General features: G+C 52.0%; 2 protein-coding genes across 4 annotated transcripts in view; both read left to right on the forward strand.

Moving 5' to 3' along the window:
* Nucleotides 1-16828: 16828 nt before the first annotated feature.
* Nucleotides 16829-105780, forward strand: LOC137352783 (von Willebrand factor A domain-containing protein 7-like). The gene is made up of 17 exons (XM_068018602.1): nt 16829-16907; nt 26661-26872; nt 35546-35821; nt 42171-42264; nt 44169-44297; nt 51149-51335; nt 64687-64856; nt 67100-67212; nt 67640-67756; nt 73550-73744; nt 76178-76313; nt 79602-79754; nt 89955-90047; nt 94151-94422; nt 102868-103004; nt 103488-103650; nt 104462-105780. Exons 2-17 carry the CDS (start codon nt 26681-26683, stop codon nt 104900-104902), a joined length of 2868 nt encoding a protein of 955 aa, XP_067874703.1. The 5' UTR covers nt 16829-16907; nt 26661-26680; the 3' UTR covers nt 104903-105780.
* A 23486-nt stretch (nt 105781-129266) lies between these two features.
* Nucleotides 129267-140000, forward strand: part of LOC137352674 (clumping factor A-like) — a 22115-nt gene continuing 11381 nt past the window's right edge. For 2 of the 3 annotated variants that reach the window (XM_068018387.1, XM_068018389.1), the window contains exons 1-5: nt 129267-129373; nt 132268-132319; nt 134501-134587; nt 136773-136877; nt 139674-139703. In XM_068018387.1, the coding sequence (XP_067874488.1) occupies nt 132277-132319; nt 134501-134587; nt 136773-136877; nt 139674-139703 (265 nt within the window). In that variant the 5' untranslated portion in view covers nt 129267-129373; nt 132268-132276. The remainder of the gene's footprint in view (nt 129374-132267; nt 132320-134500; nt 134588-136772; nt 136878-139673; nt 139704-140000) is intronic. The other variant, XM_068018388.1, reaches the window with a different exon arrangement.

Below are 140000 nucleotides of genomic sequence, written 5' to 3' on the forward strand. Positions count from 1 at the left end.
TAATATAAACAGGAGCTGCTATTCTCTATAATATTCACAGGAGCTGCTATTCTCTATAATATTCACAGGAGCTGCTATTCTCTATAATACACACAGGGGCTGCTATTCTCTATAATATACACAGGGGCTGCTATTCTCTATAATATAAACAGGAGCTGCTATTCTCTATAATACACACAGGGACTGCTATTCTCTATAATATACACAGGAGCTGCTATTCTCTATAATATACACAGGGGCTGCTATTCTCTATAATATACACAGGAGCTGCTATTCTCTATAATATACACAGGAGCTGCTATTCTCTATAATATACACAGGGGCTGCTATTCTCTATAATACACACAGGGGCTGCTATTCTCTATAATATACACAGGAGCTGCTATTCTCTATAATACACACAGGGACTGCTATTCTCTATAATATACACAGGAGCTGCTATTCTCTATAATATACACAGGGGCTGCTATTCTCTATAATATACACAGGAGCTGCTATTCTCTATAATATACACAGGAGCTGCTATTCTCTATAATATACACAGGGGCTGCTATCCTCTATAATACACACAGGGACTGCTATTCTCTATAATATACACAGGAGCTGCTATTCTCTATAATATACACAGGAGCTGCTATTCTCTATAATATACACAGGGGCTGCTATTCTCTATAATACACACAGGGGCTGCTATTCTCTATAATATACACAGGAGCTGCTATTCTCTATAATACACACAGGGACTGCTATTCTCTATAATATTCACAGGAGCTGCTATTCTCTATAATATAAACAGGGGCTGCTATTCTCTATAATATACACAGGGGCTGCTATTCTCTATAATATAAACAGGAGCTGCTATTCTCTATAATACACACAGGGACTGCTATTCTCTATAATATACACAGGGGCTGCTATTCTCTATAATATAAACAGGAGCTGCTATTCTCTATAATACACACAGGGACTGCTATTCTCTATAATATACACAGGAGCTGCTATTCTCTATAATACACACAGGGGCTGCTATTCTCTATAATATACACAGGGGCTGCTATTCTCTATAATATAAACAGGAGCTGCTATTCTCTATAATACACACAGGGACTGCTATTCTCTATAATATACACAGGAGCTGCTATTCTCTATAATACACACAGGGACTGCTATTCTCTATAATATTCACAGGAGCTGCTATTCTCTATAATATAAACAGGGGCTGCTATTCTCTATAATATACACAGGGGCTGCTATTCTCTATAATATAAACAGGAGCTGCTATTCTCTATAATACACACAGGAGCTGCTATTCTCTATAATATTCACAGGGGCTGCTATTCTCTATAATATACACAGGGGCTGCTATTCTCTATAATATACACAGGAGCTGCAATTCTCTATAATACACACAGGGACTGCTATTCTCTATAATATACACAGGGGCTGCTATTCTCTATAATATACACAGGGGCTGCTATTCTCTATAATATTCACAGGAGCTGCTATTCTCTATAATATACACAGTGGCTGCTATTCTCTGCAATATACACAGGAGCTGCAATTCTCTATAATACACACAGGGGCTGCTATTCTCTATAATATACACAGGAGCTGCAATTCTCTATAATACACACAGGGGCTGCGATTCTCTATAATACACACAGGAGCTGCTATTCTCTATAATACACACAGGAGCTGCTATTCTCTATAATATACACAGTGGCTGCTATTCTCTATCATACACACAGGGACTGCTATTCTCTATAATATACACAGGAGCTGCTATTCTCTATAATACACACAGGGGCTGCTATTCTCTATTATATTCACAGGGGCTGCTATTCTCTATAATACACACAGGGACTGCTATTCTCTATAATATACACAGGAGCTGCTTTTCTCTATAATATAAACAGGGGCTGCTATTCTGTATAATACACACAGGGGCTGCTATTCTCTATAATACACACAGGGGCTGCTATTCTCTATAATATACACAGGGGCTGCTATTCTCTATAATATAAACAGGAGCTGCTATTCTCTATAATATACACAGGGGCTGCTATTCTCTATAATATACACAGGAGTTGCTATTCACTATAATATACACAGGAGCTGCTATTCTCTATAATATACACAGGGGCTGCTATTCTCTATAATACACACAGGAGCTGCTATTCTCTATAATATACACAGGGGCTGCTATTCTCTATAATATACACAGGGGCTGCTATTCTCTATAATACACACAGGAGCTGCTATTCTCTATAATATTCACAGGGGCTGCTATTCTCTATAATACACACAGGAGCTGCTATTCTCTATAATATACACAGGGGCTGCTATTCTCAATAATACACACAGGAGCTGCTATTCTCTATAATATACACAGGAGCTGCTATTCTCTATAATATACACAGGAGCTGCTATTCTCTATAATATTCACAGGAGCTGCTATTCTCTATTATATTCACAGGAGCTGCTATTCTCTATTATATTCACAGGAGCTGCTATTCTCTATAATATTCACAGGAGCTGCTATTCTCTATTATATTCACAGGGGCTGCTATTCTCTATAATATACACAGGAGCTGCTATTCTCTATAATATTCACAGGGGCTGCTATTCTCTATAATATACACAGGGGCTGCTATTCTCTATAATATACACAGGAGCTGCTATTCTCTATAATATACACAGGGGCTGCTATTCTCTATAATATAAACAGGGGCTGCTATTCTCTATAATATACACAGGAGCTGCTATTCTCTATAATATACACAGGGGCTGCTATTCTCTATAATACACACAGGGGCTGCTATTCTCTATAATATACACAGGAGCTGCTATTCTCTATAATACACACAGGGACTGCTATTCTCTATAATATTCACAGGAGCTGCTATTCTCTATAATATAAACAGGGGCTGCTATTCTCTATAATATACACAGGGGCTGCTATTCTCTATAATATAAACAGGAGCTGCTATTCTCTATAATACACACAGGGACTGCTATTCTCTATAATATACACAGGGGCTGCTATTCTCTATAATATAAACAGGAGCTGCTATTCTCTATAATACACACAGGGACTGCTATTCTCTATAATATACACAGGAGCTGCTATTCTCTATAATACACACAGGGGCTGCTATTCTCTATAATATACACAGGGGCTGCTATTCTCTATAATATAAACAGGAGCTGCTATTCTCTATAATACACACAGGGACTGCTATTCTCTATAATATACACAGGAGCTGCTATTCTCTATAATACACACAGGGACTGCTATTCTCTATAATATTCACAGGAGCTGCTATTCTCTATAATATAAACAGGGGCTGCTATTCTCTATAATATACACAGGGGCTGCTATTCTCTATAATATACACAGGGGCTGCTATTCTCTATAATATAAACAGGAGCTGCTATTCTCTATAATACACACAGGAGCTGCTATTCTCTATAATATTCACAGGGGCTGCTATTCTCTATAATATACACAGGGGCTGCTATTCTCTATAATATACACAGGAGCTGCAATTCTCTATAATACACACAGGGACTGCTATTCTCTATAATATACACAGGGGCTGCTATTCTCTATAATATACACAGGGGCTGCTATTCTCTATAATATTCACAGGAGCTGCTATTCTCTATAATATACACAGTGGCTGCTATTCTCTGCAATATACACAGGAGCTGCAATTCTCTATAATACACACAGGGGCTGCTATTCTCTATAATATACACAGGAGCTGCAATTCTCTATAATACACACAGGGGCTGCGATTCTCTATAATACACACAGGAGCTGCTATTCTCTATAATACACACAGGAGCTGCTATTCTCTATAATATACACAGTGGCTGCTATTCTCTATCATACACACAGGGACTGCTATTCTCTATAATATACACAGGAGCTGCTATTCTCTATAATACACACAGGGGCTGCTATTCTCTATTATATTCACAGGGGCTGCTATTCTCTATAATACACACAGGGACTGCTATTCTCTATAATATACACAGGAGCTGCTTTTCTCTATAATATAAACAGGGGCTGCTATTCTGTATAATACACACAGGGGCTGCTATTCTCTATAATACACACAGGGGCTGCTATTCTCTATAATATACACAGGGGCTGCTATTCTCTATAATATAAACAGGAGCTGCTATTCTCTATAATATACACAGGGGCTGCTATTCTCTATAATATACACAGGAGTTGCTATTCACTATAATATACACAGGAGCTGCTATTCTCTATAATATACACAGGGGCTGCTATTCTCTATAATACACACAGGAGCTGCTATTCTCTATAATATACACAGGGGCTGCTATTCTCTATAATATACACAGGGGCTGCTATTCTCTATAATACACACAGGAGCTGCTATTCTCTATAATATTCACAGGGGCTGCTATTCTCTATAATACACACAGGAGCTGCTATTCTCTATAATATACACAGGGGCTGCTATTCTCAATAATACACACAGGAGCTGCTATTCTCTATAATATACACAGGAGCTGCTATTCTCTATAATATACACAGGAGCTGCTATTCTCTATAATATTCACAGGAGCTGCTATTCTCTATTATATTCACAGGAGCTGCTATTCTCTATTATATTCACAGGAGCTGCTATTCTCTATAATATTCACAGGAGCTGCTATTCTCTATTATATTCACAGGGGCTGCTATTCTCTATAATATACACAGGAGCTGCTATTCTCTATAATATTCACAGGGGCTGCTATTCTCTATAATATACACAGGGGCTGCTATTCTCTATAATATACACAGGAGCTGCTATTCTCTATAATATACACAGGGGCTGCTATTCTCTATAATATAAACAGGGGCTGCTATTCTCTATAATATACACAGGAGCTGCTATTCTCTATAATATACACAGGAGCTGCTATTCTCTATAATACACACAGGAGCTGCTATTCTCTATAATATAAACAGGGGCTGCTATTCTCTATAATATAAACAGGGGCTGCTATTCTCTATAATACACACAGGAGCTGCTATTCTCTATAATACACACAGGAGCTGCTATTCTCTATAATATACACAGGGGCTGCTATTCTCTATAATATACACAGGAGCTGCTATTCTCTATAATATACACAGGAGCTGCTATTCTCTATAATATACACAGGGGCTGCTATTCTCTATAATATACACAGGAGTTGCTATTCACTATAATACACACAGGAGCTGCTATTCTCTATAATATACACAGGGGCTGTTATTCTCTATAATATACACAGGGGCTGCTATTCTCTATAATATACACAGGAGCTGTTATTCTCTATAATATCCACAGGGGCTGCTATTCTCTATAATATACACAGGAGCTGCTATTCTCTATAATATACACAGAGGCTGCTATTCTCTATAATATACACAGGAGCTGCTATTCTCTATAATATACACAGAGGCTGCTATTCTCTATAATATACACAGGAGCTGCTATTCTCTATAATATACACAGAGGCTGCTATTCTCTATAATATACACAGGAGCTGCTATTCTCTATAATATACACAGAGGCTGCTATTCTCTATAATATACACAGGAGCTGCTATTCTCTATAATATACACAGAGGCTGCTATTCTCTATAATATACACAGGAGCTGCTATTCTCTATAATATACACAGGGGCTGCTATTCTCTATAATATACACAGGAGCTGCTATTCTCTATAATATACACAGAGGCTGCTATTCTCTATAATATACACAGGAGCTGCTATTCTCTATAATATACACAGAGGCTGCTATTCTCTATAATATACACAGGGGCTGTTATTCTCTATAATATACACAGGAGCTGCTATTCTCTATAATACACACAGTGGCTGCTATTCTCTATAATATACACAGGAGCTGCTATTCTCTATCATATTCACAGGGGCTGCTATTCTATATAATATACACAGGGGCTGCTATTCTCGATAATATACACAGGAGCTGCTATTCTATATAATATACACAGGGGCTGCTATTCTATATAATATACACAGGGGCTGCAATTCTCTATAATATACACAGGGGCTGCAATTCTCTATAATACACAGAGGGGCTGCTATTCTATATAATATACACAGGAGCTGCTATTCTATATAATATACACAGGGGCTGCTATTCTATATAATATACACAGGGGCTGCAATTCTCTATAATATACACAGGGGCTGCTATTCTCGATAATATACACAGGAGCTGCTATTCTCTATAATATGCACAGGGGCTGCTATTCTCTATAATATACACAGGAGCTGCTATTCTCTATCATATTCACAGGGGCTGCTATTCTATATAATATACACAGGAGCTGCAATTCTCTATAATATACACAGGGGCTGCTATTCTCAATAATATACACAGGAGCTGCTATTCTCTATAATACACACAGTGGCTGCTATTCTCTATAATATACACAGGAGCTGCTATTCTCTATCATATTCACAGGGGCTGCTATTCTATATAATATACACAGGAGCTGCAATTCTCTATAATATACACAGGGGCTGCTATTCTCGATAATATACACAGGAGCTGCTATTCTATATAATATACACAGGGGCTGCTATTCTATATAATATACACAGGGGCTGCAATTCTCTATAATATACACAGGGGCTGCAATTCTCTATAATACACAGAGGGGCTGCTATTCTATATAATATACACAGGAGCTGCTATTCTATATAATATACACAGGGGCTGCTATTCTATATAATATACACAGGGGCTGCAATTCTCTATAATATACACAGGGGCTGCTATTCTCGATAATATACACAGGAGCTGCTATTCTATATAATATACACAGGGGCTGCTATTCTATATAATATACACAGGGGCTGCAATTCTCTATAATATACACAGGGGCTGCAATTCTCTATAATATACACAGGGGCTGCAATTCTCTATAATATACACAGGGGCTGCTATTCTCTATCATATTCTCAGGGGCTGCTATTCTCTATAATATACACAGGAGCTGCAATTCTCTATAATATACACAGGAGTTGCAATTCTCTATAATATAAACAGGGGCTGCTATTCTCTATTATATTCACAGGAGCTGCTATTCTCTATCATATACACAGGTGCTGCTATTCTCTATAATATACACAGGAGCTGCTATTCTCTATAATATACACAGGAGCTGCTATTCTCTATAATATAAACAGGGGCTGCTATTCTCTATAATATTCACAGCCCTTTCCTATCCTGAGTGGTGTGAAACAGGGCTGTGTTCTCGCACCCACACTTTTTGGGATTTTCTTCTCCCTGCTGCTTTCACATGCGTTCAAATCCTCTGAAGAAGGAATTTTCCTCCACACAAGATCAGGGGGCAGGTTGTTCAACCTTGCCCGTCTAAGAGCGAAGTCCAAAGTACGGAAAGTCCTCATCAGAGAACTCCTCTTTGCTGACGATGCTGCTTTAACATCTCACACTGAAGAATGCCTGCAGAGTCTCATCGACAGGTTTGCATCTGCCTGCAATGAATTTGGCCTAACCATCAGCCTCAAGAAAACGAACATCATGGGGCAGGATGTCAGAAATGCTCCATCCATCAATATTGGCGACCACGCTCTGGAAGTGGTTCAAGAGTTCACCTACCTAGGCTCAACTATCACCAGTAACCTGTCTCTAGATGCAGAAATCAACAAGCGCATGGGTAAGGCTTCCACTGCTATGTTCAGACTGGCCAAGAGAGTGTGGGAAAATGGCGCACTGACACGGAACACAAAAGTCCGAGTGTATCAGGCCTGTGTCCTCAGTACCTTGCTCTACGGCAGCGAGGCCTGGACAACGTATGCCAGCCAAGAGCGACGTCTCAATTTATTCCATCTTCGCTGCCTTCGGAGAATACTTGGCATCAGGTGGCAGGACTATATCTCCAACACAGAAGTCCTTGAAGCGGCCAACATCCCCAGCTTATACACACTACTGAGTCAGCGGCGCTTGAGATGGCTTGGCCATGTGAGCCGCATGGAAGATGGCAGGATCCCCAAAGACACATTGTACAGCGAGCTCGCCACTGGTATCAGACCCACCGGCCGTCCATGTCTCCGTTATAAAGACGTCTGCAAACGCGACATGAAATCGTGTGACATTGATCACAAGTCGTGGGAGTCAGTTGCCAGCATTCGCCAGAGCTGGCGGGCAGCCATAAAGACAGGGCTAAATTGTGGCGAGTCGAAGAGACTTAGTAGTTGGCAGGAAAAAAGACAGAGGCGCAAGGGGAGAGCCAACTGTGCAACAGCCCCAACAAACAAATTTCTCTGCAGCACCTGTGGAAGAGCCTGTCACTCCAGAATTGGCCTTTATAGCCACTCCAGGCGCTGCTTCACAAACCACTGACCACCTCCTGGCGCGTATCCATTGTCTCTCAAGATAAGGAGGCCCAAAAGAATTCACAGGAGCTGCTATTCTCTATAATATACACAGGAGCTGCTATTCTCTATAATACACACAGGGGCTGCTATTCTCTATAATATACACAGGAGCTGCTATTCTCTATAATATAAACAGGGGCTGCTATTCTCTATAATATTCACAGGAGCTGCAATTCTCTATAATACACACAGGAGCTGCAATTCTCTATAATATAAACAGGGGCTGCTATTCTCTATAATATACACAGGAGCTGCTATTCTCTATAATATAAACAGTGGCTGCAATTCTCTATAATATACACAGGAGCTGCTATTCTCTATAATATAAACAGTGGCTGCAATTCTCTATAATATACACAGGAGCTGCAATTCTCTGTAATATACACAGGAGCTGCTATTCTCTGTAATATACACAGGGGCTGCTATTCTCTGTAATATACACAGGAGCTGCAATTCTCTGTAATATACACAGGAGCTGCAATTCTCTATAATATACACAGGAGCTGCTATTCTCTATAATATACACAGGAGCTGCTATTCTCTATAATATACACAGGGGCTGCTATTCTCTATAATATACACAGGGGCTGCTATTCTCTATAATATACACAGGATCTGCAATTCTCTATAATATAAACAGGAGCTGCTATTCTCTATAATATACACAGGGGCTGCTATTCTCTGTAATATACACAGGAGCTGCTATTCTCTATAATATACACAGGGGCTGCTATTCTCTATAATACACACAGGAGCTGCTATTCTCTATAATATACACAGGAGCTGCTATTCTCTATAATATACACAGGAGCTGCAATTCTCTATAATATAAACAGGGGCTGCTATTCTCTATAATATACACAGGAGCTGCTATTCTCTATAATATACACAGGGGCTGCTATTCTCTATAATATACACAGGAGCTGCTATTCTCTATAATATACACAGGGGCTGCTATTCTCTATAATATACACAGGAGCTGCTATTCTCTATAATATACACAGGAGCTGCTATTCTCTATAATATACACAGGAGCTGCTATTCTCTATAATATACACAGGGGCTGCTATTCTCTATAATATACACAGGAGCTGCTATTCTCTATAATATACACAGGGGCTGCTATTCTCTATAATATACACAGGAGCTGCTATTCTCTATAATATACACAGGGGCTGCTATTCTCTATAATATACACAGGAGCTGCTATTCTCTATAATATACACAGGGGCTGCTATTCTCTATAATACACACAGGGGCTGCAATTCTCTATAATATACACAGGGGCTGCTATTCTCTATAATATGCACAGGGGCTGCAATTCTCTATAATACACACAGGGGCTGCAATTCTCTATAATATACACAGGAGCTGCTATTCTCTATAATATACACAGGGGCTGCTATTCTCTATAATACACACAGGGGCTGCAATTCTCTATAATATACACAGGAGCTGCAATTCTCTATAATATACACAGGGGCTGCTATTCGCTGTAATATGCACAGATGTAACTATTCCCTATAATGTACAGTGCAGAATTGTCCTCAATCACAATCTGTAACCTCACGGCCCGGCATATCCCCCACTCTACCATTACCATCAAGCCAGGAGACCAACCCTGGTTCAATGAAGAGTGCAGGAGGGCAGACCAGGAGCAGCACCAGGCATACCTCAAAATGAGGTGTCAACCTGGTGAAGCTACAACACAAGGACTATCTGCGTGCCACACAGCGTAAGCAGCATGCGATAGACAGAGCTAAGCGATCACATCAACCAACGGATCGGATCTAAGCTCTGCAGTCCTGCCACATCCAGCCGTGAATGGTGGTGGACAATTAAACAACTAACTGGAGGCGGTGGCTCCACAAATATCCCCATCCTCAATGATGGGGGAGCCCAGCACATCAGTGCGAAAGATAAGGCTGAAGCATTTGCAACAATCTTCTGCCAGAAGTGCCGAGTTGATGATCCATCTCGGCCTCCTCCTGAAGTCCCCAGCATCGCAGATGCCAAACTTCAGCCAATTCGATTCACTCCGTGTGATAACAAGATACGACTGAAGGCACTGGATACTGCAAAGGCTACGGGCCCTGACAATATTCCGGCAATAGTACTGAAGACCTGTGCTCCAGAACTTGCCGCACCCCTAGCCAAGCTGTTCCAGTACAGCTACAACACTGGCATCTACCCTGCAATGTGGAAATGTTTTTCTTTACTCATGTGACATGGGCTTCATTGACTAGGTCAGCATTTGTTGCCCATCCCTACTTCCCTTTGATCTCAATGGTTTGTTGGGCTATTTAAGAGTCAACCACATTGCTGTGGATCTCGAGTCAAGTGAAGGCCAGACCAGGTACGGGTGACATTTCCTTCTGTGAAGCACATTAGTGAAGCACGTCAACCACTCGCTTTTAATTCCAGATTTATCAGTTGAGTTCCAATTTCACCCTCTGCTGTGGTGGGATTTGAACCCTAGCTCCCAGAACCCTAGCCTGGGGAGTCTGAATAAATAGTGGAGTATAACTACCACTACACCATGCACTCCCACCAATTTCCCAATTATGTCCTGTACACAAAAAGCAGGACAAGTCCAACCCGGCCAATTACCGTCCCATCAGTCTACTCTCAATCATCAGTAAAGTGATGGAAGGTGTCATCAACAGTGCCATCAAGCAGCACTTGCTTAGCAATAACCTGCTCGGTGATGCTCAGTTTGGGTTCCGCCAGGGCCACTCAGCTCCTGACCTCATTACAGCCTTGGTTCAAACATGGACAAAAGAGCTGAACTCAAGGGGTGAGGTGAGAATGACTGCCCTTGACATCAAGGCAGCATTTGACCGAATATGGCATCAAGGAGCCCTAGCAAAACTGGAGTCAATGGGAATCGGGGGGAAAACTCTCCACTGGCTGGAGTCACACCTAGCACAAAGGAAGATGGTTGTGGTTGTTGGAGGTCAATCATCTGAGCTCCAGGACATCACTGCAGGAGTTCCTCAGGGTAGTGTCCTAGGCCCAACCATCTTCAGCTGCTTCATCAATGATCAGCAACATTCACAACTCCTCAGATACTGAGGCAGTCGATGTCCAGATGCAGCAAGACCTGGACAATATCCAGGCTTGGGCTGATAACTGACAAGTAACATTCGCTCCACACAAATGCCAGGCAATGACCATCTCCAACACGAGAGAATCTGACCATCTCCCCTTGACATTCAATGTTATTACAATCGCTGAATCTCCCACTATCAACATCCTGGGGGTTACCATTGACCAGAAACTGAACTGGAGTAGCCATATAAATACCGTGGCTACATGAGCAGGTCAGAGGCTGGGAATCCTGCGGTGAGTAACTCACCTCCTGACTCCCCAAAGCCTGTCCACCATCTACAAGGCACAAGTCAGGAGTGTGATGGAATACTCTCCACTTGCCTGGATGGGTGCAGCTCCAACAACACTCAAGAAGCTCGACACTATCCAGGACAAAGCAGCCCGCTTGATTGGCACCCCATCTACAAACATTCACTCCCTCCACCACCGGCACATAGTGGCAGCAGTCTGTACCATCAACAAGATGCACTGCAGCAACTCACCAAGGCTCCTGCGACAGCACCTTCCAAACCCGCGACCTCGACCACCTCGAAGGACAAGGGCAGCAGACGCATGGGAACACCACCACCTGCAAGTTCCCCTCCAAGTCACACACCATCCTGACTTGGAACTATATCACCGTTCCTTCACTGTCGCTGGGTCAAAATCCTGGAACTCCCTTCCTAACAGCACCGTGGGTGTACCTACCCCACAAGGACTGCAGCGGTTCAAGAAGGCAGCTCACCACCACCGTCTCAAGGGCAATTAGGGATGAGCAATAAATGCTGGCCTGGCCAGTGACGCCCACATCCCATGAATGAATTTAAAAAAAACAAAGGAGCTCCTATTCCCTGTAATATGCACAGAGGCTACTCTTCTCACTCATATTGGCAGGAAATGCTATTCTTGCAACATACATTGAGCTCTTATTCTCTATAATATACATGAGGCTGCTCCTTTCCACAATATGCTACCATAGATTCAGCACACCAGGGAGAGTCAGTGTCAGTGGGACCTGTACCCCAGTGAGAGTCAGTGTGTGTGGAACCCGTACCCCAGTGAGAGTAAGTGTGTGTGGGACCTGTACCCCAGTGAGAGTCAGTGTGTGTGGAACCCGTACCCCAGTGAGAGTCAGTGTGTGTGGGACCCGTACCCCAGTGAGAGTCAGTGTGTGTGGGACCCGTACCCCAGTGAGAGTCAGTGTGTGTGGAACCCGTACCCCAGTGAGAGTCAGTGTGTGTGGGACCCGTACCCCAGTGAGAGTCAGTGTGTGTGGAACCCATACCCCAGTGAGAGTCAGTGTGTGTGGAACCCGTACCCCAGTGAGAGTCAGTGTGTGTGGGACCCGTACCCCAGTGAGAGTCAGTGTGTGTGGGACCCGTACCCCAGTGAGAGTCAGTGTGTGTGGAACCCGTACCCCAGTGAGAGTCAGCGTGTGTGGAACCCATACCCCAGTGAGAGTCAGCGTGTGTGAGACCCGTACCCCAGTGAGAGTCAGTGTGTGTGGGACCCGTACCCCAGTGTGAGTCAGTGTGTGTGGGACCCGTACCCCAGTGAGAGTCAGTGTGTGTGAGACCCGTACCCCAGTGAGAGTCAGTGTGTGTGGAACCCGTACCCCAGTGAGAGTCAGTGTGTGTGGGACCCGTACCCCAGTGAGAGTCAGTGTGTGTGGAACCCGTACCCCAGTGAGAGTCAGTGTGTGTGGGAGCTGTATCCCAATGAGAGTCAGTGTGAGTGGGACCTGTACCCCAGTGAGAGTCAGTGTGTGTGGGACCTGTACCCCAGTGAGAGTCAGTGTGTGTGGGACCCGTACCCCAGTGAGAGTCAGTATGTGTGGGACCCGTACCCCAGTGAGAGTCAGTGTGTGTTAGGTCCCGTACCCCAGAGAGAGTCAGTGTGTATAGAACAAGTACCCCAGTGAGAGTCAGTGTGTGTTAGGTCCCGTACCCCAGTGAGATTCAGTGTGTATAGAACACGTACCCCAGTGAGAGTCAGTGCGTGTGGGACCCATACCCCAGTGAGAGTCGGTGTGTGTGGGACCCGTACCCCAGTGAGAGTCAATGTGTGTGGGACCCATACCCCAGTGAGAGTCAGTGCGTGTGGGACCCGTACCCCAGTGAGAGTCAGTGTATGTGGGACCCATACCCCAGTGAGAGTCAGTGTGTGTGGGACCCGTACCCCAGTGAGAGTCAATGTGTGTGGGACCCGTACCCCAGTGAGAGTCAGTGCGTGTGGGACCCGTACCCCAGTGAGAGTCAGTGTGTGTGGGACCCGTACCCCAGTGAGAGTCAGTGTGTGTGGGACCCGTACCCCAGTGAGAGTCAGTGTGTGTGGGACCCGTACCCCAGTGAGAGTCAATGTGTGTGGGACCCGTACCCCAGTGAGAGTCAGTGTGTGTGGGACCCGTACCCCAGTGAAGGTCAGTGCGTGTGGGACCCGTACCCCAGTGAGAGTCAGTGTGTGTGGGACCCGTACCCCAGTGAGAGTCAGTGTGTGTGGGACCCGTACCCCAGTGAGAGTCAAAGTGTGTGGGACCCGTACCCCAGTGGGAGTCAGTGTGTGTGGGACCCGTACCCCAGTGAGAGTCAGTGTGTGTGGGACCCGTACCCCAGTGAGGGTCAGTGTGTGTGGAACCCATACCCCAGTGAGAGTCAGTGTGTGTGGGACCCATACCCCAGTGAGAGTCAGTGTGTGTGGAACCCGTACCCCAGTGAGAGTCAGTGTGTGTGGGACCCGTGCCCCAGTGAGAGTCGGTGTGCGTGGGACCGGTACCCCAGTGAGAGTTGGTGTGTGTGGGACCCGTACCCCAGTGAGAGTTGCTGTGTGTGGGACCCATACCCCAGTGAGAGTCAGTGTGTGTGGAACCCGATCCCCACTGAGAGTCAGTGTGTGTGGAACCCATACCCCAGTGAGAGTCGGTGTGTGTGGAACCCGTAACCCAGTGAGAGTCGGTGTGTGTGGAACCCGTACCCCAGTGAGAGTCAGTGTGTGTGGGACCCGTACCCCAGTGAGAGTCGGTGTGTGTGGAACCGGTACCCCAGTGAGAGTTGGTGTGTGTGGGACCCGTACCCCAGTGAGAGTCAATGTGTGTGGGACCCGTACGCCAGTGAGAGTCAGTGTGTGTGGGACCCGTACCCCAGTGAGAGTCAGTGTGTGTGAGACCCGTACCCCAGTGAGAGTCGGTGTGTGTGGAACCCGTACCCCAGTGAGAGTCAGTGTGTGTGGGACCCGTACCCCAGTGAGAGTCGGTGTGTGTGGAACCGGTACCCCAGTGAGAATTGGTGTGTGTGGGACCCATACCCCAGTGAGAGTCAGTGTGTGTGGTACCGGTACCCCAGTGAGAGTCAGTGTGTGTGGGACCCGTACCCCAGTGAGAGTCAATGTGTGTGGAACCCGTACCCCAGTGAGAGTCAGTGTGTGTGGTACCCGTACGCCAGTGAGTGTCAGTGTGTGTGGGACCCATACCCCAGAGAGAGTCAGTGTGTGTGGGACCCGTACCCCAGTGAGAGTCAGTGTGTGTGGGACCCGTACCCCAGTGAGAGTCAGTGTGTGTGGGACCCGTACCCCAGTGAGAGTCGGTGTGTGTGGAACCCGTACCCCAGTGAGAGTCAGTGTGTGTGGAACCCGCACCCCAGTGAGAGTCAGTGTGTGTGGGACCCGTACCCCAGTGAGAGTCAGTGTGTGTGGGACCCGTATCCCAGTGAGAGTCAGTGTGTGTGGAACCCGTACCCCAGTGAGAGTCAGTGTGTGTGGAACCCGCACCCCAGTGAGAGTCAGTGTGTGTGGGACCCGTACCCCAGTGAGAGTCAGTGTGTGTGGGACCCGTATCCCAGTGAGAGTCGGTGTGTGTGGAACCCGTACCTCAGTGAGAGTCAGTGTGTGTGGGACCCGTACCCCAGTGAGAGTCAGTGTGTGTGGGACCCGTACCCCAGTGAGAGTCAGTGTGTGTGGGACCCGTACCCCAGTGAGAGTCGGTGTGTGTGGAACCGGTACCCCAGTGAGAGTCAGTGTGTGTGGGACCCGAACCCCAGTGAGAGTCAGTGTGTGTGGGACCCGTACCCCAGTGAGAGTCAGTGTGTGTGGGACCCGTACCCCAGTGAGAGTCAGTGTGTGTGGGACCCGTACCCCAGTGAGAGTCGGTGTGTGTGGAACCGGTACCCCAGTGAGAGTCAGTGTGTGTGGGACCCGAACCCCAGTGAGAGTCAGTGTATGTGGAACCCGTACCTCAGTGAGAGTCAGTGTGTGTGGGACCCGTACCCCAGTGAGAGTCGGTGTGTGTGGAACCGGTACCCCAGTGAGAGTCAGTGTGTGTGGGACCCGTACCCCAGTGAGAGTCAGTGTGTGGGACCCGTACCCCAGTGAGAGTCAGTGTGTGTGGGACCCGTACCCCAGTGAGAGTCAGTGTGTGTGGGACCCGTACCCCAGTGAGAGTCAGTGTGTGTGGAACCCGTACCCCAGTGAGAGTCAGTGTGTGTGTGGGACCCGTACCCCAGTGAGAGTCAGTGTGTGTGGAACCCGTACCCCAGTGAGAGTCAGTGTGTGTGTGGGACCCGTACCCCAGTGAGAGTCAGTGTGTGTGAGACCCGTACCCCAGTGAGAGTCGGTGTGTGTGGGACCCGTACGCCAGTGAGTGTCAGTGTGTGTGGGACCCGAACCCCAGTGAGAGTCAGTGTGTGTGGGACCCGAACCCCAGTGAGAGTCAGTGTGTGTGGAACCCGAACCCCAGTGAGAGTCAGTGTGTGTGGGACCCGTACCCCAGTGAGAGTCAGTGTGTGTGGAACCTGTACCCCAGTGAGAGTCAGTGTGTGTGGGACCCGAACCCCAGTGAGAGTCAGTGTGTGTGGGACCCGAACCCCAGTGAGAGTCAGTGTGTGTGGAACCCGAACCCCAGTGAGAGTTGGTGTGTGTGGTACCGGTACCCCAGTGAGAGTCAGTGTGTGTGGACCCGTATCCCACTGAGAGTCAGTGTGTGTGGGACCCGTACCCCAGTGAGAGTCAGTGTGTGTGGGACCCGAACCCCAGTGAGAGTCAGTGTGTGTGGAACCCGAACCCCAGTGAGAGTCAGTGTGTGTGGGAGTTTTGAATAAGCTTCAGTTCATTTCTGAACTTGGAAATTCATTTATGAAGCAGATCTTCCTGTAAATTATTGACGTGAATTTAACTAAAGCCTGTGTTCTGTGGATTGTGAAATGATCAGGGCCCCAATCAAATCAATTCCCACACCGCTGTGCCAAAAACCACACCTGACTATATAAGCTGATAGTCCGTCAATGCAGCTCACTCTGAATGATACACACTCGCTTCCTAACTTCAGGGAATTAAGTTTCCAATCTGTGCCGTCAGATTTATTCATCACTGGAACAGTTAGGGTAAGTGTTAATCACTGTGTAACTGCACAGAGTCACTGTTTATTCAGGGTGAGGGTCACTCACTGTGTAACTGTAAAGAGTCACTGTTTATTCAGGGTAGGTGTTAATCACTGTGTAACTGTACAGAGTCACTGTTTATTCAGGGTGAGGGTCACTCACTGTGTAACTGTACAGAGTCACTGTTTATTCAGGGTGAGGGTCACTCACTGTGTAACTGTACAGAGTCACTGTTTATTCAGGGTGAGGGTCACTCACTGTGTAACTGTACAGAGTCACTGTTTATTCAGGGTGAGGGTCACTCACTGTGTAACTGTACAGAATTACTGTTTATTCAGGGTGAGGATCACTCACTGTGTAACTGTACAGAGTCACTGTTTATTCAGGGTGAGGGTCACTCACTGTGTAACTGTACAGTGTCACTGTTTATTCAGGGTGAGGATCACTCACTGTGTAAATGTACAGAGTCACTGTTTACTCAGGGTGAGGGTCACTCACTGTGTAACTGTACAGAGTCACTGTTTATTCAGGGTGAGGGTCACTCACTGTGTAACTGTACAGAGTCACTGTTTACTCAGGGTGAGGGTCACTCACTGTGTAACTGTACAGAGTCACTGTTTATTCAGGGTGAGGATCACTCGCTGTGTAACTGTACAGAGTCACTGTTTATTCAGGGTGAGGATCACTCACTGTGTAACTGTACAGAGTCACTGTTTATTCAGGGTGAGGGTCACTCACTGTGTAACTGTACAGAGTCACTGTTTATTCAGGGTGAGGGTCACTCACTGTGTAACTGTACAGAGTCACTGTTTATTCAGGGTGAGGATCACTCACTGTGTAACTGTACAGAGTCACTGTTTATTCAGGGTGAGGGTCACTCACTGTGTAACTGTACAGAGTCACTGTTTATTCAGGGTGAAGGTCACTCACTGTGTAACTGTACAGAGTCACTGTTTATTCAGGGTGAGGGTCACTCACTCTGCAACTGTACAGAGTCAATGTTTATTCAGGGTGAGGGTCACTCACTGTGTAACTGTACAGTCACTGTTTATTCAGGGTGAGGATCACTCACTGTGTAACTGTACAGAGTGTCATTTTATTCAGGGTGAGGGTCACTCACTGCGTAACTGTACAGAGTCACTGTTTATTCAGAGTGAGGATCACTCACTGTGTAACTGTACAGAGTCACCGTTTATTCAGGGTGAGGGTCACTCACTGTGTAACTGTACAGAGTCACTGTTTATTCAGGGTGAGGGTCACTCACTGTGTAACCGTACAGAGTCACTGTTTATTCAGAGTGAGGATCACTCACTGTGTAACTGTACAGAGTCACTGTTTATTCAGGGTGAGGATCACTCACTGTGTAACTGTACAGAGTCACTGTTTATTCAGGGTGAGGGTCACTCTCTGTGTAACTGTACAGAGTCACTGTTTATTCAGGGTGAGGGTCACTCACTCTGCAACTGTACAGAGTCAATGTTTATTCAGGGTGAGGGTCACTCACTGTGTAACTGTACAGTCACTGTTTATTCAGGGCGAGGGTCACTCACTGTGTAACTGTACAGAGTCACTGTTTATTCAGGGTGAGGGTCACTCACTGTGTAACTGTACAGAGTCACTGTTTATTCAGGGTGAGGGTCACTCACTGTGTAACTGTACAGAGTCACTGTTTATTCAGGGTGAGGGTCACTCACTGTGTAACTGTACAGAGTCACTGTTTATTCAGGGTGAGGATCACTCACTGTGTAACTGTACAGAGTCACTGTTTATTCAGGGTGAGGGTCACTCTCTGTGTAACTGTACAGAGTCACTGTTTATTCAGGGTGAGGGTCACTCACTCTGCAACTGTACAGAGTCAATGTTTATTCAGGGTGAGGGTCACTCACTGTGTAACTGTACAGTCACTGTTTATTCAGGGTGAGGATCACTCACTGTGTAACTGTACAGAGTGTCATTTTATTCAGGGTGAGGGTCACTCACTGCGTATCTGTACAGAGTCACTGTTTATTCAGAGTGAGGATCACTCACTGTGTAACTGTACAGAGTCACCGTTTATTCAGGGTGAGGGTCACTCACTGTGTAACTGTACAGAGTCACTGTTTATTCAGGGTGAGGGTCACTCACTGTGTAACTGTACTGAGTCACTGTTTATTCAGGGTGAGGGTCACTCACTGTGCAACTGTACAGAGTCACTGTTTATTCAGGGTGAGGGTCACTCACTGTGTAACTGTAAAGAGTCACTGTTTATTCAGGGTGAGGGTCACTCACTGTGCAACTGTACAGAGTCACTGTTTATTCAGGGTGAGGGTCACTCACTGTGCAACTGTACAGAGTCACTGTTTATTCAGGGTGAGGGTCACTCACTGTGCAACTGTACAGAGTCACTGTTTATTCAGGGTGAGGGTCACTCACTGTGTAACTGTACAGAGTCACTGTTTATTCAGGGTGAGGATCACTCACTGTGTAACTGTACAGAGTCACTGTTTATTCAGGGTGAGGGTCACTCACTGTGCAACTGCACAGAGTCACTGCTTATTCAGGGTGAGGGTCACTCACTGTGCAACTGCACAGAGTCACTGTTTATTCAGGGTGAGGGTCACTCACTGTGTAACCGTACAGAGTCACTGTTTATTCAGGGTGAGGATCACTCACTGTGTAACTGTACAGAGTCACTGTTTATTCAGGGTGAGGATCACTCACTGTGTAACTGTACAGAGTCACTGTTTATTCAGGGTGAGGATCACTCACTGTGTAACTGTACAGAGTCACTGTTTATTCAGGGTGAGGATCACTCACTGTGTAACTGTACAGAGTCACTGTTTATTCAGGGTGAGGATCACTCACTGTGTAACTGTACAGAGTCACTGTTTATTCAGGGTGAGGGTCATTCACTGTGTAACTGTACAGAGTCACTGTTTATTCAGGGTGAGGATCACTCGCTGTGTCACTGTACAGAGTCACTGTTTATTCAGGGTGAGGGTCACTCACTGTGTAACTGTACAGAGTCACTGTTTATTCAGGGTGAGGGTCACTCACTGTGCAACTGTACAGAGTCACTGTTTATTCAGGGTGAGGGTCACTCACTGTGTAACTGTACAGAGTCACTGTTTATTCAGGGTGAGGGTCACTCACTGTGTAACCGTACAGAGTCACTGTTTATTCAGGGTGAGGGTCACTCACTGTGTAACCGTACAGAGTCACTGTTAATTCAGGGTGAGGGTCACTCACTGTGCAACTGTACAGAGTCACTGTTTATTCAGGGCGAGGGTCACTCACTGTGTAACTGTAAAGGGTCACTGTTTATTCAGGGCGAGGGTCACTCACTGTGTAACTGTACAGAGTCACTGTTTATTCAGGGCGAGGATCACTCACTGTGTAACTGTACAGAGTCACTGTTTATTCAGGGTGAGGGTCACTCACTGTGTAACTGTACAGAGTCACTGTTTATTCAGGGTGAGGGTCACTCACTGTGCAACTGCACAGAGTCACTGCTTATTCAGGGTGAGGGTCACTCACTGTGCAACTGTACAGAGTCACTGTTTATTCAGGGTGAGGGTCACTCACTGTGTAACCGTACAGAGTCACTGTTTATTCAGGGTGAGGATCACTCGCTGTGTAACTGTACAGAGTCACTGTTTATTCAGGGTGAGGATCACTCGCTGTGTCACTGTACAGAGTCACTGTTTATTCAGAGTGAGGATCAGTCACTGTGTAACTGTACAGAGTCACTGTTTATTCAGGGTGAGGATCACTCACTGTGTAACTGTACAGAGTCACTGTTTATTCAGGGTGAGGATCACTCACTGTGTAACTGTACAGAGTCACTGTTTATTCAGGGTGAGGGTCACTCACTGTGTAACTGTACAGAGTCACTGTTTATTCAGGGTGAGGGTCACTCACTGTGTAACTGTACAGAGTCACTGTTTATTCAGGGTGAGGGTCACTCACTGTGCAACTGTACAGAGTCACTGTTTATTCAGGGTGAGGGTCACTCACTGTGTAACTGTACAGAGTCACTGTTTATTCAGGGTGAGGGTCACTCACTGTGTAACCGTACAGAGTCACTGTTTATTCAGGGTGAGGGTCACTCACTGTGCAACCGTACAGAGTCACTGTTTATTCAGGGTGAGGATCACTCACTGTGTAACTGTACAGAGTCACTGTTTATTCAGAGTGAGGGTCACTCACTGTGTAACTGTACAGAGTCACTGTTTATTCAGGGTGAGGGTCACTCACTGTGTAACCGTACAGAGTCACTGTTAATTCAGGGTGAGGGTCACTCACTGTGTAACTGTACAGAGTCACTGTTTATTCAGGGTGAGGATCACTCACTGTGTAACTGTACAGAGTCATTGTTTATTCAGGGCGAGGGTCACTCACTGTGTAACTGTAAAGAGTCACTGTTTATTCAGGGCGAGGGTCACTCACTGTGTAACTGTACAGAGTCACTGTTTATTCAGGGTGAGGGTCACTCACTGTGTAACTGTACAGAGTCACTGTTTATTCAGGGTGAGGATCACTCTCTGTGTAACTGTACAGAGTCACTGTTTATTCAGGGTGAGGATCACTCACTGTGTAACTGTACAGAGTCACTGTTTATTCAGGGTGAGGGTCACTCACTGTGTAACTGTACAGAGTCAATGTTTATTCAGGGTGAGGGTCACTCACTGTGTAACTGTACAGAGTCACTGTTTATTCAGGGTGAGGGTCACTCACTGTGTAACTGTACAGAGTCACTGTTTATTCAGGGTGAGGATCACTCACTGTGTAACTGTACAGTCACTGTTTATTCAGGGTGAGGATCACTCGCTGTGTAACTGTACAGAGTCACTGTTTATTCAGGGTGAGGATTACTCACTGTGTAACTGTACAGAGTCACTGTTTATTCAGGGTGAGGATCACTCACTGTGTGACTGTACAGAGTCACTGTTTATTCAGGGTGAAGGTCACTCACTGTGCAACTGTACAGAGTCACTGTTTATTCAGGGTGAGGATCACTCACTGTGTAACTGTACAGAGTCATTGTTTATTCAGGGTGTGGGTCACTCACTGTGTAACTGTACAGAGTCACTGTTTATTCAGGGTGAGGATCACTCGCTGTGTAACTGTACAGAGTCACTGTTTATTCAGGGTGAGGATCACTCACTGTGTAACTGTAAAGAGTCACTGTTTATTCAGGATGAGGGTCACTCACTGTGTAACTGTACAGAGTCACTGTTTATTCAGGGTGAGGGTCACTCACTGTGTAACTGTACAGAGTCACTGTTTATTCAGGGTGAGGCTCACTCACTGTGTAACTGTACAGAGTCACTGTTTATTCAGGGTGATGGTCACTCGCTGTGTAACTGTACTGAGTCACTGTTTATTCAGGGTGAGGATCACTCACTGTGTAACCGTACAGAGTCACTGTTTATTCAGGGTGAGGGTCACTCACTGTGTAACTGTACAGAGTCACTGTTTATTCAGGGTGAGGATCACTCGCTGTGTAACTGTACAGAGTCACTGTTTATTCAGGGTGAGGATCACTCACTGTGTAACTGTACAGAGTCACTGTTTATTCAGGGTGAGGATCACTCACTGTGTAACTGTACAGAGTCACTGTTTATTCAGGGTGTGGGTCACTCACTGTGTAACTGTACAGAGTCACTGTTTATTCAGGGTGAGGATCACTCGCTGTGTAACTGTACAGAGTCACTGTTTATTCAGGGTGAGGATCACTCGCTGTGTAACTGTACAGAGTCACTGTTTATTCAGGGTGAAGGTCACTCACTGTGCAACTGTACAGATAATGAAGGACCTTTTTTTGAAGTGTGCTCACTGTTGTAATGTAGGAAATGCAGCAGCCGATTTGCGCACAGCAAGATCCCACAAACAGCAATGTGATAATGACCCAGATCATCTGTTTTTTTTCGTGATGTTGGTTGAGGGGTAAATATTGTTCCCAGGTCACCGGGGAGAACTGCCCCCTGCTCTTCTTCCAAATAGTGGCCGTGGGATCTTTCACACCCACCTGAGAGGGCAGACGGGGGCCTCGGTTTAATGTCGCATCTGAAAGACGGCACCTCTGACAGTGCAGCACTCCCTCAGTCTTCACCAGAATGACCCCGGGGCTGAAAGGGTTAAACCACGAGGACGGGTTGCACAGACTGGGCTTGTATCCCCTCGAGTGTAGAAGATTAAGGGGGTGATCAAATCGAGGGGTTTAAGATGATTAAAGGATTCGATCGGGTCGATAGAGAGAAACTATTTCCTCTGGTGGGGGGAGGGGGAGTCCAGAACAAGGGGGCAGAACCTTAAAATCAGAGCCAGGCCGTTCAGGGGGTGATGTCAGGAAGCACTTCTTCACACAAAGGGGAGTGGGAATCTGGAACTCTCTCCCCCGAAAAGCTGTCGAGGCCGGGGGTCAATTGGAAATTTCAAACCTGAGATTGATGGATTTTTACTGGGTGAGGGGATTAAGGGTTACAGAACCAAGGCGGGGAGTTGGAGTTAAGATACAGATCAGTCATGATCTCATTGAATGGTGGAACAGGCTCGAGGGGCTGAATAGCCTCCTCATCTCCCTCTGTTTATTTTACCAATCGCCTTAATTCGGTGTCCTCTGACTCTCCATCCTTCCACCACCGGGAACAGTTTCTCCCGATCGACTCCGTCCGGAGCCCTGGTGGTTTCGAACACCTCGATCAAATCTCCTCTCGACCTTCTCCTCTCTAAGGAGAACAGTCCCCAGCTTCTCCAATCTATCCACGTAACTGAAGTCCCTCCTCCCTGGAACCGTTCTGGTGAATCTTTCCTGCACCCTCTCGAAAGCCTTCACATCCTTCCTAACGTGTGGTGCCCAGAATTGGACACAATACTCTAGTTGAGGCCGAACCAGTGTTTTATAAAGTTTCATAACTTCCTCGCTTTTGTCCACAATGCCTCTATTTAAAAGCCCGGGGTCCCGTGTGTTTTATTAACCGCTCTCTCAACCTGTCCTGTCACCGTCAATGATTTGTGCACATACACCCCCAGATCTCTCTGCTCCTGCACCCTCTCTAGAATTGTACACTTTATTTTATATTGTCTCTCCTCGTTCTTCCTACCACAATGTATCACTTCACACCTCTCTGCATCAAATTCCATCTTCCCCCCGTCCGCCCATTCCACCTGTCTATGTCCTCTTGTAGTCTATCGCTATCCTCCTGACACTTCACAGTACTTCCAGGTTTTGAAAAGTTTGAAATTGTGCCCTGTACACTGAATTCTAGATCAGAAATATATATCAGGAAAAGCAGGGGGCCCCAATACCCAACACAGCCCCACAAGAATTGTGCATTCAATTTTATGTGAACTAGGTTTGTTAGGGTCAGTGATAGGGGTGAGTGGACATGGGCTGTGGGAGGGGAGTGAATGGGTGGGTAGAGTCAATGATGGGGAAGAGTGGACATGGGCTGTGGGAGGAGGGTGAATGGGTGGGTAGAGTCAGTGATGGGGAAGAGTGGACATGGGCTGTGGGAGGAGAGTGAATGGGTGGGTAGAGTCAGTGATGGGGAAGAGTGGACATGGGCTGTGGGAGGGGAGTGAATGGGTGGGTAGAGTCAGTGATGGGGAAGAGTGGACATGGGCTGTGGGAGGGGAGTGAATGGGTGGGTAGAGTCAGTGATGGGGAAGAGTGGACATGGGCTGTGGGAGGGGAGTGAATGGGTGGGTAGAGTCAGTGATGGGGGAGAGTGGACATGGGCTGTGGGAGGGGAGTGAATCAGTGGGTAGAGTCAGTGATGGGGAAGAGTGGACATGGGCTGTGGGAGGGGAGTGAATGGGTGGGTAGAGTCAGTGATGGGGGAGAGTGGAGATGGGCTGTGGGAGGAGAGTGAATGGGTGGGTAGAGTCAGTGATGGGGGAGAGTGGACATGGGCTGTGGGAGGGGAGTGAATCAGTGGGTAGAGTCAGTGATGGGGGAGAGTGGAGATGGGCTGTGGGAGGAGAGTGAATGGGTGGGTAGAGTCAGTGATGGGGGAGAGTGGAGATGGGCTGTGGGAGGAGAGTGAATGGGTGGGTAGAGTCAGTGATGGGGGAGAGTGGAGATGGGCTGTGGGAGGAGAGTGAATGGGTGGGTAGAGTCAGTGATGGGGGAGAGTGGACATGGGCTGTGGGAGGAGAGTGAATGGGTGGGTAGAGTCAATGATGGGGGAGAGTGAATGGGTGGGTAGAGTCAGTGATGGGGGAGAGTGGACATGGGCTGTGGGAGGGGAGTGAATGGGTGGGTAGAGTCAGTGATGGGGGAGAGTGGAGATGGGCTGTGGGAGGAGAGTGAATGGGTGGGTAGAGTCAGTGATAGGGGAGAGTGGACACGAGCTGTGGGAGGGGAATGAATCAGTGGGTAGAGTCAGTGATGGGGAAGAGTGGACATGGGCTGTGGGAGGGGAGTGAATGGGTGGGTAGAGTCAGTGATGGGGAAGAGTGGAGATGGGCTGTGGGAGGAGAGTGAATGGGTGGGTAGAGTCAGTGATGGGGGAGAGTGGACATGGGCTGTGGGAGGGGAGTGAATCAGTGGGTAGAGTCAGTGATGGGGGAGAGTGGAGATGGGCTGTGGGAGGAGAGTGAATGGGTGGGTAGAGTCAGTGATGGGGGAGAGTGGAGATGGGCTGTGGGAGGAGAGTGAATGGGTGGGTAGAGTCAGTGATGGGGGAGAGTGGAGATGGGCTGTGGGAGGAGAGTGAATGGGTGGGTAGAGTCAGTGATGGGGGAGAGTGGACATGGGCTGTGGGAGGGGAGTGAATGGGTGGGTAGAGTCAGTGATGGGGGAGAGTGAATGGGTGGGTAGAGTCAGTGATGGGGGAGAGTGGACATGGGCTGTGGGAGGAGAGTGAATGGGTGGGTAGAGTCAGTGATGGGGGAGAGTGGACATGGGCTGTGGGAGGGGAGTGAATGGGTGGGTAGAGTCAGTGATGGGGGAGAGTGGACATGGGCTGTGGGAGGGGAGTGAATGGGTGGGTAGAGTCAGTGATGGGGGAGAGTGGAGATGGGCTGTGGGAGGATTGTGAATGGGTGGGTAGAGTCAGTGATTGGGGAGAGTGGACACGGGCTGTGGGAGGGGAGTGAATGGGTGGGTAGAGTCAGTGATGGGGGAGAGTGGACATGGGCTGTGGGAGGGGAGTGAATGGGTGGGTAGAGTCAGTGATGGGGAAGAGTGGAGATGGGCTGTGGGAGGAGAGTGAATGGGTGGGTAGAGTCAGTGATAGGGGAGAGTGGACATGGGCTGTGGGAGGGGAGTGAATGGGTGGGTAGAGTCAGTGACGGGGGAGAGTGGACATGGGCTGTGGGAGGGGAGTGAATGGGTGGGTAGAGTCAGTGATGGGGGAGAGTGGAGATGGGCTGTGGGAGGAGAGTGAATGGGTGGGTAGAGTCAGTGATGGGGGAGAGTGGACATGGGCTGTGGAGGAGAGTGAATGGGTGGGCAGAGTCAGTGATGGGGAGAGTGGACATGGGCTGTGTTAGGAGAGTGAATGGGTGGGTAGAGTCAGTGATGGGGGAGAGTGGACATGGGCTGTGGGAGGAGAGTGAATGGGTGGGTAGAGTCAGTGATGGGGAGAGTGGACATGGGCTGTGGGAGGAGAGTGAATGGGTGGGTAGAGTCAATGATGGGGGAGAGTGAATGGGTGGGTAGAGTCAGTGATGGGGGAGAGTGGACATGGGCTGTGGGTGATTAAATGGGTGAGTAGACTCCGTGACCGTGTTACTCCGACTCTCATGGATTTCCATTGAATTTTTCAGGTGGACTCCTCGGAGTGAAAATGAAGATATCGTGGTGGGGAATCCTGATTCTCCTCTTCACCTGCGGAGTTCTCAACTTCCAACCATTTAATAGTGAAGACAGTTTCACACACAAGGACATCACGAGGAAGGGAGCCCTGAGGATCATCTACAGAATATTCCAGCAACTCCCCAACTTCGACGGCACTGTCCTCCCTCCAAACTCCCTCACGGTGAGGTTCAGCATCAGGACCTGTCCCTATTGCTGTCTCGCTGGGGACAGGATTCACACACCTCAGTCAACCTTCACTCCTCATGTGTGACCCCAGAGAATGAGGGGTCGATGGGGAGCGACCCAGACCGTCCCAAAACAAACACCCTGCCATGCGGCCCACTGACCCAGAGATCACCCCCAACTTCACCCACCTGAGAATCACCCACTGCCCTACTCAAAGGACCCAGGGGAGAGCCTGATGGGACAGTATAGAGGGAGCTTTACTCTGTATCTAACCCCCGTTTTTTTTTCTTTTACTCTGTATCTAACCCCGTTTTTTTTTTTCTTTCTTTTTTTTCCCACAAGGTGACCTTTATACCCCAGGCCCCTTTTATATATTTTTTATGTCGAGGGGGCCTTTATTCCTCAGGCCCCCTTTATATACACACTTATATTTTTAAAATAACTTTATTAAAACCAGATAAATAAACAAAAACTCAAATTAAAATGCCATTCTCGCCGTCGACGATGCACTCCAGTCCCTGCGGTGCCCACCAGTCGCGGAAGGCCTCAAGCGTACCGGCGGACACCGCATGCTCCTTTTCCAGGGACACCCGGGCGGGAACGTAACCGCGGAAGAGGGGCAGGCAATCGGGGAGGACGGAACCCCCGACGGCCCGCAACCTGGACCTGTGAATTGCCACCTTGGCCAGGCCCAGGAGCAGACCGACGAGGAGATCCTCCTCCCGGCCCAAGCCCCTCCGCACCGGGTGCCCAAAGATCAGGAGCGTGGGACTGAAGTGCAGCCAGAATTTGAGGAGCAGCCCCTTCAGATACTCAACCTCGGACACTCCGTATAAATGTGGAACACGGACTCGTCCAGGCCGCAGAAAGTACAGGTGGCCTGGGAGTCCATGAACCTACTTAAAAGCCTATTGCACGGGACTGCTCTGTGCAGCACCCTCCACCCCAGGTCCCCGATGGAAAGGGGGAAGACTCCCGCGTAGAGAGACCTCCATCGGGGTTTCCCCTCGCCGCCAGATGGCAACGCGGACCGCCAGGGCGTGTCCGGCCGGCTGACGAGGGCGAGGAAGTGGAGAGTGTGCAGGAGCAGCCCGAACAGGAAACCCCTCCGCGCTGATTGGAATGGCACGGAGGGCATTCCCGAGAGGCGGCTCGGGTTGTGCGGGACCGGCTCCCGAGGAGGGTTTCGGGGCCTGGGTCCGATGAGCAGTTCCGGCCGAGCGGGAGTCCGCTCGGCCGGGATCGCTCCGCACTCCCGAGCCCCCTCGCCACCCGCAGTGAGGGGCGTCCCGGGGGTTTCGGCTACTCCTCCGCCCGCCGGACCGTCCCCGGAGTCGGCCGCCCGGATAGCCGAGGCGCTCTCCTCCGCCGGTGGGGGAGCGCCCTGACTGGAGGCGACCATGTTCCAGACTCGGAAAAGATCCCGGTAAAAGACAGGCAACTCCCTCAGAGAGGCGCGGCTAACGGACTCCACCGGGAGCTGCGTGTCGTCTTGAAGGCAGTGACACTGGCGGAAAAAATACGTCGCCAGCGCACACCATCTGGGAGGACGCTCGACGGACAGGTATCTCTGCAGGGTCCGAAGGCGGAGAGTCGCAGCCAGGGTGCGGACGCACACCAGCGACTGACCGCCCTCCTCGATCGGGAGACTCAGGACCGCGGCAGAGACCCAGTGTTTCCTCTTGCCCCAGAAGAAATCGACGAGTTTCTTCTGGATCTTGGTGGCAAATACAGGGGGCGGGGCCAAAGTGACCAACCGGTACCACAGCATGGAGGCCACCAGTTGGTTTATGACCAACGCTCGGCCCCTGTAGGAAAGCACTCGGGGCAGTCCTGTCCAGCGCCCCAGCCGAGCGGTGACTTTCGCCTCCAACTCCTGCCAGTTTGCCGGCCAGGCTTCCTCAGCGGGGCTAAGGTGGACTCCCAGATAGAGGAGGTGCGTGGTGCTCCACGCAAAAGGTGTCATCTCCTCCGGCAGGGAGTCCACCCGCCACTGACTAACCAGGAGTCCGGAACATTTCTCCCAATTGATCCTCGCGGAGGACGCGGCAGAAAAGGTCTGCTGGCAGTCGCGCATCCTCCGCAAGTCAACGGGATCTGTGATTGCGAGGAGCACGTCGTCGGCGTAAGCCGAGAGGACGACCCGCATGGCCGGCTCGCGCAGAGCCAATCCCGTCAACCTCCTGCGAAGCAGGCACAGGAAGGGCTCCACGCAGATGGTATACAATTGGCCGGACATGGGGCACCCCTGACGCACTCCTCTCCCAAATCGAAGGGGCGCCGTCAAGGACCCGTTAACTTTGACTAGACACTCTGCGGCGGCGTATAAAAGTCGGACCCGGGCCACGAAATGCGGCCCGAGTCCGAAAGCGCGCAGAGTCCCGAAAAGGTAATCGTGATCCACCCTGTCGAACGCCTTCTCCTGATCGAGGGAGAGAAAGGCGACCGACTGACCAGTCCTCTGGGAAAGATGGATCAGGTCCCGGACCAGGTGGATGTTGTCCTGGATGGACCGGCCCGGGACCGTGTAGGACTGGTCGGGGTGGATCATGTGGGCCAGCACAGAGCCCAGGCGGGTAGACATAGCCCGGGCAAAGATCTTATAATCCGTGCTGAGGAGGGAGACCGGACGCCAGTTTTTGAGCAGGCGGAGATCGCCCCACTTCGGCAGCAGGACGATGACCGCCCTGTGCCACGAGAGGGGCATCTCCCCGGTCGCCAGGCTTTCCCCCAGGACCCGCGCGTAATCGTCCCCCAGGACGTCCCAGAACGCCCTGAGGAACTCCACGGTCAACCCATCCAGCCCTGGGGATTTGCCCCTCGAGAGCTGCTGGAGGGCGCCAGTCAGCTCCGCCAACGTGAGCGGAGCCTCCAATACTTCGGCACCCTCCGGGCTGACCTGCGGCAGGTCCTCCCACAAAACTCTGCGCGCATCCTCGCTGGACGGATCCGGAGAGAACAACGCACTGTAATAAGTCCGGACCAGGAGGCCCATTCCCTCCGGATCCGTGATGGAGGATCCGTCGTCGGCCAGCAGCTCGACGAGCTGCTTACGGACCCCCCGCCATTTTTCCAGCGTGTAGAAGAAGGGTGAGGCGCGGTCTAAATCTTCGAGGATCTGGATCCGCGACCTCACGTACGCGCCTCGGGACCCTATGAGCTGCAGGTCCCTCAGCGCGCCCTTCTTCTCTTTGTATGCCTGCCACAGGGCCGGGTCCGCGACGGCATGACCGAGGCGGGACTCCAAGTCGAGCACCTCCCTCTCAAGGCGCCCGATCTCGGCTTCCCGCCTCTTGGTCGACCCCTTCGCGTACTCCTGACAGAAGACGCGGATGTGAGTCTTGCCCACATCCCACCATAGCCTCAAGGAGGGGAAGCCCCCCTGCTTCCTTCTCCAGTCGGCCCAGAATCGACAGAACGAGTCCCGAAATCGCACGTCCTCCAGCAGCCGGTTGTTAAAGTGCCAGTACGCGGACCCCGCCCGCGTGCGGAGCGGAGTAAACTCCGCCCACACCAGGCGGTGGTCCGAGCACGGCACCAGCCGCATAGAGGCCGCCGAAACGCGGGAGACGTACGCCTGCGAAATGTAGAGGCGGTCGATTCGCGACCCCCCTCCTCCAGACCTCCACGTGAAGGCGCTGGAGTCGGGATGGAGATTCCGCCAGACATCCACCAAGTTAAGGGAGCTGATCAGTCCCCTCAACTTCTCCACCGACGCTTGGCCGCGCTGGGGACCGGAGCGATCCCCCACCTCGAGGGTGCAGTTAAAATCCCCCCCGAGGATGATGCACTCACTGCTATCGATGGAGCTCAAGAGAGCGGACACTTCTTCAAAGAAGCGCGCTTGCAACGCGCCGGGCCTGGGCGCGTACACGTTCACAAAGTGGGGCGGCACGCTACCCAGGCGAACGGCGAGGTGGAGCAAGCGGCCCGGCACTAGCTCCTTGACCCCCACGATCTCCAGCTGAAAAGTCGGGGCCAACAAGATAGCCACCCCACTAGAAATAGGGGTGAGATGACTCATGTAGACCCCACCCTGCCACTGCAGGAGCCAGGTGGCTTCGTCTCCCGGAACGGTGTGGGTTTCCTGCAGAAAGCTCACCGCGTATCTCCCTTCCCTGAGGACTGAGAGATTGTGAAATCTGCGGTGAGACCCCTCTGCTGCCGTTTATGTTGAGGCTGGCTATGGTTATCTTCATGTCAAAGGTACTTAAAACCCGTCACCAACAGCTCACTGTGAGGAGGGAGTGGAAGTGCACCTGGCCCTCCACTCCCCCAGCAACCCATTGAGGAACACATTAAAACGGCGCCTCTCAACCAGTTTCACGCCCGCGCGCTTGTCCGCTATCTTAAGGGCGGCACGGACGGACTGTATGATCAGCGCCAGATTCGACCAACGGTCGAGGGCCAGCTGAACTTTATTGCGGCAACCTCTGCAAGCCGCAAGGAAATCCCGGAGTTCCGCCGTGGGGATGAGAGGAGATTCGGTGGGAGGCACGAGGGACTCCACCACCTCACTGGCGATGGAATCAAGATCATCCTCCGTGCCCCGCACCGAATCCCCATCCTCCTCCGGGTCGTCACCGCCAGCGGCCGACACATCCACCACACACTGTGGGGCGGACGTCCCGGTCGCGCCAGCTTGTCCCGCCTCCGTCACGATCCCACCCCCAGGATCGATGGCGGAGGAGTCCTCTCTGGGTTCTATTGTGAAACTGGAGCCTGTAGGCACCAGCGGTTCAGGACCCCCCTCCACCTCCGTCCCCAGGCCAATGAGTGGTCCAGGGGAGACAGAAGTTCCGGACTCCGGGAAACCAGCCGGAGCCGAGACTGGAGCTGGCGAGAGGAGGCCATCTCCCGCTCCGCCAGCACCCACAGGCCCAGCAGATGGGGCAGCATTCTCAGTTATAACTGGGTCGGGGGTCTCCTGGTTGGTGGTGCACTCCGGCTGGGAGGCCCGACCCTCTGGGGCCTCGCCCTCCCCTTCATTCAGGACACCCGACCCAGTAGCAGTGGCAGAATGGGCGGCTTCCCCAGGCTCCCCCACCACAAGCAGGGCCCCACTTACTCCTTTAAGAGGGGCCTCATGTACCGGGGCCTTCCCCTCCCCTCCATCCTGAGGAATAGGGAGCACCTGCCCGGACTTTGCAGCCTTGGTGGTGGCGGTAGGGGAAACCTGGGGACCCGAAACAGGAGACAGCTCCCCTCCAACAGATGGGCCCTGCGCCTCAGGGCCCCTTGTTACCTCTATGGAGGGGTGCCTTCTCCTCTTTTTCCCAGTTGTGAGCGGAGGCTCAGAGACCTCCATATCATCAGAGGCCTCCACCTCCACACTCTCCTTTTTTTTATTCACCCTGGGCCTGAGCCCAGCCCTGGGGCAAGTTGACTTCCCGAGATCGGGCCTTGGGCTGAGCTCAGGCTCGGGTAGTGTCACGATATCCAGGGGACGCGCCTCTCGATGTTTATTTCTCCTCCGCGCCTTGCTTCCACTTGGACGGTCACCCCCCTCCCTGCCGGAGGCCGTGAAAACCACAGCCTCCGGTACCGACTGAATGGTATCTGGTGGTGGTGTAGTGGGGGTGGGAGGAGGTGCAGCGTCGCCACCCTGGGCCGCTGAGTTGGAGTTGGCAGCCGGGAGGTTGGGGCAGTTCTTACGAACATGCCCCACCCCCTTACAGACATGGCACCGCACCCCGTCCAAGGTCCAGAAGACGCGGTAGGCCGTCCCCTGGAATTCTACATTGAAGTGGCCCTCTGTCACCTCCTCCCGCGCCAGCTGCATGAATAACTGGCGGCGGAAGGAGTACACGTGTCGGAGGCAGTTCTCCCGAAGACCGAGCAGGACTGGGGTGAGCCCCGTCTTTACCTCCCCCAGATGGTGCAGGTGGGGAAGGAGGAGCTCACCAGGGATGAAGGGCGGGACATTGGATAAAATGAGCCTTTGCGCAGTGGCCTCCAGAGGGTCCACTGGCAGAAAGGTCCCGCCCACGGTGAGCCCCTTGCTCAGAGCCAGGGACACCGCCCGCTCGGTCTTCAGGAAAAACACTGCCTTCCCGTACATTTTAGAGGCTGCAACAATGGCCGAAGGGCCGACAACCTCGGCCATTGCTTTCACGCATGCCTCTATAGTCATGTTCGGGTGGACGTAGCTCTTGACCCCATGCTTCGATGTTAATAAAGCAAACGGTGACGGGGCAACAAGTGCAGCTGCAGCAGCCGCAGCAGCATATGAACGGGAAGGCCCCGCCACCGGCAAAGGAGGGCTTGCCATGGGCTCCAAGAGCTACGTCCACCCCCAAGAATCAAAACAAATTTACACAATTTTAAAAAAGCAAACTTTAAACAAGGTGGAGTGGGAGTAGAGGAGGATGGCGTAGGATGGTAAAGGAAAAGGGGAGAATAGGTTACTGAGGCGACTGAGTGGAGGAAGGGAGAGAAAGGCTGAAAAGGATGTTTGTTCCAACTGCCAATTGGAGCACCTTTATCACAATTAGTCCAAACTTGTTTGTTGTCTTCCAGTTGGGGGAGGCTTCTTCGCCCGGGACGGCTGGAGCCGCCCGGTACTCTCCTCTTCTGATTTTAACAAGACAGCCTTCACCCGGGCAACTCCAGCTGTCCCGAGCAGGCAGTTGGGGTGGGGAGGGAGCTCCCTGTGTGCAAACACCAATACAAACACAGGGGCCCCTACTGGATTTGGCTGCCCCACCCCTGAGTCTTCAGGCCTCTTCTCCCTCCCCCAAACAGTTTAAACTTAATAGTTTAGTTTAGTTTAGTTTAGTTTAGAGATACAGCACTGAAACAGTCTTTCAGGTGCCCTGACACCCACCTCTCCAGAAAAATTGCAGCCTTCCTTGATGGTTTCCCTCCACTCTGTATTCACCTTTCTCCAGTCCCTCTCCCTAGTTGCTGCAGTCTCCACTCTCCACTCTGTATTCACCTTTCTCCAGTCTCTCGCCCCAGTTGCTGCAGTCTCCACTCTGTATTCACCTTTCTCCAGTCTCTCTCTCCAGTTGCTGCAGTCTCCACTCTCCACTCTGTATTCACCTTTCTCCAGTCTGTCTCCCCAGTTGCTGCAGTTTCCACTCTCCACTCTCCACTCTCCACTCTGCAGTTGCTGCAGGACAGGTGCAGCTGCTCCCTCTGATTGCTGGCAGGAAGTGCTCCAAAGTGCCCAGCCAATCCCTGTGCTGTACCTGTCCTGGGAGTGTTTGATGGGGACAGTGTGGAGGGAGCTTTACTCTGTATCTAACCCCCATTTTTTTTTTTACCCCGTTTTTTTTTTTCTTCTCAACACTCAGGCTCCCAAATCAGAGAGCAGCCAATCCCAGTGCTGTACCTGTCCTGGGAGTGTTTGATGGGGACAGTGTAGAGGGAGCTTTACTCTATATCTAACCCCCATGCTGTACCTGTCCTGGGAGTGTTTGATGGGGACAGTGTAGAGGGAGCTTTACTCTGTATCTAAACCCCCGTGCTGTACCTGTCCTTGGTGTTTGATGGGGACAGTGTCGAGGGAGCTTTACTCTGTATCTAACCCCCGTGCTGTACCTGTCCTGGGAGTGTTTGATGGGACAGCGTATGAGAGATTTTCCATCTGCATAAATGAGTCCTTTTCTGATTGGTAGGATGTGACGAGTGGAGTCCCACAGGGGTCTGTGCTGGAGCCTCAACTCTTTGCAATTTATATCAATGACTGAGATGAGGGGAGCGATGGCATGCTCGCTAAATTTGCAGATGGCACAAAGATAAGTAGGAAAGTATGTTGTGAAGAGGACATAAGGAGGTTGCAGACTGATATAGAAAGGTTGAGAGTGGGCAAAAATCTGGCAGATGGAGTATAATGTGGGAAAATGTGAAGTTGTTCACTTTGGCAGGAAGAATAAAAAAGCAGAGTATTACTTAAACAGAGAACGACTACAGTACTCTGAGGTGCAGAGGGATCTAGGTGTTCTCGTGCATAAGTCACAAAAGGTTAGTATGCAGGTACAGCAAGTAATAAAGAAGGCTAATGGAATGCTCTCCTTTGTTAAGAGAGGAATTGAAAATAAAAGTAAGGATATTCTGCTTCAGTTATACAGGGCATTGGTGAGGCCACATCTCGAATACTGTGTGCAGTTTTGGTCTCCCTATGTAAGGAAGGATGTAAATGCGTTGGAGGCGGTTCAGAACACGTTTACTGGATTGATACCTGGAATGAGCGGGTTGTCTTATGAGGAAAGGTTGGACAGACTGGGCTTGTTTTCACTGGAGTTTAGAAGAGTGAGGGCAGACTTGATTGAATTTTATAAGATCCTGAACGGTCCTGACAAGGTGGATGTGGAGAGGATGTTTCCTCTTATGGGGGAGTCCAGAACTAGGGGACACGGTTTTTAAAATTAGGGGTCGCCCTTTCAGGACAGAGATGAGGAGAAATGTCTTCTCTCAGAGGGTTGTGCGACTCTCGAACTCTCTGCCTCAGAAGGTGGTGGAGGCGGGGTCATTGAATATTTTTACGATGGTGGTAGACAGATCCTTGTGAGGCAGGGGATAGATGGGAGTGTGGAATTCGAAACACAAACAGTTCAGCCATGGTCATATTGAATGGTGGAGCAGGCTCGAGGGGCCGAGTGGCCTACTTCTGCTCCGAATTCGTATGTTGGCGTGCATTAATCTCAATCCTCGGCCCTTGCAGGATGCGGAGCTGACGGCCGAGAACCTGTTCCAGTTGTATTATAGGGGGACCGTTTCAGCCTCCACCTTCAACCAGGCAATCAACAAGATGGCCAGCGCGAATGCCTTTGTAGACATCTGGTATTTCTTCTCCTCTGCGCGTCACTTCGATTCCGAGACGCTGGTGGAGGGCAAGGCAAAGATCCTGGAACTGATGGCATGTGTCGTTCGGAACATTGAGCAGGAGAATTTCCAAAGTGCTCAGAAGAACATGGGCCGACTGTTGCACACGCTGCAGGTAGGGAGGGACTTTACAAAGACAAGGTACATTTCTACCGCGCCTTCAACCCAATAAAATGCCCCAATCAGCCTCACAGGAGCGTAAATCAGAGAGAATCTGACCCCCGAGCCACATCGGGCGATATCGGGGACCGGCGACCAAAAGCTCGGTCAGAGAGGTCAGTTTTTTTAAGGAGCGTCTTAAAGGAGGAGAGAGAGAGGCGGAGAGGTTTAGGGAGGGAATTCCGGAGCTTAGGGACCCCAGGCAGCTGAAGGCTCGGCCGCCAATGGTGGAGCGATGGGAATCGGGGGATGGGCCAGAGGCCGGAATTGGAGGGAGCGCAGGGATCTCGGAGGGTTGTAGGGGCTGGAGGAGGTTAGAGAGATAGGGAGGGCTGTACGGGCTGGAGGAGGTTACAGAGATAGGGAGGGTTGTAGGGACTGGAGGAGGTTACAGAGATAGGGAGGGTTGTAGGAGCTGGAGGAGGTTACAGAGATAGGGAGGGTTGTAGGGGCTGGAGGGAGGTTACAGAGATAGGGAGGGTTGTAGGAACTGGAGGAGGTTACAGAGATGGGGAGGGTTGTAGGGGATGGAGGCGGTTACAGAGACGGGGAGGGTTGTAGGAGCTGGAGGAGGTTACAGAGATAGGGAGGGTTGTAGGAGCTGGAGGAGGTTACAGAGATGGGGAGGGTTGTAGGCGCTGGAGGAGGGTACAGAGATCTGGGAGGGTTGTAGGGGCTGGAGGGAGGTTACAGAGATAGGGAGGGTTGTAGGGGCTGGAGGGAGGTTACAGAGATAGGGAGGGTTGTAGGGACTGGAGGAGGTTACAGAGATGGGGAGGGTTGTAGGGGACGGAGGCGGTTACAGAGACGGGGAGGGTTGTAGGAGCTGGAGGAGGTTACAGAGGTCGGGAGGGTTGTAGGGACTGGAGGAGGTTACAGAGATAGGGAGGGTTGTAGGGGCTTGAGGAGGTTACAGAGATAGGGAGGGTTGTAGGAGCTGGAGGAGGTTACAGAGATGGGGAGGGTTGTAGGGGCTGGAGGAGGGTACAGAGGTAGGGAGGGTTGTAGGAGCTGGAGGAGGTTACAGAGATGGGGAGGGTTGTAGGAGCTGGAGGAGGTTACAGAGATGGGGAGGGTTGTAGGGGCTGGAGGAGGGTACAGAGGTAGGGAGGGTTGTAGGAGCTGGAGGAGGTTACAGAGATGGGGAGGGTTGTAGGGGCTGGAGGAGGGTACAGAGATCTGGGAGGGTTGTAGGGGCTAGAGGGAGGTTACAGAGATAGGGAGGGTTGTAGGGGCTGGAGGAGGTTCCAGAGATAGGGAGGGTTGTAGGGGCTGGAGGAGGTTCCAGAGATAGGGAGGGTTGTAGGGGCTGGAGGAGGTTACAGAGATAGGGAGGGCTGTAGGGGATGGAGGAAGTTACAGAGATAGGGAGGGTTATAGGAGCTGGAGGAGGTTACAGAGATGGGGAGGGTTGTAGGGGCTGGAGGAGGTTACAGAGATAGGGAGGGCTGTAGGAGCTGGAGGAGGTTACAGAGATGGGGAGGGTTGTAGGGGACGGAGGCGGTTACAGAGACGGGGAGGGTTGTAGGAGCTGGAGGAGGTTACAGAGATAGGGAGGGTTGTAGGAGCTGGAGGAGGTTACAGCGATGGGGAGGGTTGTAGGGGATGGAGGCGGTTACAGAGACGGGGAGGGTTGTAGGAGCTGGAGGAGGTTACACAGATGGGGAGGGTTGTAGGAGCTGGAGGAGGTTACAGAGATGGGGAGGGTTGTAGGAGCTGGAGGAGGTTACAGAGATGGGGAGGGTTGTAGGGGCTGGAGGAGGTTACAGAGGTAGGGAGGGTTGTCGGGGCTGGAGGAGTTTACAGAGATAGGGCAGGTTTTAGGGGCTGGAGGTGGTTACAGAGATAGGAAGTGTTGTAGGGACTGGAGGAGGTTACAGAGGTAGGGAGGGCTGTAGGGGCTGGAGGAGGTTACAGAGATAGGTACGTTTGTCAGGGCTGGAGGAGGTTACAGAGATAGGGAGGGCTGTAGGGGCTGGAGGAGGTTACAGAGATGGGTACGTTTGTCAGGGCTGTAGGAGGTTACAGAGATAGGGATCAGTTGTAGGGGCTGGAGGAGGTTACAGAGATAGGGAGGGTTGTAGGGGCTGGAGGAGGTTACAGAGATAGGGAGGGTTGTAGGGGCTGGAGGAGGTTACAGAGATAGGGAGGGATGTAGGGGCTGGAGGAGGTTACAGAGATAGGGAGGGCTGTAGGGGATGGAGGAAGTTACAGAGATAGGGAGGGTTATAGGAGCTGGAGGAGGTTACAGAGATGGGGAGGGTTGTAGGGGCTGGAGGAGGTTACAGAGATAGGGAGGGCTGTAGGAGCTGGAGGAGGTTACAGAGATGGGGAGGGTTGTAGGGGACGGAGGCGGTTACAGAGACGGGGAGGGTTGTAGGAGCTGGAGGAGGTTACAGAGATAGGGAGGGTTGTAGGAGCTGGAGGAGGTTACAGCGATGGGGAGGGTTGTAGGGGATGGAGGCGGTTACAGAGACGGGGAGGGTTGTAGGAGCTGGAGGAGGTTACACAGATGGGGAGGGTTGTAGGAGCTGGAGGAGGTTACAGAGATGGGGAGGGTTGTAGGAGCTGGAGGAGGTTACAGAGATGGGGAGGGTTGTAGGGGCTGGAGGAGGTTACAGAGGTAGGGAGGGTTGTCGGGGCTGGAGGAGTTTACAGAGATAGGGCAGGTTTTAGGGGCTGGAGGTGGTTACAGAGATAGGAAGTGTTGTAGGGACTGGAGGAGGTTACAGAGGTAGGGAGGGCTGTAGGGGCTGGAGGAGGTTACAGAGATAGGTACGTTTGTCAGGGCTGGAGGAGGTTACAGAGATAGGGAGGGCTGTAGGGGCTGGAGGAGGTTACAGAGATGGGTACGTTTGTCAGGGCTGTAGGAGGTTACAGAGATAGGGATCAGTTGTAGGGGCTGGAGGAGGTTACAGAGATAGGGAGGGTTGTAGGGGCTGGAGGAGGTTACAGAGATAGGGAGGGTTGTAGGGGCTGGAGGAGGTTACAGAGATAGGGAGGGATGTAGGGGCTGGTGGAGGTTACAGAGATAGGTTAGGTTGTAGGAGCTGGAGGAGGTTACAGAGATAGGAAGGGTTGTAGGGGCTGGAGGAGGTTACAGAGATAATGAGGGTTGTTGGGGCTGGAGGAAGTTGCAGAGATGGGGAGGTTTGTAGGGGTTGGAGGAGGTTACAGAGATAGGGAGGGCTGGAGGAGGTTACAGAGATATCGAGTGTTGTAGGGACTGGAGGGAGGTTACAGAGATAGGGAGGGTTGTCAGGGCTGGAGGAGGTTACAGAGATGGGGGGGGGGCTGCGAGGAGGTTACAGAGTTAGGGAGGGTTGTCGGGGCTGGTGGTGGTTACAGAGATAGGGAGGGGGCGGTGCGAGGAGGTTACAGAGATAGGTAGGGTTGTAGGAGCTGGAGGAGGTTCCAGAGATAGGAAGGGTTGTAGGGGCTGGAGGAGGTTACAGAGATAAGGAGGGCTGGAGGAGGTTACAGAGATAGGGAGTGTTGTAGGGACTGGAGGGAGGTTACAGAGATAGGGAGGGTTGTCAGGGCTGGAGGAGGTTACAGAGATAGGGAGGGGGGGGGTGCGAGGAGGTTACAGAGTTAGGGAGGGTTGTCGGGGCTGGAGGTGGTTACAGAGATAGGGAGGGGGGCGTGCAAGGAGGTTACAGAGATAGGGAGGGTTGTAGGGGCTGGAGGAGGTTACAGAGATAGGAAGGGGGCGGTGCGAGGAGGTTACAGAGATAGGGAGGGTTGTCGGGGCTGGAGGAGGTTACAGAGATGGGGAGGGGGCGGTGCGAGGAGTTTACAGAGATAGGTAGGGTTGTAGGAGCTGGAGGAGGTTCCAGAGATAGGAAGGGTTGTAGGGGCTGGAGGAGGTTACAGAGATAAGGAGGGTTGTTGGGGCTGGAGGAGGTTGCAGAGATGGGGATGTTTGTAGGGGTTGGAGGAGGTTACAGAGATAGGGAGGGCTGGAGGAGGTTACAGAGATAGGGAGGGGGGTGCGAGGAGGTTACAGAGTTAGGGAGGGTTGTCGGGGCTGGAGGAGGTTACAGAGATAGGAAGGGGGCGGTGCGAGGAGGTTACAGAGATAGGGAGGGTTGTCAGGGCTGGAGGAGGTTACAGAGATTGGGGGGGGGGGTGCGAGGAGGTTACAGAGTTAGGGAGGGTTGTCGGGGCTGGTGGTGGTTACAGAGATGGGAGGGGGGCGTGCAAGGAGGTTACAGAGATAGGGAGGGTTGTCGGGGCTGGAGGAGGTTACAGAGATAGGGAGGGGGCGGTGCGAGGAGGTTACAGAGATAGGTAGGGTTGTAGGAGCTGGAGGAGGTTCCAGAGATAGGGAGGGTTGTCGGGGCTGGAGGAGGTTGCAGAGATGGGGAGGTTTGTAGGGGTTGGAGGAGGTTACAGAGATAGGGAGGGCTGGAGGAGGTTACAGAGATAGGGAGTGTTGTCAGGGCTGGAGGAGGTTACAGAGATAGGGAGGGGGGGTGCGAGGAGGTTACAGAGATAGGGAGGGTTGTCGGGGCTGGAGGAGGTTGCAGAGATGGGGAGGTTTGTAGGGGTTGGAGGAGGTTACAGAGATAGGGAGGGCTGGAGGAGGTTACAGAGATAGGGAGTGTTGTCAGGGCTGGAGGAGGTTACAGAGATAGGGAGGGGGGGTGCGAGGAGGTTACAGAGTTAGGGAGGGTTGTCGGGGCTGGAGGAGGTTACAGAGATAGGGAGGGGGGCGTGCGAGGAGGTTACAGAGATAGGGAGGGTTGTCGGGGCTGGAGGAGGTTACAGAGATAGGGAGGGGGGGGTGCGAGGAGGTTACAGAGATAGGGAGAGGGGGTGCGTGGAGGTATTGGAAAACGAGGATGGAGGATTTTCAAACCCAGACCAGCCACATCACCCTTTCAGAAGAAGATATTAGCCTTGGAGAGAGTGCATTGTCGATTTACCAGGATGATAGCTGAACTCCAAGGGTTCAATTACGAGGAGAGATTCCACACACTAGGGCTGAATTCCCTGGAATTTGGAAAGGTAAGGGGTGATTTGGTCAAGTTGTTCAGGTAATGAAGGGGAACTGATAGAGTAGACAGACGGAAACTATTTCCGTTGGTTGGGGAGTCCCGGAAATCTTCTGTTTCAAGCGTTAATAAAGACCAGGATACTGTATGCTTTATTAACTGCTCTCTCCACCTGTCCTGCCACCTTCAATGACCTATGCACATATACACCCAGGTCCCTCTGCTCCTGCACCCCCTTTAGAATTGTACCCTTTATTTTATATTGTCTCTCCATGTTCTTCCTACCAAAATGAATCACCTCACATTTCTCTGCATTGAACTTCATCTGCCACTTGTCTGCCCATTCCACCAACTTGTCTATGTCCTTTTGAAGTTCGACACTATCCACCTCACAGTTCACAATGCTTCCAAGTTTCGTATCATCTGCAAACTTTGAAATTGTGCCCTGTGCACCAAAGGTCTAGGTCATTAATATATACCAGGAAAAGCAAGGGTCCCGACACTGACCCCTGGGGAACTCCACTACAAACCTTCCTCCAGCCCGAAAAAACATCCATTAACCACTACTCTTTGTTTCCTATCACTCAGCCAATTCCGTATCCATATTGCTACTGTCCCTTTTATTCCATGAGCTGTATCTTTGCTCACAAGTCTGTTGTGTGACTCTGTATCAAACGCCTTTTGAAAGTCCATGTTCACCACATCAACAGCATTGCCCTCATCAACCCTCTCTGTTACCTCCTCAAAATACTCCAGCAAGTTAGTTAAACAGGATTTTCCCTTAAGAAAGCTATGCTGGCTTTCCCTAATTAACTCGCATTTATCCATGTGACTATTAATTTTGTCCCGAATTATCTTTTCTAGAAGTTTCCCCACCACCAGAGACTGGCCTGTAGTTTCTGGGCTTATCTTTACATGTTTGCAATTCTCCAGTTCTCTGTCACCACCTCCCAAGTCTAAGGAAGACTGGAAAATTATGGTCAGTGCCTCTGTGATTTCCACTCTCACTTCCCTCAGTATCCTTGGATGCCTCTCATTCGGTCCTGGTGCTTTATCCACTTTAAGTACAGACAGCCTATCTAATAGGATCCCCCTTATCAATTTTAAACCCTTCTAGTGTCTGAATTACCTCCTCTTTCACCATGGCCTGGGTTGCATCTTCTTCCTTGGTAAAGACAGATGCAACGTATTCATTTAATACCTCAGCCTTGCCCTCTGCCTCGATGTGTAAATCCCCTTTCTGGTCCCTAATCGGACATGCGCACAAATCCCACTCATTTTTCTAACTCCACCTTTTCTCCCCAGGATTTTTACAGTCACAGTAACTGGATTGAATTGGGCTTCACAAAACCAAACAGCAAGATCATTCTACCAGGCAGCGATATCGGACTGCTAGCAGGTAAGATCCAAACAGAATCAACATCGCTGACCCTCACTAGGGTACAATCACACAGGAACAGGAGGAGGCCCATTCAGCCCCCTCTCGAGCCTGTTACACAGGAACAGGAGGAGGACCATTCAGCCCCCTCTCGAGCCTGTTACACAGGAACAGGAGGAGGCCCATTCAGCCCCCTCTCGAGCCTGTTACACAGGAACAGGAGGAGGCCCATTCAGCCCCTCTCGAGCCTGTTACACAGGAACAGGAGGAGGCCCATTCAGCCCCTTCTCGAGCCTGTTACACAGGAACAGGAGGAGGCCCATTCAGCCCCTCTCGAGCCTGTTACACAGGAACAGGAGGAGGCCCATTCAGCCCCCTCTCGAGCCTGTTACACAGGAACAGGAGGAGGACCATTCAGCCCCCTCTCGAGCCTGTTACACAGGAACAGGAGGAGGCCCATTCAGCCCCCTCTCGAGCCTGTTACACAGGAACAGGAGGAGGCCCATTCAGCCCCTCTCGAGCCTGTTACACAGGAACAGGAGGAGGCCCATTCAGCCCCCCTCTCGAGCCTGTTACACAGGAACAGGAGGAGGCCCATTCAGCCCCTCTCGAGCCTGTTACACAGGAACAGGAGGAGGCCCATTCAGCCCCTCTCGAGCCTGTTACACAGGAACAGGAGGAGGCCCATTCAGCCCCTTCTCGAGCCTGTTACACAGGAACAGGAGGAGGCCCATTCAGCCCCTTCTCGAGCCTGTTACACAGGAACAGGAGGAGGCCCATTCAGCCCCTTCTCGAGCCTGTTGCACAGGAACAGGAGGAGGCCCATTCAGCCCCTTCTCGAGCCTGTTACACAGGAACAGGAGGAGGCCCATTCAGCCCCTCTCGAGCCTGTTACACAGGAACAGGAGGAGGCCCATTCAGCCCCTTCTCGAGCCTGTTACACAGGAACAGGAGGAGGCCCATTCAGCCCCTCTCGAGCCTGTTACACAGGAACAGGAGGAGGCCCATTCAGCCCCTCTCGAGCCTGTTACACAGGAACAGGAGGAGGCCCATTCAGCCCCCTCTCGAGCCTGTTACACAGGAACAGGAGGAGGCCCATTCAGCCCCTCTCGAGCCTGTTACACAGGAACAGGAGGAGGCCCATTCAGCCCCTCTCGAGCCTGTTACACAGGAACAGGAGGAGGCCCATTCAGCCCCCTCTCGAGCCTGTTACACAGGAACAGGAGCAAGAGGCCCATTCAGCCCCTTCCCGAGCCTGTTACACTGGAACAGGAGGAGGCCCATTCAGCCCCTCGAGCCTGTTCCTCCATTCAATTAGATCATGACTGATCTGTATCTCAACTCCATCTCCCCCCCTTGGTTCTGTAACCCTTAATCCCCTCACCCAGTAAAAATCCATCAATCTCAGGTTTGAAATTTCCAATTGACCCCCCGGCCTCGACAGCTTTCCGGGGGAGAGAGTTCCAGATTCCCACTCCCCTTTGCGTGAAGAAGTGCTTCATGACATCACTCCTGAACGGCCTGGCTCTGATTTTAAGGTTATGCCCCCTTGTTCTGGACTCCCCCTCCCCGACCAGAGGAAATAGTTTCTCTCTATCGACCCGATCGAATCCTTTAATCATCTTAAACCCCCCTCGATTCGATCACCCCCCTTAATCTTCTACACTTGAGGGAATACAAGCCCAGTCTGTGCAAGTGGTCCTCACAATTTAACCCTTTCAGCCCCAGGATCATTCTGGTGGATCTGCACTGCACCCTGCCCCCGAGGACAGTATATCCTTCCTGAGGGGCAGGGGACCAGAACTGAACACACTGACTGCAGATGGAGATCACGAAAAGGATATTCAGAGTTTAGGTGGCTGGAACGGTTACCCGTGCATTGAGATCAGTCCTTTAACAGAGTGTGATCCTTCTATGTCTTACAGTAAAGGATGAGCAGACATGCAGGGACTGTGCAACGGACGTCTGTCGCAATAACATCCTCGATGATATCAAATCCAGGAAGGTCCTCACCACTGGTTACTTCAATATCTTTCCATTTGGCAAGCCAAGCGGTGAGTGTGTGAAAGGAGGGAGTGCGGAGGCCGTTAGATAAATGGGGGCCTAAAACATCTAATGTTTCAGAACTCCCACCAACAACCAGCTCAGGGACTGTATACGCGGGATGTGGGCGTCGCTGTCCAGGCCAGCATTTATCGCCCATCCCTACTTGCCCTTGAGAAGGTGGCGGTGAGCTGCCTCCTTGAACCGCTGCAGTCCATGTGGGGTAGGTACACCCACAGTGCTGTTAGGGAGAGAGTTCCAGGATTTTGACCCAGCGACAGCGAAGGAACGGCCGATATAGTTCCAAGTCAGGATGGTGTGTGACTTGGAGGGGTAACTGGCAGGTGGTGGTGTTCCCCTGCGTCTGCTGCCCTTGTCCTTCGAGGCGGTAGAGGTCGCGGGTTTGGAAGGAGCTGTCGAAGGAAGAGTTGGCGAGTTGCTGCAGTGCGTGGATGCAGTTTATACGGACTTCCAGAAGGCATTCGATAATGTTCCACATGAGAGACTGTCCGCTAAAATTGAAGTTCCTGGAGCTGAAATCAAAATAGTGACCCTGGTTCGGAGTCTGGTTAGACAGGAAGAGAGCAAGTGGGTGCTTAAATCGGAAAGCAGTAATGAGTGATGTCCTGCAAGCATTTGTTCCTCAGCTATTCATTCATAGTTGTTAATGACTCAGCCGGTGGAATATGGAACCAAGAGTCCAAGTTTACCAATGACATAAGATGGGTGGAATAGTGCAGGCTCAGGAGCTCATAATTACACAGAGACATTGCTGGATTAAGTAAGTCAGCAAAAGTGTGGGAGGTGATTTCAACACAGGTACATTGTGTTCCTTCAACTTCGAACAAATAAAGGATCAATGCAAGTTATGATTTAAGTGGTGAAAAGGTAGGAATATTGGAGGTCAGAATAGACTTAGGGGACCAAGTTGACACACCATTGAAATGCAGGAGTCAGAAAAAATATTTTAACAAGACTAATGATGTGTTAATAACTACAGGTCTAGAATGTAAAAAAAGGAAGGTGGTGCAGTGGGTAATACATTGGCATGGATAGAAGATTGGCCAGATAACAGGAAACAGAGAGTAGGTACAAATGGGTCATTTTCTGGTTGGCAAGATGTAACGAGTGGTGAGCCACAGGGATCTGTGCTGGGGCCTCAACTTTATACAATTTATATAAATGACTTAGATGAAGGGACCGAAGGTATGGTTGCTAAATTTGCTGATGACACAAATACAGGGAGGAAAGTAACTTGTGAAGAGGACATAAGGAGGCTACAAAGGGATAATAGGTTAAGTGAGTGGGTAAAGACCTGGTAAACAGAGTATAATGTGGGAAAGTGTGAAATTGTCCACTTTGGCAGGAAGAATAAAAAAGCAGCATATTATCTAAATGGTGAGAGATTGCAGAGCTCTGCGATGCAGAGGGATCTGGGTGTCCGAGTGCGTGAATCGCAAAAGGTGAGTATGCAGGTACAGCACGTAATTAGGAAAGCTAATAGAATGTTATCGTTTATTGCGAGGGGAATTGAATATAAAAGTAGGGAGGTTATGCTTCAGCTATACAGGGCATTGGTGAGACCACATCTGGAGTACTGTGTACAGTACTGGTCTCCTTATTTAAGGAAGGATGTAAATGTGTTGGAGGCAGTACAGAGAAGGTTTACTAGACTAATACCTGGAATGGACGGGCTGTCTTATGAGGAAAGATTGGACAGGCTAGGCTTGTATCCGCTGGAATTTCGAAGAGTAAGAGGCGACTTGATTGAAACATATAAGATCCTGAGGGGTCTTGACAGTGTTATGGCTGGGTGAGGAGGAGTTCTCAGGCTCCCCTCTCGCCCTTCCTCTTACTTGACCTCAACAAAGTTCATTCCTTTTATAAAAACGGTCATTGTGTTTACCACCTCTGTGAGTGTTTTATCTTTTTCCTTGAATGTGATTGCAAAAGAACCAATCGGACAGGTTTTCTTGAGCTTAAACAAGGAAGTGGCAAGTTTATTATACTTAACATATTAATCCAGATTTAAAAATACTAAAAATACACTACACAGTCACGCACACATTCACACGAGAATCTCAGACACACACAAATAGATTACAGAGAGATATGGATTTGGTGGTTGGATTAAGTCGGGAATAAATGAAACTTAAATACAGTCTGTAAATCCAGTAGACCTCGGTTAAAGCTGTATTCTTGAAGTCCTCATTGGTCAAAGTGCACTGTTGTTGGCTTGCTTTGCTCAGAGTTTTCCTGAAGGCAGAATTAGTGGTTGATTCTCTTCCCCGGTTGCTGGCTGTAGCAGTCTGTGGGCTTGGAGGGTCCCCAGTCGGGGCCAGTTCTTTCCTTGATATTTTCTGCGGAGAGAGAGACACACACACAGAGGTTCGCTGTTGTATACACTCAGTTACGACCTGTCTGCTGTCTGTGTCACAAAACTTCCAGTTTCTTCAGAGATGAACAGGCAGTCACGTGGTTCTATCAATCCCCTTTGTTTTTAATGAGGTACAAAGTCTAAACCCAAAACTCCTCTTCGGTGGGGTTGCCTGTGTGTGCCCACTGGAGGGACGTCTCCACCTCGGGATGCCTCAGGATGACTTTGAATGGCTCGATACCGAGGGTGATCTGGCTAATCTACTCGGTTAGCCAAAGCATTGTTCTTCTTAGACTTTTTGTCTCCAGTCCAATCTCCTGGCGTTTCAGATGTAAATGGCAGTGGTCATCTTGGCTGCGAGTTTTTTTTACAAGTTACTGTGTGATTTTGTTCCACTAAAAGTCCAATGTAAGTTTCCAGCCGATGAAATTAATATGTCCCATTTGGCATAAAGGGTTTTCCTGACAACGGGGTGGATGTTTCCCCTTGTGGGAGAATCTAGAATTAGGGGTCACTGTTTAAAAATAAGGGGTCGCCCATTTAAGACAGAAATGGCGATAAATCTTTTCTCTCAGAGGGTCGTGAGTCTTTGGAATTCTCTTCCTCAAAAGGTGGTGGAAGCAGAGTCTTTGAATATTTTTAAGGCAGAGGTAGATAGATTCTTGGTAAGCAAGGGGTTGAGGTTACAGTCAGATCAGCCATGATCTTATTGAATGGCGGAGCAAGCTCGATGGGCCGAGTGGCCTACTCCTGTTCCTAATTCGTACGTTCATATGTCACAGCATCCCAACCTTAACATAGAACGTTACAGTGCAGTACAGGCCCTTCGGCCCTCGATGTTGCGCCGACCTGTGAAACCATCTGACCTTCACTATTCCATTTTCATCTATATGTCTATCCAATGACCACTTAAATGCCCTTAAAGTTGGCGAGTCTACTACTGCTGCAGGCAGGGCGTTCCACGCCCCTACTACTCTCTGAGTAAAGAAACTACCTCTGACATCTGTCATATATCTATCACCCCTCAACTTGAAGCTATGTCCCCTCGTGTTTGCCATCACCATCCGAGGAAAAAGACTCTCACTATCCACCCTATCTAACCCTCTGATTATCTTATATGTCTCTATTAAGTCACCTCTCCTCCTCCTCCTCTCCAACGAAAACAACCTCAAGTCCCTCAGCCTTTCCTCGCAAGACCTTCCTTCCATACCAGGCAACATCCTAGTAAATCTCCTCTGCACCCTTTCCAAAGCTTCCACATCCTTCCTATAATGCGGTGACCAGAACTGCACGCAATACTCCAGGTGCGGCCGCACCAGAGTTTTGTACAGCTGCAGCATGACCTCGTGGCTCCGAAACTCGATCCCCCTACTAATAAAAGCTAACACACCATATGCCTTCTTAACAGCCCTATTAACCTGGGTGGCAACTTTCAGGGATTTATGTACCTGGACACCAAGATCTCTCTGCTCATCGACACTACCAAGAATCTTCCCATTAGCCCAGTACTCTGCATTCCTGTTACTCCTTCCAAAGTGAATCACCTCACACTTTTCCGCATTAAACTCCATTTGCCATCTCTCGGCCCAGCTCTGCAGCCTATCGATGTCCCTCTGTACCCTACAACATCCTTCGGCACTATCCACAACTCCACCGGCCTTCGTGTCATCCGCAAATCTACTAACCCACCCTTCTACACCCTCATCCAGGTCATTTATAAAAATGACAAACAGCAGTGGCCCCAAAACGGATCCTTGCGGAACACCACTAGTAACTAAACTCCAGGATGAACATTTGCCATCAACCACCACCCTCTGTCTTCTTTCAGCTAGCCAATTTCTGATCCAAAGCTCTAAATCACCTTCTATCTGCTCTTCCTCAAGAAGAGAGTTCCCAGGCTAGTCCGTCTTTCAAATGGCAGTTGATGCGATGACGGTGAGTTAAGGATTTGTGCCAAGCTTTGCCTGATAAAATTTTGGTATGGATTCCCAAAGGCAGGAATAGGAGACAGGAATAGCAGCGAGTATGCCTCACAAACAATTCTCGGGAATTCTTAATTTGCCACTCCTTTATTAATCCCCCAAAAAAAACAAGCCCAGCAAGATACTTGTGACTGCTCCACCCAGTTCGACATGTTCCATGAATTCATCATCGATTTCATCATCATGACTATTTTTGAAAGGGAGGGGTTGAATGGCGTCAGACAGCATCTGCGGAGAGAGAAACAGACTTTACATTTCTGGTCAATAGCTGTTTCCCTTGAATCCTCCTTTGGTTGGATCTTGTTGGCAATGATTTCTAACATATCTGTGGCATTGGCCCAGGGGCCAGACCCCCAAGCAACCCCCTGCTAGTTAGACCATACCCCCTCACCCATTAACCATAGTGCTGGGTCAGATAGGTTGCTGGAACTGTGAGCTGACGTTAGGTATTCGGGCATCCGGGACGTCAGCAAGGTCAGCATTTATCGCCCATCCCTAATTGCCCCTTGAGAAGGCGGTGGTGAGCTGCCTTCTTGAACCGCTGCAGCCCCTGTGGGGTAGGTACACCCACAGTGCTGTTAGGGAGGGAGTTCCAGGATTTTTGACCCAGCGACAGTGAAGGAACGGCCGATATAGTTCCAAGTCAGGATGGTGTGTGACTTGGAGGGGGACTTGCAGCTGGTGGTGTTCCCATGCATCTGCTGCCCTTGTCCTTCTAGTTGGGAGAGGTCACGGGTTTGGAAGGTGCTGTCTAAGGAGCCTTGGTGCATTACTGCAGTGCATCTTGTAGATGGTACACACTGCTGCCACTGTGTGTCGGTGGTGGAGGGGGTGAATATTTGTGGATGGGGTGCCAATCAAGCGGGCTGCTTTGTCTGAGGTACAATTACCGACCTGCAGGAAACACGGTTTGAACTGTTTCCGTTCAATGCTGCAATGTTTGGAAAACTTGACAGCAGGAACTGTTCCCTCAGGAAAAGCTTGTTTTACTGTGAAATATCAACTCCATTTTACTGTCTTGGACATGTTGTTATCCAGGACTGAACTGCACCTCCTCCCACCCCCTCTCCATCTCACCCTATCACCATATGCTTCTATCAATCCCCTTTGATTTTAATGAGGTCCAAAGTCAAAGGTCCTGGCCCTCCGACAGTGCGGCAATCCCTCAGTACTGACCCTCCGACAGTGCGGCAATCCCTCAGTACTGACCCTCCGACAGTGCGGCAATCCCTCAGTACTGACCCTCCGACAGTGCGGCAATCCCTCAGTACTGACCCTCCGACAGTGCGGCAATCCCTCAGTACTGACCCTCCGACTGTGCGGCAATCCCTCAGTACTGACCCTCCGACAGTGCGGCAATCCCTCAGTACTGACCCTCCCACAGTGCGGCACTCCCTCAGTCCTGACCCTCCGACAGTGCGGCACTCCCTCAGTCCTGACCCTCCGACAGTGCGGCACTCCCTCAGTCCTGACCCTCCGACAGTGCGGCACTCCCTCAGTACTGACCCTCCGACAGTGCGGCACTCCCTCAGTACTGACCCTCCGACAGTGCGGCACTCCCTCAGTACTGACCCTCCGACAGTGCGGCACTCCCTCAGTACTGACCCTCCGACAGTGCGGCACTCCCTCAGTACTGACCCTCCGACAGTGCGGCACTCCCTCAGTACTGACCCTCCGACAGTGCGGCACTCCCTCAGTACTGACCCTCCGACAGTGCGGCACTCCCTCAGTACTGACCCTCCGACAGTGCGGCACTCCCTCAGTCCTGACCCTCCGACAGTGCGGCACTCCCTCAGTCCTGACCCTCCGACAGTGCGGCACTCCCTCAGTACTGACCCTCCGACAGTGCGGCACTCCCTCAGTACTGACCCTCCGACAGTGCGGCACTCCCTCAGTCCTGACCCTCCGACAGTGCGGCACTCCCTCAGTCCTGACCCTCCGACAGTGCGGCACTCCCTCAGTCCTGACCCTCCGACAGTGCGGCACTCCCTCAGTCCTGACCCTCCGACAGTGCGGCACTCCCTCAGTCCTGACCCTCCGACAGTGCGGCACTCCCTCAGTCCTGACCCTCCGACAGTGCGGCACTCCCTCAGTCCTGACCCTCCGACAGTGCGGCACTCCCTCAGTCCTGACCCTCCGACAGTGCGGCACTCCCTCAGTCCTGACCCTCCGACAGTGCAGCACTCCCTCAGTACTGACCCTCTGACAGTGCGGCACTCCCTCAGTACTGACCCTCCGACAGTGCAGCACTCCCTCAGTACTGACCCTCCGACAGTGCGGCACTCCCTCAGTACTGACCCTCCGACAGTGCGGCACTCCCTCAGTACTGACCCTCCGACAGTGCGGCACTCCCTCAGTACTGGTCACCTGTCCTAATATCTGCCTGTTGGTCAGATATTTTGTCTGATTTACAACCCGGTAAACTCATTAGGATAATTTACGATGCTGAAGTTGTTATATAATTGCACATTGTTGATGATTTATTGCATAATTGTATTTCCAGGAAAATGCAGCCACGGAGGATCGATTGACAGCACCAGTTCACGGAGCGCTAAGGGTGGAATCAATAAGGACGATCTCCGATCTCCACATGGTTACCTCCATGAAGAGGCAGCGCGTGTGGCCATTGCTGCGACCGAGGAGGCATTTGAGCAAGTCAGAGACGCCGTCGGAGACAAATTCTTCTTGAGGTGAGGCACATGTAGTCAAAGAGCTCACACCTTACACGTGTAACTCCACCAACTGGACTGTGTGGAGGGAGCTTTACTCTGTATCTAACCCCGTTTTTTTCATGTCGAGGGGGCCTTTATTCCTCAGGCCCCCTTTATATACATATTGTTAAAATAACTTTATTTTAACTTCATTAAAGTTAATAAAGCAAGCGGCCCGGCACTAGCTCCTTGACCCCCCAAGATCTCCGGCTGAAAAGTCGGGGCCAACAAGATAGCCACCCCACTCGAAATAGGGGTGAGGTGACTCATGTAGACCCCACCCTGCCACTCCAGGAGCCAGGTGGCTTCGTCTCCCGGAACGGTGTGGGTTTCCTGCAGAAAGCTCACCGCGTATCTCCCTTCCCTGAGGAATGAGAGATTGTGAAATCTGCGGTGAGACCCCCTGCTGCCGTTGATGTTGAGGCTGGCTATGGTTATCTTCATGTCAAAACTACTTAAAACCCGTCACCAACAGCTCACCGTGAGGAGGGAGTGGAAGTGCACCTGGCCTTCCACTCCCCCAGCAACCCATTGAGGAACACATTAAAACGGCGCCTCTCAACCAGTTTCACGCCCGCGCGCTTGCCCGCTTTCTTCAGGGCAGCACAGACGGGCTAGATGATCAGCGCCAGACTCGACCAACGGCCGAGGACCAGCTGAACTTTATTGCAGCAACCCCTGCAAGCCGCAAAGAAATCCCGGAGTTCCGCCGTGGGGAAGAGGGGAGATTCGGTGGGAGGCACGAGGAACTCCACCACCTCACTGGTGATGGAATCAAGGTCGTCCTCCGTGCCCCACACCGAGTCCCCATCCTCTTCTGGGTCGTCACCGCCAGCGGTCAAAAAACCCACCACACACTGTGGGGTGGACGTCCCGGCCTCGCCAGTTGGTCCTGCCTCCGTCACGATCCCACCCCCAGGATCGATGGCGGAGGAGTCCTCTCTGGGTTCTACTGTGAAACTGGAGCTTGTGGGCTCCAGCGGTCCAGGACCCCCCTCCACCTCCGTCCCCAGGCCAATGAGTGGTCCAGGGGAGACGGAGGTTCCCGACTCCGGAAATCCAGCCGGAGCCGAGACCGGAGGCGGAGAGAGGAGGCTATCTCCCGCTCCGCCAGCACCCACAGGCCCAGCAGATGGGGCAGCATTCTCAGTTATAACCGGGTCGGGTGTCTCCTGGTTGGTGGTGGACTCCGGCTGGGAGGGCCTACCCTTTGGGGCCTCGCCCTCCCCTTCACTCAGGGCACCCGACCCAGTGGCAGTGGCAGAATGGGCGGCGTCCCCAGGCTCCCCCACCACAAGCAGGGCCCCACTTACTCATTCAGGAGGGGCCTCACGTACCGGGGCCTTCCCCTCTCCTCCATCCTGAGGGGTAGGGAGCTCCTGCCCATACTTTGCAGCCTTGACGATGGTGGCGACGGTAGGGGGAACCTGGGGACCCGAAACAGGAGACAGCTCCCCTCCAACAGATGGGCTCCGCACCTCAGGGCCCCTCGTTACCTCTGTGGAGGGGTGCCTTCTCCTCTTTTCCCAGTTGGGCGCAGAGGCTCAGAGACCTCCATGTCATCAGAGGCCTCCACCTCCGCACCCTCCTTTTTTTTTTAGTTACTCTGGGCCTGAGCCCAGCCCTGGGACAGGTAGATTCTTACGAACATGCCCCACCCCCTTGCAGATGTGGCACCGCGCCCTGTCCGAGGTCCAAAAGACGCGGTAGGCCGTCCCCTGGAACTCTATACCGAAGTGGCCCTCCAAGACCTCCTCCCGCGCCAGCTGCATGAATAGAACATAGAACATAGAACATTACAGCGCAGTACAGGCCCTTCAGCCCTCGATGTTGTGCCGACCTGTGAAACCATCTGACCTACACTATTCCATTTTCATCCATATGTCTATCCAATGACCACTTAAATGCCCTTAAAGTTTGCGAGTCTACTTCTGCTGCAGGCAGGGCGTTCCACGCCCCTACTACTCTCTGTGTAAAGAAACTACCTCTGACATCTGTCCTATATCTATCACCCCTCAACTTAAAGCTATGTCCCCTCGTGTTTGCCATCACCATCCGAGGAAAAAGACTCTCACTATCCACCCTGTCCAGCCCTCTGATTATCTTATATGTCTCCATTAAGTCACCTCTTCTCCTCCTTCTCTCTAACGAAAACAACCTCAAGTCCCTCAGCCTTTCCTCTTAAGACCTTCCCTCCATACCAGGCAACATCCTGGTAAATCTCCTCTGCACCCTTTCCATAGCTTCCACATCCTTCCTATAATGCGGTGACCAGAACTGCACGCAATACTCCAGGTGCGGCCTCACCAGAGTTTTGTACAGCTGCAGCATGACCTCGTGGCTCCGAAACTCGATCCCGCTACTAATAAAAGCTAACACACCATATGCCTTCTTAACAGCTCTATTAACCTGGGTAGCAACCTTCAGGGATTTATGTACCTGGACACCAAGATCTCTCTGCTCATCTACACTACCAAGAATCTTCCCATTAGCCCAGTATTCTGCAATCCTGTTACTCCTTCCAAAGTGAATCACCTCACACTTTTCCGCATTAAACTCCATTTGCCATCTCTCAGCCCAGCTCTGCAGCCTATCTATGTCCCTCTGTAACCTACAACATCCTTCGGCACTATCCACAACTCCACCGACCTTCGTGTCATCCGCAAATTTACTAACCCACCCTTCTACACCCTCATCCAGGTCATTTATAAAAATGACAAACAGCAGTGGCCCCAAAACAGAACCTTGCGGTACACCACTAGAAACTATACTCCAGGATGAACATTTGCCATCAACCACCACCCTCTGTCTTCTTTCAGCTAGCCAATTTCTGATCCAAAGCTCTAAATCACCTTCAATCCCATACTTCCGTATTTTCTGCAATAGCCTACCGTGGGGAACTTTATCAAACGCCTTACTGAAATCCATATACACCACATCCACGGCTTTACCCTCATCCACCTGTTTGGTCACCTTCTCGAAAAACTCAATAAGGTTTGTGAGGCACAACCTACCTTTCACAAAACCGTGCTGACTATCGCTAATGAACTTATTCTTTTCAAGATGATTATAAATCCTATCTCTTATAACCTTTTCCAACATTTTACCCACAACTGAAGTAAGGCTCACAGGTCTATAATTACCAGGGCTGTCTCTACTCCCCTTCTTGAACAAGGGGACAACATTTGCTATACTCCAGTCTTCCGGCACTATTCCTGTCGACAATGACGACATAAAAATCAAGGACAAAGGCTCTGCAATCTCCTCCCTGGCTTCCCAGAGAATCCTAGGACAAATCCCATCTGGCCCAGGGGACTTATCTATTTTCACACTTTCCAAAATTGCTAACACCTCCTCCTTGTGAACCTCAATCCCATCTAGCCTAGTAGTCTGTATCTCAGTATTCTCCTCGACAACATTTTCTTTCTCCACTGTAAATACTGACGAAAAATATTCATTTAACACTTCCCCTATCTCCTCCGATTCCACACACAACTTCCCACTACTATCCTTGATTGGCCCTAACCTATCTCTAGTCATTCTTTTATGCCTGATATACCTATAGAAAGCCTTAGGGTTTTCTTTGATCCTATCCGCCAATGACTTCTCGTGTCCTCTCCTTGCTCTTCTTATCTCTCCCTTTAGATCCTTCCTGGCTAGCTTGTAACTCTCAAGCGCCCTAACTGAGCCTTCACGTCTCATCCTAACATAAGCCTTCTTCTTCCTCTTGACAAGCTCTTCAACTTCTTTAGTAAACCACGGCTCCCTCGCTCGACAACCTCCTCCCTGCCTGACAGGTACATACTTATCAAGGACACGCAGTAGCTGCTCCTTGAATAAGCTCCACATTTCGATTGTGCCCATCCCCTGCAGTTTCCTTCCCCATCCTACGCATCCTAAATCTTGCCTAATCGCATCATAATTTCCTTTCCCCCAGCTATAATTCTTGCCCTGCGGTATATACCTGTCCCTGCCCATCGCTAAGGTAAACCTAACCGAATTGTGATCACTATCACCAAAGTGCTCACCAACTTCTAAATCTAACACCTGGCCGGGTTCATTACCCAGTACCAAATCCAATGTGGCATCGCCCCTGGTTGGCCTGTCTACATACTGTGTCAGAAAACCCTCCTGCACACACTGGACAAAAACAGACCCATCTAAAGTACTCGAACTATAGAATAGCTGGCGGGGGACGGAGTAGACATGTCGGAGGCTGTGCTCCCGAAGACCGAGCGAGACTGGGGTGATCCCTGACCTCACCTCCCCCAGATGGTGTAGATGGGGGAGGAGGAGCTCATCAGGAATGAAGGGTGGGACGTTCGACAAGGTTACCCGATGTGCAGTGACCCCCACAGAGTTCACTGGCAGGAAACTCCCACCCACTGTGAGCCCCGTACTTAGGGCGAGGGACACAGCCCGCTCGGTCTTCAGGAAGAACACAGCCTTCCCAAACATCTTTGAGGCTGCAACAATGGCCGAGGGGCCGACAACCACGGCCATTGCCTTAACGCAAGCCTCAATAGTCATGGTAGGGTGGGTGTAACTCTTCACCCCATGCTTTGATGTCAATGTTCTAAATGGTGACGGAGCCACAGGAGCAGCTGCTGCAGCATCGGAGGACCCCGCCACCGGACAGGACTGTGAAGCCATGGGGTAGAAGAGTCACACCCACCATTGAGAGAGAGAAAAAATTGAAATCGAGAGAAAGGAATAACTAATAACGAATTATCGCAAAAAGCAAAAAAGCACAGACTGGAGGGTATGGCGAGGGAGAGGCGCTGAACGAGAGGAGGGTCAGGAGGAATCAGTCTCTTTGCCGGTGTTAATGCAGGCAGTCCTTTTGCTGGTCTTCCAGTTGGTGGTGGGAGGGGGTGCGATGTCTTCACTGGGGACAGCTGTAGCTGCCCAGACACACTCTGCTTCCAATGTGCTTTACACAGTCAAGAGAAAGTCTCTTCACCTGGGCAGCTCCAGCTTTCCCAGGCTAGCTCATTGGGGTGGGGAGGGAGCTCCTATTCAATGCTGTTAAAACACAGGAGCTCCCTGTCCAAACAAACAACCCCACCCAAAGTCTTCCGGTCTCTTCCTTTCCCCCTCCCCACAACAATCAATGAAAGGGCTACAAAACCCAAACTCACAAGAGCTGACAGTTCTTCGAGTTTCCTGCTTTCTTCTTCCAAAAAGACAGATGGAAATCCTTCGTTTCAGTCTCAGTCTCTCCCTCTTGCAGCAGTCACGCAGCCTCCAGCCTCTGCACACAACAACAGTCAGCTGCACCTCGTTGATGCACTCAGCACCTCCAATTAGCCAGCAGCCAATCCCAGTGCTGTATCTGTCCTGGGAGTGTTTGATGGGGACAGTGGAAAGGGAGCTTTACTCTGTATCTAACCCCCGTTTTTTTTTAAGGTGGCCTTTATACCCCAGGCCCCTTTTATATTTTTCACATCGAGGGGGCCTTTATTCCTCATATTTACAGTTTTAAATAACTTTATTAAAACCAGATAAATCAACAAAAACTTAAATTAAAATGCCATTCTCAGCGTCGACAATGCACTCCAGTCCCTGCGGTGCCCGCCGGTCGCGGAAGGCCTCAAGCGTACCGGCGGACACCGCATGCTCCTTCTCCAGGGACACCCGGGCGCGAACGTAACCACGGAAGAGGGGCAGGCAATCGGGGAGGGCAGACCCCCCGACGGCCCGCAACCTGGACCTGTGAATTGCCACCTTGGCCAGGCCCAGGAGCAGACCGACGAGGAGATCCTCCTCCCGGCCCAAGCCCCTCCGCACCGGGTGCCCACAGATCAGGAGCGTGGGGCTGAAGTGCAGCCAGAATTTGAGGAGCAGCCCCTTCAGATACTCAAATAGTGGCTGCAACCTCGCACACTCCGTATAAATGTGGAACACGGACTCGTCCAGGCCGCAGAAAGTACAGGTGGCCTGGGAGTCCGTGAACCTACTTAAAAGTCTATTGCACGGGACTGCTCTGTGCAGCACCCTCCACCCCAGGTCCCCGATGTAAAGGGGGAAGACTCCCGCGTAGAGAGACCTCCATCGGGGTTTCCCCTCGCCGCCAAATGGCAACGCGGACCGCCAGGGCGTGTCCGGCCGGCTGACGAGGGCGAGGAAGTGGAGAGTGTGCAGGAGCAGCCCGTACAGGAAACCCCTCCGCGCCGATTGGAATGGCACGGAGGGCATTTCCGAGAGGCGGCTCGGGTTGTGCGGGACCGGCTCCCGAGGAGGGTTTCGGGGCCTGGGTCCGATGAGCAGTTCTGGCCGAGCATGGGTCAGCTCGGCCGGGATCGCTCCGCACTCCCGAGCCCCCTCGCCACCCGCAGTGAGGGGCGTCCCGGGGTTTTCGGCTACTCCTCCGCCCGCCGGACCGTCCCTGGAGTCGGCTGCCTGGACAGCCGAGGCGCTCCCCTCCGCCAGCGGGGGAGCGCCCTGACTGGAGGCGACCATGTTCCAGACTCGGAATAGATCCCGGGAAAAGACAGGCAACTCCCTCAGAAAGGCGCGGCTAATGTACTCCACCGGGAGCTGCGTGTCGTCTTGAAGGCAGTGACACTGGCGGAAAAAATACGTCGCCAGCGCACACCATCTGGGAGGACGCTTGACGTACAGGTATCTCTGCAGGGTCCAAAGGCGGAGAGTCGCAGCCTGGGTGCGGACGCACACCAGCGACTGACCGCCCTCCTCGATCGGGAGAATCAGGACCGCGGCAGAGACCCAGTGTTTCCTCTTGCCCCAGAAGAAATCAACGAGTTTCTTCTGGATCTTGGTGGCAAATACAGGGGGCGGGGCCAAAGTGACCAAACGGTACCACAGCATGGAGGCCACCAGTTGGTTTATGACCAACGCTCGGCCCCTGTAGGAAAGCACTCGGAGCAGTCCTGTCCAGCGCCCCAGCCGAGCGGTGACTTTCGCCGCCAACTCCTGCCAGTTTGCCGGCCTGGCTTCCTCAGCAGGGCTAAGGTGGACTTCCAGATAGAGGAGGTGCGTGGTGCTCCACGCAAAAGGTGTCATCTCCTCCGGCAGGGAGTCCACCCGCCACTGACCAACCAGGAGTCCGCTACATTTCTCCCAATTGATCCTCGCGGAGGACGCGGCAGAAAAGGTCTGCTGGCAGTCGCGCATCCTCCGCAAGTCAACGGGATCTGTGATTGCGAGGAGCACGTCGTCGGCGTAAGCCGAGAGGACGACCCGCATGGCCGGCTCGCGCAGAGCCAATCCCGTCAACCTCCTGCGAAGCAGGCACAGGAAGGGCTCCACGCAGATGGTATACAATTGGCCGGACATGGGGCACCCCTGACGCACTCCTCTCCCAAATCGAAGGGGCGCCGTCAAGGACCCGTTAACTTTGACTAGACACTCTGCAGCGGCGTATAAAAGTCGGACCCGGGCCACGAAATGCGGCCCGAGTCCGAAAGCGCGCAGAGTCCCGAAAAGGTAATCGTGATCCACCCTGTCGAACGCCTTCTCCTGATCGAGGGAGAGAAAGGCGACCGACTGACCAGTCCTCTGGGAAAGATGGATCAGGTCCCGGACCAGGTGGATGTTGTCCTGGATGGACCGGCCCGGGACCGTGAAGGACTGGTCGGGGTGGATCATGTGGGCCAGCACGGAGCCCTGGCGGGTAGACATAGCCCGGGCAAAGATCTTATAATCCGTGCTGAGGAGGGAGACCGGACGCCAGTTTTTAAGCAGGCGGAGATCGCCCCTCTTCGGCAGCAGGACGATGACCGCCCTGCGCCACGAGAGGGGCATCTCCCCGGTCGCCAGGCTTTCCCCCAGGACCCACGCGTAATCGTCCCTCAGGACGTCACAGAACGCCCTGAGGAACTCCACGGTCAACCCATCCAGCCCTGGGGATTTGCCCCTTGAGAGCTGGTGGAGGGCGCCAGTCAGCTCCGCCAACGTGAGCGGAGCCTCCAATACTTCGGCACCCTCCGGGCTGACCTGCGGCAGGTCCTCCCACAAAACTCTGCGCGCATCCTCACTGGACGGATCCGGAGAGAACAACGCACTGTAATACGTCCGGACCAGGAGGCCCATTCCCTCCGGATCCGTGATGGAGGATCCGTCGTCGGCCAGCAGCTCGACGAGCTGTTTACGGACCCCCCGCCATTTTTCCAGCGAGTAGAAGAAGGATGAGGCGTGGTCCAAATCTTCCAGGATCTGGATCCGCAACCTCACGTACGCGCCTCGGGACCCAATGAGCTGCAGGTCCCTCAGCGCGACCTTCTTCTCTTTGTACGCCTGCCACAGGGCCAGGTCCGCGACGGCATGACCGAGGCGGGATTCCAAGTCGAGCACCTCCATCTCAAGGCGCCTGATCTCGGCTTCCCGCCTCTTCGAGTCGACCCCTTCGCCTACTCCTGACAGAAGACGCGGATGTGAGTCTTGCCCACATCCCACCATAGCCTCAAGGAGGGGAAGCCCCCCTGCTTCCTTCTCCAGTCGGCCCAGAATCAACAGAACGAGTCCCGAAATCGCTCGTCCTCCAGCAGCCGGTTGTTAAAGTGCCAGTACGCAGACCCCGCCCGCGTGCGGAGCGGAGTGAACTCCGCCCACACCAGGTGGTGGTCCGAGCACGGCACCAGCCACATGGAGGCCGCCGAGACGCGGGAGACGTACGCCTGCGAAATGTAGAGGCGGTCGATTCGCGACCCCCCTCCTCCAGACCTACACATGAAGGCGCAAGAGTCGGGATGGAGATTCCGCCAGACGTCCACCAAGTTAAAGGAGCTGATCAGTCCCCTCAACTTCTCCACCGACGCTTGGCCGCGCTGGGGACCGGAGCGATCCCACACCTCGAGGGTGCAGTTAAAATCCGCCCCCAAGGATGCTGCACTCGCCGCTATCGATGGAGCTCAAGAGAGCGGACACTTCTTCAAAGAAGCGCGCTTGCAACGCGCCGGGCCTGGGCGCGTACACGTTCACAAAGTGGAGCAGCACGCTACCCAGGCGAACGGCGAGGTGGAGCAAGCGGACCGGCACTAGCTCCTTGACCCCCAAGATCTCCGGCTGAAAAGTCGGGGCCAACAAGATAGCCACCCCACTAGAAATAGGGGTGAAGTGACTCATGTAGACCCCACCTTGCCACTCCAGGAGCCAGGTGGCTTCGTCTCCTGGAACGGTGTGGGTTTCCCGCAGAAAGCTCACTGCGTATCTCCCTTCCCTAAGGACTGAGAGATTGTGAAATCTGCGGTGAGCCCCTCTGCTGCCGTTGATGTTGAGGCTGGCTATGGTTATCTTCATGTCAAAGGTACTTAAAACCCGTCACCAACAGCTCACTGTGAGGAGGGTGTGGAAGTGCACCTGGCCTTCCACTCCCCCAGCAACCCATTGAGGAACACATTAAAACGGCGCCTCTCAACCAGTTTCACGCCCGTGCGCTTGCCCGTCATCTTCAGGGCAGCACGGACGGACTGGATGATCAGCGCCAGATTCGACCAGCGGTCGAGGGCCAGCTGAACTTTATTGCGGCAGCCCCTGCAAACCGCGAGGAAATCCCGGAGTTCCGCCATGGGGATGAGAGGAGATTTGGTGGGAGGCACGAGGGACTCCACCACCTCACTGGCGATGGAATCAAGATCATCCTCCATGCCCCCCACCGAATCCCCATCCTCCTCCGGGTCGTCACCGCCAGCGGCCGACACATCCACCACACACTGTGGGGCGGACGTCCCAGCCGCGCCAGCTGGTCCCGCCTCCGTCGCGATCCCACCCCCAGGATCGATGGCGGAGGAGTCCTCTCTGGGTTCTATTGTAAAACTGGAGCCTGTGGGCGCCAGCAGCCCAGGACCCCCCTCCACCTCCGTCCCCAGGCCAACGAGTGGTCCAGGAGAGATATAAGATCCCGACTCCGGAAATCCAGCCGGAGCCGAGACTGGAGGCGGAGAGAGGAGGCCATCTCCCGCTCCACCAGCACCCACAGGTCCAGCAGATGGGGCAGCATTCTCAGTTTTCACCAGATCAGGTGTCTCCTGGTTGGTGGTGGACTCCGGCTGGGAGGGCTGACCCTCTGGGGCCTCGCCCTCCCCTTCATTCAGGGCACCCGACCCAGTAGCAGTGGCGGAATGGGCGGAGTCCCCAGGCTCCCCCACCACAAGCAGGGCCCCACTTACTCCTTCAGGAGGGGCCTCATGTACCGGGGCCTTCCCCTCCCCGCCATCCTGAGGAATAGGGAGCTCCTGCCCGGACTTTGTAGCCTTGGTGGTGGCGGTAGGGGAAACCTGGGGACCCGAAACAGGAGGCAGCTCCCCTCCAACAGATGGGTCCTGCACCTCAGGGCCCTGTGTTATTTCTGTGGAGGGGTGCCTTCTCCTCTTTTTCCCACTTGGGCGCGGAGACTCAGAGACCTCCATGTCATCAGAGGCCTCCGCCTCCGCACCCTTTTTTTCCTTTTTAGTCACCCTGGGCCTGAGCCCAGCCCTGGGACAGGTGGATTCCATGGGAATGGGCTTTGGGCTGAGCTCAGGCTCGGGTTGAGTCAAAGTGTCCAGGGGACGCGCCCCATGATGTTTCTTTTTTCCCCGCGTCTTCCTTCTGCTCGGACGGACGCTCCCCTCCCCGCCGGAGGCTGTGAAAACCACAGCCTCCGGAACCGACTGAGCGGTGTCTATTGGATGTGTTGGGGGAGCGGGAGGAGGTGCTGTGGAACCACTCTGGGCCGCCGAGGTGGAGCTGGCGGCCGGGAAGTTGGGGCAGTTCTTACGAACATGCCCCACCCCCTTGCAGACGTGGCACCGCGCCCCATCCGAGGTCCAGAAGACGCGGTAGGCCGTCCCCTGAAACTCTATACCGAACTGGCCCTCCAAGACCTCATCCCGTGCCAGCTGCATGAATAGCTGGCGGCAGAAGGAGTAGACATGTCAGAGGCTGTGCTCCTGAAGACCGAGCGGGACTGGGGTGATCCCTGACCTCACCTCCCCCAGATGGTGTAGGTGGGGGAGGAGGAGCTCATCAGGAATGAATGGTGGGACGTTCGACAAGGTTACCCGATGTGCAGTGGCCCCCAGAGGGTCCACTGGCAGGAAAATCCCACCCACTGTGAGCCCCGTACTTAGGGCGAGGGACACAGCCCGCTCGGTCTTCAGGAAGAACACAGCCTTCCCATACATCTTTGAGGCTGCAACAATGGCCGAGGGGCCGACAACCACGGCCATTGCCTTAACACAAGACTCAATAGTCATATTAGGCTGGGTGTAACTCTTCACCCCATGCTTTGATGTTAAGATTTTAAATGGTGACGGGGCCACATGAGCAGCTGTCGCAGCTGCTGCAGCATAGGAGGGCCCCGCCACCGGAGAGGACTGAGAAGTCATGGGGTAGAAGAGTTACAGGCACTTTGCTGAGAGAAAAAAAAAGAGCAAATACAATAAATCAAAAAAGCAACATTTAAAGGATGTAGCACAGGGGAAGAGGCTGAGGGAGAGGAAGGCCAGGAGGAATCAGTCTTTGTTGGTATTTTAAAGAAGTCTTGTAGCTGGTCTTCCAGTTGGGAGGGTGGGGTGATGTCTTCACCTGGGTCAGCTGTAAGCTGCCAAGGCACACGCCTCCTTCACTGTTCAGATAAGAGAAAAGAGAAGAGAAGTCTCTTCACCTGGGCAGCTCCAGCTGTCCCAGGCTTAATAGTTGGGGTGGGGAGGGAGCTCCCTATCCAAAGATGTTAAACACAGGAGCTCCCTATTGAACAATGCAGCCCCACCCAAGGTCTTCAGGTCTCTTCTTTCCCCACCCCCAACAATCAATGAAAAAGACTTCAGGATAAAACAAACTCACAAAAGAGCTTCCAGTTCTCTGCCTTCCTTCCTTTGTTGAAATTTGGAACAAACTTTTGTTTCAGTTTGAATCTCCCTCTTGCAGCAGTCACACAGCCTGCAGCCTCCAACCTGTGCACACAGCCACAGTCAGCTGCACCTCGTTGATGCACTCAGGCTCCCAAATCAGAGAGCAGCCAATCCCAGTGCTGTACCTGTCCTGGGAGTGTTTGATGGGGACGGTGCAGAGGGAGCTTTACTCTGTATCTAACCCCCGTACTGTACCTGTCCTGGGAGTGTTTGATGGGGGACAGTGTATGTCGTTAATCCTATGGAATCTGTAATAAAACCGGAATGTTCTGGAAATACTTAGCAGGTCTGGCCGCATCTGTGTGGAGAGAGAAGCAAAGTTAGCATTTCCGGTCTGTGACCTTTCATCAGAACCGGCAAAGGTTTAAAAAGAATTAGTTTTGAGGCCAGTTAAAGGGGTATGTTTGGGTTTGTTGGGGAAGAAAACAAAAGGGACGGTATGTATGAGGGCAAAGGGGAGGAGAGGTCAAACAACAAAGCTTTCCTGGGACTAAGGTGTGTTCATGCTTGTGGTGAAGGTCAAAGCATTAGTCAGAGAGATTGTTAATGGCAGATTCACGAGCAGCTCTGTCGACATGAAAAACAGGCGCATTGTTAAAAAATAAAATAAAATAATCAACAAAAACAAAAATATTTTAAAGAAAGGCCAATCATGCTCTGAAATTATTGAACTCAATGTTCAGTCTGGCAGGCTGTAGTGTGCCTAATCGGTAGATGAGATGCTGTTCCTCGAGCTTGCGTTGATGTTCACTGGAACACTGCAGCAATCCCAGGACAGAGATGTGAGGATGAGAGCAGGGGGGAGTGTTGAAATGGCAAGCAACCGGAAGCTCAGGGTCCTGCTTGCGGACTGAGCGGAGGTGTTCCGCAAAGCGGTCACCCAGTCTGCGTTTGGTCTCCCCAATATAGAGGAGACCACACTGTGAGCAGCGAATACAGTATACTACATTGAAAGAAGTACAAGTAAATCGCTGCTTCACCTGAAAGGTGTGTTTGGGGCCTGGGATAGTGAGGAGAGAGGAGGTAAATGGGCAGGTACTACACCACCTGCGATTGCAGGGGAAGGTGACATGGGACGGGGATGAGGTGGTGGGGGTAATGGAGGAGTGGACCAGGGTGTCGCGGAGGGAACGATCCCTTCGGAATGCTGACAGGGGAAGGGAGGGGAAGATGCGACTGGTAGTGGCATCACGCTGGAGGTGGCGGAAATGGCGGAGGATGATCCTTTGGATATGGAGGCTGGTGGGGTGGAAAGTGAGGACAAGGGGAACCCTGTCACGGTTCTGGGAGGGAGGGGAAGGGGTGAGGGTAGAGGTGCGGGGAATGGGTCGGACACGGTTGAGGGCCCTGTCAACCACAGTGGGGGGGGGAATCCCCGGTTGAGGAAAAAGGAAGACATATCAGAAGCGTGCCTGTGTTTAATGCCATATGTTGCTAGTTCAGATTGCTGATTTCTGATGCTGTCAATTCTGCAGGTTTTTGAATATTGATAGCCCCTCGTCCCTCACCTTTGTAATCGACATCAGCGGGAGTATGGCAGATAATATCCGTGCCGTCAAAGACAGAAGCGTTTCCATCATTGACGGGACTCGTGGGACCCCGCAGGAACCTTGTTTCTACATACTCGTGCCTTTCAATACTTCAGGTCCGACCACGTCGCAGAGTGACGCAGAGTAATATCGAGTTACATAGAAGTAACGGCACAGAAACAGGCCATTCGGCCCATCTGCTCCGTGCTGGTGTTTCTGCCCCACACGAGCCTCCTCCCCATCCCCCCCCCTCTCTCCATCTCACCCAATCACCGTATCCTTCTATTCCTTTCTCCCTCATGTGTTTATCCGGCTTCCCCCTTAAATACATCGATACTATTCACCTCAACCACTCCCTGTGGGAGCGAGTTCCACATTCTCACCACTCTCTGGGGAAAGAGGTTTCTCCGGAATTCCCCATTGGATTTATTAGTGACTGTCTTATATTGATGGCCCCGAGTTCTGGTCTCTCCCCCCACAAGTGGAAACATCTTCTCTACGTCTACCCGATCGAAACCCCCTTCATCATTTTACAGACCTCAATCAGGTCACCCCTCAGCCTTCTCTTTTCCAGAGAAAAGAGCCCAGGCCTGTTCAGTCTTTCCTGATGGTTATAACCTCTCAGTTCTGGGATCATCCTTGTAAATCATTACTGCACTTTCTCCAGGGCTTCACGAAACTCTTCCATCCCCCAACCCAATGACCTCACTCTCACCGAGTCCCATTCCCCCATCACCCTCTGTTACTCACTGACCGACACTGGCCCCCGATCCAGCAACACCTCCATTTTAAAATTCACAACCTTGTTTTCAAATCCCTCATCGGCCCCTCCCTATCCCTGTAACCTCCTCCAGCCCCGGCAACCCTCCCTATCTCTGTAACCTCCTCCAGCCCCGACAACCCTCCCTAGCTCTGTAACCTCCTCCATCCCCGACAACCCTCCCGATCTCTGTAACCTCCTCCAGCCCCGTCAACCCTCCCTATCTCTGTAACCTCCTCCATCCCCTACAACCCTCCCTATCTCTGTAACCTCCTCCAGCCCCTACACCCCTCCCTATCTCTGTAACCTCCTCCATCCCCTACAATCCTCCCTATCTCTGTAACCTTCTCCAGCCCCGTCAACCCTCCCTATCTCTGTAACCTCCTCCAGCCCCGACAACCCTCCCTATCTCTGTAACCTCCTCCATCCCCTACAACCCTCCCTATCTCTCTAACCTCCTCCATCCCCTACAACCCTCCCTATCTCTGTAACCTCCTCCAGCCTCTGCAACCCTCCCTATCTCTGCAACCTCCTCCATCCCCTACAACCCTTCCTATCTCTGTAACCTCCTCCAGCCCCCACAACCCTCGCTATCTCTGTAACCTCCTCCAGCTCCTACAACCCTCCCTATCTCTGTAACCTCCTCCAGCCCCTACAACCCTCCCTATCTCTGTAACCCTCCTCCAGCCCCTACAACCCTCCCTATCTCTGTAACCTCCACCAGCCCCTACAACCCTCCCTATCTCTGTAACCCTCCTCCAGCCCCTACAACCATCCCTATCTCTGTAACCCTCCTCCAGCCCCTACAACCCTCCCTATCTCTGTAACCTCCTCCAGCCCCGACAACCCTCCCTATCGCTGTAACCCTCCTCCAGCCCCTACAACCCTCCCTATCTCTGTAACCTCCTCCAGTCCCGACAACCCTCCCTATCGCTGTAACCTCCTCCAGCCCCTACAACCCTCCCTATCGCTGTAACCTCCTCCAGCCCCTACAACCCTCCGAGATCTCTGCGCTCCCCTCCAGTTCCGGCCTCTCGCCCATCCCCCGATTCCCATCGCTCCACTATTGGTGGCCGTGCCTTCAGCTGCCTGGGGGCCCTAAGCTCTGGAATTCCCTCCCTAAACCTCTCCAACTCTCTCTCTCTCTCCTCCTTTAAGACGCTCCTTAAAAAACCGACCTCTCTGACTGAGCTTTTGGTTGCCGGTCCCTAATATCTCCTGACATGGCTCAGGGTTAGATTCTGCCAGATTTATGCTCCTGTTGAAGCACTCTGAGATGTTTTACTGTATTCAAGGCGTATATTTTGAAGGGATATTTGGCCATGAGAGCATCACCGGCCCGAAATGCATCATGCCATCTCCCCTCACATAGGCACATCATTTGTAGAATGTTTTTGGTTGGAGAGATCCCTGGCAGGGATCTGAGACTCTGACCCACACCGGAGGGGCGGGAGTGATGTCAGGGGATGCTGAGTGGTAGAGGGGGTTGAGGGGAGGGGATGTGAGAGGGTGGGGTGGCGGGGTACATGTAGAATATTGTCAGTTTGATCCTGGTGTCGTTATGAACACAGAACATCACCTATCCCAATTTTATTGCAGATGTTGGCCCCGTGTTTAAAACTACTGACCCACTCCTCTTCAAACAGTACATCTCCTCACTGAGGGCTATCGGAGGAGGAGAAACCCCAGGAATGTGTCTTACTGCACTGCAGGTCTGTATGTGGATCACTCCTATATCTGGGGAATGCCCTCTAACCCCTCTCTCTCACACACCTGTAACTTGAGAGGTCCCTCTAACCCCTCTCTCACACTCCTGTATCTGGGGAGTGCCCTCTAACCCCTCTCTCTCACACACCTGTAACTTGAGAGGTCCCTCTAACCCCTCTCTCACACTCCTGTATCTGGGGAGTGCCCTCTAACCCCTCTCTCTCACACACCTGTAACTTGAGAGGTCCCTCTAACCCCTCTCTCACACTCCTGTATCTGGGGAGTGCCCTCTAACCCCTCTCTCTCACACACCTGTAACTTGAGAGGTCCCTCTAACCCCTCTCTCACACTCCTGTATCTGGGGAGTGCCCTCTAACACCTCTCTCTGGGTATCACTGATTGAGCTAGAATCTTGCCTTCCTTCTCTTTCAGCGCGCACTGACAAACTCAGCTCCAAACTCCCAAATCTACGTCTTCACGGATTCATCAGCCAAGGACGTTGAAATGAAAAACACAATCCTCGCACTGATCCAGGAGACGCACTCCACGGTAAGGATTCCGCACAGGATTATAAAGTTAAACATTCCCCACAAGCACCAGGCCTTTTCTGTCCTGGAGAAACCCAATTGAGGAATGAGTTTCTATTTATCTGCGGAATCAAACACATTATTCACTTTAACAAGCACAGTTCAATACTCAAAGGAAAGAGCGAGGTTAGCAACACAATCCAACACCCGTACGCCAGTGAGAGTCAGTGTGTGTGGGACCCGTACCCCAGTGAGAGTCAGTGTGTGTGGAACCCGTACCCCAGTGAGAGTCAGTGTGTGTGGGACCCGTACCCCAGTGAGAGTCAGTGTGTGTGGGACCCGTACCCCAGTGAGAGTCAGTGTGTGTGGGACCAATACCCCAGTGAGAGTCAGTGTGTGTGGGACCCGTACCCCAGTGAGAGTCAGTGTGTGTGGAACCCGTACCCCAGTGAGAGTCAATGTGTGTGGGACACGTACCCCAGTGAGAGTCAGTGTGTGTGGGACCCGTACCCCAGTGAGAGTCAGTGTGTGTGGGACACGTACCCCAGTGAGAGTCAGTGTGTGTGGGACCCGCCCCACAGTGAGAGTCAGTGTGTGTGGGACCCATACCCCAGTGAGAGTCAGTGCGTGTGGGACCCCTACCCCAGAGAGAAAGTGTGTGTGGAACCCGTACGCCAGTGAGAGTCAGTGTGTGTGGGACCTGTACCCCAGTGAGAGTCAGTGCGTGTGGGACCTGCACCCCAGTGAGAGTCAGTGTGTGTGGGACCTGTACCCCAGTGAGAGTCAGTGCGTGTGGGACCTGCACCCCAGTGAGAGTAAGTGCGTGTGGGACCCGTACCCCAGTGAGAGTCAGTGTGTGTGTGTGGGAGGGACCTGTACCCCAGTGAGAGTCAGTGTGTGTGGGACCTGTACCACAGTGAAAGTCAGTGCGTGTGGGACCCGTACCCCAGTGAGAGTCAATGCGTGTGGGACCCCTACCCCAGAGAGAAAGTGTGTGTGGAACCCGTACGCCAGTGAGAGTCAGTGTGTGTGGGACCCGTACCCCAGTGAACGTCAGTGCGTGTGGGACCTGTACCCCAGTGAGAGTCAGTGTGTGTTGGACCGGGACCCCAGTGAGAGTCAGTGTGTGTGGGACCCGTACCCCAGTGAGAGTCAGTGTGTGTAGAACCGGTACCCCAGTGAGAGTCAGTGTGTGTGGGACCCGTACCCCAGTGAGAGTCAGTGTGTGTGGAACCGGTATCCCAGTGAGAGTCAGTGTGTGTGGGACCCGTACCCCAGTGAGAGTCAGTGTGTGTGTGGGACCCGTACCCCAGTGAGAGTCAGTGTGTGCGGGACCCGTACCCCAGTGAGAGTCAGTGTGTGTGGGACCCATATTACAGTGAGAGTCGGTGTGTGTGTGACCCGTACCCCAGTGAGAGTCAGTGTGTGTGGGACCGGTACCCCAGTGAGAGTCAGTGTGTGTGGGACCCGTACCCCAGTGAGAGTCAGTGTGTGTGGGACCCGTATTACAGTGAGAGTCGGTGTGTGTGTGACCCGTACCCCAGTGAGAGTCAGTGTGTGTGGGACCCATACCCCAGTGAGAGTCAGTGTATGTGGGACCCATACCCCAGTGAGAGTCAGTGTATGTGGGACCCGTATCCCAGTGAGAGTCAGTGTGTGTGGGACCCGTACCCCAGTGAGAGTCAGTGTATGTGGGACCCGTACCCCAGTGAGAGTCAGTGTGTGTGGGACCCGTACGTCAGTGAGAGTCAGTGTGTGTGTGGGACCCGTACCCCAGTGAGAGTCAGTGCGTGTGGGACCTGTACCCCAGTGAGAGTCAGTGTGTGTAGAACCGGTACCCCAGTGAGAGTCAGTGCGTGTGGGACCCCTACCCCAGAGAGAAAGTGTGTGTGGAACCCGTACGCCAGTGAGAGTCAGTGTGTGTGGGACCCGTACCCCAGTGAACGTCAGTGCGTGTGGGACCTGTACCCCAGTGAGAGTCAGTGTGTGTAGAACCGGTACCCCAGTGAGAGTCAGTGTGTGTGGGACCCGTACCCCAGTGAGAGTCAGTGTGTGTGGAACCGGTATCCCAGTGAGAGTCAGTGTGTGTGGGACCCGTACCCCAGTGAGAGTCAGTGTGTGTGTGGAACCCGTACCCCAGTGAGAGTCAGTGTGTGTGTGGAACCCGTACCCCAGTGAGAGTCAGTGTGTGTGGGACCCGTACCCCAGTGAGAGTCAGTGTGTGTGGGACCCGTTCCCCAGTGAGAGTCAGTGTGTGTGGGACCCGTATTACAGTGAGAGTCGGTGTGTGAGTGACCCGTACCCCAGTGAGAGTCAGTGTGTGTGGGACCCATACCCCAGTGAGAGTCAGTGTATGTGGGACCCATACCCCAGTGAGAGTCAGTGTATGTGGGACCCGTATCCCAGTGAGAGTCAGTGTGTGTGGGACCCGTACCCCAGTGAGAGTCAGTGTATGTGGGACCCGTACCCCAGTGAGAGTCAGTGTGTGTGGGACCCGTACGTCAGTGAGAGTCAGTGTGTGTGTGGGACCCGTACCCCAGTGAGAGTCAGTGTGTGTGGGACCCGTACCCCAGTGAGAGTCAGTGTATGTGGAACCCGTACCCCAGTGAGAGTCAGTGTGTGTGGGACCCGTACGTCAGTGAGAGTCAGTGTGTGTGTGGGACCCGTACCCCAGTGAGAGTCAGTGCGTGTGGGACCTGTACCCCAGTGAGAGTCAGTGTGTGTAGAACCGGTACCCCAGTGAGAGTCAGTGCGTGTGGGACCCCTACCCCAGAGAGAAAGTGTGTGTGGAACCCGTACGCCAGTGAGAGTCAGTGTGTGTGGGACCCGTACCCCAGTGAACGTCAGTGCGTGTGGGACCTGTACCCCAGTGAGAGTCAGTGTGTGTAGAACCGGTACCCCAGTGAGAGTCAGTGTGTGTGGGACCCGTACCCCAGTGAGAGTCAGTGTGTGTGGAACCGGTATCCCAGTGAGAGTCAGTGTGTGTGGGACCCGTACCCCAGTGAGAGTCAGTGTGTGTGTGGAACCCGTACCCCAGTGAGAGTCAGTGTGTGTGTGGAACCCGTACCCCAGTGAGAGTCAGTGTGTGTGGGACCCGTACCCCAGTGAGAGTCAGTGTGTGTGGGACCCGTACCCCAGTGAGAGTCAGTGTGTGTGGGACCCGTATTACAGTGAGAGTCGGTGTGTGTGTGACCCGTACCCCAGTGAGAGTCAGTGTGTGTGGGACCCATACCCCAGTGAGAGTCAGTGTATGTGGGACCCATAACCCAGTGAGAGTCAGTGTATGTGGGACCCGTATCCCAGTGAGAGTCAGTGTGTGTGGGACCCGTACCCCAGTGAGAGTCAGTGTATGTGGGACCCGTACCCCAGTGAGAGTCAGTGTGTGTGGGACCCGTACGTCAGTGAGAGTCAGTGTGTGTGTGGGACCCGTACCCCAGTGAGAGTCAGTGTGTGTGGGACCCGTACCCCAGTGAGAGTCAGTGTATGTGGAACCCGTACCCCAGTGAGAGTCAGTGTGTGTGGAACCTGTACCACAGTGAGAGTCAGTGTGTGTGGAACGCGTACCCCAGTGAGAGTCAGTGTGTGTGAGACCCGTACCCCAGTGAGAGTCAGTGTGTGTTGGACCGGGACCCCAGTGAGAGTCAGTGTGTGTGGGACCCGTACCCCAGTGAGAGTCAGTGTGTGTGGGACCCGTACCCCAGTGAGAGTCAGTGTGTGTGGAACCCGTACCCCAGTGAGAGTCAGTGTGTGTGGGACCCGTACCCCAGTGAGAGTCAGTGTGTGTGGGACCCGTACCCCAGTGAGAGTCAGTGTGTGTGGCACCCGTACCCCAGTAACAGTCAGTGTGTGTGGGACCCGTACCCCAGTGAGAGTCAGTGTGTGTGGCACCCGTACCCCAGTAACAGTCAGTGTGTGTGGGACCCGTACCCCAGTGAGAGTCAGTGTGTGTGGGATCCGTACCCCAGTGAGATTCAGTGTGTGTGGGACCCGTACCCCAGTGAGAGTCAGTGTGTGTGGAACCCGTACCCCAGTGAGAGTCAGTGTGTGTGGAACCCGTACCCCAGTGAGAGTCAGTGTGTGTGGGACCCGTACCCCAGTGAGAGTCAGTGTGTGTGGAACCCGTACCCCAGTGAGAGTCAGTGTGTGTGGGACCCGTACCCCAGTGAGAGTCAGTGTGTGTGGGACCCGTACCCCAGTGAGAGTCAGTGTGTGTGGGACCCGTACCCCAGTGAGAGTCAGTGTGTGTGGAACCCGTACCCCAGTGAGAGTCAGTGTGTGTGGGACCCGTACCCCAGTGAGAGTCAGTGTGTGTGGGACCCGTACCCCAGTGAGAGTCAGTGTGTGTGGAACCCGTACCCCAGTGAGAGTCAGTCTGTGTGGGACCCGTACCCCAGTGAGAGTCAGTGTGTGTGGGACCCGTACCCCAGTGAGAGTCAGTGTGTGTGGGACCCGTACCCCAGTGAGAGTCAGTGTGTGTGGGACCCGTACCCCAGTGAGAGTCAGTGTGTGTGGGACCCGTACCCCAGTGAGAGTCAGTGTGTGTGGAACCCGTACTCCAGTGAGAGTCAGTGTGTGTGGGACCCGTACCCCAGTGAGAGTCAGTGTGTGTGGAACCCGTACCCCAGTGAGAGTCAGTGTGTGTGGAACCCGTACCCCAGTGAGAGTCAGTGTGTGTGGAACCCGTACCCCAGTGAGAGTCAGTGTGTGTGTGGAACCTGTACCCCAGTGAGAGTCAGTGTGTGTGGAACCCGTACCCCAGTGATAGTCAATGTGTGTGGGACCCGTACCCCAGTGAGAGTCAGTGTGTGTGGAACCCGTACCCCAGTGAGAGTCAGTGTGTGTGAGACCCGTACCCCAGTGAGAGTCAGTGTGTGTGAGACCCGTACCCCAGTGAGAGTCAGTGTGTGTGGGACCCGTACCCCAGTGAGAGTCAGTGTGTGTGAGACCCGTACCCCAGTGAGAGTCAGTGTGTGTGAGACCCGTACCCCAGTGAGAGTCAGTGTGTGTGGGACCCGTACCCCAGTGAGAGTCAGTGTGTGTGGGACCCGTACCCCAGTGAGAGTCAGTGTGTGTGAGACCCGTACCCCAGTGAGAGTCAGTGTGTGTGAGACCCGTACCCCAGTGAGAGTCAGTGTGTGTGAGACCCGTACCCCAGTGAGAGTCAGTGTGTGTGAGACCCGTACCCCAGTGAGAGTCAGTGTGTGTGGGACCCGTACCCCAGTGAGAGTCAGTGTGTGTGGGACCCGTACCCCAGTGAGAGTCAGTGTGTGTGGGACCCGTACCCCAGTGAGAGTCAGTGTGTGTGAGACCCGTACCCCAGTGAGAGTCAGTGTGTGTGGGACCCGTACCCCAGTGAGAGTCAGTGTGTGTGGCATCCGTACCCCAGTGAGAGTCAGTGTGTGTGGCACCCGTACCCCAGTGAGAGTCAGTGTGTGTGGGACCCGTACCCCAGTGAGAGTCAGTGTGTGTGGGACCCGTACCCCAGTGAGAGTCAGTGTGTGTGGCACCCGTACCCCAGTAACAGTCAGTGTGTGTGGGACCCGTACCCCAGTGAGAGTCAGTGTGTGTGGAACCCGTACCCCAGTGAGAGTCAGTGTGTGTGGCACCCGTATCCCAGTGAGAGTCAGTGTGTGTGGAACCCGTACCCCAGTGAGAGTCAGTGTGTTTGGGACCCGTACCCCAGTGAGAGTCAGTGTGTGTGGGACCCGTACCCCAGTGAGAGTCAGTGTGTGTGGGACCCGTACCCCAGTGAGAGTCAGTGTGTGTGGGACCATACCGATGTTTGATCTACATGGTGTGTGTTGCTGTTTTGCAGGTGAACTTTCTCCTGACAGATGTGTTCCGGAGACAGAGGCGGGGGATCAAGCGACGTGTGCGGAGACAGTGTGAGTCCGGCCTGCAGCTCTATCACATTCTGTCCACGGTCTCCGGGGGTGAGACTGTCGTAGTTTTCAAAAGCCAGCTCTTCAAGCTGACCTGCATCTTCGATGAATCCATCAGTGCAGCCATGGTAACGTAATCCTACATCAGAGTAGTGAAGAGACTGCTCCGATACTGAGGGCTACGGTGAACCGACGTGTAGCTCATAGTCATCAAGTTATCGACAGCACAGGAGGAGGCCCATTCAGCCCCCTCTCTCGCCTGTTACACAGGAACAGGAGGAGGCCCATTCAGCCCCTCTCGAGCCTGTTACACAGGAACAGGAGGAGGCCCATTCAGCCCCTCTCGAGCCTGTTACACAGGAACAGGAGGAGGCCCATTCAGCCCCTCTCGAGCCTGTTACACAGGAACAGGAGGAGGCCCATTCAGCCCCTCTCGAGCCTGTTACACAGGAACAGGAGGAGGCCCATTCAGCCCCTCTCGAGCCTGTTACACAGGAACAGGAGGAGGCCCATTCAGCCCCCTCTCGAGCCTGTTACACAGGAACAGGAGGAGGCCCATTCAGCCCCCTCTCGAGCCTGTTACACAGGAACAGGAGGAGGCCCATTCAGCCCCCTCTCGAGCCTGTTACACAAGAACAGGAGGAGGCCCATTCAGCCCCCCTTGAGCCTGTTACACAGGAACAGGAGGAGGCCCATTCAGCCCCCTCTCGAGCCTGTTACACAGGAACAGGAGGAGGCCCATTCAGCCCCCTCTAGAGCCTGTTACACAGGAACAGGAGGAGGCCCATTCAGCCCCTCTCGAGCCTGTTACACAGGAACAGGAGGAGGCCCATTCAGCCCCTCTCTCGCCTGTTACACAGGAACAGGAGGAGGCCCATTCAGCCCCTCTCGAGCCTGTTACACAGGAACAGGAGGAGGCCCATTCAGCCCCTCTCGAGCCTGTTACACAGGAACAGGAGGAGGCCCATTCAGCCCCTCTCGAGCCTGTTACACAGGAACAGGAGGAGGCCCATTCAGCCCCTCTCGAGCCTGTTACACAGGAACAGGAGGAGGCCCATTCAGCCCCTCTCGAGCCTGTTACACAGGAACAGGAGGAGGCCCATTCAGCCCCCTCTCGAGCCTGTTACACAGGAACAGGAGGAGGCCCATTCAGCCCCCTCTCGAGCCTGTTACACAGGAACAGGAGGAGGCCCATTCAGCCCCCTCTCGAGCCTGTTACACAGGAACAGGAGGAGGCCCATTCAGCCCCCCTTGAGCCTGTTACACAGGAACAGGAGGAGGCCCATTCAGCCCCCTCTCGAGCCTGTTACACAGGAACAGGAGGAGGCCCATTCAGCCCCCTCTAGAGCCTGTTACACAGGAACAGGAGGAGGCCCATTCAGCCCCTCTCGAGCCTGTTACACAGGAACAGGAGGAGGCCCATTCAGCCCCTCTCGAGCCTGTTACACAGGAACAGGAGGAGGCCCATTCAGCCCCTCTCGAGCCTGTTACACAGGAACAGGAGGAGGCCCATTCAGCCCCCACTCGAGCCTGTTACACAGGAACAGGAGGAGGCCCATTCAGCCCCCTCTCGAGCCTGTTACACAGGAACAGGAGGAGGCCCATTCAGCCCCCTCTCGAGCCTGTTACACAGGAACAGGAGGAGGCCCATTCAGCCCCCCTTGAGCCTGTTACACAGGAACAGGAGCAGGCCCGTTCAGCCCCTCTCGTGCCTGTTACACAGGAACAGGAGGAGGCCCATTCAGCCCCTTCTCGAGCCTGTTACACAGGAACAGTAGGAGGCCCAATCAGCCCCTTCTCGAGCCTGTTACACAGGAACAGGAGGAGGCCCATTCAGCCCCTTCTCGAGCCTGTTACACAGGAACAGGAGGAGGCCCATTCAGCTCCTCTCGAGCCTGTTACACAGGAACAGGAGGAGGTCCATTCAGCCCCCTCTCGAGCCTGTTACACAGGAACAGGTGGAGGCCCATTCAGCTCCTCTCGAGCCTGTTACACAGGAACAGGAGGAGGTCCATTCAGCCCCCTCTCGAGCCTAATACACAGGAACAGGAGGAGGTCCATTCAGCCCCCTATCGAGCCTGTTACACAGGAACAGGAGGAGGCCCATTCAGTCCCTCTTGAGCCTGTTACACAGGAACAGGAGGAGGCCCATTCAGCTCATCCTCGAGCCTGTTAGACCATTTAATGAGATCGTGACTGATCTGTATCTTAACTCCATCTCAACTCCATCTCCCCGCCTTTGTTCTGTAACCCTTAATCCCCTGACCCGACCGAAATCTATCATGGAGTCTTCGAATCCGTACCAGCTCTCTGAGCAATCCAGTCAGTCCTCCTCCTCTGCTCTCTCCCAATACCTCTGAAAGTTTATTTCTCTCAATTCCCCATCCAATTTCCTTTTGAAATCATTTATCGTCTCCACCCTCGGAGGCAGCGAGTTCCGGGTCATTACCAATCGCTGTTTAAACAAGTGCTTCATCACATTCCCCCCACTGTATCACTTGTCCAAAGTTTCAGTACCTCAGGGGCAATAAACACCATTAATGAGTTGTTCCCTTCTGCAGGTCACCCTTTTACAAATGACGAGTGACATCTCCCGTTTGGAAAATCCCATCAACTTTTATCTGGAGGCTTCCACCCACAACGTTACCATTTATATACTGGGCAATCCCAGAGATATCAGTCTCACAAACCCCAATGGTGAGAATCTCCCTCCATGAGAACATCTGCTCTCACTGGGGTACGGGTTCCACACACACTGACTCTCACTGGGTTACGGGTCCCACACACACTGACTCTCACTGGGGTACGGGTCCCACACACACTGACTCTCACTGGGGTACGGGTCCCACACACACTGACTCTCACTGGGGTACGGGTCCCACACACACTGACTCTCACTGGGGTACGGGTTCCACACACACTGACTCTCACTGGGGTACGGGTCCCACACACACTGACTCTCACTGGGGTACGGGTTCCACACACACTGACTCTCACTGGGATACGGGTCCCACACACACTGACTCTCACTGGGGTACGGGTCCCACACACACTGACTCTCACTGGGGTACGGGTTCCACACACACTGACTCTCACTGGGATACGGGTCCCACACACACTGACTCTCACTGGGGTACGGGTCCCACACACACTGACTCTCACTGGGGTACGGGTCCCACACACACTGACTCTCACTGGGGTACGGTTCCACACACACTGACTCTCACTGGGGTACGGGTCCCACACACACTGACTCTCACTGGGGTACGGGTCCCACACACACTGACTCTCACTGGGGTACGGGTCCCACACACACTGACTCTCACTGGGGTACGGGTCCCACACACACTGACTCTCGCTGGGGTACGGGTTCCACACACACTGACTCTCACTGGGATACGGGTCCCACACACACTGACTCTCACTGGGGTACGGGTCCCACACACACTGACTCTCGCTGGGGTACGGGTTCCACACACACTGACTCTCGCTGGGATACGGGTCCCACACACACTGACTCTCACTGGGGTACGGGTCCCACACACACTGACTCTCACTGGGGTACGGGTCCCACACACACTGACTCTCACTGGGGTACGGTTCCACACACACTGACTCTCACTGGGGTACGGGTCCCACACACACTGACTCTCACTGGGGTACGGGTCCCACACACACTGACTCTCACTGGGGTACGGGTCCCACACACACTGATTCTCACTGGGGTACGGGTTCCACACACACTGACTCTCACTGGGGTACCGGTACCACACACACTGACTCTCACTGGGGTACGGGTACCACACACACTGACTCTCACTGGGGTACGGGTACCACACACACTGACTCTCACTGGGGTACGGGTACCACACACACTGACTCTCACTGGGATACGGGTTCCACACACACTGACTCTCACTGGGGTACGGGTCCCAAACACACTGACTCTCACAGGTGTACGGGTTCCACACACACTGACTCTCACTGGGGTACGGGTCCCACACACACTGACTCTCACTGGGGTACGGGTCCCACACACACTGACTCTCACTGGGGTACGGGTCCCACACACACTGACTCTCACTGGGGTACGGGTCCCACACACACTGACTCTCACTGGGGTACGGGTCTCACACACACTGAATCTCACTGGGGTACGTGTTCCACACACACTGACTCTCACTGGGGTACGGGTTCCACACACACTGACTCTCACTGGGGTACGGGTCCCACACACACTGACTCTCACTGGGTTACCGGTACCACACACACTGACTCTCACTGGGGTACGGGTCCCACACACACTGACTCTCACGGGGGTACGGGTCCCACACACACTGACTCTCACTGGGGTGCGGGTCCCACACACACTGACTCTCACTGGGGTACGGGTCCCACACACACTGACTCTCACTGGGGTACGGGTCCCACACACACTGACTCTCACTGGGATACGGGTTCCACACACACTGACTCTCACTGGGGTACGGGTCCCACACACACTGACTCTCACTGGGGTACGGGTTCCACACACACTGACTCTCACTGAGGTACAGGTCCCACACACACTGACTCTCACTGGGGTACGGGTCCCACACACACTGACTCTCACTGGGGTACGGGTCCCACACACACTGACTCTCACTGGGGTACGGGTCCCACACACACTGACTCTCACTGGGGTATGGGTCCCACACACACTGACTCTCACTGGGGTACGGGTCCCACACACACTGACACTCACTGGGGTACGGGTTCCCCACACACTGACTCTCACTGGGGTACCGGTTCCCCACACACTGACTCTCACTGGGGTATGGGTCCCACACACACTGACTCTCACTGGGGTACGGGTCCCACACACACTGACACTCACTGGGGTACGGGTTTCCACACACACTGACTCTCACTGGGGTACCGGTTCCCCACACACTGACTCTCACTGGGGTACCGGTTCCCCACACACTGACTCTCACAGGGGTACGGGTCCCACACACACTGACTCTCACTGGGGTACGGGTCCCACACACACTGACTCTCACTGGGATACGGGTTCCCCACACACACTGACTCTCACTGGGGTACGGGTCCCACACACACTGACTCTCACTGGGGTACGGGTCCCACACACACTGACTCTCACTGGGGTACGGGTTCCCCACACACACTGACTCTCACTGGGGTACGGGTTCCCCACACACACTGACTCTCACTGGGGTACGGGTTCTACACACACTGACTCTCACTGGAGTACGGGTTCCACACACACTGACTCTCACTGGGGTACGGGTTCCCCACACACACTGACTCTCACTGGGGTATGGGTCCCACACACACTGACTCTCACTGGGGTACGGGTTCCTACACACACTGACTCTCACTGGGGTATGGGTCCCACACACACTGACTCTCACTGGGGTACGGGTTCCTACACACACTGACTCTCACTGGGGTACGGGTCCCACACACACTGACTCTCACTGGGGTACGGGTCCAACACACACTGACTCTCACTGGGGTACGGGTTCCTACACACACTGACTCTCACTGGGGTATGGGTCCCACACACACTGACTCTCACTGGAGTACGGGTTCCACACACACTGACTCTCACTGGGGTACGGGTTCCTACACACACTGACTCTCACTGGGGTACGGGTTCCTACACACACTGACTCTCACTGGGGTACGGGTCCCACACACACTGACTCTCACTGGGGTACGGGTTCCTACACACACTGACTCTCACAGGGGTACGGGTTCCACACACACTGACTCTCACTGGGGTACGGGTTCCCACACACACTGACTCTCACTGGGGTACGGGTTCCCCACACACACTGACTCTCACTGGGGTACGGGTTCCCCACACACACTGACTCTCACTGGGGTACGGGTTCCTACACACACTGACTCTCACTGGGGTACGGGTTCCCCACACACTGAAATTGTGCTCAAATTAAAGCCATGATTATATTTTTCCAGGTGTCAATCAGACTCTTGTGAATGGAACTGGACTGTTAGCCACAACAACTACCTTTGGGAACCTGCAGATGATTCGAGTCAGCTCCCCAATCGAACCGGGATTGTGGAAACTTCAACTCAGATGCAACATGGAATATTCAGTGAGAATTACTGGTCAGTCAAAGAGTAGATACCGGCAGAGCTGTAACCCCAAACCCTACAATATATAAACCTGAATGCCTAAACCCCAAAGAGTAATCCTGAAACCGAAACCCCGATATATAAACACCCTGAACGCCAACAGCCTGATAGATAAACACCCTGAACACCCACACTCTGATATATCAACACCCTGAACACCCACACCCCAACATATAAACACCCTGAACACCCACATCCCGATATATAAACACCCTGAACACCCACACTCTGATATATAAACACCCTGAACACCCACATCCCGATATATAAACACCCTGAACACCCACATCCCGATATATCAACACCCTGAACACCCACACCCCAACATATAAACACCCTGAACACCCACATCCCGATATATAAACACCCTGAACACCCACACTCTGATATATAAACACCCTGAACACCCACATCCCGATATATAAATACCCTGCACACCCACACTCTGATATATAAACACCCTGAACACCCACACCCCGATATATAAACACCCTGAACACCCACATCCCGATATATAAATACCCTGAACACCCACACCCCGATATATAAACACCCTGAACACCCACACTCTGATATATAAACACCCTGAACACCCACACCCCGATATATAAACACCCTGAACACCCACACTCTGATATATAAACACCCTGAACACCCACACCCCGATATATAAACACCCTGAACACCCACACTCTGATATATAAACACCCTGAACACCCACACCCCGATATATAAACACCCTGAACACCCACACTCTGTTATATAAACACCCTGAACACCCACAGCCCGATATATAAACACCCTGAACACCCACATCCTGATATATAGACACCCTGAACACCCACACCCCGATATATAAATACCCGAACACCCACACCCCGATATATAAACACCCTGAACACCAACATCCCGATATATAAATACCTGAACACCCACACCCCGATATATAAACACCCTGAACACCCACACCCCGATATATAAATACCCGAACACCCACACCCCGATATATAAACACCCTGAACACCAACATCCCGATATATAAATACCCGAACACCCATATCCCGATATATAAACACCCTGAACACCAACATCCCGATATATAAACACCCTGAACACCCACACCCCGATATATAAACACCCTGAACACCCACACTCTGACATATAAACACCCTGAACACCCACACCCCGATATATAAACACCCTGAGCACCCACATCCCGATATATAAATACCCTGAACACCCACATCCCGATATATAAATACCCGAACACCCACACCCCGATATATAAACACCCTGAACACCAACATCCCGATATATAAATACCCTGCACACCCACACCCCGATATATAAACACCCTGAACACCCACACTCTGATATATAAACACCCTGAGCACCCACATCCCGATATATAAATACCCTGAACACCCACATCCCGATATATAAATACCCGAACACCCACACCCCGATATATAAACACCCTGAACACCAACATCCCGATATATAAATACCCTGAACACCCACACTCTGATATATAAACACCCTGAACACCCACACTCTGATATATAAACACCCTGAACACCCACACCCCGATATATAAACACCCTGAACACCCACACCCCGATATATAAACACCCTGAACACCCACACTCTGACATATAAACACCCTGAACACCCACACCCCGATATATAAACACCCTGAACAGCCACACCCCGATATATAAACACCCTGAACACCAACATCCCGATATATAAACACCCGAACACCAACATCCCGATATATAAACACCCTGAACACCAACATCCCGATATATAAGCACGCTGAGCACCCACATCCCGATATATAAATACCCTGCACACCCACACCCTGATATATAAACACCCTGTACACCCACACCCCAATATATCAATACCCGAACACCCACACCCCAATATATAAACACCCTGAACACCCACATCCCGATATATAAATACCCGAACACCCACATCCCGATATATAAACACCCTGAACACCAACAGCCTGATAGATAAACACCCTGAACACCCACATCCCAATATATAAATACCCTGAACACCCACACCCCGATATATAAACACCCTGAACACCCACATCCCAATATATAAATACCCGAACACCCACATCCCGATATATAAACACCCTGAACACCCACACCCCGATATATAAACACCCTGAACACCCACACTCTGATATATAAACACCCTGAACACCTACATCCCGATATATAAACACCCTGAACACCCACACCCCGATATATAAATACCCGAACACCCACATCCCGATATATAAACACCCTGAACACCAACAGCCTGATAGATAAACACCCTGAACACCCACATCCCGATATATAAACACCCTGAACACCCACATCCCGATATATAAACACCCTGAACACCAACAGCCTGATAGATAAACACCCTGAACACCCACATCCCGATATATAAATACCCGAACACCCACATCCCGATATATAAACACCCTGAACACCAACAGCCTGATAGATAAACACCCTGAACACCCACATCCCGATATATAAACACCCTGAACACCCACACCCCGATATATAAACACCCTGAACACCCACACTCTGATATATAAACACCCTGAACACCCACACCCCGATATATAAACACCCTGAACACCCACACTCTGATATATAAACACCCTGAACACCCACACCCCAATATATAAACACCCTGAACACCCACACTCTGATATATAAACACCCCGAACACCCACACCCCAACATATAAACACCCTGAACACCCACATCCCGATACATAAACACCCTGAACACACACACTCTGATATATAAACACCCTGAACACCCACACCCCAATATATAAACACCCTGAACACCCACACTCTGATATATAAACACCCTGAACACCCACACCCCAATATATAAACACCCTGAACACCCACACCCCGATATATAAACACCCTGAACACCCACACCCTGATATATAAACACCCTGTACACCCACACCCCAATATATAAATACCCTGAACACCCACACCCCGATATATAAACACCCTGAACACCCACACCCCGATATATAAACACCCGAACACCCACACCCCAATATATAAATACCCTGAACACCCACACCCCAATATATAAACACCCTGAACACCCACACCCCGATATATAAATACCCTGAACACCCACACCCCAATATATAAACACCCTGAACACCCACACTCTGATATATAAATACCCTGAACACCCACACCCCAACATATAAACACCCTGAACACCCACACCCCGATATATAAACACCCTGAACACCCACACCCCGATATATAAACACCCGAACACCCACACCCCAATATATAAATACCCTGAACACCCACACCCCAATATATAAACACCCTGAACACCCACACCCCGATATATAAATACCCTGAACACCCACACCCCAATATATAAACACCCTGAACACCCACACTCTGATATATAAATACCCTGAACACCCACACCCCAACATATAAACACCCTGAACACCCACACCCCGATATATAAACACCCTGAACACCCACATCCCGATATATAAACACCCTGAACACCCACATCCCGATATATAAACACACTGAACACCCACACCCCGATATATAAATACCCGAACACCCACACCCCAACATATAAACACCCTGAACACCCACATCCCGATATATAAACACCCTGAACACCCACATCCCGATATATAAACACACTGAACACCCACACCCCGATATATAAATACCCGAACACCCACACCCCAACATATAAACACCCTGAACACCCACATCCCGATATATAAACACCCTGAACACCCACATCCCGATATATAAACACACTGAACACCCACACCCCGATATATAAATACCCGAACACCCACACCCCAACATATAAACACCCTGAACACCCACATCCCGATATATAAACACCCTGAACACCCACACTCTGATATATAAACACCCTGAACACCCACACCCCAACATATAAACACCCTGAACACCCACATCCCGATATATAAATACCCTGCACACCCACACTCTGATATATAAATACCCTGAACACCCACACCCCAATATATAAACACCCTGAACACCCACACTCTAATATATAAACACCCTGAACACCCACACTCTGATATATAAATACCCGAACACCCATACACCGATATATAAACACCCACACCCCGATATATAAACAGCCCGAACACCCACTCCCTGATGTATAAACACCCGAACACCCACACCCTGATATATAAACACCCACACCCCGATATATAAACACCCGAACACCCACTCCCTGATGTATAAACACCCGAACACCCACACCCTGATATATAAACACCCACACCCCGATATATAAACACCCTGCACACCCACATCCCGATATATAAATACCCTGAACAACCACATCCCGATATATAAACACCCGAACACCCACACCCCGATATATAAATACCCGAACACCCACACCCCGATATATAAACACCCGAACACCCACACCCCGATATATAAATACCCGAACACCCACACCCCGATATATAAACACCCGAACACCCACACCCCGATATATAAATAGCATGAACACCCACACCCCGATATATAAACACCCGAACACCCACACCCCGATATATAAACACCCGAACACCCACACCCTGATATATAAACACCCACACCCCGATATATAAACACCCCGAACACCCACTCCCTGATGTATAAACACCCGAACACCCACACCCTGATATATAAACACCCACACCCCGATATATAAACACCCTGCACACCCACTCTCTGATATATAAACACCCTGAACACCCACACTCTGATATATAAACACCCTGAACACCCACACTCTGATATATAAATACCCGAACACCCATACATCGATATATAAACACCCACACCCCGATATATAAACACCCCGAACACCCACTCCCTGATGTATAAACACCCGAACACCCACACCCTGATATATAAACACCCACACCCCGATATATAAACACCCTGCACACCCACATCCCGATATATAAATACCCTGAAAAACCACATCCCGATATATAAACACCCGAACACCCACACCCCGATATATAAATACCCGAACACCCACACCCCGATATATAAACACCCGAACACCCACACCCCGATATATAAATAGCATGAACACCCACACCCCGATATATAAACACCCGAACACCCACACCCCGATATATAAACACCCGAACACCCACACCCTGATATATAAACACCCACACCCCGATATATAAACACCCCGAACACCCACTCCCTGATGTATAAACACCCGATCACCCACACCCTGATATATAAACACCCACACCCCGATATATAAACACCCTGCACACCCACATCCCGATATATAAACACCCGAACACCCACACCCCGATATATAAATACCCGAACACCCACACCCTGATATATAAACACCCGAACACCCACACCCCGATATATAAATACCCGAACACCCACACCCCGATATATAAATACCCGAACACCCACACCCTGATATATAAACACCCGAACACCCACACCCCGATATATAAATACCCGAACACCCACATCCCGATATATAAACACCCTGAACACCCACGCCCCGATATATAAACACCCTGAACAGCCACATCCCGATATATAAATACCCGAACACCCACACCCCGATATATAAATACCCGAACACCCACACCCTGATATATAAACACCCGAACACCCACACCCCGATATATAAATACCCGAACACCCACATCCCGATATATAAACACCCTGAACACCCACGCCCCGATATATAAACACCCTGAACAGCCACATCCCGATATATAAATACCCGAACACCCACACCCCGATATATAAATACCCGGAACACCCACACCCCGATATATAAACACCCTGAACAACCACATCCCGATATATAAACACCCGAACACCCACACCCCGATATATAAATACCCGAACACCCACATCCCGATATATAAACACCCTGAACACCCACGCCCCGATATATAAACACCCTGAACAGCCACATCCCGATATATAAATACCCGAACACCCACACCCCGATATATAAATACCCGGAACACCCACATCCCGATATATAAACACCCTGAACACCCACACTCTGATATATAAACACCCTGAACACCCACACCCCGATATATAAACACCCTGAACACCCACACTCTGATATATAAACACCCTGCACATCCACATCCCGATATATAAACACCCTGAACACCCACACCCCGATATATAAACACCCTGCACACCCACATCCCGATATATAAACACCCTGAACACCCACGCCCCGATATATAAACACCCTGAACAGCCACATCCCGATATATAAATACCCGAACACCCACACCCCGATATATAAATACCCGGAACACCCACATCCCGATATATAAACACCCTGAACACCCACACTCTGATATATAAACACCCTGAACACCCACACCCCGATATATAAACACCCTGAACACCCACACTCTGATATATAAACACCCTGCACACCCACATCCCGATATATAAACACCCTGAACACCCACACCCCGATATATAAACACCCTGCACACCCACATCCCGATATATAAATACCCGGAACACCCACATCCCGATATATAAACACCCTGAACACCCACACCCCGATATATAAACACCCTGCACACCCACATCCCGATATATAAACACCCGAACACCCACACCCCGATATATAAATACCCGGAACACCCACACCCCGATATATAAACACCCTGAACACCCACACCCCGATATATAAACACCCTGCACACCCACATCCCGATATATAAACACCCGAACACCCATACACCGATATATAAACACCCTGAACACCCACACCCTGATATATAAATACCCCGAACACCCACACCCTGATATATAAATACCCTGAACACCCACACCCCAATATATAAACACCCCGAACACCTACATCCCGATATATAAACACCCTGAACACCCACACCCTGATATATAAACACCCTGAACACCCACACCCTGATATATAAATACCCGGAACACCCACACCCTGATATATAAACACCCCGAACACCTACATCCCGATATATAAATACCCGAACACCCACATCCCGATATATAAACACCCTGAACACCCACACCCTGATATATAAACACCCTGAACACCCACACCCCGGTATATAAATACCCGAACACCCATACCCCGGTATATAAATACCCGAACACCCATACCCTGATATATAAACACCCTGAACACCCACACCCTGATATATAAACACCCTGAACACCCACACCCCGGTATATAAATACCCGAACACCCATACCCCGGTATATAAATACCCGAACACCCATACCCTGATATATAAATACCCGAACACCCATACCCTGATATATATACACCCTGCACACCCACACCCCAATATATAAATACCCCGAACACCCACACCCCGGTACATAAATACCCGAACACCCATACCCTGATATATAAATACCCTGAACACCCACACCCCGATATATAAATACCCGAACACCCACACCCTGATATATAAATACCCAGAACACCCACACCCTGATATATAAACACCCGAACACCCATACACCGATATATAAACACCCGGAACACCCACACCCTGATATATAAACACCCGAACACCCACACCCCGATATATAAATACCCTGAACACCCACACCCTGATATATAAATACCCAGAACACCCACACCCTGATATATAAACACCCGAACACCCATACACCGATATATAAACACCCTGAAAAACCACATCCCGATATATAAATACCCTGAACACCCACACCCTGATATATAAATACCCAGAACACCCACACCCTGATATATAAACACCCGAACACCCATACACCGATATATAAACACCCTGAAAAACCACACCCCGATATATAAATACCCTGAACACCCACACCCCGATATATAAGCACCCTGAATACCCACAACCCGATATATAAATACCCTGAACACCCACACCCCGATATATAAGCACCCTGAATACCCACAACCCGATATATAAGCACCCTGAACACCCACACCCCAATATATAAACACCCGAACACCCACACCCCAATATATAAACACCCTGAATACCCACAACCCGATATATCAACACCCTGAACACCCACACCCTGATATATAAACACCCGAACACCCATACACCGATATATAAACACCCTGAACACCCACACCCTGATATATAAATACCCGAACACCCATACACCGATATATAAACACCCTTAAAAACCACACCCCGATATATAAGCACCCTGTACACCCACACCCCAATATATAAACACCCGAACACCCACACCCCAATATATAAACACCCTGAATACCCACAACCCGATATATAAACACCCTGAACACCCACATCCCAATATATAAATACCCTGAACACCCACGCCCTGATATATAAACACCCTGCACACCCACACTCTGATATATAAATACCCGAACACCCATACACCGATATATAAACACCCTTAAAAACCACACCCCGATATATAAGCACCCTGAATACCCACAACCCGATATATAAACACCCTGAACACCCACACCCCAATATATAAACACCCTGAATACCCACAACCCGATATATCAACACCCTGAACACCCACACCCTGATATATAAACACCCGAACACCCATACACCGATATATAAACACCCTTAAAAACCACACCCCGATATATAAGCACCCTGTACACCCACACCCCAATATATAAACACCCGAACACCCACACCCCAATATATAAACACCCTGAATACCCACAACCCGATATATAAACACCCTGAACACCCACATCCCAATATATAAATACCCTGAACACCCACGCCCTGATATATAAACACCCGGAACACCCACACCCCGATATATAAACACCCGGAACACCCACACTCTGATATATAAACACCCGAACACCCACACCCCAATATATAAACACCCTGAATACCCACAACCCGATATATAAACACCCTGAACACCCACATCCCAATATATAAATACCCTGAACACCCACGCCCTGATATATAAACACCCGGAACACCCACACCCCGATATATAAACACCCTGAACACGCACATCCCGATATATAAACACCCTGAATACCCACAACCCGATATATAAACACCCTGTACACCCACACCTCAATATATAAACACCCGAACACCCATACCCCGATATATAAACACCCTGAAAAACCACATCCCAATATATAAATACCCTGAATACCCACACCCCGATATATAAACACCCGGAACACCCACACCCCGATATATAAACACCCTGAACACCCTCAACCCGATATATAAATACCCTGAACACCCACAACCCGATATATAAACACCCTGAACACCCACATCCCGATATATAAATACCCTGAACACCCACATCCCGATATATAAATACCCTGAACACCCACAACCCGATATATAAACACCCTGAACACCCACACCCCGATATATAAACACCCTGAACACACACATCCCGATATATAAATACCCTGAACATGCACATCCCGATATATAAACACCCCGAAGACCCGAACCCCGATACATAAACACCCGACCACCCACACCCTGATATATAAACACCCTGAACACCCACACCCTGATATATAAACACCCGAATACCCACAACCCGATATATAAACACCCCCAGCACCCACACCCTGATATATAAACACCCGAACACCCACACCCCGATATATAAGCACCCGAACACCCACACCCCGATATATAAACACCCTGAACACCCACACCCTGATATATAAATACCCTGAACACCCACATCCCGATATATAAACACCCCGAAGACCCGAACCCCGATACATAAACACCCGACCACCCACACCCTGATATATAAACACCCTGAACACCCACACCCCGATATATAAACACCCGAACACCCACAACCCGATATATAAAAACCCGAACACCCAAATCCAATACATAAACACCCTGAACACCCAAACCCCTATATCTAACCACCCAAATACCCACACCCTGATATATAAACACCCGAATACACACAAGCCGATATATCAACACCGGAACACCCAAACCCGGATATATAAACACCCCGAACACCGACAAATTAGATAACCAATTATATTTTTCTTTTTCATTTCTTAGCACAGAGTCTGATTGATTTTTCCTACGACTTTGTCGAATTTTTCAAACGACCACATTCAGGTTACCATCCGATCTCCGGCTGCCCCTGTGAAGGTGAGACTATTAATCATTATAGGCTGATGTGTGTTTGTACGGGTCCCACACACACTGACTCTCACTGAGGTACGGGTCCCACACACACTGACTCTCACTGGGGTACGGGTCCCACCCACACTGACTCTCACTGGGGTACGGGTCCCACACACACTGACTCTCACTGGGGTACGGGTCCCACACACACTGACTCTCACTGGGGTACGGGTCCCACACACACTGACTCTCACTGGGGTACGGGTCCCACACACACTGACTCTCACTGGGGTACAGGTCTCACACACACTGACTCTCACTGGGGTACGGGTCCCACACACACTGACTCTCACTGGGGTACGGGTCCCACACACACTGACTCTCACTGGGGTACGGGTCCCACACACACTGACTCTCACTGGGGTAGGTGTCCCACACACACTGACTCTCACTGGGGTGCGGGTCCCACACACACTGACTCTCACTGGGGTAGGTGTCCCACACACACTGACTCTCACTGGGGTACGGGTCCCACACACACTGACTCTCACTGGGGTATGGGTTCCACACACACTGACTCTCACTGGGGTACGGGTCCCACACACACTGACTCTCACTGGGGTACGGGTCCCACACACACTGACTCTCACTGGGGTACGGGTCCCACACACACTGACTCTCACTGGGGTACGGGTTCCACACACACTGACTCTCACTGGGGTACGGGTACCACACACACTGACTCTCACTGGGGTACGGGTCCCACACACACTGACTCTCACTGGGGTACGGGTCCCACACACACTGACTCTCACTGGGGTACAGGTCCCACACACACTGACTCTCACTGGGGTACGGGTCCCACACACACTGACTCTCACTGGGGTACGGGTTCCACACACACTGACTCTCACTGGGGTACGGGTTCCACACACACTGACTCTCACTGGGGTACGGGTTCCACACACACTGACTCTCACTGGGGTACGGGTTCCACACACACTGATTCTCACTGGGGTACGGGTTCCACACACACTGACTCTCACTGGGGTACGGGTCCCACACACACTGACTCTCACTGGGGTACGGGTCCCACACACACTGACTCTCACTGGGGTACGGGTCCCACACACACTGACTCTCACTGGGGTACGGGTCCCACACACACTGACTCTCACTGGGGTACGGGTCCCACACACACTGACTCTCACTGGGGTACGGGTCCCACACACACTGACTCTCACTGGGGTACGGGTCCCACACACACTGACTCTCACTGGGGTACGGGTCCCACACACACTGACTCTCATTGGGGTACGGGTTCCACACACACTGACTCTCACTGGGGTACGGGTCCCACACACACTGACTCTCACTGGGGTACGGGTCCCACACACACTGACTCTCACTGGGGTACGGGTCCCACACACACTGACTGTCACTGGGGTACGGGTCCCACACACACTGACTCTCACTGGGGTACGGGTCCCACACACACTGACTGTCACTGGGGTACGGGTCCCACACACACTGACTGTCACTGGGATACGGGTCCCACACACACTGAGTCTCACTGGGGTACGGGTCCCACACACACTGACTCTCACTGGGGTACGGGTCCCACACACACTGACTCTCACTGGGGTACGGGTCCCACACACACTGACTCTCACTGGGGTACGGGTCCCACACACACTGACTCTCACTGGGGTACGGGTCCCACACACACTGACTCTCACTGGGGTACGGGTCCCACACACACTGACTCTCACTGGGGTATGGGTTCCACACACACTGACTCTCACTGGGGTACGGGTCCCACACACACTGACTCTCACTGGGGTACGGGTCCCACACACACTGACTCTCACTGGGGTACGGGTCCCACACACACTGACTGTCACTGGGGTACGGGTCCCACACACACTGACTCTCACTGGGGTACGGGTCCCACACACACTGACTGTCACTGGGGTACGGGTCCCACACACACTGACTGTCACTGGGGTACGGGTCCCACACACACTGACTCTCACTGGGGTACGGGTCCCACACACACTGATTCTCACTGGGGTACGGGTCCCACACACACTGAGTCTCACTGGGGTACGGGTCCCACACACACTGACTCTCACTGGGGTACGGGTCCCACACACACTGACTGTCACTGGGGTACGGGTCCCTCACACACTGACTCTCACTGGGGTACGGGTCCACACACACTGTCTCTCACCGGGGTACAGTTCCACACACACTGTCTCTCACTGGGATACGGATTCCACACACACTGACTCTCACTGGGGTACGGGTTCCACACACACTGACTCTCACTGGGGTACGGGTCCCACACACACTGACTCTCACTGAGGTACGGGTTCCACACTCACTGTCTCTCACTGGGATACGGATTCCACACACACTGACTCTCACTGGGGTACGGGTTCCACACACACTGACTCTCACTGGGGTACGGGTTCCACACACACTGACTCTCACTGGGGTACAGTTCCACACTCACTGACTCTCACTGGGGTACAGTTCCACACTCACTGACTCTCACTGGGGTACAGTTCCACACTCACTGACTCTCACTGGGATACGGATTCCACACACACTGACTCTCACTGGGGTACGGGTCCACACACCCTGTCTCTCACTGGGGTACGGGTTCCACACACACTGACTCTCACTGGGGTACGGGTCCACACACCCTGTCTCTCACTGGGGTACAGTTCCACACTCACTGTCTCTCACTGGGATACGGGTCCCACACACACTGACTCTCACTGGGGTACGGGTCCCACACACACTGACTCTCACTGGGGTACGGGTCCCACACACACTGACTCTCACTGGGGTACGGGTCCCACACACACTGACTCTCACTGGGGTACGGGTCCCACACACACACTGACTCTCACTGGGGTACGGGTCCCACACACACTGACTCTCACTGGGATACAGGTTCCACACACACTGACTCTCACTGGGGTACGGGTCCCACACACACTGACTCTCACTGGGGTACGGGTCCCACACACACTGACTCTCACTGGGGTACGGGTCCCACACACACACACTGACTCTCACTGGGGTACGAGTCCCACACACACACTGACTCTCACTGGGGTACGGGTCCCACACACACTGACTTTCACTGGGGTACGGGTCCCACACACACACACTGACTCTCACTGGGGTACGGGTCCCACACACACACACTGACTCTCACTGGGGTACGGGTTCCACACACACTGACTCTCACTGGGGTACGGGTCCCACACACACTGACTCTCACTGGGGTACGGGTCCCACACACACTGACTCTCACTGGGGTACGGGTCCCACACACACTGACTCTCACTGGGGTACGGGTCCCACACACACTGACTCTCACTGGGGTACGGGTTCCACACACACTGACTCTCACTGGGGTACGGGTCCCACACACACTGACTCTCACTGGGGTACGGGTCCCACACACACTGACTCTCACTGGGGTACGGGTCCCACACACACACACTGACTCTCACTGGGGTACGGGTTCCACACACACTGACTCTCACTGGGGTACGGGTCCCACACACACTGACTCTCACTGGGGTACGGGTCCCACACACACTGACTCTCACTGGGGTACGGGCCCCACACACACTGACTCTCACTGGGGTACGGGTCCCACACACACACACTGACTCTCACTGGGGTACGGGTCCCACACACACACACTGACTCTCCCTGGGGTACGGGTCCCACACACACACACTGACTCTCACTGGGGTACGGGTCCCACACACACACACTGACTCTCACTGGGGTACGGGTCCCACACACACACACTGACTCTCACTGGGGTACGGGTCCCACACACACACACTGACTCTCACTGGGGTACGGGTCCCACACACACACACTGACTCTCACTGGGGTACGGGTCCCACACACACACACTGACTCTCACTGGGGTACGGGTCCCACACACACACACTGACTCTCACTGGGGTCCGGGTCCCACACACACACACTGACTCTCACTGGGGTGCAGGTTTGTCTCCCATCAAACACTCCCGTGGCAGTTACCGCAATCTCGAACCTCACTGATGTCTCTCTGTTCATCTCTTTCTCAGGTCGAAATGCAACATTGTTGGTCTCAGTGACTGGTCTCGTCATCTTCCCAGGCTCATCGATCACTGATTTACTGCTGATCGATCGTGACGGGAGAACCTTGCAGAATGGAATTATCTTGCATCAGACGTTAGCATCTGAGACCTACCTGGTGGAAATTCAGGCGGTGCCGAGAGAGTCTTTCTTTGTCCAGCTCTGGGGACAGGATGGGATGGGGAATGTTTTCCAGAGGCAGTCAAGTACCCTCATCTCAACATCACACTCAACCCTGAAGGTACTGCCTCTCAATGACAGGACAAGACAGACTCGGGAAGGGGCCATACTGGACCTGGTGTTGGGGAATGAGCCCGGCCAGGTGGTTGACGTTTCTGTAGGGGACTACTTTGGGAATAGTGATCACAATTCCGTAAGTTTTAGAATACTCGTGGACAAAGACGAGAGTGGTCCTAAAGGAAGAGTGCTAAATTGGGGGAAGGCCAACTATACCAAAATTCGGCAGGAGCCGGGGAATGTAGATTGGGAGCAGCTGTTTGAAGGTAAATCCACATTTGATGTGTGGGAGGCTTTTAAAGAGAGGTTGATTAGCGTGCGGGAGAGACATGTTCCTGTGAAAATGAAGGGTAGAAATGGCAAGATTAGGGAACCATGGATGACAGGTGAAATTGTGAGACTAGCTGAGAGGAAAAAGGAAGCATACATAAGGTCTAGGAGGCTGAAGAAAGACGAAGCTTTGAAAGAATATCGGGAATGTAGGCGCAATCTGAAACGAGGAATTAAGAGGGCTAAAAGGGGTCATGAAATATCTTTAGCAAACAGGGTCAAGGAAAATCCCAAAGCCTTTTATTCATATATAAGGAGCAAGAGGGTAACTAGAGAAAGGATTGGCCCACTCAAGGACAAAGGAGGAATGTTATGCGTGGAGTCAGAGAAAATGGGTGAGATTCTAAACGAGTACTTTGCATCGGTATTCACCAAGGAGAGGGACATGACGGATGTTGAGGTTAGGGACAGATGTTTGATTACTCTAGGTCAAGTCGGCATAAGGAGGGAGGAAGTGTTGGGTATTCTAAAAGGCATTAAGGTGGACAAGTCCCCAGGTCCGGATGGGATCTATCCCAGGTTTCTGAGGGAAGCGAGAGAGGAAATAGCTGGGGCCTTAACAGATATCTTTGCAGCATCCTTAAACACGGGTGAGGTCCCGGAGGACTGGAGAATTGCTAATGTTGTCCCCTTGTTTAAGAAGGGTAGCAGGGATAATCCAGGTAATTATAGACCGGTGAGCCTGACGTCAGTGGTAGGGAAGCTGCTGGAGAAGATACTGAGGGATAGGATCTATTCCCATTTGGAAGAAAATGGGCTTATCAGTGATAGGCAACATGGTTTTGTGCAGGGAAGGTCATGTCTTACCAACTTAATAGAATTCTTTGAGGAAGTGACAAAGTTGATTGATGAGGGAAGGGCTGTAGATGTCATATACATGGACTTCAGTAAGGCGTTTGATAAGGTTCCCCATGGTAGGCTGATGGAGAAAATGAAGTCGCATGGGGTCCAAGGTGTACTAGCTAGATGGATAAAGAACTGGCTGGGCAACAGGAGACAGAGAGTAGCAGTGGAAGGGAGTTTCTCAAAATGGAGACGTGTGACCAGTGGTGTTCCACAGGGATCCGTGCTGGGACCACTGTTGTTTGTGATATACATAAATGATTTGGAGGAAAGTATAGGTGGTCTGATTAGCAAGTTTGCAGATGACACTAAGATTGGTGGAGTAGCAGATAGTGAAGGGGACTGTCAGAGAATACAGCAGAATATAGATAGACTGGAGAGTTGGGCAGAGAAATGGCAGATGGAGTTCAATCAGGGCAAATGCGAGGTGATGCATTTTGGAAGATCCAATTCAAGAGTGAACTATACAGTAAATGGAAAAGTCCTGGGGAAAATTGATGTACAGAGAGATTTGGGTGTTCAGGTCCATTGTTCCCTGAAGGTGGCAACGCAGGTCAATAGAGTGGTCAAGAAGGCATACGGCATGCTTTCCTTCATCGGACGGGGCATAGAGTACAAGGGTTGGCAGGTCATGTTACAGTTGTATAAGACTTTGGTTCGGCCACACTTGGAATACTGCGTGCAGTTCTGGTCGCCACATTACCAAAAGGATGTGGATGCTTTGGAGAGGGTGCAGAGGATGTTCACCAGGATGTTGCCTGGTATGGAGGGCGCTAGCTATGAAGAGAGGTTGAGTAGATTAGGATTATTTTCATTAGAAAGACGAAGGTTGAGGGGGGACCTGATTGAGGTGTACAAAATCATGAGAGGTAAAGACAGGGTGGATAGCAAGAAGCTTTTTCCCCAGAGTGGGGGATTCAATTACGAGGGGTCACGAGTTCAAAGTGAGAGGGGAAAAGTTTAGGGGGGATATGCGTGGAAAGTTCTTTACGCAGAGGGTGGTGGGTGTCTGGAACGCATTGCCAGCGGAGGTGGTAGACGCGGGCACGATAGCGTCTTTTAAGATGTATCTAGACAGATACATGAATGGGCAGGAAGCAAACAGATACAGACCATTAGAAAATAGGCGACAGGTTTAGATAGAGGATCTGGATCGGCGCAGGCTTGGAGGGCCGAAGGGCCTGTTCCTGTGCTGTAATTTTCTTTGTTATTTGTTCTTTGTACATTGCTCTCGTGCCTCTCACCCCCTCAGGACATCCCAAAGCCCCCTCACAGACAATGAACGACCTTTTTTTGAATTGTGCTCACTGTTGTAATGTCGGAAATGCAGCAGCCATTTTGTGCACAGCAAGATCCCACAAACAGCAATGTGATAATGACCCAGATCATCTGTTTTTTTTTTAGTGATGTTGGTTGAGGGATACATATTGTCCCCAGGACACCGGGGAGAACTCCACCTCCCCCCCCCCCCCCAACCCCTGCTCTCCTTCCAAATAATGGCCGTGGGATCTTTTATCTGAGAGGGCAGACAGGGGCCTCGGTTTAACATCTCATCTGAAAGACCAATGCTCTAGAGGGAGTCTCAGTTTCAAAGATCTCTTTTAAAGAGGGAGTCTCTCCGTCAGGGATCCTGCTTAAAGAGGGAGTCTCTCCATCAGGGATCCTGCTTAAAGAGGGAGTCTCTCCCCCAGGGATCCTGTTTAAAGAGGGAGTCTCTCCCCCAGGGATCCTGTTTAAAGAGGGAGTCTCTCTGCCAGGGATCCTGTTTAAAGAGGGAGTCTCTCCATCAGGGATCCTGTTTAAAGAGGGAGTCTCTCCGTCAGGGACCCTGTTTAAAGAGGGAGTCTCTCCGTCAGGGATCCTGTTTAAAGAGGGAGTCTCTCTGTCAGGGATCCTGTTTAAAGAGGGAGTCTCTCTGTCAGGGATCCTGTTTAAAGAGGGAGTCTCTCCGTCAGGGACCCTGTTTAAAGAGGGAGTCTCTCTGTCAGGGACCCTGTTTAAAGAGGGAGTCTCTCTGTCAGGGACCCTGTTTAAAGAGGGAGTCTCTCTGTCAGGGACCCTGTTTAAAGAGGGAGTCTCTCTGTCAGGGATCCTGTTTAAAGAGGGAGTCTCTCTGTCAGGGATCCTGTTTAAAGAGGGAGTCTCTCCGTCAGGGACCCTGTTTAAAGAGGGAGTCTCTCTGTCAGGGACCCTGTTTAAAGAGGGAGTCTCTCCGTCAGGGATCCTGTTTAAAGAGGGAGTCTCACCATCAGGGATCCTGTATAACGAGGGAGTCTCTCCATCAGGGACCCTGTTTAAAGAGGGAGTCTCTCCGTCAGGGCCCCTGTTTAAAGAGGGAGACTCTCCGTTAGGGACCCGGTTTAAAGAGGGAGTCTCTCCGTCATTGTTTCGTCTTTATATTGTTTCTGGTTCCCACATGGCGGAAAGAATCACACTTTAAACTTGGAAGAGGCAGGAGTCACTCTTGTTTATTACAGCACCATGCTTTTTGCTGTAGAACTTGGTTGAGCTGGTTCTTGTGTAACATATAACAAGACTCACCAGTGCAGCCATGAACGTGGACCCCTACTGGAACACATGCACGTAACAACTCATTCCCAACTAATTGGTTCCTAACACTTTCCAGATAGTATAACAATCTATAACATATATAACATCCCTCTTTCTTTCAAACATAATGTCCCTCTATCAATATAACTGTCAATATAAATACAGAAAATTGTCATCCGACTTGTGGGAATAATCTGAACCCTTTTTAGAGTCTCTTATCAAATATTATTCACAGTGTCACTTGGGTGGGAAGATGTTGTGCCTCCATCTTGTAGGTTTGGCATTCGTTGGTCTCAGTGGTGAGTTGACATGCTGTACAGGCGATGTTGTGTCACTTGCTGATGATGTTGTTCATGTTGTCTCGCTGGATAGCGATGTTTCCGGTGTTGTTGGTGGTCTTTTCCGGTGTTCCAGCTCAGGTGTCGGTCTCTGATATGGATTCTGTTCCTTCTCATTCTTTTACCGGTTTCGCTCTCCAATGTTGTGTGACCTCGGAGTCTCGGCTTCACTCACAGCTTTAGCTGAGCTCCAGGTTTTCGTGATTGGATCCTGTACGTGTCCAGTTTGTCCCTTTCAACAGCTCGGGTAGGGATTTAGCATCCTTGTTGAACTGTTGCTCTCCTCTGACCTGTGCTTCAGTGAGTGGTTGTCTCACTTCCTCCTGGTTGCTTGGCAGAGTTGTCTTATATTTTCTTCCTTTCAACGTCTCTGCAGGTGATTTCATGTCAGCCTTGAGAGGTGTGGATCGGAGTGACAATAAGGCCGGGTTTGGGTCTTCCTTCGTCTCTTAGCATTTCACAAGTGTTCTTTTGACCGTCTGGACGTGTCTTTCTATAAATCTGTGTCCCCGTGGGTAGTGCACTGACGAGGTGATCGTGTTGAACCCACACTGGTCAGCGAATTCCTTAAATTCTCTGGATATAAATTGGGAGCCATTGTCACACATTAACCTTTCGGGAATCCCTTGCTCAGCGAACAGATCTTGTACTGCTGAGGTTATTGTTGTGGATCTCAAGTCTTTCGTCTTCCGGATGAAAGGGAATTTTGAGTCGTAGTCTGCGACGATAAAAACACAGAACAATAGGAGCAGGAGTAGGCCATTCGGCCCTTCGAGCCTGCACCGCCATTCAACACGATCATGGCTGATCATCCAAACTCAGTAACCTGTTCCCACCTTCCCCCCGTATCCCTTGATCCCATTAGCCCCAAGAACTATATCTAACTCTTTATTGAATATATTTAATGATTTGGCCTCAACTGCTTTCTGTGGTAGAGAATTCCACAGGCTCACCACTCTCGGGGTGAAGAAATCTCTCCTTATCTCAGTCCTAAATGACTTACCCCTTATCCTTAGACTGTGACCCCTGGTCCTGGATTCCCCCACCATCAGGAACATCCTTCCTGCATCTAGTCTGTCCAGTCCTGTTAGAATTTTATAGGTTTCTATGAGTTCCCCTCTCATTCTTCTGAACTCCAGCGAATACAAGCCTACTTGACTCAATCTCTCTTCATACATCAGTCCCGCCATCTCAGGAATCAGTCTGGTAAACCTTCACTGCACTCCCTCTATAGCAAGAACATCCTTCCTCAGATAAGGAGACCAAAACTGCACACAATATTCCAGGTGTGGCCTCACCAAGGCCCTGTATAATTGCAGCAAGACACCCCTGCTCCTGTACTCGAATCCTCTCGCTATGAAGGCCAACATACCATTCGCCTTCCTCACTGCCTGCTGCACCTGCATGCTTACTTTCAGCGACTGGTGTACGAGAACACCCAGATCTCGCTGCACCTCCCCCTTTCCCAATCTATCACCGTTCAGGTAATAATCTGCCTTTCTGTTTTTGCCACCAAAGTGGATAACCTCACATTTATCCACATTATACTGCATCTGCCATGTATTTGCCCGATCACCCAACCTGTCCAAATCACACTGGAGCTTCTCTGCATCCTCCTCACAGCTCACATTCCCACCCAGCTTTGTGTCGTCTGCAAACCTGGATATATTACGTTCAGTCCCCTCATCTATCTCGTGACTATATATCGTGAATAGCTGGGGTCCTAGCACCGATCCCTGCGGTACCCCACTGGACGATGAGATAGCGTTCTTGATTATGTGTGAATAAATCGACTCTGTTGTGAGTTTCTGTACTTCTGGCATACATTGCATGTAGGCCACCATGTTTTCGATACCTTTGTCTATGCCTATCGAGGACACAGCTGATCTGGCTCTGAGCTTACACTTCTCCATTCCCATGTGGCCTTCGTGTATCTTTTGGAGGAGTTCTCCCTGTATTGTTTTGGGAATGATTATTCTGGATCCAGCCTGTGGAACACCATCTTCCAGTGAGATGCCACCTCTGATAGACCAGTACTGCTGTATTGTTGGCTGTGTGTGTTACGTCCCTATTAGGCCATCCCTGGATCACTTGCTGAGACAGCGTCTGTAACTCCTCGTCTTTGCTGGTCTCATCTCTCATTTGACTCAGTCTCGGTGGGGTTGCGTTCACTTGGTGATGAATCTTTATGCCTAGATCTTCTATCTTGTGTTTCTCCTGTGGTGACGACCGAGTGCGAACTCGTAACTCTGACGCCTCAAGAGTAACCTCTGCAGTCTTGCGGGTGCTTCACATCGGTTTTTCTTGTAGATCTGCTCCAGTGGATGGTGATCACTCTCCATTGTGAGTGTGTTGAAAATCCTGTCAATGTGACTCTGACACCCGCTGGTACTCGACATCTTCTTCCATCCGCTCCCGCGGGTTCGCCGTGCGTTCCGACGTGTGCGGGACAAAGGAGCTCATGTATTGCGAGCTTGTCTCCTGTCCGATTAGGGCTTTCTGTACTTCAGGATGTGCAGGACCCCAAATGAGCCGATCGATCAGCTGTTCATCTGTGTCCTTACATTTACATTTTCTGGTTGCATTTTTCAATCTTGCTACAAAATTGTCAATAGGCTCACCTAGTTCCTGTCGGAGGCCTTGAAATTCATATGGGTATAGCCTATGATTTGATTTTAGCTGGAGATGGGTACTGAATCTTTCAGAAATGTTGTCTGGGTTTTTGCTTTCCTTCTTCGCTTAGCTCCCAGCTGTTAAATAAATGTAATACTTTATTGCCTTCCCACAGAAGGATATAGCTGACCCTCTCCTCTTCACTAGTGCCTTTTAGGAAACTACTGAATGCCAAATTGTACTTTTGTTTAAACTTCTCAAATGCCTCTACGACGTCATCAGCTCCCCAATTCTTGATGGGCTGTAGCAGTGCATTCATTCTTGACCCGGCTGAAATTTCGACCTTTCTTCATAGAATTTTCACATGAGTCACTGAGTTTTTCTGTCTCTGTCTCTCTGTCACTAATTTGGGTCACTTTTCTCAATCTGATGCTTTAAAAAATGTTCCAGGTTTACTCACAGACACTCGCTACCACCATATTTCATCTTTATGTGGATTTGGGTTCCCAGATGTTGGAAAGAATCACACTTCAAACTTGGATGAGGCTGGAGTCAGTCTTGTTTATTTCAGCACCATGCTTTGTGCTGTAGAACCTGATTCCACTGGTTCTAGTGTTACATATAACATGACTTCCCAGTGCAGCCATGAATGCGGCCCCCTATTGGAACACTTACAGAAAACAACTAGTTCCAAGCTAATTAGTTCCTAACACTTTACAGATAGTTGAACAATATATAACATATATAACAGTCAGGGACCCTGTTTAAAGGGGAGTCTCTCCATCAGGGACACCAATTTTACAGGGAGTCTCACTCTCTATCTCTCTGTCTCTTTCTCTCTCTCACTCTGTCTCTCCCTATCTCCCTCTCCATGTGTGTGTCTCTCTCTCTGTCTCTGCCTCTCACTCTGTCTCTCTCTGCCTCTCTGTCTCTGCGTCTCTCACTCTCTCTCTCTCTCTCTCTCTCTGTCTCTCTCTCTCTCTTTCTCTCTCTGTCTCTTTCTCTCTCTCTGTATATCTCTCTCTCTCTCTTTGTCTCTCTTTCGCTCTGTTTCTCTCTCTGTCTCTCTCTCTCTCTGTCTCTCTTTTTGTCTCTCTCTTTCTCTGTCTCTCTCTTTCTCTGTCTCTCTGTCTATCTCTCTCTCTGTCTCTCTCTATCTCTCTCTCTGTCTCTCTCTCTCGATCTGTCTTGTCTCTCGCAGTCTCTCTCTCTCTCTCTGTCTCATCTTTTTCTGTCTCTCTCTGTCTCTCTTTGTCCCTCTCTGTCCCTCTCTGTCTCTCTATCTCTCTCTCTGTTTCTCCCTCTCTCACTGTCTCTCTCTGCCTCTCTCTCTCTTTCTCTCTGTCCCTCTGCTATCTCTGTCTCTGTCCCTCTCTGACTCTCTCTCTGTCTCTCTCTGTCTCTGTCTCTCCCTCTCTCACTGTCTCTCACTGCCTCTCTCTCTCTTTTTCTCTGTCCCTCCGCTCTCTCTGTCTCTGTCCCTCTCTGTCTCTCTCTCTCTCTCTCTCTCTGTCCCTCTCTGTCTCTGTCTCTCTCTGTCTCTCTCTCTGTCTCTCACTCTGTCCCTCTCTGTCTCTGTCTCTCTCTGTCTCTCTCTCTGTCTCTCTCTCTGTCTGTCTCTCTCTGGCTCTGCCTGTCTCTCTCTTTCTCTCCCTCCGCTCTCTCTCTCAGGGTCCTGATTATAGTGCGGGTGACAGCATAGGGAAGTATGAACCAGAGAGGGATATGAAGGTTAAAGGTCAGCTGCCTGATTGTCTGATTGCATCTCCATCCAGGTAGAGGACAATGAAATGGTCCAATCAGGACAAGAATTCAAAGTTTCATTTCAGCTGACAACAGTCAGTTCGCTTTCAACTTACAACCTGATTGTCAGGGACGACCATAACTGCAGTCAACAAATCACCCCATCCAGGTGAGAACAGATCACAGGTACAGTACGGGGGGTTAGATACAGAGTAAAACTCCCTCTACACTGTCCCCCATCAAACACTCCCCAGGACAGGTACAGTACGGGGGTTAGATACAGAGTAAACCTCCCTCTACACTGTCCCCATCAAACACTCCCCAGGACAGGTACAGTACGGGGGTTAGATACAGAGTAAAGCTCCCTCTACACTGTCCCCCATCAAACACTCCCAGGACAGGGACAGCACGGAGGTTAGATACAGAGTAAAGCTCCCTCTACACTGTCCCCCATCAAACACTCCCCAGGACAGGTACAGTACGGGGGTTAGATACAGAGTAAAGCTCCCTCTACACTGTCCCCATCAAACACTCCCAGGACAGGGACAGCACAGGGGTTAGAAAAAAAAACGGGGGTTAGATACAGAGTAAAAGACAATGGGCTGAATGGCCTGTTTCTGTGTTGTTGATTGTTTCTCTCCATGTTTCCCAGGGTGACTCTCAGGAGGAATGAGACTGTCAAGGGCATGGCCTATTTCTTCATTCCCAATACAACAGCTGCAGGAACGACGATTACAATCACCATTGAAGTTTCCTCGACAGACACCACCGACTTCAATTATTGCATTCTCCGCCTCACCGTCATGGACAATGTAGTGAGTGACGGAGAGAGCTCCCCAGCTGCACCCACATTAGCACCTCACGGCAGTGCGGGGGAGGGGGTCTCCGGGGGTGTCTGAGGGTCCGGAGGGCTCACCTCAACCTCTCACAGCAGCTGCAGAATGAGCTGCCCGGGAGTGTGTGGAGGGTCAGTACTGAGGGAGTGCGACACTGTCGGAGGGTCAGTACTGAGGGAGTGCCGCATTGTCGGACGGTCAGTACTGAGGGAGCGCAGCACTGTCGGAGGGTCAGTACTGAGGGAGTGCTGCACTGTCGGAGGGTCAGTACTGAGGGAGTGCTGCACTGTCGGACGGTCAGTACTGAGGGAGTGCTGCACTGTCGGACGGTCAGTACTGAGGGAGTGCTGCACTGTCGGAGGGTCAGTACTGAGGGAGTGCTGCACTGTCAGAGTGTCAGTATTGAGGGAGTGCTGCATTGTTGGAGGGTCAGTACTGAGGGAGTGCTGCACTGTCGGAGGGTCAGTACTGAGGGAGCGCTGCACTGTCGGACGGTCAGTACTGAGGGAGTGCTGCACTGTCGGAGGGTCAGTACTGAGGGAGTGCTGCACTGTCGGAGGGTCAGTACTGAGGGAGTGCTGCACTGTCGGAGGGTCAGTACTGAGGGAGCGCTGCACTGTCGGAAGGTCAGTAGTGAGGGAGTACTGCACTGTTGCCGTCACAGTCGGGCACGGACCGCGGGTCTGAGTTTGTGATTGGTGGGTGCCGGGGTTTGATCTTTATCTGGGTCTCACCAGGGCGTGGGTTCCCTTCTCTTCCGCCTTCCCCAGTCTGACATCTCTGCCCACAGGTCCTGGACGACAGCTCTCCGACCTGCGCCATCACCCAGCTGGTCCAAGACTGCCCGCCTCACCCTGGCGCCAACTGTAGCCAGGGGAGCTGGTGGGTGGAGGCTGTGTTTTCCGACTCGGGAACGGGCATCTACCAGATATTCATGCGCCCTGACAGCAGCAGCCTGGTGACGTACACGCTGGAGAGCAACAGGACCCTCGTTAATTACACCAACTCCTGCTGCTTCCCTGACGTGGAACTGCTCGCCGTCGATGGAGTTGGTAACACCGGGAAGTGTGTGGTGAGAGCGTCTCCCGCACCCCAGACGTCTCCCGCACCCCAGACGTCTCCCGCACCCCAGACGTCCCCAACAGCCGGAGGCCAAAACTGGAACCATCCCCGTGTCGCCACGGTGTTGACTTCATGTCTGACCATCTGTCTCCTAAACTATCACCGATAGAAACTTCTTGATTGTTCATTGGCTGCTGAAATGTTTCTGGGTGGCTGGCTGTAGGTCTTGGGGCGATTGGGTGTCTTTCGGGTTGTTAGCACCAGTGAGATTCGAGGTGTCTGCTCTGGGTGGCTCAGAAACAATTGCTAAAACCGGACAGAATGTTACTGAGAGCTTCAAACCTGTCCCAGCTCCGTAAGAGCGTCTGGGGGCCTGGGTCAAGCAATCTCAATCCAATCACGTGGGTCCACAGCAAATGGCGGTGTCCAGACCAGCCCGTATCTCTGGGACCCGTACCCCAGGGAGAGTCAGTGTGTGTGGGACCCGTACCCCAGTGATAGTCAGTGTGTGTGGAACCCGTACCCCGGGGAGAGTCAGTGTGTGTGGGACCCGTACCCCAGTGAGAGTCAGTGTGTGTGGGACCCGTACCCCAGTGAGAGTCAGTGTGTGTGGAACCCGTACCCCAGTGAGAGTCAGTGTGTGTGGGACCTGTACCCCAGTGAGAGTCAGTGTGTGTGGCCCCCGTACCCCAGTGAGAGTCAGTGTGTGTGGAACCCGTACCCCAGTGAGAGTCAGTGTGTGTGGGACCGGTACCCCAGTGAGAGTCAGTGTGTGTGGGACCCGTACCCCAGTGAGAGTCAGTGTGTGTGGAACCCGTACCCCAGTGAGAGTCAGTGTGTGTGGGACCTGTACCCCAGTGAGAGTCAGTGTGTGTGGGACCCGTACCCCAGTGAGAGTCAGTGTGTGTGGAAAAGGTTGGGAGTGGGGTCAGGGTCACCAGAAAGAACCAGAAGGGGCATGCGTCACAGGAAAGGATTGTAAAGGTGGACAGGATCTTCAATCTTGTACAGATGCCTGCTGTGCATGAACCTATCGCAATATTTATGGAAGTGTGAATAAACAGTATCTGTTGCATCAACTTGTGTCAGACTTCTGTGATAAATCATCTTCATAAAAAAATCTGCAACAAGTCCCAGCCACCCATGTCCTGTCCAAGCAATCATCTCGTGCATCTCCAATCATTCCCTCCTGCAACTTTCCTATTGCCGACATCACTCGAATGGGCTGAGTTACTTGGCAGAGGCCATTCAGTCCCTCTCGCGCCTGTTATACAGGAACAGGAGGAGGCCCATTCAGCCCCTCTCGAGCCTGTTACACAGGAACAGGAGGAGGCCCATTCAGCCCCTCTCGAGCCTGTTTCACAGGAACAGGAGGAGGCCCATTCAGCCCCTCTCGAGCCTGTTTCACAGGAACAGGAGGAGGCCCATTCAGCCCCTCTCGAGCCTGTTACACAGGAACAGGAGGAGGCCCATTCAGCCCCTCTCGCGCCTGTTACACAGGAACAGGAGGAGGCCCATTCAGCCCCTCTCCAGCCTGTTACACAGGAACAGGAGGAGGCCCGTTCAGCCCCTCTCGCGCCAGTTACACAGGAACAGGAGGAGGCCCATTCAGTCCCCTCTCCAGCCTGTTACACAGGAACAGGAGGAGGCCCATTCGGCCCCTCTCCAGCCTGTTACACAGGAACAGGAGGACGCCCATCCGGCCCCCATTCGAGCCTTTTACACAGGAACAGGAGGAGGCCCATTCAGCCCCTCTCAAGCCTGTTGTGATCCCGTCTGACCTGCATCCGAACTCGGTCAGTGTGTTTCCTAACTTCCTAACTTCCCCCCTGCGTGACTGGCCTCTGATTTTAAGGCTATGCCCCCCTCCTTGTCCGAGACTCCCCCACCAGGCACCTCCCTCCCGACCGTTTCAGTTCCTTTCAAAACACTAAAAAAGAACCTCAATCAAATCACTCGTTAACCTTCGATATTTCAGGGAATGCAGTCCTGGTGTGTGGAATCTCTCCTGGTAATGTAACCCTTGGAGTTGGGTACAGTTTCTGGTAAATCTCCACTGTGTTCTCTCAGTGTAACATCAATTGATGGCGTGCAGAACTGCAAGCAAAACGAAGTCACTCACAGAAACCAAGAGATAGTTTGCTTCTAAATTGGTGGCAAAGATATGAAAAGGTTATCAAAGCCACTTCCTGTTTCAACAGCTGAAGACAGACTTCAACCTCACGTTGAGATCATCAATAATCTCACACAGTCTGAGGCAAAGGTGTGAGGTTGGAAAATGTAAGAGAGAAATTGGGTCAAATCATGAGTTGGTGATTCAGTGAGAAAGGGATTTTTGAAAAGCCACTTGGTTCGAGGAAGTACAGAGGGAGGGAGAAGGTGTCCCGCACTTTTAAGCTTTGTCTTCATGCGGGCCAATCCCGAGATACTCCGAGCCATCCAATCACATTCCACCCTTTGTGAACTTCCAACCTCTGCTGAGCCCCAGTTGAAGGAGGAGAGAGAGAGAGAGAGAGAGAGAGATGCGGAGAGGTTTAGGGAGGGAATTCCAGAGCTTAGGGCCCCCCAGGCAGCTGAAGGCACGGCCGCCAACGGTGGAGCGATGGGAATCGGGGGATGGGCAAGAGGCCGGATTTGGAGGTGAGCGCGGAGATCTCGGAGGGTTGTAGGGGCTGGAGGAGGTTACAGAGATAGGGAGGGATGTAGGGGCTGGAGGAGGTTACAGAGATAGGGAGGGTTGTCGGTGCTGGAGGAGGTAACAGAGATAGGGAGGGTTGTCGGGGCTGGAGGAGTTTACAGGGAAAGGGAGGATTGCAGGGGATGGACGAGGTTACAGAGAAAGGGAGTGATGTAGGGGATGGAGAAGGTTACAGGGATAAGGAGGGCTGTCGGTGATGGAGGCGGTTACAGGGATAGGGAGGGTTGTAGGGGATGGAGGAGGTGACAGGGATAGGGAGGGATGTAGGGCACGGAGGAGGTTACAGGGATAGGGAGGAAAGTTGGGGATGGAGGAGGTGACAGAGATAATTAGGGCTGTAGGGGATGGAGGAGGTACGAGGGTAGGGAGGGTTTCAGGGGATGGAGGAGGTTACAGAAAAAGGGAGGGTTGTAGGGGCTGGAGGAGGTTACAGAGAAATGGAGGGATGTAGGGGATGGAGGAGGTTACAGGGATAGTGAGCGTTGTAGGGGATGGATGACGTGACAGAGAAAGGGAGGGATGTAGGGGATGGAGGAGGAAACAGAGATAAGGAGGGTCGTAGGTGATGGATGGAGGTTACAGGGATAGAGAGAGTTGTAGGTGATGGAGAAGGTTACAGAGATAGGGAGGGTTGTGGTGGATGGAGGAGGTTACAGAGATAGAGAGGGATGTCGGGGATGGAGGATGTTACACGGATAGGGAGGGATGTCGGTGATGGAGGAGGTTACAGAGATAAGGAGGGTTGTAGGGGATGGAGGAGGTTACAGAGAAAGGGAGGGATGTAGGCGATGGAGGGGTTTACAGAGATAGGGAGGGTTGTAGGGGATGGAGGAGTAACAGAGATAGGGAGGGTTGCAGGTGATGGAGGAGGTTCCAGGGATAGGTAGGGTTGTAGTGCATGGAGGAGGTGACAGAGATAGGGAGGGTTGTAGGGGATGGAGGTGGTTACAGAGATAGAGAGGGATGTCGGGGATGGAGGATGTTACACGGATAGGGAGGGATGTCGGTGATGGAGGAGGTTACAGAGATAAGGAGGGTTGTAGGGGATGGAGGAGGTTACAGGGATAGGGAGGGTTGCACGGGATGGAGGAGGTTACAGAGAAAGGGAGGGATGTAGGCGATGGAGGGGTTTACAGAGATAGGGAGGGTTGTAGGGGATGGAGGAGTAACAGAGATAGGGAGGGTTGCAGGTGATGGAGGAGGTTCCAGGGATAGGTAGGGTTGTAGTGCATGGAGGAGGTGACAGAGATAGGGAGGGTTGTAGGGGATGGAGGTGGTTACAGAGATGGGGAGGGTTGTAGGGGCTGGAGGAGGTTACAGAGATAGGGAGGGTTGTAGGTGCTGGAGGAGGTAACAGAGATAGGGAGGGTTGTCGGGGCTGGAGGAGTTTACAGGGAAAGGGAGGGTTGCAGGGGATGGAGAAGGTTACAGGGATAAGGAGGGTTGTCGGTGATGGAGGCGGTTACAGGGATAGGGAGGGTTGTAGGGGATGGAGGAGGTGACAGGGATAGGGAGGGATGTAGGGCACGGAGGAGGTTACAGGCATAGGGAGGAAAGTTGGGGATGGAGGAGGTGACAGGGATAATTAGGGCTGTAGGGGATGGAGGAGGTACGAGGGTAGGGAGGGTTTCAGGGGATGGAGGAGGTTACAGAAAAAGGGAGGGTTGCAGGGGCTGGAGGAGGTTACAGAGAAAGGGAGGGATGTAGGGGATGGAGGAGTTTACAGAGATAAGGAGGGTTGTAGGTGATGGAGGAGTTTACAGAGATAGGGAGGGTTGTCGGGGCTGGAGCAGGTTACAGGGATAGGGAGGGTTGTCGGGGCTAGAGGAGGTTACAGAGATAGGGAGGGTTGTAGGGGATGCAGGAGGTTACAGATAAAGGGAGGGATGTAGGGCATGGAGGAGATTACAGAGATAGGGAGGGTTGTCGGGACTGGAGGAGGTTACAGAGATAAGGAGGGTTGCAGGTGATGGAGGAGGTTAGAGAGTTAGGGAGGGTTGTCGGGGATGGAGCAGGTTTCAGAGATAGGCAGGGATGTAGGGCATGGCGGAGGTTACAGAGAAAAGGAGGGTTGTAGGTGATGGAGGAGGTTACAGAGATAGGGAGGGTTGTAGGGGCTGGAGGAGGTTACAGAGAAAAGGAGGGTTGTAGGTGATGGAGGAGGTTACAGAGATAGGGAGGGTTGTAGGGGCTGGAAGAGGTTACAGGGATAGGGAGGGTTGTACGGGATGGAGGAGGTTACAGAGAAAGGGAGGGATGTAGGCGATGGAGGAGGTTACAGTGATAGGGAGGGATGTAGGGGATGGAGGAGGTTACAGAGATAGAGAGGGATGTAGGGGATGGAGGAGGATACTGGCAAAGGGAGGGATGTAGGGCATGGAGGAGGTAACAGAGATAGGGAGGGTTGTCGGGGCTGGAGCAGGTTACAGGGATAGGGAGGGTTGTCGGGGCTAGAGGAGGTTACAGAGATAGGGAGGGTTGTAGGGGATGCAGGAGGTTACAGATAAAGGGAGGGATGTAGGGCATGGAGGAGATTACAGAGATAGGGAGGGTTGTCGGGGCTGGAGGAGGTTACAGAGATAAGGAGGGTTGTAGGTGATGGAGGAGGTTACAGAGATAGGGAGGGTTGTAGGGGCTGGAAGAGGTTACAGGGATAGGGAGGGTTGTACGGGATGGAGGAGGTTACAGTGATAGGGAGGGATGTAGGGGATGGAGGTGGTTACAGAGATAGAGAGGGATGTAGGGGATGGAGGAGGTTACAGAGATAAGGAGGGTTGTTGGTGATGGAGGAGATTACTGGGAAAGGGAGGGATGTAGGGGATGGAGGAGGATACAGAGACAGGGAGGGATGCAGGGCATGGAGGATGTTACAGAGATAAGGAGGGTTGTAGGTGATGGAGGATGTTACAGAGATAGGGAGGGTTGTAGGTCATGGAGGAGGTTACAGAGATAGGCAGGGTTGTAGGTGATGGAGGAGGTTACAGGGACAGGGAGCGTTGTAGGGGATGGATGACGTGACAGAGAAAGGGAGGGATGTAGGGGATGGAGGAGGAAACAGAGATCAGGAGGGTCGTAGGTGATGGAGGAGGTTACAGGGATAGGGAGAGTTGTAGGTGATGGAGAAGGTTACAGAGATAGGGAGGGTTGTGGTGGATGGAGGAGGTTACAGAGATAGGGAGGGATGTAGCGGATGGAGGAGGTTACAGAGATAGAGAGGGATGTCGGGGATGGAGGATGTTACAGGGATAGGGAGGGTTGTCGGTGATGGAGGAGGTTACAGAGATAGGGAGGGTTGTCGGGGATGGAGGAGGTTACAGAGATAAGGAGGGTTGTAGGGGATGGAGGATGTTACAGGGATGGAGGGCTGTAGGGGATGGAGGAGGTTACAGGGATAAGGAGGGTTGCAGGGGATGGAGGAGGTTACAGAGAAAGGGAGGGATGTAGGGGATGGAGGGGTTTCCAGAGATAGGGAGGGTTGTAGGGGATGGAGGAGTAACAGAGATAGGGAGGGTTGTAGGGGATGGAGGAGGTTCCAGGGATAGGTATGGTTGTAGTGGATGGAGGAGGTGACAGAGATAGGGAGGGTTGTAGGGGATGGAGGTGGTTACAGAGATGGGGAGGGTTGTAGGGGCTGGAGGAGGTTACAGAGATAGGGAGGGTTGTAGGTGCTGGAGGAGGTAACAGAGATAGGGAGGGTTGTCGGGGCTGGAGGAGTTTACAGGGATAGGGAGGGTTGCAGGGGATGGAGGAGGTTACAGAGAAAGGGAGTGATGTAGGGGATGGAGAAGGTTACAGGGATAAGGAGCGTTGTCGGTGATGGAGGCGGTTACAGGGATAGGGAGGGTTGTAGGGGATGGAGGAGGTGACAGGGATAGGGAGGGATGTAGGGCACGGAGGAGGTTACAGGGAAAGGGAGGAAAGTTGGGGATGGAGGAGGTAACAGAGATAGGGAGGGTTTCAGGGGATGGAGGAGGTTACAGAGAAAGGGAGTGTTGTCGGGGCTGGAGGAGGTTACTGGGAAAGGGAGGGATGTTGGGCATGGAGGAGGTTACAGAGATAGGGAGGATTGCAGGTGATGGAGGAGGTTACAGAGATAGGGATGGTTGTAGGGGATGGAGGAGGATCAGAGACAGGCAGGGATGTAGGGGATGGAGGAGGTTACAGGGATATGGAGGGACAATGGGGATGGAGGATATTACAGAGATAGGGAGGGTTGTTGGGGATGGAGGAAGTTTCAGAGATAGGGAGGGATGTCGGGCATCGAGGAGGTTACAGAGATAGGGAGGGCTGTAGGGGATGGAGGAGGTTACAGAGATAGCGAGGGATGTAGTGGATGGAGGAGATTACAGGGAGTGGGAGGGATGTAGGGGATGGAGGAGTTCCAAAGATAGGGAGGGTTGTAGGGGATGGAGGAGGTTACAGAGATAGGGAGGGATATAGTGGATGGAGGAGATTACAGGGAGAGGGAGGGATGCAGGGGATGGAGGAGTTCCAGAGATAGGTAGGTTTCTTGGGGATGGAGGAGGTTACAGAGATAGGGACGGATGCAGTGGATGGAGGAGATTACAGGGAGAGGGAGAGATGTAGGGGATGGAGGAGTTCCAGAGATAAGGAGGGTTGTACGGGATGGAGGAGGTTAGAGAGATACGGAGGGTTTTATGGGATAGAGGAAGGTACAGCGATAGGGAGGGTTGTAGGGGATGGAGGAGGTTTCAGAGAAAGGGAGGGATGTAGGGGATGGAGGAGTTTACAGAGACAGGGAGGGATGTAGGGGCTGGAAGAGTTTACTGGGATAGGGAGAGTTGTTGGTGATGGAGGAGGTTACAGAGATAGGGAGGAATGTAGGGGATGGAGGAGGATACAGAGACAGGGAAGGATGTAGGGGATGGAGGAGGTTACTGGGATAGCGAGGGATGTAGGGATAAGAGGAGGTTACAGGGATAGGGAGGGTTGTAGGGGATGGTGGAGGTTACAGAGAAAGGGAGTGATGTAGGGGATGGAGAAGGTTACAGAGGTAAGGAGGGAGGTAGGAGATGTTGGAGGTTACAGGGATAAGGAGGGTTGTAGGTGATGGAGGAGGTTACAGAGATAGGGAGGGATTTGGGAGTGGAGGAGGTAACAGGGATAGAGAGGAATGTTGGGGATGGAGGAGGTTACAGAGATAGTTCGGGTTGTCGAAGATTCAGCAGTGGACAGAGATAATTAGGACTGTAGGGGATGGAGCAGGTTCCAGGGATAGGGAGGGTTGTAGGGGATGGACGAGGTTACAGAGATAAGGAGGGTTGTAGGTGATGGAGGAGGTGACAGAGATAGGGAGGGTTGTAGGTGATGGAGGAGGTTACAGAGATAGAGAGTGTTGTAGGAGATGGAGGAGGTTACAGAGAAAGGCAGGGATACAGGGGATGGAGGAGGTTCCAGAGATAAGGAGGGTTGTCGATGATGGAGGAGGTTACAGAGACAGGGAGGGATGTAGGGGCTGGAAGATGTTCCAGGGATAGGGAGGGTTGTAGGGGTTGGACCAGGTTACAGAGAAAGAGAGGGATGTAGGGGATGGAGGAGGTTGCAGAGATAAGGAGGGTTGTAGGTGATGGAGGAGGTGACAGGGATAGGGAGGGTTGTAGGGGCTGAAGGAGGTTGCTGGGATAGGGAGGGTTGTAGGGGATGGAATGATGACAGAGATAATTAGGGTTGTAGGGAATGGAGGACCTTACAGAGATAGGGAGGGTTGTCGGGGCTGGAGGAGGTTACAGAGATAGGGAGCGTTGTAGGGGATGGAGGAGGTTACAGAGATAAGGAGGGTTGTAGGGGATGGAGGTGGTTACAGAGATAGGGAGGGTTGTAGGGGCTGGAGGAGGTTACAGAGATAGGGAGCATTGTCGGGGATGGAGGAGGTTGCAGAGATAAGGAGGGTTGTGGGGGATGGAGGTGGTTACAGAGATAGGGATGGTTGTAGGGGCTGGAGGAGGTTACAGAGATAAGGAGGGTTGTAGGGAATGGAGGAGGTTGCAGGGATAGGGAGGGTAGCAGGGGCTGGAGGAGGTTACAGAGATAAGGAGGCTTGTAGGGAATGTAGGAGGTTACAGGGATAGGGAAGATTGTAGGGGCTGGAGGAGGTTACAGAGATAGGGAAGGATGTAGTGGATGGAGGACGTTCCAGAGATAGGGTGTGTTGTCGGGGTTAGAGTTTCCAGAGATAGGGAGGGATGTAGGGGATGGAGGAGGTTAAAGTGATAGGGAGGGTTGAATGGGCTGGAGGAGGTTACAGAGATAGGGAGGGATGTAGGTGATGGAGGCAGTTACAGGGCTAGGGAGGGTTGGAGGGGATGGAGGTGGTAACAGAGATAAGGAGGGTTGTATGGGATGAGTAGGTTACAGGGAAATGGATGGTTGTACGGGAAGTAGGAGGTTGACGAGATAGTGATAGTTGTCGGGGATGGAGGTGGTTCAAGAGATAGGGAGGGGTGTAGGGGCTGGAGGATGTTAGCGGGATAGGGAGGGTTGGAGGGGATGGAGGCGGTTACCGGGATAAGGAGGGTTGTAGGGGATGGAGGAGGTTCAAGAGATAGGGAGGGATGTAGGGGCTGGAGGATGTTACAGGGATAGGGAGGGATGAAGTGGATGGAGGAGGTTACAGAGTTAGGGAGGGATGCAGGGGATTGGGCAGGTTAGAGAGATAGGGAGGGTTGTAGGGGATGTAGGAGGTTGACGAGACAGGGATTGTTGTAGGGGATGGAGGAGGTTCAAGAGATCGGGAGGGGTGTAGTGGCTGGAGGATGTTAGAGGGATAGGGAGGGATATCGGGGATGTTGGAGGTTAGAGAGATAGGGATGGTTGTCGGAGATGGATGAGGTGACAGAGATAGGGATCAATGTAGAGGCTGGAGGCGGTTACAGAGATAGGGAGTGATGCAGGGGATGGGGGAGGTTAGAGAGATAGGGAGGGATGTAGGGGATTGAGGAGGTTACTGAGATCGGGAGGAATGTAGTGGATAGAGGAGGTTACAGAGATAGGGAGGGATGTAGGGGAAGGAGGAGGTTACAGGGATAGGGAGGGTTGCAGGGGGTGGAGGAGGTTACAGAGATAGGGAGGGTTGTAGGGAATGGAGGTGTTTACACAGATAGGGAGTGATGTAGTGGATGGAGGAGGTTACTGAGATAGGGAGGGTTGTAGGGGATGGAGGAGGTGACAGAGATAGGGAGGGTTGTAGGGGATGGAGGAGGTTACAGAGATAAGGAGGTTTGTAGGGGATGGAGGAGGTTACAGAGATAGGGAAGGATGTAGCGGATGGAGGAGGTTACAGAGAAAAGGAGGGTTGTAGGGAATGGAGGAGGTTGCAGGGACAGGGAGGGTAATAGGGGCTGGAGGAGGTTACAGAGATAAGGAGGGTTGTAGGAATTGGAGGAGGTTACAGAGATAGGATGGTTGTAGGGGATGGAGGAGGTTATAGAGATAGGGAGGGATGTAGGGGCTGGAGGAGGTTACAGAGATAGGGAGTGATGCAGGGGATGGGGGAGGTTAGAGAGATAGGGAGGGATGTGGGGGATTGAGGAGATTACTGAGATAGGGAGGAATGTAGTGGATAGAGGAGGTTACAGAGATAGGGAGGGATGTCGGGGAAGGAGGAGGTTACAGGGATAGGGAGGGTTGCAAGGGATGGAGGATGTTACAGAGATTGGGAGGGTTGTAGGGCATGGAGGAGGTTACAGAGATAGGGAGGGCTGCAGGGGATGGAGGAGGTTACAGAGATAGGGAGGGATGTAGTGGATGGAGGAGATTACAGGGAGAGGGAGGGATGTAGGGGATGGAGGAGTTCCAGAGATAGGGAGGGTTGTAGGGGATGGAGGAGGTTACAGAGATAAGGAGGGATGTAGTGGATGGAGGAGATTACAGGGAGAGGGTGGGATGTAGGGGATGGAGGAGTTCCAGAGATAGGGAGGTTTGTAGGGGATGGAGGAGGTTACAGAGATAGGGAGGGATGTAGTGGATGGAGGAGATTACAGGGAGAGGGATGGATGTAGGGGATGGAGGAGTTCCAGAGATAGGGAGGGTTGTAGGGGATGGAGGAGTTTACAGAGATCAGGAGGGTTGTACGGGATGGAGGAGGTTAGAGAGATACGGAGGGTTGTAGGGGATGGAGGAGGGTACAGAGATAGGGAGGGTTGTAGGGGATGGAGGAGGTTTCAGAGAAAGGGAGGGATGTAGGGGATGGAGGAGTTTACAGAAATAGGGAGGGTTGTCAGGGCTGGAGGAGGTTACAGAGATAAGGAGGGTTGCAGGTGATGGAGGAGGTTACAGAGATAGGGAGGTTTGTAGGTCATGGAGGAGGTTACAGAGAGGGAGGGTTGTAGGGGATGGAGGAGTTTACAGAGAAAGGGAGGGTTTTAGGGGATGGAGGAGGTTACAGAGATAGGGAGGGATGTAGGGGATGGAGGAGGATACAGAGACAGGGAGGGATGGAGGGGCTGGAAGAGTTTACTGGGATAGGGAGGGTTGTTGGTGATGGAGGAGGTTACAGAGATAGGGAGGGATGTAGGGGACGGAGGAGGTTACAGAGATAGTGAGGGTTGTAGGGGCTGGAGGAGGTTAAAGAGATAAGGAGGGATGTAGGGGATGGTGGAGGTTACTGGGATAGGGAGGGATATAGGGCATGGAGGAGGTTACAGAGATAGGGCGGATTGCAGCGGATGGCGGAGGTTAAAGAGATAGGGAGGGTTGTAGGTGATGGAGGAGGTTACAGAGATAGGGAGGATTGCAGGGATGGAGGAGGTAACAGAGATAGGGAGGGATGTCGGGGCTGGAAGAGGATACAGAGACAGGGAGGGATGGAGGGGATGGAGGAGATTACTGGGATAGGGAGGGTTTTCGGGATTGGAGGAGGTTACAGGGATAGGGAGGATAGCAGGGGATGGAGGAGGTTACAGAGATAGGGAGGGATGTAGGGGATGGAGGAGGTTACAGGGACAGGGAGGGTTGTAGGGGATGGAGGAGGTTACTGGGATAGGGAGGGTTGTAGGGGATGGAGAAGGTTACAGAGATAGGGAGGGACAATGGGGATGGAGGAGGTTACAGAGATAGGGAGGGTTGTAGGGGATGGAGAAGGTTACAGAGATCGGGAGGATAGCAGGGGATGGAGGAGGTTAGAGAGATAGGGAGGGATGTAGCGGATGGAGGAGGTTACAGAGATAAGGAGGGTTGTAGGGGATGGAGGAGGTTAGAGAGATAGGGAGGGATGTAGCGGATGGAGGAGGTTACAGAGATAAGGAGGGTTGTAGGTGATGGAGGAGGTTACAGAGATAGGGAGGGTTGTAGGAGACGGAGGAAGTTACAGAGACAGGAGGGTTGTCTGGGCTGAAGGAGGTTGCTGGGATAGGGAGCGTTGTCGGGGCTGGAGGAGTTTACAGAGTTAGAGAGGGCTGTAGGGGATGGAGGAGGTTACAGAGATAGGGAGGGATGTCGGGGATGGAGGAGTTACAGAGATAGGGAGAGTTGTAGGGCATGGAGGAGATGGCAGAGATAGGGAGGGTTGTAGGGGATGGAGGTTGTTACAGAGATAAGGAGGGTTGTAGGGGATGGAGGAGGTTAGAGAGATAGGGAGGGTTGTAGGGCATGGAGGAGATGGCAGAGATAGGGAGGGTTGTAGGGGATGGAGGTTGTTACAGAGATAAGGAGGGATGTCGGGGATGGAGGAGTTACAGAGATAGGGAGAGTTGTAGGGCATGGAGGAGATGGCAGAGATAGGGAGGGTTGTAGGGGATGGAGGTTGTTACAGAGATAAGGAGGGATGTCGGGGATGGAGGAGTTACAGAGATAGGGAGAGTTGTAGGGCATGGAGGAGATGGCAGAGATAGGGAGGGTTGTAGGGGATGGAGGTTGTTACAGAGATAAGGAGGGATGTCGGGGATGGAGGAGTTACAGAGATAGGGAGAGTTGTAGGGCATGGAGGAGATGGCAGAGATAGGGAGGGTTGTGGGGAATGGAGGGGATTACAGGGAGGGGGAGGGATGCAGGGGATGGAGGTGGTTACAGAGATAGGGAGGGATGTCGGGGATGGAGGAGTTACAGAGATAGGGAGAGTTGTAGGGCATGGAGGAGATGGCAGAGATAGGGAGGGTTGTAGGGGATGGAGGTTGTTACAGAGATAAGGAGGGTTGTAGGGGATGGAGGAGATTACAGAGTTAGGGAGGGTTGTGGGGAATGGAGGGGATTACAGGGAGGGGGAGGGATGCAGGGGATGGAGGTGGTTACTGAGATAGGGAGGGATGTAGGGGATGGAGGAGGTTACAGAGATGGGGAGGGTTGTAGGGACTGGAGGTGGTTACAGAGATAGGGAGGGCTGTAGGTGATGGAGGAGGTTACAGAGATAGGGAGTGTTGTAGGAGGCGGAGGAAGTTCCAGAGACAGGGAGGGTTGTCTGGGCTGAAGGAGGTTGCTGGGATAGGGAGCGTTGTAGGGGCTGGAGGAGTTTACAGAGATAGGGAGGGATGTAGGGGATTGAGGAGGTTACAGAGATAAGGAGTTTTGTAGGGAATGGAGGAGGTTACAGGGATAGGGAGGGTTGTAGGGGCTGGAGGAGGTTACAGAGATAAGGAGGGTTGTAGGGAATGGAGGAGGTTGCAGGGAATGGGAGGGTAGTAGGGGCAGGAGGAGGTTACAGAGGGAAGGAGGGTTGTAGGGAATGTAGGAGGTTACAGAGGGAAGGAGGGTTGTAGGGAATGTAGGAGGTTACAGGGATAGGGAGGGTTGTAGGGGCTGGAGGAGGTTACAGAGATAGGGAGGGATGTAGGTGATGGAGGAGTTTACAGGGCTAGGGAGGGTTGGAGGGGATGGAGGTGGTAACAGAGATAGGGAGGGTTGTAGGGGATTTTAGGTTACAGGGAAATGGATGGTTGTACGGGAAGTAGGAGGTTGACGAGATAGTGATAGTTGTAGGTGATGGAGGAGGTTCAAGAGATAGGGAGGGGTGTAGGGGCTGGAGGATGTTAGAGGGATAGGGAGGGTTGTAGGGGATGGAGGTGGTTACAGAGATAAGGAGGGTTTTAGGGATGGAGGACGTTACAGAGATAGGGAGGGTTGTAGGGGCTGGAGGAGGTTACAGAGATAGGGAGGGTTGTAGGTGATGGAGGAGGTTACACAGATAGGGTGGGCTGAAGGGTATGGAGGAGGTTACCGGGATAAGGAGGGTTGTAGGGGATGGAGGTGGTTCAAGGGATAGGGAGGGGTGGAGGGGCTGGAGGAAGTTACAGGGATAGGGAGGGATGAAGTGGATGGAGGAGGTTACAGAGTTAGGGAGGGATGCAGGGGATGGGGGAGGTTACAGAGATAGGGAGGGATGTAGGGGATTGAGGAGGTTACTGGGATAGCGAGGGATGTAGGGGATTGAGGAGGTTACTGGGATAGCGAGGGTTGTAGGGATTGGAGGAGGTTACAGAGATAGGGAGGGACAATGGGGATGGAGGAGATTACAGGGATAGGGAGGGATGTAGGGGATGGAGGAGATTACAGAGATAGGGAGTGTTGTCGGGGATGGAGGAGGTTACAGGGATAGGGAGGGATGAAGGGGATGGAGGAGGTTAGAGAGATAGGGAGGGTTGTGGGGGATGGAGGAGATGACAGAGATAGGGAGGGTTGTAGGGGATGGAGGTGGTAACAGAGATAAGGAGGGTTGTAGGGGATGGAGGAGGTTAGAGAGATAGGGAGGGTTGTAGGGCATGGAGGAGGTTACAGAGTTAGGGAGGGTTGTGGGGGATGGAGGGGATTACAGGGATGGGGAGGGATGTAGGGGATGGAGGTGGTTACTGAGATAGGGAGGGATGTAGGGGATGGAGGAAGTAACAGCGATAGGGAGGGTTGAAGGGGATGGAGGAGGTTACAGAGATAGGGAGGGTTGTAGGGAATGGAGGAGGTTGCAGGGATAGGGAGGGTAGTCGGGGCTGGAGGAGGTTACAGAGATAGGGAGGGTTGTCGGGGATGGAGTTTACAAAGATAGGGAGGGATGTAGGCGATGGAGGAGTTTACAGAGATAAGGAGTTTTGTCGGGAATGGAGGATGTTACAGGGATAGGGAGGGTTGTAGGGGATGGAGGATGTTACAGAGATAGGGAGGGATGTTGGTGATGGAGGAGGTTACAGGGCTAGGGAGGGTTGTGGGGAGTGGATGAGATTACAGAGATAAGGAGGGTTGTACGGGAAGCAGGAGGTTGACGAGATAGTGAAAGTTGTAGGTGATGGAGGAGGTTCAAGAGATAGGGAGGGGTGTAGGGGCTGGAGGATGTTAGAGGGATAGGGAGGGTTGTAGGTGATGGAGGAGGTTACACAGATAGGGAGGGCTGAAGGGGATGGAGGAGGTTACCGGGATAAGGAGGGTTGTAGGGGATGGAGGTGGTTCAAGGGATAGGGAGGGGTGGAGGGGCTGGAGGAAGTTACAGGGATAGGGCGGGATGTAGGGGATGGTGTAGGTTCGAAAGATAGGGAGGGATGTAGGGGATGGAGCCAGTTAAAGAGAAAGGGAGGGATGTAGGGGAAAGACGAGGTTACAGGGATGTGGAAGGATGTAGGTGATGGTGGTGGTTAGAGAGATAGGGAGGGTAGTAGGGGATGGTGGAGGTTAGAGAGATAGTGAGGGATGAAGGGGATGGGGGAGGTTAGAGAGATAGGGAGGGTTGTAGGTGATGTTGGAGGTTGACGAGTGATAGTTGTAGGGGATGGAGGAGGTTCAAGAGATAGGGAGGGGTGTAGGGGCTGGAGGATGTTAGAGGGATAGGGAGGGATGTCGGGGATGGTGGAGGTTAGAGAGATAGGGAGGGTTGTCGGGGATGGGGGAGGTTAGAGAGATAGGGAGGGATGTCGGGGATCGTGGAGGTTAGAGAGATAGGGAGGGTTGTCGGGGATGGAGGAGGTTAGAGAGATAGGGAGGGTTGTCGGGGATGGAGGAGGTTAGAGAGATAGGGAGGGATGTAGGGGATGGAGGAGGTTACAGAGTTAGGGAGGGTTGCAGGGGATGGATTAGATAACAGAGATAAGGAGGGTTATAGGGGATGGAGGAGGTTACAGAGATAGGGAGTGTTGTCGGGGATGGAGTTTACAGGGATAGGGAGGGATGTAGGGGATGGAGGAGGTTACAGAGATAAGGAGGGTTGTCGTGAATGGAGGAGGTTGCAGGGATAGGGAGGGTTGTCGGGGATGGAGGCGGTTGCAGAGATAGGGAGGGATGTAGGGGATGGAGGAGGTTACAGAGATAGGGCAGGGTGTCGGGGATGGTGGAGGTTACAGAGATAGGGAGGGTTGTCGGGGATGGAGGCGGTTGCAGAGATAGGGAGGGATGTAGGGGATGGAGGAGGTTACAGAGATAGGGCAGGGTGTCGGGGATGGTGGAGGTTACAGAGATAGGGAGGGATGTAGGGGATGGAGGAGGTTACAGGGATAGGGCAGGGTGTCGGGGATGGTGGAGGTGACAGGTATCGGGAGGGATGTAGGGGATGGTGGAGGTTTGAGAGATCGGGAGAGTTGTATTGGATGGAGGAGGTTACAGAGATAGGGAGGGATGTAGGGGATGGAGGAGGTTGCAGAGATAAGGAGGGATGCAGGGGATGGGGGAGGTTAGAGAGATAGGGAGGGATGTAGGGGATGGAGGAGGTTACAGAGTTAGGGAGGGATGCAGGGGATGGGGGAAGTTAGAGAGATAGGGAGGGATGTAGGGGATGGAGGAGGTTGCAGAGATAGGGAGGGATGTAGTGGATGGAGGCGGCTTCAGAGATAGGGAGGGATGCAGGGCATGGGGGAGGTTTCAGGAATAGTGAAGTTTGTAGAGGCTGGAGGAGGTTACAGAGATAGGGAGGGTTGTAGGGGATGGAGGAGGTTACAGGGATAGGGAGGGTTGTCGGGGATGGAGGAGTTTACAGAGATATGGAGGGTTGTAGGGGATGGAGAAGGTTACAGGGATAGGGAGGGATGTGGGGAAGGACGAGGTTACAGAGATAATGAGGGTTGTAGGGGATGGAGGAGATTACAGAGATAGGGAGTTTTGCAGGGGAAGGAGGAGGTTATAACGATAGGGCGGGTTGTCGGGGATGGAGGAGGTTCAAGACATAGGGAGGGATGGAGGGGATGGAGGAGGTCACAACGTAGGGAGGGTTGCAGGGGATGTAGGAGGTTCAAGAGATAGGGAGGGGTGTTGGGGCTGGAGGATGTTACAGGAATAGGGAGGGATGTAGGGGATGGTGGAGGTTACAAAGATAAGGAGGGATGTAGGGGATGGAGCAGGTTATAGAGAAAGGGAGGGATGTAGGGGATAGACGAGGTTACAGGGATGTGGAAGGATGTAGGGGATGGTGGAGGTTACAGAGATAGGGAGAGGTGTAGGGGATGGAGGAGGTTGCAGAGATAGGGAGGGGTGCAGTGGATGGAGGAGGTTAGAGAGATAGTGAGGGATGAAGGGGATGGAGGAGGTTACAGAGATAGGGCAGGGTGTAGGGGATGGTGGAGGTGACAGGTATCTGGAGGGATGTAGGGGATGGTGGAGGTTTGAGAGATAGGGAGGGTTGTATTGGATGGAGGAGGTTACAGAGATAGGGAGGGATGTAGTGCATGGAGGAGGTTACAGAGATAGGCAGGGATGCATGGGATGGGGGAGGTTACCGGCATAGTGAAGTTTGGAGAGGCTGGAGGAGTTTACAGAGAGAGGGAGGGTTGTCGGGGATGGAGGAGGTTAAAGAGATGGGGAGGGGTGTAGGGGATCGAGGAGGTTACAGGGATAGGGAGGGCTGTGGGAAGGAGGAGGTTACAGAGATAATGAGGGTTGTAGGGAATGGAGGCGGTTACAGAGACAGGGAGGGTTGTTGGGGATGGAGGTGGTTACAGAGATAGGGAGGGATGTAGGGGATGCAGGAAGTTACAGAGATAGGGAGGGTTTTAGGGGATGGAGGAGGTTACAGAGCTATGGAGGGTTGGAGGGGATGGAGGAGGTGAGAGAGATAGGGAGGGTTGTAGGGGCTGGAGCAGGTTACGGAGATAGGGTGGATGTAAGGGATGGAGGAGGTTGCAGAGATAGGAAGTGTTGTCGGGGATGGAGGAGTTTACAGAGATAGGGAGGGTTGTAGGGGCTGGAGTAGGTGAGAGAGATAGGGAGGGTTGTAGGGGCTGGAGGATGTTACAGAGATAGGGCGGGTTGTCGGGGCTGGAGGAGGTTACAGAGATAGGGAGGATGTAAGGGATGGAGGAGGTTACTGAGATCGGGAGGTTTATAGGGGCTGGAGGAGGTTACAGAGATAGGGAGGATGTAAGGGCTGGAGGAGGTTAGTGAGATCGGGAGGGTTGTCGGGGCTGGAGGAGGTTACAGAGATCGAGAGTGTTTTAGGGGCTCGAGGAGGTTCGAGAGTTACGGAGGGTTGTCGGGGATGGAGGAGGTTCGAGAGATAGGGAGGATTGTCGGCCTGGAGGAGGTTACAGAGATAGAGAGGTTTTTAGGCGCTGGAGGAGGTTACAGAGATAGGGAGGGTTGCAGGGGGTGGAGGAGGTTGCAGAGATAGGAAGGGTTGCAGGGGATGGAGGAGGTTAGAGAAATAGAGAGGGTCGTAGGGGCTGGAGGAGGTTACAGAGATCGAGAGTGTTGTAGGCGCTCGAGGCGGTTCGAGAGTTACGGAGGGTTGTAGGGGATGGAGGAGGTTCGAGAGATAGGGAGGATTGTCGGGGCTGGAGGAGGTTACAGAGATAGAGAGGGTTTTAGGCGCTGGAGGAGGTTACAGAGATAGGGAGGGTTGCAGGGGGTGGAGGAGGTTGCAGAGATAGGAAGGGTTGCAGGGGATGGAGGAGGTTGGAGAAATAGAGAGCGTTGTAGGGGCTGGAGGAGGTTACAGAGATCGAGAGTGTTTTAGGGGCTCGAGGAGGTTCGAGAGTTACGGAGGGTTGTCGGGGATGGAGGAGGTTCGAGAGATAGGGAGGATTGTCGGCCTGGAGGAGGTTACAGAGATAGAGAGGTTTTTAGGCGCTGGAGGAGGTTACAGAGATAGGGAGGGTTGCAGGGGGTGGAGGAGGTTGCAGAGATAGGAAGGGTTGCAGGGGATGGAGGAGGTTAGAGAAATAGAGAGGGTCGTAGGGGCTGGAGGAGGTTACAGAGATCGAGAGTGTTGTAGGCGCTCGAGGCGGTTCGAGAGTTACGGAGGGTTGTAGGGGATGGAGGAGGTTCGAGAGATAGGGAGGATTGTCGGGGCTGGAGGAGGTTACAGAGATAGAGAGGGTTTTAGGCGCTGGAGGAGGTTACAGAGATCGAGAGTGTTGTAGGGGCTGGAGGAGGTTCGAGAGATAGGGAGGATTGTCGGGGCTGGAGGAGGTTACAGAGATAGAGAGGGTTTTAGGCGCTGGAGGAGGTTAGAGAGGTATGGAGGGTTGTCGGGGCTGGAGGAGGTTGCAGAGATAGGGAGGGTTGTAGGGTCTGGAGGAGGTTACAGAGATAGGGAGGATTGTCGGGGCTGGAGGAGGTTACAGAGATAGGGAGGGTTATAGGGACTGGAGGAGGTTACAGAGATAGGGAGGGTTGTAGGGGCTGGAGGAGGTTAGAGAGATAGGGAGGGTTGTCGGGACTGGAGGAGGTTACAGAGATAGGGTGGGTTGTAGGGGCCTGGAGGAGGTTACAGAGATAGGGAGGGTTGTCGGGGCTGGAGGAGGTTACAGAGATAGGGAGGGTTGTAGGGACCGGAGGAGGTTACAGAGATAGGGAGGGTTGTAGGGGCTGGAGGAGGTTCGAGAGATAGGGATGGTTGTATGGGCTGGAGGAGGTTACAGAGATAGGGAGAGTTGTAGGGGCTGGAGCAGGTTACAGAGTTAGGGTGGCTTGTAGGGGCTGGAGGAGGTTACAGGGATTGGGAGGGTTGTAGCGGCTGGAGGAGGTTAGAGAGATAGCGAGGGTTGTTGGGGCTGGAGGAGGTTGCAGAGATATAGAGGGTTCTTGGGGCTGGAGGAGGTTACAGAGATAGGGAGTGTTGCAGGGGCTGGAGGAGGTTACAGAGATAGGGAGGGTTGTAGGGGCTGGAGGAGGTTACAGTGATAGGTAGGATTGTAGGGGCTGGAGGAGGTTACAGAGATAGGGAGGGTTGTAGGGGATGGAAGAGGTGACAGCGATAGGAAGGTTTGTTGAGGATGGACAAGGTTTGAGGGATTGGGAGGTTGTCTGGGCTGGAGGAGGTTGCAGAGATAGGGAGGGTTGTAGTGACTGGAGTAGGTTCGAGAGATAGGGATGGTTGTATGGGCTGGAGGAGGTGACAGACATCGGGAGGGTTGTCGAGGCTGGAGGAGGTTCCAGATATAGGGAGGGTTGTAGGGGCTGGAGGAGGTTACAGAGATCGAGAGTGTTGTAGGGGCTCGAGGAGGTTCGAGAGTTACGGAGGGTTGTAGGGGATGGAGGAGGTTCGAGAGATAGGGAGGATTGTCGGCCTGGAGGAGGTTACAGAGATAGAGAGGGTTTTAGGCGCTGGAGGAGGTTACAGAGATAGGGAGGGTTGCAGGGGGTGGAGGAGGTTGCAGAGATAGGAAGGGTTGCAGGGGATGGAGGAGGTTAGAGAAATAGAGAGGGTCGTAGGGGCTGGAGGAGGTTACAGAGATCGAGAGTGTTGTAGGGGCTCGAGGAGGTTCGAGACTTACGGAGGGTTGTAGGGGATGGAGGAGGTTCGAGAGATAGGGAGGATTGTCGGGGATGGAGGAGGTTACAGAGATAGAGAGGGTTTTAGGCGCTGGAGGAGGTTACAGAGATAGGGAGGGTTGCAGGGGGTGGAGGAGGTTGCAGAGATAGGAAGGGTTGCAGGGGATGGAGGAGGTTAGAGAAATAGAGAGGGTCGTAGGGGCTGGAGGAGGTTACAGAGATCGAGAGTGTTGTAGGGGCTCGAGGAGGTTCGAGAGTTGCGGAGGGCTGTAGGGGATGGAGGAGGTTCGAGAGATAGGGAGGATTGTCGGGGCTGGAGGAGGTTACAGAGATAGAGAGGGTTTTAGGCGCTGGAGGAGGTTAGAGAGGTATGGAGGGTTGTCGGGGCTGGAGGAGGTTGCAGAGATAGGGAGGGTTGTAGGGGCTGGAGGAGGTTACAGAGATAGGGAGGATTGTCGGGGCTGGAGGAGGTTACAGAGATAGGGAGGGTTATAGGGACTGGAGGAGGTTACAGAGATAGGGAGGGTTGTAGGGGCTGGAGGAGGTTAGAGAGATAGGGAGGGTTGTCGGGACTGGAGGAGGTTACAGAGATAGGGTGGGTTGTAGGGGCCTGGAGGAGGTTACAGAGATAGGGAGGGTTGTAGGGGCTGGAGGAGGTTACAGAGATAGGGAGGGTTGTAGGGACCGGAGGAGGTTACAGAGATAGGGAGGGTTGTAGGGGCTGGAGGAGGTTCGAGAGATAGGGATGGTTGTATGGGCTGGAGGAGGTTACAGAGATAGGGAGGGTTGTAGGGGCTGGAGGAGATTACAGAGTTAGGGTGGCTTGTAGGGGCTGGAGGAGGTTTCAGGGATTGGGAGGGTTGTAGCGGCTGGAGGAGGTTAGAGAGATAGCGAGGGTTGTAGCGGCTGGAGGAGGTTAGAGAGATAGGGAGGGTTGTTGGGGCTGGAGGAGGTTGCAGAGATATAGAGGCGTCTTGGGGCTGGAGGAGGTTACAGAGATAGGGAGTGTTGTAGGGGCTGGAGGAGGTTACAGAGATAGGGAGGGTTGTAGGGGCTGGAGGAGGTTACAGTGATAGGTAGGATTGTTGGGGCTGGAGGAGGTTACAGAGATAGGGAGGGTTGTAGGGGATGGAAGAGGTGACAGCGATAGGGAGGTTTGTTGAGGATGGACAAGGTTTGAGGGATTGGGAGGTTGTCTGGGCTGGAGGAGGTTGCAGAGATAGGGAGGGTTGTAGTGACTGGAGTAGGTTCGAGAGATAGGGATGGTTGTATGGGCTGGAGGAGGTGACAGACACAGGGAGGGTTGTCGAGGCTGGAGGAGGTTCCAGATATAGGGAGGGTTGTAGGGGCTGGAGGAGGTTACAGAGATAGGGAGGGTTGTAGCGGCTGGAGGAGGTAAGAGAGATAAGGAGGGTTGTCGGGGCTGGAGGAGGTTACAGAGATCGAGAGTGTTGTAGGGGCTCGAGGAGGTTCGAGAGTTACGGAGGGTTGTAGGGGATGGAGGAGGTTCGAGAGATAGGGAGGATTGTCGGGGCTGGAGGAGGTTACAGAGATAGAGAGGGTTTTAGGCGCTGGAGGAGGTTACAGAGATAGGGAGGGTTGCAGGGGGTGGAGGAGGTTGCAGAGATAGGAAGGGTTGCAGGGGATGGAGGAGGTTAGAGAAATAGAGAGGGTCGTAGGGGCTGGAGGAGGTTACAGAGATCGAGAGTGTTGTAGGGGCTCGAGGAGGTTCGAGAGTTACGGAGGGCTGTAGGGGATGGAGGAGGTTCGAGAGATAGGGAGGATTGTCGGGGCTGGAGGAGGTTACAGAGATAGAGAGGGTTTTAGGCGCTGGAGGAGGTTAGAGAGGTATGGAGGGTTGTCGGGGCTGGAGGAGGTTGCAGAGATAGGGAGGGTTGTAGGGGCTGGAGGAGGTTACAGAGATAGGGAGGATTGTCGGGGCTGGAGGAGGTTACAGAGATAGGGAGGGTTATAGGGACTGGAGGAGGTTACAGAGATAGGGAGGGTTGTAGGGGCTGGAGGAGGTTAGAGAGATAGGGAGGGTTGTCGGGACTGGAGGAGGTTACAGAGATAGGGTGGGTTGTAGGGGCCTGGAGGAGGTTACAGAGATAGGGAGGGTTGTAGGGGCTGGAGGAGGTTACAGAGATAGGGAGGGTTGTAGGGACCGGAGGAGGTTACAGAGATAGGGAGGGTTGTAGGGGCTGGAGGAGGTTACAGAGATAGGGATGGTTGTATGGGCTGGAGGAGGTTACAGAGATAGGGAGGGTTGTAGGGGCTGGAGGAGGTTACAGAGTTAGGGTGGCTTGTAGGGGCTGGAGGAGGTTACAGGGATTGGGAGGGTTGTAGCGGCTGGAGGAGGTTAGAGAGATAGCGAGGGTTGTAGGGGCTGGAGGAGGTTAGAGAGATAGGGAGGGTTGTTGGGGCTGGTGGAGGTTGCAGAGATGTAGAGGCGTATTGGGGCTGGAGGAGGTTACAGAGATAGGGAGTGTTGTAGGGGCTGGAGGAGGTTACAGAGATAGGGAGGGTTGTAGGGGATGGAAGAGGTGACAGCGATAGGGAGGTTTGTTGAGGATGGACAAGGTTTGAGGGATTGGGAGGTTGTCTGGGCTGGAGGAGGTTGCAGAGATAGGGAGGGTTGTAGTGACTGGAGTAGGTTCGAGAGATAGGGATGGTTGTATGGGCTGGAGGAGGTGACAGACATAGGGAGGGTTGTCGAGGCTGGAGGAGGTTCCAGATATAGGGAGGGTTGTAGGGGCTGGAGGAGGTTACAGAGATAGGGAGGGTTGTAGCGGCTGGAGGAGGTAAGAGAGATAAGGAGGGTTGTAGGGGCTGGAGGAGGTTACAGAGATAGGGAGGGTTGCAGGGGCTGGAGGAGGTTACAGAGATGGGGAGGGTTGTCGGGGCTGGAGGAGGTTACAGAGATAGGGAGGGTTGTAGGGGATGGTGGAGTTTCCAGAGATAGGGAGGTTTGTGGGGGCTGGAGTAGGTTCCAGAGATAGGGAGGGTTGTCGGGGATGGTGGAGGTTACAGAGATAGGGAGGGTTGTAGGGGCTGGAGTAGGTTACAGAGATAGGGAGGGATGTAGGGGCTGGAGGAGGTTACAGAGACAGGGAGGGTTGTCGGGGCTGGAGGAGGTGACAGAGATAGGGAGGGATGTAGGGGCTGGAGGAGGTTACAGAGATAGGGAGGGATGTAGGGGATGGTGGAGTTTCCAGAGATAGGGAGGTTTGTCGGGGATGGTGGAGGTTACAGAGATAGTGAGGGATGTAGGGACTGGAGGAGGTTACAGAGATAGGGAGGGATGTAGGGGCTGGAGTAGGTTACAGAGATAGGGAGGATTGTAGGGGCTGGAGTAGGTTACAGAGACAGGGAGGGTTGTCGGGGCTGGAGGAGGTGACAGAGATAGGGAGGGATGTAGGGGCTGGAGGAGGTTACAGAGATAGGGAGGGATGTCGGGGCTGGAGGAGGTTACAGAGATAGGGAGGGATGTAGGGGCTGGAGTAGGTTACAGAGATAGGGAGGGATGTAGGGGCTGGAGGAGGTTACAGAGATAGGGAGGGATGTCGGGGCTGGAGAAGGTTACAGAGATAGGGTGGGTTGTAGGGGCTGGAGGAGGTTACAGAGATAGGGAGGGATGTCGGTGCTGGAGGAGGTTACAGAGATAGGGATGGTTGTCGGGGATGGTGGAGTTTCCAGAGATAGGGAGGTTTGTAGGGGATGGTGTAGGTTACAGAGATAGGGAGGGATGTAGGGACTGGAGGAGGTTACAGAGATAGGGAGGGATGTAGGGGCTGGAGAAGGTTACAGAGATAGGGAGGGTTGTCCTGTTGATGTGCAAACGTCTCTCTCCAAAGTCTCCAACTATTTTTTTTTTAAAAGCAAGCTCTTTCTTCCTGTTCGTGTGGCGGAATTAATTTTCCTGATTCTTGGCAGGTGGGTGGGGGCTGGCCTGACAACATTAAAGGCGCTATATCAACGTAGGCTGTTGTAAGTGCTTCATCTGTCAAGGATGTCTACCCACAACAAACCACATTTTAATGCAAGAGAATGCAATGCAGTGTGATGAATACAAGATAATAAAGTGTGCACTCAATTCAATGCTACATCAGCCAATTTAAAGAACAGTTAAATCTGATGCAAGTTCCTAATCCAAATTTACTTTGTCAGTGAGTTTGCAAATTCTGAACCTGGAAGGAGGAGCCCCCTGCTGTCACTCAAACCCTTCACTGAAAAGCGGAGAATACTCTGAATAAAACCAACTCTCAGGTTGGTGAGTAAGCAGCTGAGGGAGATCACCCAGACCCAGCTTTGAAGGTGAGTTCATGCTTTAATCTGGGGCTTCCGTCTTCTGGAAACCTTTCCCAAGCCAAAAAAAAGTTTGAGCCAAAACTTTTCAGTCAATCCTGCAGCGGTTGGAGAGAAGTTCAGGAAGTTGAAAACTGTTTCTATTTAAAATGAGAGGAAGGCAAAGGTGGGGTGGGGAATTTTTAACAAGGGTCAGTTTTGTGTTTAAGGAGATAAATGGTCTTGGGGTTTTTTTTTGTGTTGGTTTTTATAAAAAGGGGCTGCTCAAACAGGGAGAGGCTGCAGTGAGATTGAATTTGCCTTGGTAAATTTTCATAACTCATGCTTTTTGCAAAGGTTAATGACTCATGATTTATGTTGTTACTGGTTAGAAAAAGTTCCCCTCTTTTGCGTGCAGGAGGTGACCTCATTTTGTAAAGAAGATGAATTCTCTGAAAATTGCGTCCTCACTTCTCAGGTTCTCAAACCCACTGCCAAAAAATCCCCCAACAGCAGGTACACACACAACAGCAGAGATTGGACACCTCAGTTGGAAACCCTTGCACAGAAGAGTTTCCAACCCTTGGAGGTTAACTTGGTACAGTTCAGTGCAAACATTTGGCTGGCATGTCACAAGTGCGAGACAAAAACCATTGCTTACATTTCATTTTCGGTTGATACTTTGGTTTATTGCTTCTAAAAGTATTGCAGTTCGTAGACTCGTACAGAACAGGAGGCCAGTCAGCCCATCATGCTTGTACTGTCTCTTTGAAAGACCTATTGCATCAGTCCCCACTCTTCACGACCCCCCTCCCCTTCTCCATTCTCCTGCAAATTTTTCCCCTTCCAGTATTTCGCCAATTCCCCTTTTGAAAGTTATTATTGAATCTGCTTCCAAGTGTTTGCGGATGCACAGCACCGTCGGAGGGTCAGTACTGAGGGAGTGCCGCACCGTCGGAGGGTCAGTACTGAGGGAGTGCCGCACCGTCGGAGGGTCAGTACTGAGGGAGAGCCGCACCGTCGGAGGGTCAGTACTGAGGGAGTGCCGCACCGTCGGAGGGTCAGTACTGAGGGAGTGCCGCACCGTCGGAGGGTCGGTACTGAGGGAGTGCCGCACTGTCGGAGGGTCGGTACTGAGGGAGTGCCGCACCGTCGGAGGGTCGGTACTGAGGGAGTGCCGCACCGTCGGAGGGTCGGTACTGAGGGAGTGCCGCACCGTCGGAGGGTCGGTACTGAGGGAGTGCCGCACCGTCGGAGGGTCGGTACTGAGGGAGTGCCGCACCGTCGGAGGGTCGGTACTGAGGGAGTGCCGCACCGTCGGAGGGTCGGTACTGAGGGAGTGCCGCACCGTCGGAGGGTCGGTACTGAGGGAGTGCCGCACCGTCGGAGGGTCGGTACTGAGGGAGTGCCGCACCGTCGGAGGTCGGTACTGAGGGAGTGCCGCACCGTCGGAGGGTGGTACTGAGGGAGCGCCGCACTGTCGGACGGTCAGTACTGAGGGAGCGCCGCACTGTCGGACGGTCAGTACTGTGGGAGCGTTGCACTGTCGGAGGGACACCCAGTAACAGGCTCAAGGGGCTGAATGGGGCACACTGACTCTCACTGGGGTACGGGTTCCACCCACACTGACTCTCACTGGGGTACGGCTCCCACACACACTGACTCTCACTGGGGTACGGCTCCCACACACACTGACTCTCACTGGGGTACGGCTCCCACACACACTGACTCTCACTGGGGTACGGCTCCCACACACACTGACTCTCACTGGGGTACGGCTCCCACACACACTGACTCTCACTGGGGTACGGCTCCCACACACACTGACTCTCACTGGGGTACGGCTCCCACACACACTGACTCTCACTGGGGTACGGCTCCCACACACACTGACTCTCACTGGGGTACGGCTCCCACACACACTGACTCTCACTGGGGTACGGCTCCCACACACACTGACTCTCACTGGGGTACGGCTCCCACACACACTGACTCTCACTGGGGTACGGCTCCCACACACACTGACTCTCACTGGGGTACGGCTCCCACACACACTGACTCTCACTGGGGTACGGCTCCCACACACACTGACTCTCACTGGGGTACGGCTCCCACACACACTGACTCTCACTGGGGTACGGCTCCCACACACACTGACTCTCACTGGGGTACGGCTCCCACACACACTGACTCTCACTGGGGTTCGGGTCCCACACACACTGACTCTCACTGGGTAAGAGCTCCACACACACTGAAGATGCAAAGTGGTTTCAAGGGGATTTGGACAGACTTAGTGAGTGGGCAAGAACGAGGCAGATGGGATATAATGTGGAAAATGTGAGGTTATCCATGTTGGTTGGTGGAATAGATGTGCAGAGTATTTCTTAAATGGTAAGAGATTAGAAAGTGTCGATGTACAAAGGGACCTGGGTGTCCTCGTCAATAAGTCACTGAAAGCTACCATGCAGGCGCAGCAAGCAATTAGGAAGGCGAATGGTATGTTAACCTTTATCGCAAGAGGATTTGAGTACAGGAGTAGTGAAGTCTTGCTTCAATTGTATAGAACCTTGGTTAGACCCCACCTGGAGTACTGTGTGCAGTTTTGGTCCCCTTACCTTAGGAAGGATATTATTGCCATAGAGGGAGTGCAACGAAGGTTCACCGGTCTTGTTCCCAGGATGGCGGGACTGTCCTATGAAGAGAGATTGGGGAAAATGGGCCTGTATTCTCTAGAGTTTTGAAGAATAGTGGGCGGGGGGGTGGGGGGGTGAGTGGAACTAATTGGATAGATCTTTCAAAGAGCCAACACAGTCATGATGGGCTGAACAGACTTCTCTTGTGCTGTGAGGCCCACTGAGTGGGGAGATGATTGCATTACTATTTCTCTTTGACACGTTGAAAATCTTTTTTGTTGCCTCTTTCAGATCCTGACGATGGTGATGTTGGTACAGATTCTGTTCCTTGTTCAACTCGCAGGTAACAATACTCAGAGACACGGACTCGACGCCTCCCCAACATCAACTCCACTCTCCTGTCCCGTCTCCCATCTCCCAACCTCCCCGTAAAATTCAGCTCATTCCAAGCTCTGCTGCCCATCCCCCCCGTGTCCTAACTCGCACCGAGTCCTGTTCACCCTTCACCCCCAGTCACTCACTGACCGACACTGGCTCCCGGTCCAACAACACCTCCACTTTCAAATTCACATCCTCATTTTCAACTCCCTCCATGGCCTCCTCGTTCCCCCTCCCTATTTCTGTAACCTCCTCCAGCCCTTACAACCCTCCCTATCTCTGTAACCTCCTCCAGCCCCTACAACCCTCCCTATCTCTGTAACCTCCTCCAGCCCCGACAACCCTACCTATCTCTGTAACCTCCTCCAGCCCCTACAACCCTACCTATCTCTGTAACCTCCTCCAGCCCCTACAGCCTTCTCTATCTCTGTAACCTCCTCCAGTCCCTACAACCCTCCCTATCTCTGTAAACTCCTCCAGCCCCTACAACCCTCCCTATCTCTGTAACCTCCTCCAGCCCCTACAACCCTCCCTATCTCTGTAACCTCCTCCAGCCCCTACAACCCTCCCTATCTCTGTAACCTCCTCCAGCCCCTACAGCCCTCTCTATCTCTGTAACCTCCTCCAGTCCCTACAACCCTCCCTATCTCTGTAACCTCCTCCAGCCCCTACAACCATCCCTATCTCTGTAACCTCCTCCAGCCCCTACAACCCTCCCTATCTCTGTAACCTCCTCCAGCCCCTACAACCCTCCCTATCTCTGTAACCTCCTCCAGCCCCTACAACCCTCACAGTCTCTGCAACCTCCTCCAGCCCCTACAACCCTCCCTATCTCTGTAACCTCCTCCAGCCCCTACAACCCTCCCTATCTCTGTAACCTCCTCCAGCCCCTACAACCCTCACAGTCTCTGCAACCTCCTCCAGCCCCTACAACCCTCTCTGTCTCTGTAAGCTCCTCCAGCCCAGACAAACTTCCCTATCTCTGTCACCTCCTCCAGCCCCTACAACCCTCCCTATCTCTGCAACCTCCTCCAGCCCCTACAACCCTCCCTATCTCTGTAACCTCCTCCAGCCCCTACAACCCTCCCTGTCTCTGTAACCTTCTCCAGCCCCTACAACCCTCCCTGTCTCTGTAACCTCCTCCAGCCCCTACAACCCTCCCTATCTCTGTAACCTTCTCCAGCCCCTACAACCCTGCCTATCTCTGTAACCTCCTCCAGCCCCGACAACCCTCCCTATCTCTGTAACCTCCTCCAGCCCCTGCAACCCTCCCTATCTCTGTAACCTCCTCCAGCCCCTGCAACCCTCCCTGTCTCTGTAACCTCCTCCAGCCCCTACAACCCTCCCTGTCTCTGTAACGTCCTCCAGCCCCTACAACCCTCCCTGTCTCTGTAAGCTCCTCCAGCCCCGACAAACTTCCCTATCTCTCTAACCTCCTCCAGCCCCTACAACCCTCCCTATCTCTGTAACCTCCTCCAGCCCCCTACAACCCTCCCTATCTCTGTAACCTCCTCCAGCCCCTACAACCCTCCGAGATCTCTGCGCTCCCTCCAATTCCGCCCTCTCGCCCATCCCCCGATTCCAATCGCTCCACCATTGGCGGCCGTGCCTTCAGCTGCCTGGGGGCCCTAAGCTCTGGAATTCCCTCCCTAAACCTCTCCGCCTCTCTCTCTCTCTCCTCCTTTAAGACGCTCCTTAAAAAAACTGACCTCTCTGACCGAGCTTTTGGTCGCCGGTCCCTGATATCACCTGATGTGGCTCAGTACTGACCCTCCGACAGTGCGGCACTCCCTCAGTACTGACCCTCCGACAGTGCGGCACTCCCTCAGTACTGACCCTCCGACAGTGCGGCACTCCCTCAGTACTGACCCTCCGACAGTGCGGCACTCCCTCAGTACTGACCCTCCGACAGTGCGGCACTCCCTCAGTACTGACCCTCCGACAGTGCGGCACTCCCTCAGTACTGACCCTCCGACAGTGCGGCACTCCCTCAGTAGTGACTCCTCTGCGGGTACTCTATAATTAAATTGTTTTCTCCCCTTCTCGTTGCCCCTCGATTTGAATCGTTGAATGAAACAGCGGCCTGATGGAAATCCTAATTGTGCTGTATTTGTTTTTCATTCCCTCCCCCCTCCCCGCTAACTAGGCTTCACAGGGAACATCACTGCTCTCACGGTGACAGTGCAAGGTGACGGGGAGAATCTCACAACTGAAGCTGAGGCAGTCTCCGATGGTTTGTGCGATATATCTACTTGTCCAGGGTTCGGGCGTGGCTTGGGTGGGGGTGGGGGGGGGGGGGGCGGGGAATGAGTGGTGAGAGTGGAAGGGAAAAAAAGTCAGCCGTCGTCCACTTCTGCCAGTCCCCCGCTCGTGGCTTCTGCAAGTAGTGGGGGTTCCAGTCAGGAAATGGTTGGGTGCCTGCTGCGATGCCTGCTGCAGTCGAATTGCCCACCAACACGAGACGTGGAGAAGATGTTTCCACTTGTGGGTGGAAACCAGGACGAGGGGGCCATGAGTATAAGACAGTCACTCATAAGTCAATGGGGAACTCGGGAGAAACCTCTTTCCCCAGAGAGTGGTGGGAATGTGGAACTCGCTCCCACAGGGAGTGGTTGAGGCGAGCAGTGTCAATGCATTTGTGCTGAAGCAGTCCACTTCCCTGGTGGATGCCACAAGGCACATCCTGCCAACCTGAGTGCATACTCATTCGCCTTCCTCTCTCTCGCTCTCTCTCTCCTCCCTCCTAACCAGTTCCCTCCCCTGCCAAATCGATGGCCTCCAATTCCATCAACTCTCATTTTTGTTAAAAGTCTCTCATGTGGAACCTTATCCAGTGCCTTCTGTAAGTCCATATAAATAACATCCAATGCATAATCCTTTATCGATCAGTCGGTGAATTAACACTTGGGGGAACATTTGCACGGCTATGGGGGTGGGGTTGGTGGGTGTGGTGGAGGGGTAGTGGGACTCTTTCAAAGAGCCAGCAGAGGCACGACGGGCCGAGTGGACTCCTCCTGTGCTGTATCGCTCCAGGATATCGATGTTACTTTTCTCCCTCTGCTAATTCAGTGTTGGCCTTCTCTGTGATTCCAGAGTTAGTGAATTCACGGACGTCTCCTCCGTATGGAGTTTCCCAGAGTTCCCCAATGAGCTCAGAGCAGGTCAGACTTGTGCTCAGGACCCAGCAAGTGGACAAATACGGGAACTAACAAATTCGATTCTGGATTTTTTTATTTGCAGCTAGTGTGTCGCGCGGCTGTGGTTTGCCCGTCATCGTTCTGTTACTCTCTGACCTACACTGACTCCCAGTCCGGCAACACCTCCATCTTAAAATTCTCATCCTTGTTTTCAAATACCTCCATGGCCTCCTCATTCCCCCCTCCCTATCTCTGTAAACTCCTTCAGCCCCCACAACCTTCCCTATCTCTGTAACCCTCTCCAGCCCCTACAACCCTCCCTATCTCTGTAACCTCCTCCAGCCCCTACAACCTTCCCTATCTCTGTAACCCTCTCCAGCCCCTACAACCCTCCCTATTTCTGTAACCTCCTCCAGCCCCCACAACCTTCCCTATCTCTGTAACCCTCTCCAGCCCCTACAACCCTCCCTATTTCTGTAACCTCCTCCAGCCCCTACAACCCTCCCTATCTCTGTAACCTCCTCCAGCCCCTACAACCCTCCCTATCTCTGTAACCTCCTCCAGCCCCTACAACCCTCCCTATCTCTGTAACCTCCTCCAGCCCCTATAACCCTCCCTGTCTCTGTAAACCCCTCCAGCCCCTACAATCCTCCCAATCTTCCGACAGTGAAGGAACGGCGATAAAGTTCCAAGTCAGGATGGTGTGTGACTTGGAGGGGAACTTGCAGGTGGTGGTGTTCCCATGCATCTGCTGCCCTTGTCCTTCTAGGTGGTAGAGGTAGCGGGTTTGGGCGGTGCTGTCTAAGGAGCCTTGTTGCGTTGCTGCAGTGCATCTTGTAGATGGTACACACTGCTGTCACTGTGCGTCGGTGGTGGAGGGAGTGAATGTTTGTGGATGGGGTGCCAATCAAGCGGGCTGCTTTGTCCTGGATGGTGTCGAGCTTCTTGAGTGTTGTTGGAGCTGCACCCATCCAGGCAAGTGGAGAGTATTCCATCACACTCCTGACTTGTGCCTTGTAGATGGTGGACAGGCTTTGGGGAGTCAGGAGGTGAGTTACTCACCTCAGGATTCCTAACCTCTGACCTGCTCTTGTAGCGACGGTATTTATATGGCTACTCCAGTTCAGTTTCTGGTCAATGGTAGCCCCTAGGATGTTGATAGAGGGGGATTCAGCGATGGTAATGCCGTTGAACGTCAAGGGGAGATGCACTGCACCAGACTCTCCAAGCGTAAGATTCAATGCCTGCACTATTTGATGTTGATTTGGTTAATGATTGCAGAAAGTGAGCGCACAGACACCTCGAGTGCAAATGACTCGCTCAAGTATTCCTCTCCAACCCCCTCGAGCAACTGGCGGACGGACTCTGACCCGGAGCAGGATATTGGTAAAATCTCTGGGTGCAAGAGAATGAATGTGAGTGTGAGATGATTGTGTGTGTGTATTTGTGTGAGATGATTGTGTGTGTATTTGTGTGAGATGATTGTGTGTGTATTTGTGTGAGATGATTGTGTGTGTATTTGTGTGAGATGATTGTGTGTGTATTTGTGTGAGATGATTGTGTGTGTATTTGTGTGAGATGATTGTGTGTGTATTTGTGTGAGATGATTGTGTGTGTATTTGTGTGAGATGATTGTGTGTGTATTTGTGTGAGATGATTGTGTGTGTATTTGTGTGAGATGATTGTGTGTGTATTTGTGTGAGATGATTGTGTGTGTATTTGTGTGAGATGATTGTGTGTGTATTTGTGTGAGATGATTGTGTGTGTGTATTTGTGTGAGATGATTGTGTGTGTGTATTTGTGAGATGATTGTGTGTGTGTATTTGTGAGATGATTGTGTGTGTGTATTTGTGAGATGATTGTGTGTGTGTATTTGTGAGATGATTGTGTGTGTATTTGTGTGAGATGATTGTGTGTGTATTTGTGTGAGATGATTGTGTGTGTATTTGTGCGAGATGATTGTGTGTGTGTATTTGTGCGAGATGATTGTGTGTGTGTGTATTTGTGTGAGATGATTGTGTGTGTGTGTGTGTGTATTTGTATGAGATGATTGTGTGTGTGTGTGTGTGTGTGTGTGTGTGTATTTGTGTGAGATGATTGTGTGTATTTGTGTGAGATGATTGTGTGTGTATTTGTGTGAGATGATTGTGTGCGTGTATTTGTGTGAGATGATTGTGTGCGTGTATTTGTGTGAGATGATTGTGTGTGTGTATTTGTGAGATGATTGTGTGTGTGTATTTGTGAGATGATTGTGTGTGTGTATTTGTGAGATGATTGTGTGTGTGTATTTGTGAGATGATTGTGTGTGTGTATTTGTGAGATGATTGTGTGTGTGTATTTGTGTGAGATGATTGTGTGCGTGTATTTGTGTGAGATGATTGTGTGCGTGTATTTGTGTGAGATGATTGTGTGTGTGTATTTGTGAGATGATTGTGTGTGTGTATTTGTGAGATGATTGTGTGTGTGTATTTGTGAGATGATTGTGTGTGTGTATTTGTGAGATGATTGTGTGTGTGTATTTGTGAGATGATTGTGTGTGTGTATTTGTGTGAGATGATTGTGTGTGTGTATTTGTGCGAGATGATTGTGTGTGTGTGTGTATTTGTGTGAGATGATTGTGTGTGTGTGTGTGTGTGTGTGTGTGTATTTGTATGAGATGATTGTGTGTGTGTGTGTGTATTTGTGCGAGATGATTGTGTGTGTGTGTGTATTTGTGCGAGATGATTGTGTGTGTGTGTGTATTTGTGTGAGATGATTGTGTGTGTGTGTGTATTTGTATGAGATGATTGTGTGTGTGTGTGTGTGTATTTGTGTGAGATGATTGTGTGTGTGTGTGTGTATTTGTGCGAGATGATTGTGTGTGTGTGTGTGTATTTGTGCGAGATGATTGTGTGTGTGTGTATTTGTGCGAGATGATTGTGTGTGTGTGTGTATTTGTGCGAGATGATTGTGTGTGTGTGTGTGTGTATTTGTGTGAGATGATTGTGTGTGTGTGTGTGTGTATTTGTATGAGATGATTGTGTGTGTGTGTGTGTGTATTTGTATGAGATGATTGTGTGTGTGTGTGTGTGTATTTGTATGAGATGATTGTGTGTGTGTGTGTGTGTATTTGTATGAGATGATTGTGTGTGTGTGTGTATTTGTGTGAGATGATTGTGTGTGTGTGTGCGTGTATTTGTGTGAGATGATTGTGTGCGTGTATTTGTGTGAGATGATTGTGTGCGTGTATTTGTGTGAGATGATTGTGTGCGTGTATTTGTGTGAGATGATTCTGTGCGTGTATTTGTGTGAGATGATTGTGTGCGTGTATTTGTGTGAGATGATTGTGTGCGTGTATTTGTGTGAGATGATTGTGTTTGTATTTGTGAGATGATTGTGTTTGTATTTGTGAGATGATTGTGTTTGTATTTGTGAGATGATTGTGTTTGTATTTGTGAGATGATTGTGTTTGTATTTGTGAGATGATTGTGTTTGTATTTGTGAGATGATTGTGTGTCTGTGTGTGAGATGATTGTGTGTCTGTGTGTGAGATGATTGTGTGTGTGTCTGTGTGTGAGATGATTGTGTGTGTGTATTTGTGTGAGATGATTGTGTGTGCGTGTATTTGTGAGATGATTGTGTGTGCGTGTATTTGTGTGAGATGATTGTGTGTGCGTGTATTTGTGTGAGATGATTGTGTGTGCGTGTATTTGTGTGAGATGATTGTGTGTGCGTGTATTTGTGTGAGATGATTGTGTGTGCGTGTATTTGTGTGAGATGATTGTGTGTGCGTGTATTTGTGTGAGATGATTGTGTGTGCGTGTATTTGTGTGAGATGATTGTGTGTGCGTGTATTTGTGTGAGATGATTGTGTGTGCGTGTATTTGTGTGAGATGATTGTGTGTGCGTGTATTTGTGTGAGATGATTGTGTGTGCGTGTATTTGTGTGAGATGATTGTGTGTGCGTGTATTTGTGTGAGATGATTGTGTGTGCGTGTATTTGTGTGAGATGATTGTGTGTGTGTGTATTTGTGTGAGATGATTGTGTGTGTGTGTATTTGTGAGAGATGCTTGTGTGTGTGTGTGTGTATGTATTTGTGTGAGATGATTGTGTGTACTTGTGAGAGAGAGTGTGTGTGCGTGTGTGTGTCCCCACCAATTAAACGTTCTAACTTCCAGCTTTTTTGTTTTATTTCCTGCCAGGTCCGGATAGTTCCGGAGAATTATCTGATGGTATGGATTAACACCCCTGTGAGAGGTTTTAACTTCAGTCTCTGTGCCCTTCCCTGTATTCTGACTGGTCATATTTAACTGTTCACCATCGCCATTGCCCCTGTAATCGAGCCCTCCCGTGTATAACAAGTTTCCGACCCCCCCCCCCACAGATTGTAAAGCTCCTCGCATGGGGAGGGGGAGGGGGAATTATTCACTGTTTTGACCTCAATGCCCAGTGTGTGCGAGAGCCCAGAGCACAAACTGCCCCCAATGTGACCGTTTCACTGCAGCAGTCAGTGAGCAGATTAAACATGG

The sequence above is a fragment of the Heterodontus francisci genome, chromosome 39 (assembly GCF_036365525.1).
Source record: "Heterodontus francisci isolate sHetFra1 chromosome 39, sHetFra1.hap1, whole genome shotgun sequence".
Classification (NCBI taxonomy): domain Eukaryota; kingdom Metazoa; phylum Chordata; class Chondrichthyes; order Heterodontiformes; family Heterodontidae; genus Heterodontus; species Heterodontus francisci.

Coding starts and splice junctions, on each gene's coding strand:
- LOC137352783 (XM_068018602.1), top strand. CDS start 26,681: ATGAAGATATCGTGGTGGGGAATCCTGATTCTCCTCTTCACCTGCGGA. Junction 44,298..51,148: donor TCCATTTGGCAAGCCAAGCG/GTGAGTGTGTGA, acceptor TTGTATTTCCAG/GAAAATGCAGCCACGGAGGA. Junction 51,336..64,686: donor GGAGACAAATTCTTCTTGAG/GTGAGGCACATG, acceptor TCAATTCTGCAG/GTTTTTGAATATTGATAGCC.